The following is a 144,179-nucleotide window of genomic DNA, read 5'->3' as shown; positions in this document are numbered from 1 at the left end:
CAACATTGAAGCCAACCAACTAAGAGCGTCAAGATCAATAGAGATAAACTTCACTACACGTCGACTACACTATGTGGTCCTCCATCACTTCACATTTTCCTTCCTAAACACAAAAGTCTTGTGATCAATGATAACTTCTCTATAAGACCCCATTGCACCTACACATATGACAAATTTGTTCACACGTGTACAAAGAGAAAAGTGGTGGTAAAAAGTTAATTCTTGGAAACTTGATAACTTGTTATGGAAAAGAACGGAAACTTACAACTCACGGCAAGGAACAAGCTTTTATATCAATCAAACACATTCATTTTAAAAATCTTTTAATTATGATCGTGATATCTAAATCCCTTTATATATATATATATAATTCCCCTACTAGACTATCCAAACTAGAAAGATAAAAGACTATATGTTATGGCATACATACATACATACATTTCATGATATGATGCTCACGGAAAAATTAAACAACGGTACGGTTTGTTGATAGTTAAAGACATTACTTCTACTTCACAAAGCAAGTGGAATCCTATATATATATATATATATATAATGCTCCTCAAATGCTCTTGCCATCATTGCATAAGAAGAGAAAAAAGACTCAATTCAACGCACTTTTAAAGAGATAATGGGAGACTTGAAATAATGAACAATAATGTCTCTTGCAAGACCAAAAATTTAAACAAGAAAATTATCATCAAGCTGCCTACAAGAAGAGGAAAATGCTTGGGAAACTTCATAACTTGTTGTGGGAAAGAAAGGAAGCTTACAACTCAAGATAAGAAACAAAATTTGATATCTGTCAACTCATTCATATATAATTTTAAAACTCTTTTAAATTTTGATCATGCTTTTTTTATGTGTTCCTAATTGGTCAGTTTTTCTCAATAATTTAATACCGGTAGATGGAAGAAACAAGTTCTTATAACAGGATGTGTTAACGTCTTGTTTCACACACCTTTAGGCTAAACTTTTAGCAACTCGAGTCTTCGATCTTGATCTACGAACACAAAGAAAACACCGCGAGACGGGGGCCATCGTGGTGGCCTGGGAGTCTCTGATGCCAAAGTTAGTAACGTCTTAGAGTTTTGTGTGAGTGAAATAGAGAGTTTAGAGAGAGTTCTTCGTACCTGAGGATTGCCTTTTATACTCGGTTCCTGGAGGTTAATCGCACATGTCTTGTGTCAAGGGCATATGTCACTTCAGTTTTCCCCTTGGTCTGAGCTCTTTGATGTGGTGTGGCCCTCTAGGGTGGCGCAAGAAATGTTCATGGCTTGTTATCCTCTTCACTTACTTGCAGGTGCTATTTGTTAGCTTCGTCCCCACTTGTTTTCAGAAAATCAAGGGTTCGCCGTGTTTACCGCTGGCTTGGCATTATTGGCCTTCAGAGGCTAGGCGTTGTAGGGGGTAGGGTGATGTGTCCATTGCCTTCCCGCTTTTAGGGACTTCCAACGCGTTCGCAATCATAAACCGACCTCAGCTTTATTGGTCGGGGGTCCTTGATGGGCCGATGGGTTGCCTGGCTAGCCTAGGCTCTTTGCACTTGGGCTTGCACTCTAGGCCTTTGTTTCGAGGGGGAAAATCCCCTTACAATTATCCCGCCAATTCCTATTGGATTGGTCCAATGAGAATTTCTATTTGCCTTTGTTTTCATATCTTCCTGCGGTTTTATACATTAACTATTTTCCCCTTCCTAAGTGGGTGGCCATTTCACTCTCGTCTCTTTCACGTATCAAGTTGTTAGTCGCTCCTACTTGGTCTTTTCATCTTCCACACGTTGTGTGACGGTTCCCCTCCCAGCTTTATTGGAACGTTTGGGCAGTTGGGTTCAAGTACTTGATTACGTCTGTTATGTCCCCATTGCATTGATGGTGTCAGGCAGCTCTTGTGACGTCGCGTCATGCAATTCATGCCATGGGATTCACATTAGGCTCATTGTCTCCATGGGGCGTGCATGTTCCCACAACTTTCAGGATACGAACCGTTGTTTGGGGTTTATATAAGCCCTTTCCCTTCACTTAGTGTTTTTTTACTTCCTCTTCCATTCCCCAAGTGTTTCAAGCCTCTATCTTCCCTTCTCGAATCCTTCTGTGTTAGCTTTACCTTTGGTCCCCATATACTCATGGCCCCGAAGAGCTCTTCTTGTACTACCCAGAAGAACCCCAAAGACCTTAAGCCTATCAAGCCTGCTGGTTCCCCCCTCTAGGCTCTTGAGATGCAAAACTGCCAAAGGCCCCCACAAAGGCCCAGAGATTCTATGGCTTCTCATGGTGATCGGTGGTAACTCCTAGAGAGTTGGAGTCATTGAGGACAGAGTACAAGGTGTTGAGCATCATCGATTTGGTGGTACCAACGCAGGATGAAGGTGTCGTGGACTTTGAGGGGTTTGCGTTGAAGGTTGCGCTATACCTCGCCATGTTTTACAACGATCTTAGGCTATCATTTTGCCGCCTTGTACGTGACGTGCTAGACTTTGTGGGCGTTGCTCCTGCTCAACTCCATCCTAATGCGTGGAGAATCCTGGTGAGCTGCTGCATCATTTGGCAGTGTGCTCTGGATGAGGCTTAGTCTGATCTCCCTGACCTTATCGCTTCAAAGTTCCTCCTCATCCACAACCTTCTGAACCAGAGCAGGAACACTTGCAGTTTCCGCTCTGTCCAGGCGTTGGCTCATCTAGAGCCACATTACAACAAGTTGAAAGGATGGAACAAGCGTTTCTTCTTTGTGTTGGGCAATGGGTAAGAGTTCACTGTCAGGAAAGTCTACAGTAGGAATACCCTGTCCTGGCCATCTGGGGGGTTCTAAGAGCATTGGCAATGGACTAGCCATTTGCCAATGCAAGTCTAAATTGAAAGTAAATATGAAAAAAAACATCCACATTGGCCTAGCTAAACATCCTAAGTTTAACATTTATGCTATAGTAAATCTTCACCCCTCGCCAGACTTGACGAGCTACTGTACACGCATCAAATTTTTATTTTATCATTTCTTGCCTCCCACTAAATTCTTTCCCTTTGTTTTTCTGTGTCTTCTTCCCGAAACCACCATTTCTTCTTTCTTTCTTTTTTTCTCTCGCGAAACTCATTCCATTCCTTTCCTCTTCGACCTTCTGTCTTCTTCTCGAAACCCATTTCTTCTTTATTTTTTTTTTCTCCCGAAACCCCTTCTCTTCCTTTCTTCTTCGACCTTCTGTCTTTTTCCCGAAACCCATTTCTTCTTTAATTTCTTTCTTTCTCCCGAAACCCCTTCTCTTCCTTTCTTCGTCGTGCTTCTCTTTCTTTCTCCCGAACCTTCTCTCCCGAAACTCTCTTCTCTTCTTCTCTTCCGCCCTTTTCTTTCTCTTCTCTTCTTCTATTCTTCACTCTTTTCTTTGTTTCTCCCGAATCTCCCTTCTCCTTTTCTCTTCTTCGCCCTTTTCCGCCTTCTACCGAAACTCCCAAAACATAGCAGGTCTTCTCCACACTGGAAGTGTCGGCTGGTGGTAAGTTTTCTCACTCACTCTTTGTCTTACTCATGGGGTCTCACATCCCCGATTGTTTAAACGCACACACACTCAGATTTCTTTGCTTTCACAGGATGAAATTTTTAGGTTTTACAATACCAGAGTTGGAGGCGATTTTCACTGGACAGTGTGGCACGCTCGTGAAAGCAATCGATCCCCACATCCAGGTTTAGGTATGGATGATCTGTTTTGCAGAGTGTGTGCAATTTATACAATATATATTTGGGGGATGTATATATAGCCGTGATTTGTGGAGATTTTTTAGGGCTTTATTAATTGGATTCAAAGTTTGTGCAATGTTGTTGGTTATTGAAAGGCGTTGAATGGTATTCTGTGAGTGGAATTCCTATGATTGGTATTCTGTTATTGCAAATCTGTGATTGTGATTAGTCTTATTCCACTTTATGATCAACCTATTCCTGCTCTTCAAATATATTGGTACTTTACCAAATGAAAAACAAGATTGTTCATATAACTTCAAAACACAGAAATTAACCACCATATAATCCAAGACCTCACTTGTGGTGCTATCAAATGTAAGGGCTGAGTAACAGAGAAATGAAAAACAGAGAAATGAATGAGAAAGTATTGAAGTTAATTAGAAGATATTATTGCCATGTATGGTCTGTACATATGAACTCAAACGTGTATTCAACTTTGTAATATGAACATCATACATGCCTACAAGGGGTTTTGTGATTGCAGCTTGTTTTCAAAGCCTATAAGGGTCTAATGAGCCTACCTAAAGCCCCTATATATGTATCATTTGAAATGTGTGAAAACTGTTAAGTACTGAAGTGTGGAGCCTCGAGGATATTCAACTCCTTTTAAGATTTGGACCACATCATATCCACTAATGTCCACTGCTTTTGTTTTATGAATCATATAGCATATATATATATATATTGACAAAAGACTTGGGAATATTAATTAGTTAGCCCAAAACAGTTGCTGACTTGAAAATATTAATTAGTCAGCCCAAGACTTGGGAATATTGATTTCTGAGTAGTGTTAAGCCATGTTGAGTTTTTGTGCTTATTTTTTCCATTTCTTTTCAAACTACCTAAAAATTATTATTGGTATTTGTTAAGATAATCTTGTGATTGATTTCTGAGTAGTGTTGAGCCATGTTGAGTTTTTGTGCTTATTTTTTCCATTTCTTTTCAAACTACCTAGAAATTATTATTGGTATTTGTTAAGATAATCTTGTGATTGATTTCTGAGGAGTGTTTATCCATGTTGAGTTTTTGTGCTTATTTTTTCCATTTCTTTTCAAACTACCTAGAAATTATTATTGGTATTTGTTAAGATAATCTTGTGATTGATTTCTGAGTAGTGTTCAACCATGTTGAGTTTTTGTGCTTATTTTTTCCATTTCTTTTCAAACTACCTTGAAATTATTATTGGTATTTGTTCAGATTCTTCTCTCCCTCTTCTATGTGCATTCTCTAAAAATAGATACCCCACTAAATGGATGTTTGCCGTTTATGGACAATATATAATAACATATATGTTATGGAATGGATGTTTGCTGTTTTAAAATTTTCAGATTACAAAATAACCCTTGTACCTCTTATCCCTTTGGTTTTCATTATTCAATTTCCTTTGTTTATGCAATATGATGCTGAGATACTTCATGATGCTAAGATACTGCAATATTCCATGATGAGATAGTATATAATACAACAATATGATGATGAGAATTTAATATTTGACTTGAATATTGGCCAACTTCTCTGACTCCTTGAAAATTTAATATTTTTTAAGGATGGACACACGTTTTGATGATGACCCCTTCTTCACTACTCTATTGCAAAGTGGAGGAGGAGGTTGTAATAACGCCCTAACGCAACATGGTAATGTTGTTGTCCAAACAACCCCTAACGACGGTGAACAGAGGCATCCTTCAAAAAAAGTTCAAAGAGGTGCATCTTTCACTATTGAAGAGGATAACCTCCTCGTCTCAGCTTGGCTCAATATTAGCATTGATGCGATAAGGGGTACTGATCAAAAGTCCAGTCAAATGTGGGAAAGAATTACCACATTTTATCATGAATATAAAAAATAAGCATTGCCAACCGTTCTGAGGGTTCTTTGATGAATCGGTGGTCTACGATTCAAAAATGGACAAATAAATTTCGTGCATTTCTAGCACAAGTAGAGTCATTGCACCCGAGTGGTGCAACGAAGCAAGACAATGTATGTATCATCACGGAGCAAGATAAGGTATGTACCATCTTCCACCATTCATGCAATTTGTGATAGACTTGCTTATGAATTAACAAATATTTTTTCACCTTTGTAGATTGAGAAGGCAAAGATGTTGTACAAAGAGATGGTAGGCTCTAATTTCACAATGGAACACTGTTGGTGTCTTCTAAGACACCAACCAAAATGGCAGCAACACATCTCCACTGTTGGTAAGAAGAGAAGGCCAGTAGAAAAAGTGTTTGGAGAAGTAGCTGTTGACATAGCTGAGGAGGACGTGGAGGTTCTTGCTGAGAGTCCTCTAGGCAAAAAAGCTGAAAAAGAAAGGGAGAGGAAATGGAAGTCAATGGAAGGCAACAATAGTGAGATCAAGATTCCCTTAGCTAAAATGACCGAGGATAGAGCGACATCCATGCAAGAGCGTAGAAATTCTGTGTTGAAGGCAGACCTAGAAAAATCAGCAACATTTGAACTAAAGAAGATGAAGTTCGAGGCAAAGATGATGCTGCTAGATCTAAGTGACATGAATGCCATGTAGCAACAATATTTTGGCCATATTCAACTCAAAAGTTTTTAGGAATGGAGGTCCCCTTCCGGAGGTACATCTACTACTTCTCCTTCGACACCTTATAGAAGTGTCTAACAAATAATGTTGTTAGTGAAGACCTTTTTAGAAATTCTAGTGGCTGCCCAGCCACATGTGAGCTGTATAAACATGTGGCTGGGTAGCAACTAAATTAATAGACTGTGATATGGACTGCTTTGCTAATTAGTAGACTGTTTTTGTAATTAGTGGACTGTTTTTGTAATTAGTGGACTATTTTGATGGATTAGTGAAATGTTTTGATGGATTAGTGGACTGTTTTGATGGATTAGTGGATTTTTTTATAACTATTGCAATATGCTTTGCTAATTAGTGGACTGTTTTTGTAACTAGTGCAATATGCTTTGCTAATTAGTGGACTGTTTTTGTAATTAGTGGACTGTTTTGATGGATTAGTGGACTGTTTTTGTAATTTTAGTGGACTGTTTTGTAATTAGTGGACTGTTTTGATGGATTAGTGGACTGTTTTGTATATGTGATTGTTGGGTGAATGATTGGCAAAATATATTTATTGAATAATTAGGTTGAGGGAAAAAATAATTGAAAAATAATAATTTTATTTTTTAATAAAGTTATTAATTAAATTTGTAAGATATTAAAAAATATATATTATTAAAATATATAATATTTTATTATTATTTAGACTTTAAGATAGCTAGTCCAATGTGGACTAATCTAGCTACAAATCCATGTTATAGCCAAAATACAACATTCTAACTAAATTTTAAACTTGGCAATGACTAAGCCATTGCCAATGCTCTAAAGGATGATAAGGGCATTAAGTCCCCAGCGACACCGCAAGAGATCAAACACATTGAGATTGTAGTTGCCTGAGTGAAGGCCCCCCAGATGAAGTCCTTTCGGACTCCCTGCTATCCGACGACACCTTATGGCGGCACTTGCCTTTTCCGACCTACCTACATTATGTGGGCCGCACAATCCTAGTGCGGGAGGCTGGTCCCCAGACTTGTAAGCATTCCCCAAGCTCGTCATTGGAGGGAAAGGGAAGAAACCTAGGAGGGGATCACCGACTAAGTCTGATTTTGACGTGGTGCCCATCCCCCCTCCAGGACAATCTTCAGTCGAGGTGCTTGTTCGATGGCCTAAGTCGTCGTTGCCAAAGAAGGTGGTGGTGTCCAGGTCGCCTCCTTGGGCCACGCTATCTCATGTTCCTCCTCGGGATCAAGATGGCATGGCCCCTCTCTAGCAGGTCTGCGATAACCCCCTTATGGCCAGCCCAAATTAGCTTGCAGGGAGGAGGGGGAGGGCTTTGGAAGCTTATTCTCCAACCCCACCAGGTATCAGAGGAGCTGTGGAGCTTTCACCAGGCGATCAACTCCTCACCACATGGTTCTGTGGAGTCCTTCAGGATTGCCCTCACCATGAGTGGAGGGTCGCACCCCCTCAGCCAATGTTGAACTCAAGGGGGCTTCGTCCTTTGTGCTCGAGGAACATCTTATTGGGGGCAAGGATCTTCTTGACCTGGTGTCCATCCCAGACTCCCACATCTCTTACTCTTAAAAGGTCGTGGCCACGTCGACTGAGCTTGTTTTGGGTGAAGATGAGGAGATCGAGAAGGAGATTGCGCGGGCCATGTCATGGGTTGAGAATGTCTTGGTCGATGCAACCATCATTGAAGGTGCGATGGCGTCGGTGGGGGCCAGTGAAGCCTCAGCTGTTGTGCCAGGTGTCGGGGCTCCTTTGTCCCCCATTTGCACTGTCCCGGCTTTGGCTTCGGCAAGGCAAATGCTGGGGTTAGGGTTGGTGACGGTAGAGAGGCCCGGGTCACTTGGGAGTGCGCCGATGCTCCCTTGGCCTCCTCTACTGATGCCATCTCAGCCTTAGTGCCGACAGAAGCCAAGGTGGAGGAAATATTTGTGGGGCCAGAGGTAGGTCCTAAGGCCACAGTGGGTGAGGGGGTTGCGACATTGACCCCTCTTGTTGAGGAGTGTGACGCTGGTCCCCAGTTGGCAATCGATAGGGCCCACTCTGACCTTGTCCATGCAATGGCTCAAAGGCTACAACGACTCTTCTTGGGGGTCATCTATCTGCTATCTTTCGTTGCTTGCCTACTTGAACTTTCTTTGCACATTTCCCCGTCAATCTAACTTTGATTTTCCATGGCAAGGCATAGAGCGGTTGGCGGCGTTTTTCGTGGATGGCTAGGAAGAGCTAGAGGGAGAGAACCAGGCACTCTGATCCTTAGCACGGTTGACCCTGTGTTGTGCCAGGGAAGAGAGGGAGCGTAAGGAGGAATTGGAGGACACCCTCATTAGGGTGCAATTCATTAGGCGGAAGAGGATTCTCTGCTTGCGCCAACGCAAGGCCCAGCTCAAGGTCATCCTAGCGAGGTCCCAAGAGGAGGCTGGCTCACATCACCCTGAGGCTGCACTCTTTGTGGAGGCGAGGGACAACCTTCAAGAGTTCTTCAATCGCCAACAAAAAGAGCTTGAGAAGCTCCAGGCCAAGAAGGCAGAGCTAATCAAACAGCACTAATCTGTTGCTTGATCCTATAAATGGCTCACACAGATGTTCAAGGAAGCTGTGGAGTCTAAGAAGAAGAAGATGGAATCTCTGAAGGAGTTGTCCAAGAGCATAAAGGCATTAGAGCTTAAGAAGGCCGAGGTCAGCCTGGCGATAGCTGCCCATGAGGAAACCAATCGGGACCTATGCTCTCACCTCAACAGCGCGGAACTAGCATTCCTCGAACTGCGCCTAGAGTTGTCACACATCCGTCAGGTCCATGATACCGCATGGAATTATGGCTACGTGGAGGGCTTGGAGAGGATACCATGTGCTCTCGAATCCTGGAAGCAACCTACGGTCGTTGGACCTCGAGACTCTTGCCCCTGACCCAGCAACCCTAAAACAAAGCACTGCGATAGGGAAGGATCTAATTCCAAGTGCGGTCTCGAATGACCCTGCCAGCTAACTGCTTTTTTATTTTCTTCTTTGTAAAGATGTGATGATTCCCCTTCCTCTTTGTAAAGACATTGATCACAGATGAACAAGTATTTCTCTTTTACTGTCATGTTGCACATTTCAATTTACAGCTTTTCTTTCATTTTTAGTCATCATTTTCTTTCCCTCCTTTTTTCTTGGCTGGCCCAGAGGGTCTGACGAGAACCTGAGCTCCTTATCGACTTGTTTAGCGGAGACAGGGGTTAAGGCAAGTCTGTGGAGACACAAAACTTGCCTCTCCTTGCCTGCCCCCCTTTTAAGCTAGCTTCCTTCATTTTCTTCTGCTTGTACCTTGCATATATATCCTACACAACTCTGGGTGGGAGTGTTGGGTAAGAGACGTCGCTGTTAGCACCATGGGTTACTTGCCAATAGGCTTGATCCCCTCTTTTTCTTTCTATAGTTGAATAACCCCAACCTCTAAAGATTAAGTCGCGCTGAGGGAGACTACGCTTCCACTATGTGGGGAGAGAGGCTGGGATGCCTTGGGGCATCCCTTCTTCTTTGGTCTCCTGTAGTTGGCTACTTTAACACATAGCTGGAGTTAGGCTGGAGGTGGTTTCCACTGGGCAGAGTACGCATGAACGCAACTGCATAGACTGTGTAAGAACGTGACCAGGCAGGTCCTTCGGGTGCTCGAGAGGTCTGGTGGTCCCTGACCTTTCCCACCTGTTAACCTTGTCATAGGGCTGGGCTCGACATAGGTCTCCATAGGAGGTCAAGCAGCGCATTTAGGCTGAACCCGTAACTCTTGAGATTTGCTAACATCAAATCAGTTAGTGTAAACAACTCCTGAGATTTGCTAACCTAAGTAGTGCTGCTGTAGTGCAGCTTAGAGTTGCGGCGTTTTGTTGTGGGAGATGGCGTCCTGGAGTTGTGTCGGGTAGTTTGTGGACTAAACCCGCACTCTACCAAGGGAGGGGTAGGGATGCCTCAAACCAAGCCCTCCTCTTTGGTCCCCCTAGAGAGGTAATTTGTCTGACGGTTGAAAAAGCCAGTTTGCACTTCGCCGTGACGAGGACAAGATAAGTTGTTTTGGCAGCCGAGGGGCTGGACTTGCTCTCCTCCGTGGGGGAGGTCGGGCCATCATGGGGGCTAATCTCGCCTGTTGACACTCGCGGGGAGGTAGTCTGTTTAGGCAGCTGAGAGGGCTGGTCCTACCTGTTGATCCTTACAGGGAGGTAGGTTCTAGACTTGCTCCCGCTTGTTGATGCCTACGAGAAAGGTAAGTTGTTGGGCAGCTGAGAGCTGGCCCGTACTTCGCTGCAGGAGGGATCAAGCAGCCTTAGGCATTACACACATCCCTTTGGTACCCCACAGGGAAGGTAAATGTCGGACGACTGAGCAGCCGTCCGCACTTCGCATTGATGGGGATGGGGTAAGTTGTTCGGGCTGCCATGAGGCTGGACCCGCTCTCCTCCGTGGGGGAGGTCAAGTTGCGGCAGAGGTAGGTCTCACTTGTTGACCCTCGTAGGGAGGTAGTCTGTTCAGGTAGTTTGGGACTAGATCCACTCTCCGCCTGTTGACACTTATGACGAAGGTAAGTTGCCAGGCGGCTGAAGGCTGGTCCACACTCCATCAAGGGAGGAATAAACAAACCTGGGGCATTACGCCCATCCCTTTAGTGCCTTGCAGTGAGGAAAGTAGTTGCTGGGATTTTGGGATTTTGCCGATGGAGATTTCTGCTTATAGAGATAGGGAACTTACATACTTTATTCCTGAAAAGCCATGTTTCCATTAAATAAGTTTGTGTTGTCAACATAGAGATGTAAGTTACAATTTACAAGGTATTTAGCAATAAAAATTCGTAAATGTTGGGCGTTCCATAGGTGTGGCAGCTTGTTCACCCGAGAGTATTGAAGCCAGTACGCGCTGGGCCGTTGTTGGCAATGACCACATAAGGGCCTTCCCACTGGGGGCCCAACTTCCACTCGTCTCAGGTAGTGGTCCTTGTATGCTTTAACATGAGGTCCCCGACCTTGAACATCCTCAGGCTTACTCTTCTTTTGAAGCATCGCTCTGCCTTCTTTTGTTGACAGTCGTTCTTACCTCTGCTCCAAGCCTAACTTCTTCCAACAGATCATGTTGTTTTTCGAGTCGTTCATCGTTGGAGTCTTGCTTGAAGTGTTGTACCCTGTAGGTGGGGATCCCAACTTCAACCGCCATGATTGCCCGTAAGTGAGAGTAAATAGGGTTCTCTCGTTGGCATCCTTACCAGAATTGTGGGGAGCTCTTCCGCCCAAGCACCCTTCCTGTCACTAAGCTTCTTCTTGAGTATCCCCATTAGAGTCTTATTGGTCATCTCCACCTGCCCGTTGGACTAGGGGTGTCCCAGAGACGAGTAGTGGAATTTGATTCGTAAGTCCTGACACTAGTCATGATAGTGGTTGGAGTCGAATTACCTCCCATTATCTGAGATGATGCTACGATGGATGTCAAACCTGCAGACAACAGTCTTCCTTAGAGAGCATGTGACGTTTCTTGCCTTGATTGTCGCTAGCGCCTCAGCCTCCACCCACCTGGTGAAATAGTCTACCACGACCACCACGAACGATACTCCCCCTTTGCTTAGGGCGAGGGACCCCACCAGGATGACTCCCCACTGGGCAAAAATCCAGGGCAAGGTGATGGACATCAATTCTTCCGGTGGGCAATGGGGGCACTCTAAAGCATTCTTGGCACTTTTTGCACTTTTGCACATTCCTCGGCATCATTAAAGGCGCGAGGCCAATAGTAGTCCACCCGCATTACTTTGCCCGCAAGCACCTTTTCTCCGGAGTGGTCGCTGCATTACTTCGAACGAGATGCACCTCAACTCTACTGCCAAGTTCGTAAGGTGCCCCGATCGTTGTAGGATCTTCTTCAGGCAGGTCTCAATAAGGACCTTAACTGGATGAGCTTGAAAACACAGGCAGAGTTTTCAAGTGGTTACCACCAAGGTAAGGCAAGTTTTTCTATGCGCGAGTATCTGGCATGCATTCCTAGATAGGCTCGGCTTGTGTAGTATACAGTTTTCTAGACCCCGCCTTCATCTCGTACCAAGGCTGAGAAGGCCACCTACGGGGAGACAGATAGGTACAAGACTAGGACCTTTCCGCCTCTGGGCTGGCTAAGCAACGAAAGGCTGGTGAGTACTTTTTGAGGCCGTCGAATGCTCGGTCACACTCTACATCCTAGTTTTGAGCCTTTCGTAGCACTTTGAACAAGGGGAGGCACTTATCGGTGGATCTTGAAACAAAACGATTAAGGGTTGCTACCTGGCCTACAAGTTTTTGGACTTCGTTAATGTTCCGAGGGGTTGGCATGTTGAGTATAGCTTCCACCTTCTCCAGGTTGGCCTCAATTCCTCACTCTGACACCATGAAGCCTAGGAAATTCCAGGAACTCACACTAAAATCACATTTTGCCCGGTTCACCTTCATCTGATACTACCTCAGCATCGCAAAGGCTTCTTGGAGGTAGTTTTGGTGCTGCTCGAGAGTTTCACTTTTGAACAGTAGGTCATCCATGTAAACCTCCATGTTCCTCCCGATCTGATCTTTAAACATGCGATTGACCCGTTGGTAGGTGGCCCTTGCATTCTTCAACCCAAACAGCATGGCTTAGTAGCCGTATAGCCCCCGGTCGGTAATGAATGATGTCTTCTCCTCGTCGTCTGGGTTCATGCCGATTTGGTTGTACTTGGAGTAGGCGTCCATGAAGCTCAACATGCGATGACCCGCCGTTGAGTCAACGATCAGGTCAATATGGGAAAGTGGGAAGCTGTCCTTCGAGCAGGCCTTATTCAGGTTAGTGAAGTCCATGCACATCCTCCATTTGGCGCTTGGCTTCTTCACCAACACCACATTGGATACTCGCCCAGGCCTTCAAAGGCTAGGCGTCATAAGGGGGACTGGGGTGACATGTCCCTCGCCTTCCCTGCCTTTAGGGACTTATAGCATGATCGTAGTCATAAGTCGACCTTAGCTTTATTGGCCAAGGGTCCTTGATGGGCCGATGGGTCACCTGGCAAGCCTGGGCTCTCCGCACTTGGGCCTGCACTCTGGGCCTTTGTCCCGAGATCCTTACAGAATGATTACCGAATAAGTTAGTTTTAAAAATATTTTTCCCACAAGGAATAATTTATAATCACAACAAATCCAATTAGGGCCCATTCAAGAAACTTTTCCAAAGTAGAGATTAATAAACTAGTTAGTGAAGGAGAGAACATGACAAATTACTAAACTAGTTAGTGACCCACACAAGATTTTTAACATATATATATATATATATGTATAATGGTCATATTTTTTAACATATATTTAATGCAACTTAATTTTGTGGGAAAAAAAAGTGGCCTGTGGGAAAGCAAGGAGATAAGTAAATAGAAATTAATAACTATTGCAAAATAAAGAGTTATTTTTTCCTCTATTGAATTAATAACTATTTTTTCCTGTAAAAGAACACTTGCACAATTAGATCTATCATATAAGTCTTTCTAAACAAAATTAGTGGCAGTTTTCCAATAAATAGAAAAGACATTGGTTTCGTTAATACCCAGTACCTCTCATATTTTCATTTGTTCTGAAATGAAAACCTTTTTGTTTGGACTCCAAGCCTGTCCTCCAAGATCCAATACTGAAACGGTACCGTTTTTACTTTTAGTCCCGTTTCCTTCCCCTTTCTGATTTTTAATTTTTTTTGTATTTGCAACTTTTTTCATATTATTTTTATAGTATAGGTTTTTTTTGTTTTTTTTTTCAAATTTCTAGTTTTCAAAATGTACAATCTTCAGATTCTTCAAGCCATTTATAATGTTTCGGCTGACATGGAGGTAAATATGGTACCAGAATTATCCATTCTTGAGTTTGTTCAGCTTACTTCTTTCCGAAGGTCCAAGTTACAAACTAATCATGCTTCCTTGCGGTCACCCTTTGTCCAATGACAAGTTCTATTACGAATCCTCATCCGCAGCCAATGACAAGTAATTTCCAACCAAACTCAAATGGAGATAGTAGTCAGTAAATATTGATTTGGCACTGGACTTCAACACGTACAATCTTGGATTGCTATCCAATGAACCGTTCGGCAACTTCTCAAATTGATGATAGTCATGAGGTATTGGACATGTGAGACAATTGTTGAAAACATTAAAAATCGCCAGGAAAGTGAGTTGTAATACCCGGGCCCAAGGCCCAGGCCTACAAAAAAAAACTGTGTTTAGCTTGAAAAGACCCAGGACGATGATGTTTGGTTAGTCTTTTTATTTCTTCTTTTCCTTGCAATGCAGTTTCTTTTCCTCGAGCGTTTCTCTGTGCAAATAACAACCTCTCCCACATTGTGCAGTTACCTTCCTTCCTCGTTTATGTTTTCAAATCTCTCAACCGTCCACTCTTCGTCTCTTATCTCTAAGTGCAGATCTCCCTTACTCTCCCTTTCTTGCAATTTTGTTTGGTGATTGTGGGGTACATAGGTTTCGGCCACTGGAAGGTTAGCATCTCTCTCTCGCTCTCTCTCTCTCTCTTCGTCCCTCTTTGTTTCTCACACTTATGCACTCACACTTAAATCGGTGTCATCGGCAAGCACCATCGTCAGAAACACTGGATTTAGCGCCAGTAAGCCGCTCTTCATTTACGTTTCTCTTAAAATTCCGAGTCTCAGTTTCTCCTAGTTTCAGTTTGTAAGTTCTACATTCTAATCTTTAACCACTGAAACCTTTTTGCACTCTGTTTTCACCCCAATGCACACACATTTTCGCATTACTCACGCATTTTTCCCTCTTATTTTTGTTACACATGAACTCCTTCATAGAACTCTGCCCGAGCATATTTCAGTTGCTGCCAACGTCTCTATATTTCTCACTTCCATTGTGCTCGAACTCAAATGTTTCATAAGACCCTTGCTGACGTTGGTTGTAGCGTTGGTTAGAATTATACACTACTGCAGTAAGCATGTTACAACTAATTATCTATGTGAACTTATGGTGATTTGTGTTATTATCTATTGGATTGTGGTTGCATATGTTGGAAGTCTCAAAGTTGAGGAGTATGATTATTTGGATGGTTTTGTGAGACTGTTTTGGGCTAGTAATTGGGACTGTTTAGTGTTAATATTTGAGTTATTATTAAGCTATTCGGGTTTGTTAAGTGGCGGTTGGGTGGAGATTACTTGGTGGTACTGCACTAAAAATATTGATGGTTTGAAGTGGGGCTGTCCAGATTTACCTTATGGAGATTTCTAGATTAAAAAGGGGTTGGTTTAAGTTTTTATTAAATAAGCTTAGTGGTATACCTGTTTGGATTATTAATTATGTGGTATACGTTTATTGTTTTAGGTTGTGATAGTGTTAGAGGTCAGCCCAAGGCATATCTTGTACATGGAAGTCAGGTAAGTGAGGTTTATATACTAGTTTTGCATAAAAGAAATGAAATGAGGTTGACTTTGAAATTAAGCTTGTTTGTTTTCGAAAAGAAATCTAAAAACGACCTCAGATGTTTATTCTGCATATGCATAAATTCTACGTAAGAGAAAGTATTTTCTATCATGACTGGTGTAAACATAAGCTAATTTTTTGCATTCTGCTTCTAAACTATGCAAAAAGAGCGAATATGAAAATCTAAGAGTTTTTGCTAGGAATAAATGAAGATGTTTTGATTCTATTTATTTCAGACATGTGAAATGATCTGAAGCTATTCAGTATTTTGTTTTGATGTGATGTGTCATCTAAAAACCTTAGCATGAAGTTCTGATTCTGTATCTGAATGTGATCTGGTTCCGATGATGTTCTTTCTATTTCTGTTAAGGCCCAGCCACGGGTATAATGGTGGTTTATAACGCTACCACGAGGGTGAAACATGAAATACGGCCTAGCCACGGGTATAATGGTAGTTTATAACCTTACCACGGTGGTGAAACATGGAATACGGCCTAGCCGCGGATATAATGGTGGTTTATAACCCTACCACGAGGGTGAAACATGGTATACGGCCCAACCACGGGTATAATGGTGGTTTATGAGCCTATCACTGAGGTTAAATATGGTATTTGTCCCGATATGATGCTATGAGATGATATGAATATAATATTTTAGTTTGGATATGCCAAAGGATTTTCTTTTTGGGAACAAGTTTGTTTTTCTGAAAATTTCGCTCTGATGTTTTGTACCAAGTTTTGTTTATGCATTCCGAAAGTAAATATGTTGTTTCTGCATTTTGAAAGCAAATGTTTTGTTTTGCATACCGAACTTTATAAATGCTCATATTTACATGCTAGTATATGCTCTCTGCTTGCTGAGTTGTTGATAACTCACCTCTTAATCTTCATAATATTTTCAGATGACATTGATGGTTCAGCTGAGGATCAATATTAGAGTTTGTGGACAAGATTAGATGTGGATAGTTATTGGGTATCTCGTGGTACTAGTGCTGCTGGTGGATTTTATTTATTTAGTAGGCTGTTTTCAATATCTTTAGACGGATTATGGAGACTTATGTCAATTCTATGTTTTATTCTAGTTTGTTAGTTGAGACATGAAGAGAAGTTGATATTTTATTTGGGTTGTTGTATTGAGGATCTGGTATATGAATATGGTGGTTTATTAATTTGAAGTATTTACGTTTGTTTTGGAGTTTTGGAAGTATATATTATTGGTTTTGGAAATGAATTAGTATTGTTGGAGTTGATTATCAGGTGTCAGGAGTTAACTCCCTGGACCTCCGAGGTTGAGGCGTTACAATTGGTATCAGAGTCAGGTTTGAGATTCTGCATACTATAAACATTTGAGGTTTAGAAATCTGTGGGTTTATAGGAAGTAGAAATTTCAGATGGGAAGTGTAGGAACTTGAGGACTATAAGGACGATCATGTGGATTTTTAAGTTTAAACTTCTGTAAACTTTATGATTGATTTTGATGGGATTTGAGGTTTAGATTTGGGCAGATGTTTGGAATTGAATTCATAACTTTGAAGTTTTAGATTCTAAAGATGTATGTGAGTATTAAGCGATGTCAGGCTTAAATAGTTATCTGATACATATATATATATGTATTTGTGTTTATACGTATATTTTATTTATTTTATTTGTTTAATCTTTTTTATCTTTATTTATTTTAGAACATTTCACTAAGTTTAAGCTTTCAGGATGACGTCATGTCGTCAAGTTCGAAGCCTTGAAGATTTGATCGAAAATAACAATGATGGGGGTTGCACTTTTGAACAATTTAATCGGACGCATCCTCTCACTTTTGATGGGAGAGGCGATACAAACGCAACGGAGGATTGGATCAAGACATTGAAGAAATATTTAGTGTTTTGGAGTGTTCTAATCAGCAGAAAGTTCGGTTCATAGCTTTTAAACTAATTGGAGAAGCAAATAGATGGTGGAATTATGAAAAAGCCATCAGGGAAGCTGAGGGGACTAGAGCGATTGTTTGGGCTCAATTTAATCAGAATTTCTTTGACCGATTTTTCCCTAAAGCGGATAGAGAAGCTAGAGTTCAGGAGTTCACCAATTTAGTACAAGGGACCATGACTATGCGCCAATATGCTGCAAGGTTTGCGGAATTATCACGCTTCGCTGCATACCTGATTCCTAATGAGGAGAAGAAGGCCAGGAAGTTTGAGGAAGGTTTGAACTACAGGATTTATGAACGAGTGTTGATCCTTCAGATTCAAAATTTTTCAGAGTTAGTGCACAAGGCGATGCTAGTTGAGCAGAATCTCAAGAGGGGTGCTGAATTGCAAGAACAGAGGAAGAGAGCTGCTCCACAAGGATTCTCTAGTTTGGTTCAAGGGCCATGGAATAAGAGAAATGAGAGGAGCAGTTTAAGTCAGAGACAGATTTAGGGAAATCATACAACTAACATGTACGTTCTGTAATCGCATAAACGTTAGGGAGTGTAGAAAGGAAGTGAGATCATGTTTCAAATGCGATAAAGATGGACACTTCATTAGAGAATGTCCATTGCTTGCGGAAAACAACAGAAGGCCCAACCCACCTCAAAGCTTTAGGCCGAATAACCAGGGCAACAACCAGCGGAGGATTGTGCCAGCACGAGTGTTTGCTTTAACACCAAGAGAAGCTGAGGACAAGAATGATGTAATCACAGGTATAATCTTTTTGACTTTCCTATTTAGCTTTTTATGTTAAAAATTTAGGATTACTTATCTTGTTATCTCTATGGATTATATGACGTAAACACAGGAATTATCCCCCTGTTTCTCAATAAATTTGACTCAGGGGTTACCCACTCTTTTATTTCAATGGATTATGTTAAGTTCTGCCCGTTAAGCAGAAAAGATGGATTACAATTAGAGGGTCTCAACCCCAGTAGGAGATATAGTGACCTGCAACAAGATTTTGCTTAAGTGTCCAATAACTATTAGCGAGAGGGAAATTCCAGCTAACCTTATAGTCTTTCCTTTGATTGGGTTTGATGTGATATTGGGTATGGATTGGTTAGCTTCTAGTTATGCTAGTATCGACTGTTTTAAAAAGGAGGTGGTGTTCAAATTTTCGAAGGGAGAGGAACTTTAGTTTTTGGGTTCCAGAGTGCATACCTTTCCATCAGTTATATCTGCTTTTCAGGTTGGCAAGTTATTACGTGATGGGTGTCAGGGGAAATTGGCCTTCATGGTGGATGAACCAAAGCAAGAATTGAAGTTAGAAGAGATTCATATTGTGAGAGAATATCCAGAGGTTTTTCCTGAAGATTTGTCTGGATTGCCACCCAAGCGGGAAGTAGAGTTTGCCATTGAACTAGCCCTAGGCACGTCACCTCTTTCCAAAGCCCCTTATCGAATAGCACCATCAGAGTTAGCCGAACTCAAAGAACTGTTGCAAGATTTATTAGACAAATGTTTCATCAAGCCCAGTGTGTCACCTCAGGGAGCTCCAGTTTTGTTTGTGAAAAAGAAGGATAGGACAATGAGAATGTGTATAGACTACAGAGAACTGAACCGAGTGACCATAAAGAATAAATATCTGCTACCCCGCATAGAAGATTTATTTGATCAGTTGCAAGGTGCTCATGTATTCTCCAAGATTGATCTCAGATCGGGGTATCATCAATTGAAGATCAAGATGGAGGATGTGCCTAAGACAACTTTCAGGACCAGGTACGGCCATTATGAATTCTTGGTCATGCCTTTTGGCCTAACCAACACCCCAACGGTATTTATGGATTTGATGAATCAGGTATTTCATGAATTCTTGGATAAATTTGTAGTGGTGTTTAGTGACGACATATTAATCTACCCCAAGAACAAAGTTGAACATGAAAGACATCTGAGACAAGTACTTGGGACACTCAGGGATAAGAATTATTTGCTAAGTTGAAGAAGTGTGAGTTTTGGCTTGAGTCTATTTCATTTTTGGAACATGTAGTCTCAAAGGATGGTATTTCAGTAGACCCTGAGAAAGTTGAAGCAATAGTTAATGGACTTAACCAACCAATGTGCATGAAATTAGAAGTTTCTTGGGTTTGGCCAGTTATTACCATCGGTTTATAGACAATTTTTCAAAAATAGCGATTCCTCTTACCGCCCTTATCAGGAAGAACAATAAGTATCATGGACTAAAAAATATGAGGAAAGCTTACAAGAATTGAAGAAGAGATTGGTGACAGCTCCAGTTCTGATAGTCCTTAGTGAAAGAGGAGGATTTGTGGTTTACAGTGATGCTTCACGATTGGGTTTGGGGTGTGTATTGATGCAGCACGAGAAGGTAAATAGCATACACTTCTCGGCAATTGAAGACATATGAGCAAAATTACCCCACACATGATTTGGAGTTAGTCGTTGTTGTCTTTGCACTTAAAATCTGGAGGCATTATTTATATGGTCAAAGGTGCAAAATCTACACGGATCACAAGAGTTTGAAGTACTTCTTCACTCAGAAGGAACTGAATATGAGGCAGAGGAGATGGCTTGAACTAGTCAAGGATTACGACTGCAGCATTAACTACCATCTAGGCAAAGCTAATGTTGTAGCTGATGCACTTAGCAGGAAGCCAATGGGACCAGCATTTGTAACTCTTACCACTCAGCCCCATTTAATAATAGACTTAGAAAGAGTTGCTAGTAAGGTTGTTACTGGTGACCAGCAGGCATTGGTAGTCAGTTTAATAGTTCAACCAGCTTTGATAGACAGAATTAAGCTTCCTAAAAAGAAGATTCTGAGTTAGCGAGATTAAAAGAAGAAGTAGAAAAAGGAAATAAATCTGAGTTCAGCATTTCTGAAGATGGAATGTTAAGGTTCGGAAATAGGTTTTGTGTGCGGGACAATGATGATATAAAAAGACTCATCCTCGAAGAAGCGCACTGCTTCCTTTACACAGTTCACCTAAGTAGTACAAAAATGTAGTGGGATTTGAAGGAGTCTTTTTGGTGGAATGACATGAAGAGGGAGATTGCCAAATTTGTGGCACAGTGCCTAACTTGCCAGTAGGTGAAAGTAGAACATCAGAGACCAGCAGGATTATTGCAACCACTTCAGATTCCAAAATGGAAACGGGAGCATATTTCTATGGATTTTGTTACAGGCCTACCACGGACACTAACTGGTCAAGATGCAATATGGGTGATAGTGGACCGTTTGACGAAGACCACTCACTTCGTACCTATCAAAGTTTCTTATAAGCTAGAGAAACTAGCCGAACTATACATTCAGGAGATAGTGAGGTTGCATGGGGTATCCGTATCCATTGTGTCAGATAGGGATCCTCATTTCACTTCAAAATTTTGGTGAAACTTACAGGAGGCCATAGGCACTAAGTTAAATTCCAGCACTGCATTTCACCTACAAACAGATGGTTAGTCGGAAAGAACCATTCAAATTTTGGAAGACATGTTGAGAGCGTGTATGCTGGATTTCAAGGGAACCTGGATACAACACTTGCCTTTAGTCAAGTTTGCTTATAATAACAGTTACCAAGCTCATTGAGATGGCACCTTATAAAGCACTTTATGGTAGGAAGTGTAGATCTCCATTATATTGGGACGAGGTGGGGGAAAGACAAATTTTGGGTCTAGAAATCATACAAAAGACAACAGAGAAGATAGAGACCATTGGAGCCAGAATGAGAGCAGCTCAGAGTCAACAGAAGAGCTATGCAGATAACAGTTGTCGCCAATTTGAGTTTGAGGTCAGGAACAAGGTATTCTTGAGGATTGCGTCGATGAGAGGGGTCATGAGATTTGGAAAGAAGAGCAAGTTGAGCCCTAGATTTGTTGGACCCTTTGAGATTCTCAATCGGATTAGCCCAGTGGCTTACATAGTAGGCCTACCACCAGCACTCTCAAGGGTAGACGATATATTTCATGTATCTATGCTAAGGAAGTACATACTCGACCCCACCCATCTTATTGACTACGAGCCTCTTCAACTTCAGGAAAATCTAACTTATATGGAAGAGCCAGTGCGGATTGTAGAGAGAAAAGACCAAGTACTACAGAATCGAACTATTCCATCGGCTAAAGTGGTATGGAATAATCAAGCTATCAGTGAAGCCTCTTGGGAGTTAGAAGATGAAATGCGAGTCAAGTACCCACAGTTGTTCGACAGAGCTCTTGATAACTTGTGACAAATTCTGAGGACGAAATTTTTATAAGGGGGGAGGATGTAATACCCGGGCCCAAGGCCCAGGCCTACAAAAAAAAAATGTGTTTAGCTTCAAAAGACCTAGGACGTCGACGTTTGGTAAGTCTTTTTTTTTCTTCTTCCCCTTGCAACTCAGTTTCTTTTCCCCGAGCGTTTCTTTGTGTGAATAACAGCCTCTCCCAAGTTGTGCAGTTACCTTCCTTCCTCTTTTATATTTTCAAATCTCTCAACCGTCCACTCTTCGTCTCTTATCTCTAAGTGCAAATCTCCCTTACTCTCCCTTTCTTGCAATTTTGTTTGGTGATTGTGGGGTACCTAGGTTTCAGCCACTGGAAGGTTAGCATCTCTTTCTCTCTCTCTCTCTCTCTCTCTCTCTTCCTCCCTCTTTGTTTCTCACACTTATGCACTCACTCCAGTTTTCTTTCTTCTTCCATGAAATCTCTATGATTTTTGTGCGTAGTTTATGGTTCCCTCAAATCGGTGTCGTCAGCAAGCACCATCGTCAGAAACACTGGATTTAGCGCTGGTAAGCCACTCTTCATTAACGTTTCTCTTAAAATTTCGGGTCTAAGTTTCTCCTAGTTTTAGTTTGTAAGTTCTACATTCTAATCTTTAACCATTGAAACCTTCTTACACTCTGTTTTCACCCCAATGCACACACATATTTTCTCATCACTCACGCATTTTTCCCTCTTATTTTTGTTACACATGAACTCCTTCACAGAACTATGCCCGAGTGTATTTCAGTCGCTGCCAACATCTCTATATTTCTCCCATCCATTGTACTCGAACTCAAACGTTTGGTAAGACCCTTGCTGACGTTGGTTGTAATGTTGGTTAGAATTATACACTACTGCAGTAAGCATGTTATTACTAATTATCTATGTAAACTTATGGTGGTTTGTGTTATTATCTGTTGGATTGTGGTTGCATATGTTGGAAGTCTCGAAGTTGAGGTGTATGATTGTTTGGACAGTTTTGTGAGATTGTTTTGCACTAGTAATTGAGACTGTTTAGTGTTAATATTTGAGTTATTATTAAGCTATTCGGGTTTGTTATGTGGCGGTTGGATGGAGATTACTTTGGTGGTACTAGAGTAAAAATATTGATGGTTTGAAGTGGGGCTGTCCAGATTTACCTTATGGAGATTTCTAGATTGAAAAAGGGCTGGTCTAAGTTTTTATTACATAAGCTTAGTGGTATACCTATTTGGATTATTAATTATGTGGTATACGTTTATTGTTTTAGGTTATGATACTGTTAGAGGTTAGACCCAAGGCATATCTTGCACATAGAAGTTAGGTAAGCAGGGTCCATATACTAGTTTTGCATAAAAGAATTGAAATGAGGTTGACTTTGAAAATAAGCATGTTTATTTTTTAAAAGAAATATGAAAACGAGCTCAAATGTTTATTCTGCATATGCGTAAATTCTATATAAGAGAAAGTATTTTCTGCCATGACTAGTGTAGACATAAGCTAATTTTGTGCATTCTGTTTCTGAACTATGCAAAAAGAGCGAATATGAAAATCTAAAAGTTTTTGCTATGAATAAATGAAGATGTTTTGATTCTGTTTTATTTTGAACATGTGAAATGATCTGAAGCTATTCAGTATTTTGTTTTGATATGATGTGTCATTTGAAAACCTTGGCATAAAGTTATGATTCTGTATCTGAATGTGATCTGGTTCCGATGATGTTCCATTTTATTTCTGTTAAGGCCCAGCCATGAAGAGAAGTTGATATTTTATTTGGGTTGTTGTATTGAGGATCTAGTATGTGAGTATGGTGGTTTATTAATTTGAAGTATTTACGTTTGTTTTGGAGTTTTGGAAATGTATTAGTAATGTTGGAGTTGATTATCAAGTGTCAGGAGTTAACTCCTTGGACCTCCGGGGCCGGGGTGTTTCATGAGTTGGGTTAGTTGTTGGGATATTTTTCCAAACAACATATTTTGAAAAAGGTCCAATAATTTTAGTTTTGTCAAGTTCACCAACGATGATGGGATATGACCGGAAGAACATCCGATTGAAACGTTTCCTTTAAATCTATTGCATGAGAAATCAATGACTATGAGTTTAATTATCTCGGATATTCCAACTTTATACCTTTGGTCTTTTGTGTAATTGAATAACTAATGGCGGAATACTCAATCTCTTGCAACCTTTTTTTGCAGCAGATAGTTTCATAGCATTCCACTATTGGAAGTATCATGCCGGCAAATTTCGAGAGAAAGTTGTGAGGGAGATCGATGATATATAGGTAAATTAAAAGGTGCAATTGGTTTCGGATGATATGCAACTCTCTTCCCGACGAAAAGGGAAATGTATAATTAATGGATCTGATTGTTACCAGTAGTAATCCTTGCAATTCATTGTTTCTAAGGTCTAATATTTCTAAACTAGTACATAAAACATCTCGAGAATTTTCATAGCATGTGAAAAAGTTGAAAGAAAAATAAGCTTATTTACTTGCATTAAATATCCATTTGGGTATTATGCCTTAAAGATTATTATGTGATGGATCTAGCTTCACCAATTTGTCATGGTTTCATAAGAAATCCTAAAGCTTTGTTAAGTTGAGAGAACTCTAAAATAAAATCTGTACATGTTGAAGAGTGCTATTAGAATTGGCCTTGGCGAGGCATGACAAATCTCCAAATGAGTTTCTTGAGAGGTCCAGATAAGTGAGTTGGGTAGGATAAAGAGCGAATTTGAGATGGATCCGGACAAATTGTAATAATCAATCAATAGGACTAGACTTAAAGGAATTAAGGTTTCCAATTGAAGCATGTATTTACTAGAGAACTTGGGTGATCAATATTCTAACCTTAAACTGGAAGGTCAGACGTATGATCAATATTTTGACTCTAGTTCTGGGCAACCATATCACAATCATGCTCTATTTCTAGAGTATTGTGGTAGGGATAGCGAGCTGGAGACCTAGGCTTTAAAGTTGATTTATCGAAATTTGCTGGTACTCGGTAGGCTGAAGGTGTTATCAATTGGTTACACAAGGTGGAGCACATTTTTTATTACAAAGATGTTCTAGATCATATGAAGGTTAAATTGGTAGCCATTACATTGAAGGGCCGAGTGTCTACCTGGTGGGAGCAGCTGAAGCGGTCCAAGAAGCAATAGGACAAGACCAAGGTTGGTGATTGGGAGAAGATAAAGGGTCACTTTTTACCCTTTGAATATACACAAACCTTGTTTCGGCGACTTCAAATATTGAGGTAGGGAGCGAGATCCGTTGATGATTACATCGGGAAGTTCTATTAGTTGGTGGCTTGGAATGATCTTTCTGAGACTAAAGAGCAAATGGTAGCACAGTTCAGGACATCCTTAGCCTCCACTCTCTGTGGACTATTTTTAAGGCCTATCAGCATGCTCGGATCGTAAAGAAGTAGCAAACTAGGCGACCTGCGCCTAGGAGCGACTAGAACACATGGGGAGTCCGTCCACAGGAGACTTGTAACACCTGGACCCAATCAAACTCAATTTATTTATTTTGTTTTAGTTTATTTTATTTTTTCCACACATTAACTTCCTCGCATGTTTTACTTTTTTTTTTTTCTGTCTATTTTCTTTTTCACCCTTAAGTCTTCCTCTTGTCCACGACAAGCATGGTCTTGCACGTCTCTAGTGTATTTTTTTTTTCCACTCCATGCACACACACGACTCTATTTTTCAGCTCTCTCCACACGCACGTCTCCCTCATATCTCTAGGGTTTGCACCTCACATATATATAGACACACATATGTTATCTCATGCTATTAGAAACTACCAAAACACTTGCTACCGCACCACCTTAGAATCGCAAGCCCCAGCCTCTATCCCCTCGGTTTCATGCACTCCCATACCGAGAGTCACCTCACGAAAGCGCAGCCCTCCATCATCCGTACTGCCGCCACCAGTGCACCCCTTGTAAGCCTCTGATCAACCAACCTATCTCCACCGTGCACTGACTAGAATTCACGCTGCCCCATATGAGATCAACGCAACCCGTGCTTACACGAAGCCTGCACCGTGCATTGTCGCGCCACCCCAGCACCTCCACATAGTTGTCTTCCAGTTCATCCACCCCTCGTAAGCATTCGCCAAGACCAACCACCAGAACCGCATTCCACAGCCATGAGAAACAACAACCCACAGCTTCTACCAAGTCAAAATCCTCTGTTTTATCTCCCAAAAACAGAGCACTTTGTTTTGGCCACCGTGAGTTCTTCTTTACCACCTAGCCTTCGACGTTGCCGCTGTCCATCTCCTAGCTCTTTGCACAACTCCTTCACGCACATTCGATGCTGCCGGGACAACCATCTTCATCTCCGCACCTTACGCAGCTCCTCCTTCGCGGTGAGTTTCCATTCCCTCGTTCTCCGTCTCTCCCTCACTATCTGTTTCCCTCACCGTATTGCTCTCTCTCTCTCTCTCTCTCAGTGCTCTGTCGACTTCACCACCTCCCATCGCACACTGCGCCTTAGCAGATTACCGTCTCAGTGAGTCCTTGCCGCCGCTACACTTCTATTATTAATATGTGTATGTTCATCTCTAGTTTTCTTCTTAAGGTCTATTTATATATATATATGGAAGGTAGTTTTAGGCCTTGTTTGGCAAGTGAGACTATCTCACTACAATTCTTTACTTTATTATTATTTTTTACCTACTTTTTTACTATTCATTATTTTTCACCTACTTTTTACTACTTTTAAATATTTTATTATTACTTTTTCATTACTTTTTTACTACTATTCACAAACATTCTCAACACTTATCAGGTATTCTCACTAACCTAATGTTTTCGGGTGAGAATTTTTTTTTGGTTTATATTTTAATGGGATTTTGCTTTAAGTTTCAATAAATATTATATTGTATTTTAATAATATTGTTAGTTAAAGGAAGTAAACCAATTTTTCTTAAGAGATGAGTTTTTCATGACTTATTTTATGAAAACTTTAGTAACCAATGTATTCTTTTTATTTATAAAATATTGTTGGTATTTTAGATATTTTGAATATTAATTTTTATTGAGTTCTATAATTGTCGTAATACTTATTCGATAAATTTTCTTCTTCAGTACGAATTTGATTAAGTGGATATTGATTGTCTTAGAAAATGATGGTATTTTAAGGTTATGAGGATTTTTAGGTATTGCAGGATTAAAATAGGTTATTTTAGAAGTTTAGGATTAAATATCGAAATGTGTGATTAATTAGAAATTTACGAGAATTACGTGATTATTTTATAGGTGATGATTAATTATTGTTCGACATTTTGAGGAAAATTTCAAAAAAGCTATGAAGTCCAAGTAAACGGGATTCCTATGCTAGACTTTGCATTAAAATAAAATGAGCTGTGGTTGAGTTTTTGGAATATATATATATATTTTAGGTTATGAAAAGAAATTTGAACTACCTCAGTTATTTGTTCTGCATTACTCATGAGATTCTGTTTAAAAAGAAAGTATTTTCTGTCATGTCTGGTGTAGACATGAGCTTATTTTTGACATTCTGTTTCTGAACTTTGAAAAAGATAGCGAATATGAAATTTTGTGCATAAATTATGTTGTGATATGATTTTGTTCTGTTCTGAAGATTTTCTGAACTCTGATATGATCTGATGTGATTTCTGAAAACCTCTGGCATAACATTCTTTTTCTATTTCTGTTCCGTTCTGACCTCACCACGGGTGTAAAACTGTGGCCTCTGTTCTGGTTGGTACCAACTTTTCTGTTTCTAGTGCACCCACTTTGGAAACAAAGTAGTTTTCTACGTGGTCTTTTCTATATGCACACTTGGGGCTCCGAGAATGAATAAGAGGAAGATTCACATTCTGTTTCTGCTCGATTAGCTACCAGGGTTTGCAGAACCCTACCACTAGGGTTAAACATGGTATTTGTTCTGATATGATAAAATAAGATGTGATGTTTCAGTTTATGCTATGCCAAAATGAATTTTGATTATGAATATTTTCGAACTTTCGCTCTGATATTTTTGATAACATGTTTTGACGTTGCTTTATGAAAATTTTATTCTGTCTGCATTCTGAAAGAAAATATTTTGTTTCTACATTCTGAATTCTGTAAATGACACTAGTATATGTCCTCTGCTTACTGAGTTGTTGATAACTCATCCCTTATCTCCATATATTTTTCAGATAATTTTGATGGTTCAGCTGGAGAACAAGAATAGGAAGTTTTAGCAAGGTGTGATGATCGTAGTGGAATAATTGTCTAAGGGTACAAGTGCTTATTTGAGAGTCGTAGTTAGTTAACTGATTTATTTTTCAAGTATTTTGATTTGATGAGTTAAGGATATTTTCGAGTTTTAGGAGAATTTCTAATTTATGTTATTGGGAATTTCTTTATTGTCCCCATGGAGGAACTTAGATATTTGGATTGATTAAATAGAATAATATTTTATGAGATTTTCTAGATTTTATAGTTGTGTTATTTAAGTTGATATGAGGTACTAAGAGCTAACTCTTGGGACCTTCGGGATCGGGGCGTTACAAGACTCATGCTACTCTGTACTTAACTCAAGATCAGAGTTCAAGCGCCACTAATATTCAGTGTTTCATATGTTGGGAGCCTGGTCATAGGGCAATGGAATGCAGGAAGCCTGCCAATCAGAAGGGGAAAAAAGTTTTGATTAACGAGAATGACATGGAGGATGATGAGGATATTGGAGAACTTCTCTTTGACGATGACGATGATGAAGGGGATGTTTTATACGGAGATGATAACGAGACCTTTGTTGTCAAAAAAAGTTTACTCACTCCCAAGGATGAATCGGGAGAAAAGTGGTTGAGGACTAATATTTTTCAAATTACCTGCACTATTTATGGGAAATTGTGCAAACTAATCATAGATAGCAATAGTTGTGAGAAAGTGGTCTCTGAGGAAGCAGTTTAGAAGCTCCAACCCAAAACAAATCATCATTCGAAGGCGTACAATCTGTCATGGTGAAGAAGGGCATTGAGGTCACAATTGACTGTTGGTGTTTGGTCTCTTTGTTGGTTGTCCAGAAGTATTTGGATGATGCCTGATGTGACACGGTATCCATGGATGCTTGCATTTATTGTTAGGTAGACCAAGGCAGTATGATAGAAGTGTGGTTCTCGATGGATGCAAGAACACCTATTCCCTTAGCATTAAAGGGAAGAAGGTCATTTTAGCACCTCATAGTGGGGGAGTTGTCTCTACACTTAAGGTAAAACAGGGAACAATCTCGGCTGAGGCAGAGAAAGAGGGCGTGGTGTACACCTTGGTTTCTTGCAACAGTAGTGGCGAAGTTGATCGTGATTTGCTGCCTGAGGTGCAATAGGTGCTGTCTAGGTTTGCAAGATCTAATGTCAGAGGACCTTCCCCCTGGCGTTCCACCTGTGAGAGATATACAACATCAGATTGACTTGGTGTCGAGATCTAGTTTTCCCAACAGAACAACATAAAGCCTCAACCCTAGAGCCAAGTACTGGAGTTGTTAGAGATGGGCTACATCCATGATAGTATGAGCCTATGCGCATTCCCTGCCCTCTTGGTACCCAAGAAAGATGGTTTGTGGCGTATGTGTGTGGATAACAGAGACATCAGCAGGATCGTAGTGAAGTAGAAATTTTTCGTTTCCCAGCCTCGATGATATGCTGGATCAGTTGTTAGGCTTTAAGGTCTTTTCCAAAATAGACCTTAAGAGGGGGTATCACTAGATAAGAATACGCCCTAGTGACAAATCGAAGATGGCGTTCAAAACAAAACATGGTTTGTACGAGTGGATGATCATATCTTTCGGACTATCCAACATACATTTATGAGATTTAAGCATTAGGTATTGCGGCCGTTTATGGGGAAATCTGTCATTGTTTACTTCGATGACATCCTTATATATTGTTCGACATGGGTGGCACATATAGGGTACCTTCGAGTTGTCTTTGAGGCATTACGAAAGGGGTTTTATTCGTTAATCGGAAGAAGTGTTCAATTAGCAGCACTTCTGTCGCATTCCTTGCATTTGTTGTTTCTATTGACAATATCCATGCAGATCAGTCCAAAGTATAAGCTATTATGGAGTGGTCAACGCCCAAGACCCTACACAATGTTTGGAGTTTCTATGGATTGGCGTCCTTTTATCGTCGATTCATTCAAAATTTCAACACCTTAATTACTCCCTTCACAAAGTGCATGAAAGGGCGAGCATTCCATTGGTCCGAGGAAACAAAGACCAGTTTCTGGCTGGTCAAGTAGAAGAAGATAGATGCATCAATTTTGGCACTCTCTGATTTTGAAAAATTCTTTGAAATAAATTGCGATGCTTTTAGAGTGGGTGTTGCCAATGTCTTGAGTCAAGAAGGTCGACCTATTGCATTTTTTTAGTGAGAAGCTGTCGAGATGGAAGAAAAACTACTCCAGTACAACTTGGAGTTCTACGCAATTGTACAATCTCTAAAGCACTGGCAACATTATTTGGTGCAAGTGGCAATCCGGGATCATCGGGGGTAGTTGGTATTATTCATGACATGCATGGTTCTTTTGTGTTTGCTTTTTCAGTTAATCTTGGCTATGGTGCTCATGTTTGTGCAGAATTGTTGGCATTGTTGGGGGGTGTCAAGCATTACAAGTGACTTACTTTTTTATTGGTTGACATTGAAATGGACTCTAAGGTGATTTTATCTTGGTTGCAAAGAGCTTGATGCAAAATCTAGTATTTAGAGGATTATTGTGAGTTTTTTTTTTTTTTTTTAAAGAGCGAAGGTCAAATATCCAATAGTGATCCCCTTCATATTTTATTAAAAAACCTTCATTTGTGACGAAGGAATACCGTGTAAACAACCCAACACACCCGAGACATTACAAACTCAGATGCCAAAAAATTCCAGAGAACCAAAACAATACATAAAAGGAAATTATAAGCATAAATATGGAAGTTCCCAAAAATCTGTGTGCAGCAATCCTCTAAGCAACCCGCTTCCAATTTCTACTCCAGTGAATGACCAACAATTATTATTCGCACCTTGTTTGGTAAAAAAATCCGCAACCTAGCTTCTATGAAAATATGATAAATACTACAATTCAAGTCACGAAACAACACTTTAATTTCTTCCAAAAAATCCCACAAATACCAAAGATTACAACCTACTGACTGGATCCGTCCCACTATTACAACCGAATCCGACTCCACCATAAAATCCCTGAGTCCCATTTGTTGGGTCATTCTTAAACCATGTCAAGAAGCGCACGACCCTCAGCCACTGTATTCGAAACCACTCCATAATACGTTGCAAAACCAACCATGGTTCGGCCATTGTCATCCCGAAAAATGCCTCCTCCGCCAGCCAGCCCGGGGTTGCCAAGAGAACTACCATCGATATTAAGTTTCCTGCGATGGACTACGCTGTTTCTCACACTTATAGAGAAGGAAACAAAGTTGCCGATTGGTTAGCAAGATTTAGTGCAAGGGCAAGGGAAGGTGATGCTAAATGGCTTAACATGCGAGATTTGCCTCATCTATTGCGTGGTTTGCTTAGAGTGGATAAATGGGGACTTCATGCTATTTGGTGCAAGGGTCAAGCTTAGCGTTTTTAATGTTGTGGTGCATTGCTCTATTTCCTTGTTAGTTTACATTGGTTCTGTTTCAGTTATGGTCTTAATTCTTGTATCGGTTATCTTTTGGGATGTTTGTTCCGGTATTCTTTTGCCTAAAGTGAGGTCTTTTAATAAAAATATAGATATATATTATTTGGTGCAGAAGGAGTTTATTCTGATTACTGGCCACGAGGCAATGAAATACATCAATGGCCAACAAATGCTAAGCATGCGACATGCCAAGTTGGTTACCTAGTTGCAAGAGTTCACGTTCTCTCTGAGATACCAAGCAGGAAGTTTGAACCGGATTGTAGATGCTTTGAGCCAATGGCTGTCACTCCTCACTACCATAAGCTTCAGAGTGGCGGTCTAAAATTGAAAACCTGCTGAATGCTCGTGTGAGATGAGGATCAGTAGCATCTCTCGCAACAAAAACATGTAAAAGTGTTTAAAACCCCTTCAGAAGATATATCAGCACTTCTATGGCCTGCAATTCCACATCCTAAATAGAAACTAAGTGCAGGCTAGAAAAAACTACAACATCATAAGATCATTTATTTAGGCTGGAGAGTTACAACTAGAGTATTATCCTTGGAGTCCTCTTGATCACCTACTAAATGGTGTAAACAATCCTGAGTTTGCAATACCAACATTCTTCCCGATTCTGGCATTTTTGTCAATGATCATGCTCTCTCTGCACATTATAATAAATGAGGCAAATTGCTTGGAAGGATAAATGTAAATTGCTCTTAAATAATATTTCAAAATTATAGGCCTCGCATCAAACCAACTTATTGAGACCCATATTGCAGGTGTGTTTTAGGTCTCAACACTTGATTACATATTCAATTCTACAAAAATGCCATCGTGCAAAATGGACAAGAATTTGGGATGTTAATGCAAAAGTCTTTCCCATCTTCATCTTTGGTGATGCTTTGCAACTCTTACAATGATGCTTTTTGTTTCACATTTTAAAACTTAAAAATTTCTCTATCTGAGCCCGAATATTATTCTGCATCTGATAAAGTTCAAAAGGTTTGATTCTGTAAGTATTGACCTCTATTGGGGGAAGTCCCTCCTCATCATTAGATTCAAGCTCATCCTCTTCTTGCTTGGAGGTCTTCCCATGCAAACTTCCACAAGAATCCTCCAAATGTGTAGATTTGAAGATTTCAGGCTTGCATTGAGGGAAGAAAAATATAAGCAACATAAAAAAAAAAAAAAAAAATGATTAGGAGAAGCTTGCTTGCTTCTGTTTCCTAGTGAGAACATTGAAAAAAATGAACTGCTACAACTACTATTATTTAACTGATTCAGTTACATCAATTTTTCACAATCCAATAACGTCATCTTCATGAGGTTTGCATAATTGGTTAAATAAGTATAATTTTATCAGTTGCAGTTGTTAAGATGTGAAGATCAAAACTCACCACTCCAGAGATTTCTGAAGAGGGCGAACTTGGTCATAAAAGAGAACTTGGGACACAAGGCATGCCACCTTGCTACCTAATTCCAGATCAACCACAACAAAACTACCAGCACATTGAAAGAGCTACTCTATTTCGTTATTTAGTCCTTATAAGATGCTACAAGAATATCACAACAAAAAATAATAAATAATCTTAACGCTCTCCTACCCGGCCTCCACCATATTCTATGCATTCAATGACGTTGGACCATCTTTAGTAACAAAAACAAATGGGAATTTGCTATATCTTTTCTTTTCAATACAAGTATGGAAATGTGATATCTAAATACTCTAACAGAAATAAAGTCCTGATTCATTTTTGAGAGCTCCTTGCCATCAATACTGAATGGTCAAAAGGCCCTGAACATAATTTTAAATAGAAAAATAAGGGTACATCCTAATGATCAATTGAGGGGTTTGATGAGATTTATGACTATACATCATGATTTGATTCCCCTAATTTCCTTAGATTACCAGCTACATAGGTCGTGCATCTTGGATTTAGTCCCAATGGTGGTCCTGAATTAGGGTAATCTTGAACTCTTTAGTTCTAAGTACTCCAACTCGGGAAGGCCCCCATGCTAGCTCTGGTTTGCCTCCAGAAGTTGGATGAAAATACAAAATTTAAGTCATATTAATACTGAAACAAGTTCCAAACAATTTCTGGATGGCTTACCATTCTTGATGATGGTAGAGAACCATGAACTAGGTTTCTATAGTAGCAAAATGAATCTGAAAAAGGTTGTATGATTAGTGGGCTATGGAACTTGTTAACAAGCTATGATGACACATTCTCCTCTTCATGGATATTGGCTAGAAGGTCACTAGTCTACTCGGCCAGGCCTAACAATGCCTATTACAGCCCTATTGATGTAACAAGGTCTAACAATTGAAAACTTGCCGGCTGCTGGTGAAAAATGTGTTGATGAAAGCAGTTAATCATGCATTAATAGGTCATTGAAGGAAATCTGTAGCATATTGCATATGAATCCTTAGTTTCATGAATCTCTTATGTGATGGGAGCACTATCACAACGACTGCATGGGTTTTTCCAGCAATAGATGATGGAACATACCAATGGATCGAGATTTTTGTTCTCTTATATTGTTTGTTGGTCTGCATCTTTGTTAGTTTGCATGTGCATGGAACTGTGAAACAAACAAAAAGGAAGAAAAATGTTAAAATGATTTTTAGTTGTGGCCGGAAGGTGGGGTGAGCATCATGCTGGCTCATTCGACGATTAGAGGTAGGGTGAGGCCGTTAAAACGCCACACCACCCAGTTGTGGATGTGACGTGGGAGGATGCTAACCGTCCATTTAGCAACCCTAGTGCTGAAACGTGTAGAAAGGACATGATGTAGCATGCATGGCCTTATTTATGGTTCTTATCTCGTAATACACTTTAAATATGACATTTGCTACTTGCAAGTTTGACATGTGACTATAATATTATTTGTTGTGGGACTTGTTATAGTTATAAAAAAAGCTTAAATACCATTACTTTTTCATCATTATGAGACATTCTTTGATGATATATTAGATGTGCAAAAAACATCAGTTATGAAATTAATTTTATAAATGAATTAAGGTCTCTCTCTTTCTCACTCTCTATCTCTTACACACACATATAAAACTATCACATCTAGAATTGTATTTCGATTATCATTATAACAATTAACATCAAGTTATTCTATTTGGCCACCATGCCCATCCGATGGGTGGATACAATTACAATCCTAGAAGCCAGCATACACACACACACACATATATATATATATGGAGATATTTATAAATATATTACTTATTCATTCTTGAGTTTGTTGCTACTTCTTAATTCTAAAGGTATTTACAAACCAATCTTGCTTCCTTGCGATCACCCATTGTCCAATAACAATTCCTATTACAAATCCACACCCATACCCGATCGCAACTACTTTCCACCCAAATTCAAATGGAGACACAGAACCTTGTTTTTCATCATTTGGAAGATTAGGCAGTGAATCTCCACATGCTTTTGACAATGGCCTTCCACACAATCCTGGGTTACCATCGAAAGAACTATTCGGAAACCTCTCAAATTGACTTCCATGTGGTATAGGACCCTTGAGACAATTGTTGAACACTTCAAAAATCTCTAGGAAAGTGAGTTGGGCGAGTTGTGGGGGTATTTCTCCAAACAACTTATTTTGAGAAAGATCCAATGATTCTAGATCTGTCAAGTTCGCCAACGATGATGGGATATGACCGGAGAGAGCATTGTTGGAGAAATTGAGAATGTGTAGTCCTTTTAGATTTCCCACCACTTCTGGAATTTCTCCTTCAAATTTGTTGCATGATAAATCAATGACTATGAGTTCATCTTGGATCCTCTCATACTCCAACTCTATACCCTTGGTTGTTAGTGTAATTAAGTAATTGATGCCGGAAGAGTAATCTAAGTATTGCAACTTTTTTGCACCAAATAATTTCATGGCGTTCCACCGTTGGAAGTATTCAGTAGGCAAATCTCCAGAGAAATTTTTGTGGGAGAGATCGATGATATGCAAGTTGGAGAATGTGCAATTGATTTGGATATTTCTTATTGCTCCGTAAAATCCATTATAGCGAAGAATGAAAATCTTCAACTCAGGAAGAGTTCCTAACCATAAGGGAAAGGTATCATGGATCTTATTGTAACCAACATCAAGATATCCTAACTCCTTACAATTGGCCAATGATCTTGGGAGCCGACCTTGTAATTGGTTGTGACTCAAGTCGATCATCCTTAAGCTGCACCCTTTTGCCCATGCATCTGGGATGGCTCCACCGATGTTATTCCTTCGTAGTTCGAGTGCTAGCAAAGATTGGCTTAAGTTCCAAAAACATGGATGCAGCACGCTGCTCAAATTGTTATAGGACAAATCAAGAGCAAAAAGTGAACTCAGATTGCAAAACAACGGTGAAATTTCTCCCGTAAATGCATTTTTATTGACTTGATAAGATTCGACATATGGTGGTAGAATTGGGAGAGATCCTTGAAGGTTGTTGTTCTCAAGCTTCAACATTCGTAGATTGGGCCAGGGAAGAACATCTTGATAATTTTCAAAGCCTGTGAGAAAGTTGTTAGAAAGATCTAAGTATTGAATAGATGGTGGAATTTGAGAAATTGGGAACAATCCTTGCAGCCTGTTATTTCGAAGGTACAATGTTCGTAGATTTGGCCAGGGAAGAACATCTCGAGAACTTTCAAAGCTTGAAGGTTTTCTTTACTTGCATTAAACATCCATTTGGGTATTATACCTTGAATATTTTTTTTTTTTTATAGAGATAGCTGCACAAGTTTGTTTTGGTTTCGTAGGAAATTCGGGAACTTTGTTAAGTTGAGAGAAGACAATCCTAGATATTGTAAATGTAGAAAAGTGTTATTAGAACTGGCTTTGGTGAGGCATGACAAATCGTCGAACGAGTTGCTTGAAAGGTACAAAATAGTGAGTTGGGTAAGGTTCCAAAGAGAATTTGGGATCGATCCAGAGAAATTACAATAAGCAATATTTAAAGCTTGAAGGACCGTGCTAGAATGAAATTTAGGTAAGTGACCAGTGAGATCTTCATTGAATCCTATGCTAAGGACTCGTAGTTGTGGTAGCTGAAATATTCGAATTGGGAACTCCCCGTGCAATCCACAACCAAATAGCCTTAGAGTCCTCAAAGAAGACAAATTTGCCAAGCTTTCAGGTACTTTGGACGATATGTTGACTTCACTATGAACAATCTCTTCGAGGTAGTTTAGGTTTTGGACTAACCTTGTTAGACTTCCAATATAAAGTAAATCAAAATTGTAAGACAGATCAAGAGATGGCAACTTGGAGAGGTATGAAACTTCTAAGGGGACTTCTCCTGAAACAAAAGACCAACTGAGATTAAGATATGTTAGCCTTGAAAGATTGCCAATTGTAGATGGGATTTTAGAGTGATTGAAGTAATTAAAAGCAAGATTAAGGCTCCGAAGATGAGAAAGGCGGAAGAGGCTGCTGTTGGAGTTGATAGAACCATTGAGACAGCCGTCACTAAGGTCAAGGCCAATAACATGAGCTGTGTGGGGTCGCACTCAACCCCATCCCATGAGCAGCAATTTGATCTACCATGCTTTGCTTCTACACTCCATGATGTAGCCTTGGGATAGCAAGACGAAAAAGTATGATTGTCTATAATAAAGCTATCCTTGAATTGCATAAGAGCTAAGCTCTCATCTTGATGACAAAGTGGTTGCGGAAAAGACAAAGAGGCCGTGAGTAAAAGAAAGAACAACAATAAGAGATCAGAGAAAAGAAAGCGCAAAGATGTAGGCATGGTTTGGGACTAATGTTTTGGATTGTGAGATAGTGCGAGAAGAAGAAGCGAATGGCTCTTTATATAGTAAGTACTGCTCAAACAATGATGCAAGTGGAGTGGGTAGGAAACTTTATAATTAATTTGTTGTGCAAAAGAAAGGAAACTTACGTCGACTGATGTCAAGGAACAACTAGAGTCTGATATCATTTTAATTTTTAATTTTTTATTTAATTCTGATCTTTATTTTTGTGTGTGTTCCTCATTGGTCATCATTTTGTTCTCTCAACAATTTAATAGCAGTGGATGGATAAAGCATTTTCTTATATATAGTTTGGATATACTACTTGGTTTGCAGAGAACTTGACAATTTATTAAACTAGTTAGTTAAAAAACCATACAAAAATTTTGAGATATGATGATAATAAAATTTTGACAAACCACACTTTATTTGGGGAGGTTTTTCCTTCCGTCAGAGCAAGTGGACACGAGGGATACATCCTTCCCCTTTCTAATCTTTAGTTTTTTTTTTTTTTTTTCCATAGTTCTTAGATTTTTTTTAAGTTTTTAAATATTTATTTTTTATTCAGTTTGAATTTCTTGTATTTTCAGAACAATCTTTAGATTTTGCAAACCATTTTTAATGTTTGGGCTGACATGGAGGTAAATATAGTACCATATATAATTATCCTGTCTCTAGTTAATTGTGGCTACTTAACTCTTTCCTAAGGTCTTTTACAAATTAATTGTATCATATATTAGATTACCATCAAATGAATTGTTCGGAAACTGTCTCAAATTGATTTCCATGCACTGTGGAACCTGTGAGATGATTGTTGAACAAGTTGTTAGAAAAATAATTTGGGTTAGTTGTGAGATATTTTTCCAAACAACTTGTTTTGAGAAAGGTCCAATGATTTTATTTCTATCAAGTTCTCCAACATTAATGATGGAATATGACTGGACCAACAATATTGTTGGAAAAAATGAGAATGTTTAATCAAATAGATGGTGATGGAAATTGGGAGAGAGAGGTCTTTGCATGCAATTATTTTCAAGGTCTAATTCTTTTATATTAGTTTTGGGAAGAACTGTCTCGAGAATTTTCAAATTTCGTGTGAAATGTGTTATAAAGATATAAACCCCAAATAGATGGTAGAACTAGAGGAATCGAGAATGATCATTATAGATTGTTGTTCTCAAGGTCCCATCAGTTGAAGTTTTTGAGATTAGTGGTGATTTCTTTAATACCATGTAAAATCACCACAAATCTCGAAAATTTAAAGCTGATGGGAAAAATTAGATTTTATTATTTATTTTATATCTTAACATGACCAAGATCAAATATTTTCTAAATTAGTAATTTCTAAATTAGTAAATGCTAGAACCTCTCAAAAATTTTCAAATCGTGTGAGAAAGTTGATTGAAATTCATGAGATAATTAGTGGAGATTGAAAGAATTATAACTTAATACAAAACTTGTGTGAAATCCGTGCAAAAATTCTTCCTGGGAAATTCCCCATATACTCTGCAACCTCGTAATGCAATGCATTGTGGCCAAAAGACAAAAATAAAAGTGTCATACTGAATTTTCTTCTTCTGATAGTCATAGTGGTCCGTAGCGTCAAAATGACGCTTATTTTCCTTTCAAAAAGGAAAAAAAAAATTACGAATTGAAAACTGCCAGTGAAATTTTATCAAACAAAAAATAAATAAAATCAATAAGTTGAGTATAAGAAGAGGAGAAAACTTGGAAAGTTCATAACACGTTTTAGAAGGTAGAGACCATAGGAGACTTGCATTAATTAGTTAACAATGATATTCCAACGTTTCTTCTAAGCTATATATATAAAAACAAAATAGCATCAATAATTTTGATGTTGATCTATGACAAAATATCATCATATATTAATTGAGAAGAGTTTTGATATTCATTATCCTCACACACCACATACCACATGCCACACTTATTTTTATTTATTTTTACATTTTTAAAATATGTTTTGGTTTAATTTTTCTTAAACTACTTGAATTTTTCTACTCATCATCTATACATCACACATTTGGTAAGAGAAAATAAATAAAAATAAGTGTAGTGTGTGGAGATGGTAAATAAAATTTTTCAATTGAGAAATGATTAGCCATAAAGATATTCTATAAAAATAAATTTATAAACTGACATGTTTTGATACGATATATTAGATTATAAAGTTATTTTTAATGTGAAATTGATCTAATGTATCAAATGAATCCATATCAATTTATAAATTTACTTCAATAGAATTTTTTTTTTTTTTTTATGACTATAGCACTTATCAGCCAAAAGATTGTAAAAAAACACTTCCCCTCTATCTATAATAAAACCCTTGTAATAATAAATATAATAATCAAAGACACAATCATTTTTCACAATATTTTACACAACAAAATAAAGAGTTCTTGATCCCCAGTAACAAAACAAATAGAAAACTGTCTCTACCACACCAAACATGAAAAAAAAATGATCAACATCTATCTGCAATAATAATAAAGAGTTGTACCTTAATCTTATCATCTTATATATAAGAAATTATATGATCTAAAATTATTTATTAAAAATATATTCTCTAAATCTCATACCACAACCATTTGCAGGGATTCTTCAAAGATAAAAACTCAAGGCTGGATTTTTTTTTACACCCATCAATAGAAATTGGCCACATAGGAGGTGCAGGAACCAAACTTATGCACCTGCACGCAACAGATTTCCTCTTCCCCTCTCTCACGAATTCTTCTTCCCCCTCCCTTCAGGAGAAAGCGTGTTCCCTTCCTACCCCTCCCTCTCTCCCACAAATTTTTCAAGTGAGTCCTTGATCTCCAACTTCACCGGCGGCTTTTCACAACACGCCGTGGTCTTCTTTTTAGGCTCATTAGATTTGCAGATTTCATCAACTGCACCGTCCCAACTTTCACCTACTGAGTGGAAATAGAATCCAAAGGAGATCAAACTTCCAGATGAGAAAAAACAAAATCCACAACTAAACCCAACAAAAGAGCAAGCTTTCGATAGAAAGGGATTGATCCACAACTTCCAATTTGCAAGAACAACAGTGAACCATTCCTACAAAATGACAAATAATTTAAGATACAAAAGAAACTACAAAAAATCCTTCCAATTAAGTCTTTCTAAAGATCATCTCAATAAATGCCTTTCAAATTTAAACCACGAAGCTTCGGAATGACTTGTGATGGCCTTCCTTCTAGCGTCACCAGCGTAGCTAAGAAAACTCAATAAATATAGGAGAAAAGAGGAACTGCAATATTATCGTCTTACATTCAGATACCAAAGAAAAAACATGCTGCCAAGTGAACTAAAAATTATTCAAAATGAGAGAGAGAGAGAGAGAGAGAGAGGGAGAATCTTCAGTCTACGAGAGAAGACTGAAGAGAAGAGAGAGAGAGAGACGGGAGTCGGGAGTGGTTGGGGGGGGGGGAGAAAGAGTTCACCTGCATGTGGGTCCAAAATACTTTTTGCTCAAATGTCTACGTGGCAGTTTTTGATTTAAGGGTGTAAAAAAATCCTCACCCCCCGACCGGCTGGAAAATCCCAAACCAATGCGTCAGGTGGTGGCTCAAAATTACCAACATGGTCTACTCCATTCATTGAGTTTCTATACGGCAACACAATATATCTAAGTATTCTTAAATATTTTCTCTCTAAACATTACTAGAAAACAATATAATTTAAATTTTAAATTTTTAACTTTTTCATCTAATCATTAAATTTTTCTAAACTTTCTAATAAAATACAAAAAGTAATACAACTTTTTCAAATTTCAAAATAAAAATTATATCAAAAAATTATATTCAAACAATTTTTAAATTTGCAATATTTTAATTTAGTTTTTTCTCTCATTTTTCAAAATCTAATAAAGCATCTTAAGTTAAACCATTTTACTACTATTCACAGATATATTAAAATATTCTAAGTAGTCACAAATATACTCATCAAAAGAGTCAATTAGAAAGGAGTCATATTTCTACAACTCTTTAATTTCCAAACAAACATATTGCAAAACATATAATTAGCATGACAGTGTCACGTGTCACTAGTAAGTTTACAAATTAATTTAATTTTATGTGATATATCAGATCTATTTTATAATAAAAATTATTATAAAAACTTACATCACATATCAAACCATATTAATTTATAAGCTTTATTTTGTAAGATTTATGTGTAAATCAAACCTATCTCTAAGAAATTTTAATAGAAGCCATCTTAAACCAATTCCATTCCGATAATAACCAAAAGAAAAAAAAAAACCCTCAATATTTTGTTAAGCTATTCCTTTCACTTTAAAAGAGGCATACAGCTATTTACAAGCTTGATATGCAACACTCCATTTTTTATAGGATTATTGTATTCATAAAAATAGTCAAAATACTGATAGTTTTCTACGCAAGCTAATGTGTCTGCAGGCTTCGATATCAACAATGTGTTAGGTGTCAATAATTAAGTTTGTAAATAGATTTAGGCCTTGTTTGATTATACAGATAAAATTTAAAAAAAAAAAAAAGAAGAAGAAGGCCCTTACGACTAATGTCAAGGAATAGATCTTGACATATAATGATCATATTTTTTAACATATCTATATATATATATATATATATATATATATATTAGTTTATGTTGAATTCAAAATATAATCTCTTTACCACTTACGGTCACAAGTTCACACTACAAGAAAACAGGTCTATTGCGGCGGTTTTAATTTTGCCGTAATAAAAAACGCCGCAATATGCGGTTAATTGCAGCGAGTTTGTGGTCGCTGGTCACATTTAACAGCAACTTAAATTGTTTTCATTTATTGGGTATTGCCTTACTTGTTGCAGCGATATTATGGTCTACTACGTCAGAATTTTTCGTCGCAACTTCATGATAACTTGTTACGTCGGTTTTTCCGTCGGCAAAAACCGTGCTCCAACGGTAAGATAAGATCAATTGGGCGCCAGTCTTATACGCACCAAATTTCCTTCCGCAAACCCTCGAAACCCAAAACACAAAACACACAAAAACTTTCCCCCTTCTCATATTTCCTCTTCCATTTACCACGAAATCACAGTGCTCACACAGAAATCCCTTCTCCATAGCAACCTTCTCCACTCCATTGTCGCAATCTTCGGTCACCTTCTCCCTGTAGTTGCATTCGCATCCACAATGAGGGGCCCCTAGCATTTCGAATCCACAGGACTCGCAGAAGATTTTCGGCCAAAGGTTGGGATAAGTCGCAAATCCGCCGAATTGATAGCTCCTCCTCATTCAACGTCTTCCACCGCACCTAAATCTACTGATTATTTGCAGAGAAGATCCCTCCACAAAGTGTGGAAATTCTGGTTCCCTGTGACAGGGAACCCGAATTGTTCTTGGCACCAATTTTGACCTGAATTGACTCTACTAAGTCGCCGTCGAGTGACTGTTGGGCAACCCACATCGGAGGTTTATTGTCTTGAATATTTCTCAGTTTCTCCCGAATTTTTACAACTCTAGAGGTAACTCTATACCTCTATGGATTTCCGCTCCCCTTCACCCTTGCAGTTCTCGATATTGCATTGCCATATTCCATTACTCATTATTTTGCTGTGGTTTAGTTAATCTTTAGTGATTAGTACATACTTACAAATTCCTCTAGGTATCTGCCTTTTGTCTGCTGTGTGCCATTCTTATGATGTGGGTATTAGTTTCTGGTGAATTTTTCCTTGGGTAGTATTCTGCAGTTGACACAGCACATATGCATGGATTTTGCACTGGAATGCCAAACATACCATTATTTTGGCAATATTTTCAACATTTGTTTTTGGCATTATTAGCAACCCACATACATGTCATAATGGTGCATGTCTATAAAAGTGACTTAAATGAGGTATATATGCATGTTGGACCATCTCGCACCTCAGTCTTTAGACCTCCATCAAACTGACTAAGAATGGTTGACACCTCCCACCTGAATCCCCATTAAGTTACTGGTTCTTGGATATATATTGAGTGTAATTAAATTGTATCTTTCTTACAATTAAACTCATTAAATATCTTTAGATCTTTATATTGAGTTTATTAATTATATTAGTGAATGTATTGTGGCAAATTCTCATAAGTCCTGTTTTCTTGTTTAATAGATGGTTAAATCCTCCAAATATTCGTTCATCACTGTAGCTACTAGGTATATGTCATCAACAAAGGCAAATTTAATTATTGTTAACGTCAATAAATATCCTGCATTTATTCAGGAAATATCTTAAGTTTATAGAGACACTTAAGGCATAAAGTATATAGAGTCTTGTTGGGTAATGTTAAGCGGATCCCGAACTGTTTTGTAATTTCCCCGTGGCATTTAGGACAGAGAATCTGCATTTGTTGAATATATCAAATTCACCTGCCCCTCATGAACAACCAATTGATATACTACATTCAATTGGGGAAAATTTCTGGGTTCAGGATTTCTCTCCCTATTCAACTGTGCAACCAATTGCACCATTTGGATTCTTGACTTGTTGTTTTATTTATTTTCCCTATAGCCATCATAAATCTTAGCTGGCAACCATTCATGCTACCTACTTAATGGATCTTACTTGACTGAATCCCTCCACTACTTGGAAGGGCTAATCATTCCTAACTGCCACTACATAATATGTTCTCTGTTTTATGATAGTGGTCATTACATATGCGAATAATTACTACAAGATGCTTATTACTTTCTATGTTGGTACTCGACAACTTGACTTGTCATTGTACGAGTGTGATCAAGAAGGGGAGTTTTTGCTCTGTGCTTATTTTGGTACCCTATCTTGCTGCATGCTACTGTGCAGATCTTCATTGTTACCTGTCAATTCATATGGAAATTTTACTATTTCGTCGTCTCCGCGAGTAATATATATTCAATTGCATCAACTCATGTGTTTCCTCTTTCTCTATAACTTAGTTTCAGCAATGAGAGGATAAAAACCTGAATTTTTCTGTTAGTGTGAGGTTGTCCTTTAGCCCTCTAGTTTGTTTAATTGGTGCATTTGGACTATTTTTCTAGTGTGCCAGTTCAGTGTTATGAGTCGTTAGTGGATCATAACACTGATTAAAATCATCATGACATTAACTCAATAAATTTGCATAACTTCCAGATATGGCTAGCTGAGCCAGAAATGTGGGCTTAACAGAAAACTCGTTCCCACCATAAATTAGTATGGAAAACAACTCCCATTGCCACTTGAGGAACTCACATAGTACACTAATAATTGGGATAAAAGCTGGCTGACTTCAAGCTGTGCGCAGGCTTCACATCTACTTGCGTATAAATTTGAAGGGTACCCCTGTGAAGCCCACAAATATAGATCAGGTGATGCCAGCATCAATAAGGCCAAATATTACTAACTTTATGGCAACGTTCACCATATTGAATAACCTCGATGGAAAACTAACTTCAATTCCTAATTGCTGGTAAATGATAGTAGTACTGTTCATGTGCGATACATGAATGGTAAGGAATACTCACCACATTGGATTCGCCTCTAGGCCATTATTGTGTACCGATAAAAGGTTGAATAATCTTTGGTAAGATTTCAAATCTGATCCTAACGTCAAAAGCCATTGGGGAAAATTGTGAATGTGAAATGCTTACCATGCAACAATTCAAATAACAAATTTGAAGTGTTATAGTTTTTTATGTGGATCTGTTCTCTTTACGTAACCCAATCACGTATGCCCTAAAATCAGCTTGGATACCAAAAACCCGCAAATGACTGTCTAACACCGCTATTTTAAATATTAGTTGGGAGTTTGATGGTTTTGTGCATACTTGGGGAATGACGCGGATCAAAGGGGGACTCAATTGGCTTTGTAAATTGAGTCTGGATTAGAACTACAATATTAGTTCTACCTTGAATAATACTCAACTACTCACTTTTCCTTCCTTGGAATATAAAAGTAATACATTTCTCATAAATGTCACGTTACAAAAGTTTTTCCTACTGTGCAAAGTTTGAAAAATTGGTATGGGACCAGCAAGTTAGATTATAACATGATTTTGTCTGTAAAACTCCATTCTAACCATGTGGAGCTCTACCTACATCATTGCATAAGAAATTGTGGAAATACATGATACATTCCTCATGTATTTGCAACCCTATATATTCCTTAGATTCATATCCAATGTGGGTGTTACTCTCTGTTTTCTTCTCTCAATGGTCTACAATATGATCTAATAATGTTTTTCCTAGATGTTTCATTTCTTTTTATGCACTTCTCCTGGCCCTTTGTTTTTTCACACGCCAAACTCTCTCTCTCTCTCTCTCTCTCTAGATAATTTGTGAAGATGTTGTGCTCTCATGAACTGTACGTAATTGTTATTGTATTTAGACAGACTAGTGCTCTCATCCATAGGGCCTATGCTCGGAATATGAACGATTATATTTCGAGCATTTGAACGCTGACTGCATACCCTACTGGTATGTGAGATTTAAAGCTATTGCAGCTATCAATAAACCTTTGCTTATTGAGTTCAAAGAATTAGATTGGGATTCGTTGAACTCAAGACCCACTTCACAACTCTCCAAGGCGATTTGGTTTTAATAGACGTCTTCGCTCTCAACCCTACATTTTTTCATCTCAACCAACTAGCCCCGCCAACTTCCCCTCTATCACCATATATATCACCAGAAATATATCCATTTTTGGCATTGGAGGTTGGCAGACCAAGTTAATTTAGCTCTCCCACAGATGCAGTAACTATATTGGCATAAAGACGTAGTTGGGGTCTTTCTAATTATTTAGAAAGACCCCAACATTTGTCATCCACCCTTATTAGCTCTCTGTTCTGATTGCCATTAGGTGTTCAGAACAGAGAGCTAATATTGCCATATTCTCATTTTGAATATCTTCCAAACGACAATGTTGCTATACTCTTCTAATAATGTTGTATCATTATTGTAGTGATGGACAAAAGCTGGATGACTGAGCCCAATAGACTTCGATCACCTGCTTATGCTGCAGGCGTTAACAATTTTCTTGAGATGGCGCAAAACCATGCTAGGGGAAGTGATCGCATTCGGTGTCCATGTCGAATATGTTCTAATAATCTCTTCCTCCCTTTATTTACCGTTGAGACTCACTTGTTCATAAATGGGATCGATCTGAACTACACTGAATGGATTTTCCATGGTGAGGAGGAAACCCGAAATTTCGATGTGGACGATGAAGAAGTTGCTGTTAGTGATGAAGATGAATTCATCGATGATATGGACAATATGTTAGACGACATATTGGCTGGGACAAACGTCGATGTTCCCCAAAGCAGCACTCCATTGCCGACCCGGGATTCATTTCCTGAAGCATTACCAGTGTCATCGTTTGACGAGCTATTAGAGGATGCTCGACGTCCACTTTTCGGCGGATGTACAAAATTCTCTAAACTTTCGTTCATTGTGAAATTGTTACACATAAAAACCCTTGGTGGATGGTCAATCAAGTCATTTGATATGCTCCTTAACTTGTTGAAGTCTGCTTTTCCGGATGCTGAATTGCCACTCTCATATGAAAATGCTCGTTCATTGGAGCGAGGTTTGGGCTTCAAGTACAACAAAATTCATGCCTGCCCCAATGACTGCATCTTATATTGGAAGGAATATTCAAAACTAAATTCATGCCCTATATGTAAGGCCTCAAGGTGGATGTCAACTACAAATGGGACCCGGGTGATCCCTCATAAGGTGTTGCGGCATTTTCCTTTAAAGCCAAGATTACAGCGGCTTTTCCTGTCTACAAAGATAGCAGCTGAAATGAGATGGCATAAAGAGAAGCGAGTGACAGATGAGAATTTTCTGCGTCATCCCGCTGACTCTAAGTCTTGGAAGGCTTTTGACGAGGTACATAGTTGGTTCGCTAACGATCCTCGCAATGTTAGGCTTGGTTTGGCAAGTGATGGTTTCAATCCCTTCAACAATATGGCTAAGCCTTACAGCATATGGCCAGTGATCCTTGTACCATATAACTTGCCACCGTGGTTATGCATGAAAGACCAATTCTTTATGACATCCCTCATTATTCCTGGCCCAAAATCACCGGGGAATGACATCGATGTTTATTTGCAGCCGTTGCTCGATGAATTGCTTGAACTTTGGGAACATGGGGTACCTATGTATGATTCCTCCACCAAGGAAACGTTCATGCTGCATGCCACTTTATTGTGGACAATCAATGACTTTCCTGCCTATGGGAATCTTTCCGGTTGGTCAACAAAAGGAAAATTTGCATGTCCATGTTGCAATGAGAATACAGATTCTAATTGGTTGAAGTATGGCCGGAAACACTGTTATATGGGACATCGGCGTTTCCTCCCGCAAAACCACATTTGGAGGAAGAAAAAGTTGTTGTTTAATGGTAATGAAGATCATCGCATTCCACCAAGACTGTTAGGGGGAGCAGATATTTTAAGTCAGCTACAGATGGTTGGGAATGTACCATTTGGAAAATCTATTAGGAAGAGAAAACGGACTGCTGTAGAGTTGAACTGGACGAAGCACAGCATATTTTTCAAGTTACCTTATTGGTCAACACTACTACTTCGACATAATTTAGATGTCATGCATATTGAAAAGAATATATGCGATAACATCTTCGGCACTTTATTGAATATTCCTGGGAAAACAAAGGATAATATAAACTCTAGACGTGATCTGCAGTTATTAGGGTTAAGAAAGGAATTGCATTTGAAGGTTGAAGGGCAGAAAATTACCATACCAATGTTAAATTTCCAGATGGGTTCGCATCCAATATCTCCCGTTGTGTTTCTGTACATGATTGCAAAATCTCTGGCTTGAAAAGCCATGACTGCCACGTTTTCTTACAGCGCTTACTGCCTATTGCTGTCGGCGGGTACTTAAGGAGTGATATCGCTTTAGCGTTGACTGAACTAAGCACTTTCTTCAAAGAGTTGTGTGCGAGAACACTAGATATCGATCGCCTGTCCCAGCTTGAAACTGATGTTGTAAGCATCCTGTGCAAATTGGAGATGATATTCCCTCCATCATTTTTTGATGTCATGGTTCACCTAGTTGTCCATTTAGCCCGTGAGGCCATACTTGGGGGTCCAGTACAATACCGGTGGATGTACCCATTTGAGAGGTATTTGGGCAAATTGAAGCGGTACGTAAAAAATAAAGCACGCCCAGAAGGTTCAATAGCGGAAGCATACATTCACACCGAATGCCTGACATTTTGCTCTATGTATCTTAATGATGTTGAGACGAGGTTTAATCGACCAGACCGCAATGTTGATGTTCAAGAAGAGCCGACTATAGATGGATTTTCAATCTTTAACCAAAAAGTTCGTCTGTTGGGTATTGCTTCTGATGTGCGATTAGAAGACAAACTCTTTATCGTAGCTCGTTGGTACGTGCTTAACAATTGCGCTGAAATTGGCCCCTACTTGGAGTAAGCATCCTTGATATACCATTGCCATTATTAATTTCTTGTTACCCACAGACGACGTTTTTCAGTCCTTCCCATTTGTGGCAAAATTTGTTGCATGTTCGATCAAGCGGTAGTACTAACTGACGCAGATTTCCTTTATGTCCTGTGTGCAGGGAGCACTACGCGAAATGTCAGGTGAACAACCAAAATTCCATTGATCGAACACATCAACATGAGTTTCCAGCGTGGTTCAAGAAACGTGTAAGTTAGACTGATGCATGTCTACTTAGAATGACCAATCCAATCCATTATATATGTCCTGTGTGACTTACATCGGACAGTTAACGTGTCACTATTTTGTAGGTTCAAGACCAGCGAGCTAGCAACCCACTTAGCATATCTGCCGATCTATATGCGTTAGCTTGTGGTCCTGACAATTGGGTGGGATCGTATTCTGCTTGCATAATAAATGGGAAAAGGTTCCATACAAAGCAGCGCGAACTTTGGCGACGAACACAAAATTCAGGTGTGGTGGTAACTGGGGACCAACATTCTAATAATGTGGACTTCTATGGTGTTATCAATGATGTCGTGGAGTTACACTACATGGGAGGGCGTCGAGTGTACTTGTTCTCTTGTGATTGGTTTGATGTTGGCGATAAGAAACGGGGTGTACGAGTAGACCACCACATGACTAGTGTTAATATGGACAGGACTTGGTATAAGGATGACCCATATGTGTTGGCATGCCAGGCTTTGCAGTGTTTTTACATTAGAGATCTAAGAATGAGGGGAAATTGGTGTGTTGTGCAGAAGTTCAATAATAGGAATGTATATGACATTCCACCGATCATGAGGGTGTTAGAAGATTTGGATGGTCAATGTAGTGACGATGATGCTTATCAAGAAAATCAATCTGCATATGATTACGTACCCATGCAATGTGATGAAGTTCCTGTGGTGACTCCACTAAGTCGGATTGATATAGAACCTAGGCAAATTGATGCACGTGAAGTGGCGATGATGGGTCCAGCAGGCATAGATTTAATTACAAGAGCAAGCATGGAAGATCCACTCGCCATGTCTGGTTCAGATGATGGGTATGGGGATGGAGAATATTCCGATGAGGAAGACATATCCACAGATGAGGAGTCCATGTAAAATTACACAATTTGTGGGGAATATTTCTTGGAAGGTAAATACTCTGTATTTCTGAAACCCCCGAAATGGGATGTTGGACACAGGATTGCTGCAGAATTGCTTAATATGCTTAATAATTACATATCCTTATTGAGCTAACCCAACTGTTGTCGTGTTGTTAACAGGTGTATGCTCCCTATTGATGCGAGATCACCAACTCACAACATTTCATCAATAATACAAGTTAACTTCTTGTAATTGCTGGTAAAAGATTTTTTCCAACACATTTTGTTCACCCACTAAGATATATAAGATTTAGATGCCACTTACCTCATTTATTTGATACACATGTGATAGGTGCGAGGTTGGTGTACATGTTCGCAAGACGTGGCACGGGATATAAGATGGGAGATCTTCAAATGAATATTACTAGAAGATAGATGTAATGTATAGGCTAACTCCCAAAATCCAGCAATATGCATGACCATTAGCGGCAACTTAAATCTAAAGAAAGCAGTCCATTAATTGTTTAGCAAATCTATACAAACCATGAAAAATCCTACGACAATTCTGCAGCATTTCCTAACTCATCCTCCCACCCCCTAAATGAAATTTTTCTGAATTAAGCTGGTATTGCCAGATTAATGGGAGATTAATCTGGTGCTTCGAATGCTATATTACATATTGGAATACCACGTAGATTTTGTTTAAAATCTGAAAAAGTATGTCAAATGGAATATAGTGGTACAAATGACATCACCCTTGGGTGCAACATTTGCCAAACAGAGTGTAGATGGTGATGAGAGTGTTAAATTAATATGTTATAAGTAATGTTAGAAATCTAATGCAAGATGGTCAATTCATCAGGTGTAACTTTATAATTGGGATGGAAAAACTGGTTGCATGTAAAACGTATATGAGCAACATAGTTAATTTCTATTTTGGATTGAAGGAATTGCATGTTGGATAATAAGCAGGTTGACAATAAAATCCCCCAACCATGAAAGTAAGACATTTCTTCAAGGCCTAGAGAGAAGTGAGGTACGAATGATGAATAAAATAGAGTTCCCCAAGAAAAAGTATATAAATATATATATATATATATATATTACCCAGATTGAAATTTAATATGTTATATGGAGCTCTCAAATTTCAGCTAAAGACTTAAACGGGTGATCCCATACTGCTGCCAGTAAAATGTGATTTCCATATGTTCTATAAATATGATGCAAAGCACAACTATATAAATGGTGTCAACTACATATGTTAAAGACTGGGGGATAATAACAATGAAATCTGGCCAAGTAGAGAGGTGCTAAGGATTTTCAGTACGATGTTAATTTAGCATGAACTACACTCCCTTACACTCTGTATTTCAAAATGATAGTTATTCTCTACACTAAGTATATATACAGCTGTCACCGTGGGAGTTACAAGCCAATTAGCATAGACAAATATACTACTAATATTCGAATATTATGTATCTCAGGATAAATCCCAAAAAGTTGGCGCTAACATCCAAGAGAAGATGGGCGGGAGTTTTACAAAAAGCTGAGACAGTTTGAGGGCAAAATAGTAATCTCATGCTGCTGACATGATCAGACTGAGAGCTAAGACAGTTTAAGTCATGCACCTCTTCATACTTTCACACGGTAGAACCAGAAAACACTTGAAGAATATAGATGTTCCTGCCTTTATGCACCTCTAGCTGCCCTGCTGCAACCTGAAGAAAAGCTTCAGCTTTTCACCAACCCACGTCCATACCTGGAAGCTGCACTGGACCAGTGCTGATCTACTCCATAAAGGTTCCATAACAGAAGCTGTTTCCTGGTAAGTGGTTGCATTGGAGCCATTTTTAAGCAAGTCATCTGAGTTGTGGCTGGTATAGTATGGTAGGCTTCTGCAATAAATTAGTTATACGTATTGTTAAAGACCCTTAAGCACACTTTGTCCATAAAAGTGTGAGGATTCCCCGAAACATGTTTGAGATTAGGTGTTTTGCAATTTCTGGGTGTTCTCCTGATGTATATTGGCTTGGGGGGGGGGGGGGGGTTTGTCAGCATATATAACATGTAGGGAGGGGGTAGCTATTTACAACATAGTTATATCCATTCTAATACGTGGAGTTGATGTAAAAAGCTAAAGAAAGCATGTTTACTTACTGGTTCTCTGTAACGGGAACTAGATTTGTTTTCAGCCATCAATATGGTATTGCATCCACTTGCCAAATCTCCAAAACAGAAGGTTAGTATACAATGGTTGAACCCAGTGATCCTTTTGTCTGTTTTCTTGTATATATATATTGCCATATATATATATATATATATGAAGTATATAATATTTTGAATGTGGTTAATAAGATCAAGTTCCATCGATCTATATAATATATTAGATATGCCTATGTAGAAGCTATTTTCAGCAGCACAGGCCAAAAGTTGTGAAACTAGTTCTTTTGTTAGGCTTGCAAAATGTCGATGGAACTTGATATATATATATGCACATGATCATTAGAATACATACAGAAATATTTATATTTCTGATTATTAGGATTGTTACTCCATTCTGATATTGATGGAAAATAGTCATTCTTATCGTATATAATTGACCATTTGCTCAGAATTTTTCTTGTAATGATACTTACATATATAGCTAGTGTGTAGTTAATTAATTATATATATATAATTAAACATCGGTATATACTGATGATATATTAGATCAATTATAATTTCAAAATAAATACAGATATTAAGTGAATTCTTATAATAATTAGATGCATGCATGGAGGAAGGCTGGGATAGAAAAACAAAGGAAAAACCAAATGTCCAGATTCAAATTGAATATAAAATTTGGTCTGCCTTCAAAAGATCAAAAGTATGCACACTAGCTTGCATGCATTAAGTGGTGCCCAGACAGGGACCGATCGAGTACTATATATTCATTTCGTAGCACGATACTAAAGGATTTATTGCTTTGCGCACTACAAGAAAAGATGGATTTCTCAGTGCCAGTTTTCGTCGCAATTACCCCCCAATTCGCTGCAATCACTTGCAGGCCGACTATATATGAATATTCTGCTGCTTATGCTCTGACATTAGTTTATGTTCCAGTATATTTAAATGTACTTTGGCATGGTCAATGCATCCGGGAGTTATTTTTTAATAAATTGTTAAATAACTACAACTGACAAGATTTAATGAGTTATATTTTTAGGTGCCCTCATGGAGACAAGTGGCCGTTTTAGAGGAAGAGGACCAGTGATCCGTCCTAGAAGACGTTTGCCACCGTGGTCAACTCGAGCCCGCCGACCACGCGGTGTTCATATCGCGTCATACCACAGCCCTGTTGAGTCATCTGAGTCCAACTCAGATGACTCAACACAGCCTCCCTCACACGTTTGGGAGACTCCACCTGCCAATCCAATCCCACAACCGCAACCTACTAGAGAAGAAATTGGTAAGGTTAATTAGTGTTGATAACTGGATTAACACTAATTAACAGTTTTAATCATGTAGTTTAATCATGTAGTAGTACAATAGGCAATAATAGACATTTATTATTGTGAGATTTATATATTAATTTGGGGTCTTTCATACAGACATGGAGGCAACGATGGTGCCTATTGTAAACCAAGTTCAGAATAAACGGAAGCGGGGGCCCGCGAAGTGCACAGAGTTTGAAAAATTGCGAAAGCATGGGAAAATTCAGTTGAAGATTAATGATGGAGAAACCGCACCTTGTTGTGAGAACGCGTCAATGTTTACTACGCGGATAACATGGATATTAAAACATCATTTGGACATGTCATATGCTAGATGGAGTGACGTACCGAAGGCAGAGAAGGATGAGCTGATTGAACGGGTCCGGGTAATTTTCTAAAAACTTCGCTGACAAAACTAAAAGTGAACTTAGCATATATGTCTGGTAAATAACTACATTTTTTGTTATAAATATGTAGGGTGACTTCGAATTAGATTGGGAGCTAGATAATCATCGATTGGCAGTTACAAAACAGCTGCGAAAGAGGTTTAACGCCTTCCACCATGAGTTGCATAAGAAGTACATGGCTTATGGCAGCCATGAAGAAGCGTTGGCGTCTGGGACTACTTTGGTCGACAATCTCGTATGGGTAAAGCTATGTGGTCGATGGGGATCTGACGCGTTCAAGGTATGGTGTGGTTGTCTTCTGAACTTAGTTAGATAAGTAATACAATATATAGTGCTGTAGATTGGAGGTTGGCTGGTGGGATCACACGTGTAGTAGTACTAAGAATGGTTGTTTTTGGGCAGAAAATGTCAGCTCAAAATCGGGAGAACCGGAAGAGACTCAATACCAATCACACTGCAGGCCGTAAATCGTTTGTCCGGATCCTAGAGGAGAAGGTAATATTGCCATAGTTTGGGTGGGATATGCTATTATGCAAACTAAAAACAGATTTAGCTTTGCTATAGCTAGCTGTGGTAGTCAAAATAAGCATTGTTTGAGTAACGGAATATATTTTAGAATAATCATCTTTCGTATACAAAGTGTATATTCGATTGATACATGTCATATGCACAAATTTGTAGAGGGCTGAACGAGCCAACTTGGTGGACTTCTACAAGGAAGTTCGTTGGTCGAAGAAGATGGAAAAATTTGTGACGCCTACCACAGAAGACATACATGTGCAATTACATTCAGCCATTACTACTTCTTGGTTCAATTTTTGTTCCAAACGTGATATACAAATCAATGTCATAGGAGCACTTACAACAAATCTTCTCTGACCATGTGCAGAAATCCATGGTCTCCAAGATGTATGAGTTAGAACCTTCCCAACGTACTGAGGAGGCAGCGGCGAGAGTCTTCAGGGAGGTCCTTGGAAGTCGACCAGGTTATGCACGAGGGCTAGGTGAGATGGTGATACCAGAGACTACTAGAGTTCGTGACCGGGAGCGAGATCAACGATACTTAGATTTAGTGGCCAAACATAAGGGAGATGCAGAGATGCACAAAGCTGAAATAGACGAGATGAAGGAAAGGTTGAACAGAGTTTTGGATAGACAGAATGAGATGGAGAGGATGATGACGACATTCTTTGCCGAATTCCCTTCTCAGCTCACTGACTCTCTTCGGAGGTCTCAGTGAACAAGATACAATCAGTAGATTTTTGGGTGGGATCTTTTTTAGTATTTTGGGTGCATTTTTGGTAGAGAGATGGTGGGTGGGCAGTTTATATGCATTAGAGGTTAAAGATATAGTGTTTTGTGGTAACTAGAATAACCTCGATGAAAACTATTGTCATTTGATATGAATCATGTACATCTTTTTTGATATGAGAGGATCTGCCGATCTAGTAATATGCATGTTGCTTTTTGGCAAATATGGGTTTTGGGGGGGACACAACAGGCTGTGTTGTAATGGTAACAAGGTAAGATCTTTAGATTTTGGTACCCTATATTTTCCTGCACTGCAGTGATAAAAATTGTGACTACTGGCATGCTATCTAACTCTTGTATAATGTTGTTATACAGGCACTTCTGATGGGCAGACTTGGGTTAAATTGGGAAACCCAAGTTGTGGTTAAGACTGAGATGGGAGAGACGGACGTTTTGAAGTTGTATTTAAGATGCATACTTGGGGAAAAGGCCAGTGTTTTCCTTTGGGGTGCATTTCAGGTGCGGTTGTTTTTCATGTTATATAGATTAAGAATATATTATTGTGCATAATAGGAAGATGAAATTAAGCATGTTTCTGTTTGATATTTGTTTGCAAAAAAACCACCTCCATCACATATCTTCCCTACCTTCCAGACTACATACAATAGTGTCAATATATGCTGATGATATTTGAACATCACAACATAAATGATAGTGATTTTGTAATTCCATGATAACAATCAAGTATTCTGATGATATACTTGTCATCCCTCCCAATAGAGTTTTAACAGAATTTTTCCGTTTGTGGGGGAATTTTTGAATGTAGGGGCAGTAGAGTGTAATAGACATCCTGCATGATGTCTACAAAGTTAGATTTCAGCAGTAAATTAATACTCTGCCATAGGGTGTTCATAGGTACAACAAGACTTATAAAATCATCACAGCCTGTTGAGATAGTAAGCATGTACAGCCATATTCTCATTTTTCGGTCTGTTTTCTTGTGAAAAATGACTGCAGCAACTTTTAGATTATAACTATCCATCCTCAGTGCCAGGATATATCAGCATATATGCTGAAATCAGTCCACGACTATAGCCCACCTTTATCAGCATATATCAATCTAATGTCAACAACAAACACAAATTACCCAATGCCATTAATTGATGGTATATATAGTAATTTATCCATGCTGGAAGAGAACAAAAAGGCCTTCTCAAAAATTGAATAAAACTAGCCAACTAGTTTCCACACTCCGGGGACCAAATACATGAAAAATCCTACAAAGCCCAGAAGGGGAATGCTAAGTGGAAGTTGGGAATTACAATATATGCACTAACTTCTAACTAGTATCTCAATGGTATTTGCATATATACCATTATATATATATATGCATAGGTGAGGTATATATATATATATATATATATACCTCCACTCAATAAAGAAAAACTTCAAGAAATATCATGTAAAAGTGACATCCCTCATTATTGGGTAAAAAACAACATAGACATTCAAAAATTAATTAAAATAAAAAGGGAAAAGGAAGCTGGCTAGCTAATTAAGAATGAAGGGAGCCAACTAGCTAATTATGTACAACATAGCCACACTGAGTTGTATTGTGGGTAACATTACATATTGGATACCCTGGGAATACAGACCTGAAGCTAGCTTAGCTTAATCGCATTTTGTCAAATGATTTGATATTTGAAGGGTTATTGACAAGATCTAGACAGAGAGAGAGAGAGATGTGTAAATTTGTGGATGATTTAATAATACTAAGTAGTACTAAGATACAAACAAAGAACAAACTCATAGATGTTATCATGAGGATATTCATTTAATTAATTGTGTAAATTAAAAACAAGATCTCTGCATATTCCTCAGCTATTATATCATGAGGATAATCATGTAAATCTGATCCTTTCAGTGCCCATCTTTACCTGAAGGTCCAGGGGAATTTTTGAGTCAGCTTTCTGAGTCTTTTATGCCACAATATTAGTTCTATCAGCTTACCATAGATCGATTTAATTTCATTACTTCTCTGTAGATCAAATGGGCAAAGTATCATTGTTACAAGACCAATAATGGTAAATATAATGATATATCATTCGTGGGACTGGGGCTAATGATACCATGAATCTACAGAGAGAGAAGTAATGTTCAGTGCATGTCATGTAGTATATATATATAAGCAATGAAAGGATGTATGTCATGTGGTTATATTCAATGGTTATATTCAAGTGGTTTTGTAATCTCACTAATGATATATGTTAAAGATGTATTTACACTGAGATGCAGGGTTGTAACCCAGATGCAAGGGCTGATTAATGTACACAAAAGGAAAAAATATGCTGCTAGTGTGTAGACGGGAAAGTAGATGCAGTACTTATGTTGGTGGAGATCCAATAGTCATGCATGCAGCAACAAATATCAGAGTGAACTAAGAGTTGTGTGGGCATATGGACTGAAGGAGAAAGCTTCAGGTCATTGAGTCAATGTCTGTTTCTGAAATAGGGTATCATTCCTAACTGCTCAAGCCATAAATCTTTCTACATGTCTATATCCAATATGCAACGGACCAGAATTATATAGTGGCTTCTGCCTTTGTTAAAATGACATGATGTACACCTCTTGGGGGGCTATGCTGTTGATATGAACTGGTTGAGATATTTGATGAATGAATCATGATCATCTTAATCTATTGTCTCATGATGATGGTTTATTTAATATAGAAAAAGGAATCATGTGTTTCTATATATGTATATAGCGGCTAGCTGAGCAGGATCGTCATTCTCAACTTGATGCTATATTATACTAGATGACTACTATGCATTGACTAGTGTCATAATTAGTCGGTTAAATTTGCATCCAGATTGCAAATATAATTATAATTGAATTTGTTTGTTTAAGTCATAATTTGTTAAACATATATATATATATATATGTTTGTTTAATTATAAAGTATGTACCATCGATGGTACATACTTTATATACCACTTGGATTTTAATGCAAATATATATTGCAAAATATAACATATATGTTAAAACAAACATATATGTATTTGGGGTATGTACGCAAAATTGTGCCAAACGTAGTGCAACAGGACAGTAGCAATTTAAGTGCCCACTAATGGGTTTTTTCCCACGCTAATACGTCCACGTTTTGGCCTGAAATAGCACTGTAAAAAAATCCCTATTGCGGCGAAATGGGAACGAAATTGGGGTACCCCAGCATCCGGCCAATTACAGCGCGTCGAACAAACAAATCGCTGGAAAGTAGGTCTATTGCGGCGAAAAAAATGCCGACGCAAGAGTCAGACGTTGTGTCATACACATTTCCGTCGTATGCAAACATCGTTGGGGAAATAACTTATTGCGGTGATAAAGGAACGCCGCAAGAAGAAATTAAATCCCGGAATAGACATATTGCGGCAGACTATAGTTTGGTCGAGACAGCAGATTTCCGGCGATAGAGGCAGATTTTACGTCGGAATAAATCGCGGCTATAAATCATAATTACGGCGATTACTGAGACGCCGACGAGAGGCGAAAATAATTGCGTCGAGTTATTATATTTTTTGCATCGAATAAAAATGACGAAAGCAATTTAGTCCGTCGATAAGTTGGCATGTTTTGACACGCATTTGTGGCGAGTATTTCAGTTTTTGCGGCGAAATCTATTCGCGGGAATAGGAACACCAATTTCAGCGATGATGACATCTCGCTGACTATCATCAAAAAAATGCATTTAATCTCAACAAACGTGCGACGTTTTGCTTATCGTCGAGAGCGAGGGACTGCAGCGAATTGGGGGGGTAATTGTGACGAAAACTGGCGCTGAGAAAGGCCTGTTTTCTTGTAGTGTCATGTACATTAACAGTCTAAGTCACACTTTATTTGAGGAGGTTTTTGCTTCCGTCGGAGCAAGTGGAGGCGAGGGATAAATCCTTCACCTTTCTAATCTTTAGTATTTTTTTAATATTTAGTATTTTAACTTATTTTTCATAATTTTTAGATTTTTTTTAAAGCTTTTAAAAGATTTATCTTTTATTCATTTTTAATTTCTTGTGTTTTTAAAACAATCGATATGGTGTTCTTTACGTTCATCCAAAAAATAAATATAAAATAACCAAATAAAAACAAATGAATAGAGACATAGAGATTTACGTAGTTTGACATAAAAGTATAAGTCAACAAGTTATTTGGGGGCGAAATCCACTATGATAGATGATTTTACAATCTATCATAGTGGATTTGACGTAGAGAGCATGTGGAGAGTTCGTCACGTTTGTGAGGATCTCCTACTTATATAGAGGTCTATTTCCTTGAGGTGATTGAATTCAACTTGACTTATGAAGTCTTTTCATTTTAAAAGTTTGAGTCAATTGCTTTTAATTTATCTCTTCTTTGTATTATCTATTTCCTGCCTTATCTTTTGGTTTTATCTCTTTCTTTATTATTAGTGATAAGTTTTCAATAAGTTGGACCTAGTCAATTTTGTCCCTAACGCCTAGATTACCCTCAAATGAATTGTTCGGAAACTGTCTCAAATTGATTTCCATGCAGTGTGGGACCTGTGAGAAGATTGTTAAACAAGTTGTCAGGAAAGTAAATTGGGTTAGTTGTGAGATATTTTTCCAACCAACTTGTTTTGAGAAAGGTCCAGTAATTCTATTTCTATCAAGTTCTTCAACATTAATGATGAAATATGACCAGACCAACAATATTGTTGGAAAAATGAGTATGTGTAGTAAATAGATGGTGATGAAAATTGGGGGAGACAGGTCTTTGCCTGCTATTATTCTCAAAGTCTAATTCAAGTAGATTAGGTTTGGGAAGAAATGTCTCGAGAATTTTCAAATTTCGTGTGAAATTTGTTAGGAAGATATAAACCCCAAATAGATAGTAGAACTAGACGAATCGGGAATGATCATTGTAGATTGTTGTTCTCAAGGTCAGACCAGTAGGGAAGAGCATCTCAAAATTTCCAAAGTCAGTTATAAACTTGCTATAATATAGATATTTCGAATAGATTGTAGAATTGGAGGAATTGGAGCAATCCTTTCAGCTTGTCAAGTTATAACCTTTGTAGATTTGGACATGGAAGAACAACTCAGAGAATTTATAAATATGTGAAAGTGTTACAAGAGCAAGCTAATTTGGCGAGGCATGACAAATCGCTAAATTAATTTCCTAGAAGGTTCAGATAAGTGAGTTGAATAAGGATAAAGAGTCAATTTGGAATAGATCCAGAGAAATTGAGATAATCATTCTACAAGAGATTGAAAGAATTGAAGCATGCATGTAACTTAGTAGAGAACTTGTGTGAAATTCGTCTAAAAATTCTACTCGGGGAATTCCCCATAGGAAACTGCAAGTATGCAACCTGACTTTGCCTCTTCATTTTTGACCGTTCATGTATTTTTTTTTTCCTAATGATTAAGGAAATGATTTTTAGTATATTGGTATATTTTTTTATTTTTTTAAAATATTTAAATATGTTAAAAAAATGTAAAAAATAAAAATAGAGATTTGTGCTAGCGGGCACTAGGGGTGCTACCCGCTCCCTATGAGGCGAGGGCACCCCTCCCCTGCCCCCTGCTCCCACATGGGCGAGGGATTGATATTTTTTCCCGTACCCCGCCCATGCGGGGGCGGGGTACCCCGTCCGTTCAATGGGGGGCAGGGGTTTACCCCCCCCCCCCCCCCCCCCACTTTGGGATGGCGGCGTGGCGTTATGTAAGGGTGAATTCATTGAGTGGTGAGTTGTATTGACTGTTGTGAGACTGAAAATCAAAATCATAAACGTTAATAAGTTATAAAATCCTAAAGACTGAAATATTAATAAGTTAAAAATAAAACAAATTAGAATTGTAAAGTTATAAAATGAAACAAAAATTAAAAAAATTAAAATACAAAATATTAAAAGTACTAACCAATATGAGATTGGGATTTGATAATTGGAATTTGAAATGAAGATGAGGCAAATGAGCATAGATCAGTCATTAGGATTGGGCATATGTATAATTGTATATTGAGAATACAAAAGCTAAAATAAAAACAAGTAAAATAATTAGATACTAAAATATGATATAAAATTATAAATACAAAAAACAAATAAAGGAAAAATTGTGCAAACCATAGCAATGGTGGGTCCAATACAAAGATTGCATCGGAGGTAGCCGTAGACGTCGTCTCATGTATCACTATAACAATAAAATTTGAAATTAAATTAATGAATATCAATGAAATGAAAATAAATAAATTAATAAGAAATTAGAAAATGAAATTAAAATAAATACCAGATCCAGGTTGATCACCACTCTCCACCTCGACATCGGCTTCCTCATACTCAAGAACATTCGGAACATGAATTAGAGTTCCCTTGATCCAATTCTGCATGCAAATCAAAGCCTCCACAGTAGTAGGAGCTAATGAACTCCGAAATGAATCTAATACACACCCTCTGGTGCTAAAGCCCGACTCCGAGGCTACAATGCTAACAGGGATGACCAAAAGACTACAGCCTATCTCTCCAAGGATGGGATACTTCACGGCATTCACCTTCTACCAACTTAATATATCGAAGTCTCGTGAAAATAGTATTAACTCCGCTGCTAAGTATCTGTCTATCTCTGACTGAGCCTCTACATAACTCCTCATTAAGGGGCTCTGCTCAAACCTCTCACTCCAGTCCAATCTATGTCTTTTCCCACTATCGACTTCTTGAACCGGTGTGGGGGTAGGTGTAGGTGCTGCAATATTACCACCCCGCAAGACGGTAAACTCATCAAATAATCTACAAAGGGTTTCTCGAACCCTTGTTGCAATAAGCTCCGTCCATGCTTGCCCGTACGCAAGGCCCAATCTAAATACCATACCATTCACCTTAAATCTCGAGTCAAGGACGACAGCTACATATAACAAAATATTAACCCTAGTAAAATCTCTCCAATGCTTTTCGTACTTTGACCTCATAGCCAATGCCATCTCCCGCAGCCTATAGTGACCACCCGCGATCATGTCATTTAATTCTTCTTTTACCTTACATATTTGCTGACAGAATTGATGTGATGTATGGTACAAAGTTCCAGATATCGCCGTGGTGACCTTATAAAAAGGCCTCAAAAACTCTACAAAAATATATACAATCTCCCAATCATCATCTACGGGTTTTCCCAATCCCCCGCGATCATCAAAATATTTAATATATTGGATGTCTTCATCATCTAATAGTGCAAATGCCAGCCTATATTCTTGGGCCGCCTCCAACATCAAATATGTTGAGTTCCATCGTATAGGCATATTAGTATAAAGACCCTTCTTGGATGTTAGGCCCGCAGACCTTGAAGCAATCTTGAATTTCTCCAACCTCGAAGGAGAAGATCTCACCCATCTCACAGCAATCCTGACTCGAGTAATCGAGTCATGAAGATCCCTCAAACCATCAGTAACAATAAGATTCAAAATATGTGCCGCACATCTCACATGCGTACACTCACCACCCAAGATTGTCTTATTTGCCTCTCTAAGATAGGTCTTTAAATGTCCCAATGCGACATCATTAGACGAGGCATTATCAACTATGACTGTAAGAACTCGGGTCAACCCCCACTCCTTTATTGCGGCCTCTAAGGCCTTCTCAATTGTCTCACCCTTATAATCAGTGATTTAACAAAATTTTATAATTTTCTTATACAATGTCCAATTATAATCAACAAAATGCATAGTTAAAGACATGTAATTAAAATTTTGGACTGATGTCCAAGTATCAATGATAAGGCAAACAAATTGACCGGCCAATTCACCTCTCAACTTCTTTTTTTCAGACCAAAAATATATTTTTACATCCTTTGCCAACGTGTGGCGAGATGGAATATTAAACATTGGTTCCAAATAGCGAGCAAACGCTTGGAACCCTTTCCCATCAACAACTTGAAAAGGTAGCTTGTCCATGATGATCATACGAGCTAAGTGTCTTCTATACTCATCAGGATCATACTTAGTATACCCCCTCAAAGTTGCACCCCACTAGTCTCATCCGCCATTTTTTGAAGTCTAATTTCTAGCCTAGATTGACTTTTCTCTTGTAATGATCGTAATATTGGACTTTTTTTTACATTGGTCTTCTAAGTGCACCTTTAATTGTGAGGTGTCATGTTTCCTATAGTGGCATCTATAGATTTTTTCACAATAGTTACACTTGACTTAAGGGTTATTGAAGTCACCACCCTCTAGTTTGGTTAAATGAGCCCAAACTATAGAAGTAGATTTCTTGTTAGGCTTGGGGGCGGGGCAAGGTGTTATAGGGGTAGGTGTTGGGCTAGGGGTAGGGGTAGGAGTAGAAGTATGAGTATGGGTAGGTGTAGGTGTAGGGGTAGAGATACCCTGGGTATGGAAAGGAGAGCTCGCACTAGAATCTACTGGCATATCCATGAACTCAACCAAACAAGAAATCTGAAATTAAAGCAAACATAATAACATGCCAAACAATTACATCCAAGCATTAAATCCCTAAAGTGCTTATTTTAGGGTGAATTGAAACACTTTTGGGGTTTAATGCTTAGATGTAATTGTTTGGCATGTTGTTATGTTTGCTTTAATTTCAGATTTCTTGTTTGGTTGAGTTCATGGATATGCCAGTAAATTCTAGTGTGAGCTCTCATTTCCATACCCAGAGTTCATGATTTAGTGAAGCTATTTTGCTTCTGTTTCCCAGTGCGAACATTGAAAAAACGAACTGCTATGGCTACTATTATTTAACAGATTCGGCTACATCAAACTTTCACAATCCAATCACGTCATCCTCGTGATGTTTGCCTAATTGGTTAAACAAGTATAATTTTATCATTTGCAATTGTTAAGACGTGAAGAAAACTCACCATTCCAAAGATTTCTGAAGAGGGCGAACTTGTTCATAAAAGAGAACTTGGGACACAAGGCATGCCACCTTGCTACCCGATTCCAGAGCCTTTTCCTTTCCACTTATGTCAACCACAACAAAACTACCTGTACATTGAAAGAGCTACTCTATTTCGTTATTTAGTCCATATAAGATGCTACAAGAATATCACAACAAAAAATAATAAATCATCTGAAAGCTCTCCCACCCCTCCACCATCTTCTATACATTCAATCACTTCGGACCATCTTTAGTAACAAAAACAAATGGGAATTTGCTATATCTTTTCTTTTCCATACAAGTACGGAAATGTGATATCTAAATACTCTAATAGAAATAAAGTTTTTGAGAGCTCCTTGCAGATAGTGGAACATCTCTTGTTACATTGCAAGACAACTAGAGCCTTGTGGGTTGAATTGTTTAGCCAAGTAGAGTTATCCTTTGTTATACTTGCAACTGTGGTTTATCTATTGGCTAGCTGGACACTTCTGAGAAGAGTTCAACAAATCAAGGTTATGTGGAAGATGATCCCGATCTATATTATGTGGTGTATATGGCAATAGCACAATGACTGGACTTTCGAAAACAAGGAGCGGTCATCGGAAGAACTTAGAACTCTATTTTTCCATAGTTTATTTCTATGGGCCATAGCTTTAGAATTTAATGGCCTGAATTTTAATGACTTTCTAGCTTCCATTATATCGACATAAATAGGTCATATCTCTTGTATACCATCTTGTGTACTTGGGCTTTGACTATCTTTATTAATAATATTATCGATTACTTGTAAAAAAAAAGGTTTATGAGAGCTCCTTCCCATCAATAATGAATGGTCAAAAGGCCTGAACATACTTTTAAATAATAATAATAATAAAAAAAAAAAAAAAAAAAAAAAAAAAAAGAAAAACCTCAAGGAATTCATGCAGGTTCGAGTCCAGCACCTCGAGAAAATACAGACCCAGTGAACTACCATTCGCTTTGATCCCTACTTTTGTGTACCCAGTTCCCCCAAACAAAAAACTGGCAGTTACCAATACCATGATAGAGTTTAAGGTCCATCGAATAGTTAATGCAATGATAGATTGATCCACCGGAGGTACGTAATAATAACCAACTACAAGAATTAAAGAAAATGTATAAGTTCGACAGATTTCTTGGAGGGAACGACCTAACCCTCAAATTCCATACAATGGCAGGTAATTTTCTTGGTAAGTGTAATATGGAGTTTACATTCTAGGGATGGGTTCAACGCGCCCTGCCTCGGTGAGATTCCAAGTCATCAAACTACTTTTAGTAAAAGGGTAGTGCTAGTCAGCTACCCAGCGTTTACCCACTAGTGCAATTTTTTTTTTTCATTTTCTTTTAAACATTTTTTAACATCCTTAATCATTAAGGAAAAATAACAAAATATACAACTTCACTAATAGTCACTTCTTTAACTATTAAAAAAAAATAAAAAAAAATAAAATATTTGAGTAGTAAGTTTGAGGAGACCAACTAGCATTTTCCTTTAGTAAATGTATTTCGAATAAAGCTTAACAAGATGGGATTCAAGAATTTTCTGCTTAAGTTTTAATGTGAAGCAAACCCCGTCTTATCCGCATGCTCTTTTGAAACCTAGCTGGAAACAATGCCAGTAATTTCTCGCCTTGCCCCATTAACTTGAGAGAGATAGATATAAAAGGTATCAGGATTAAAACTTGGAGGTCGAGACATATTGTGTACAGAGAGAAACAAACCTATTTCAAAAAGAGGGCAAGGAAGAAGAATTACAAGTAGATAAACAGCATTGCAACTTTTTGGCAAACTACCTTCCTCAATATTCACCCAAGCCAATCACTTTTTTGTAGTATACGGACTTTGGTTGAATCCACTTGACTTCTAATTGTTTACAAGTCTAAGATAGAAAGTCGTCAAAATGTAGAAGGTAATAATTATCAAACAAAAATATATTTATTTATTTTTTCCTTCTTTTTTTTGGTGCCAGTTAATCAATGCTAGTATAGAGAGATAGGGGTATGTGTGGGTAGAAGCATGGTAAAATAAAATAGAAAATCATGACATCATGAGGCTTGGGATCTTCAAACCGATAGGATCTTTCCACCAAGGCACTTTGTAGCAGCTTTCCTAGAAAGATTCAAGGACCTTGCTAAACCCATTTCAAACTTGTAACATGAAATCCCAGTGACTCCTAAATTCCCATAAATGCATTTGCAATGCAGATAAAAAGATCAAATATCTTACTAACATCATGCACAAAAAGCTAAGAACTTTGTTGGGCCAGCGCTAATTCCTCACACGCACACAGAGAGAGAGAGCAACTGTAAAAGTGTTCTCAATGAGATTAGAACCTCGAAGAGACAGCACTTGCATGATAGCTTGACCATCCTGGAGATTGAATCATTGAACTCCTCTTCCTTGGCTGCCCTCTTCAGATTCTTCCTTCCTCCTTTCATATGCCCTGACTGCTACTACACAGTTTCACTCACACGCCTTTTATAAAAGATAGCTACCAAGCTAAGAGGAAAGCATGCAATGAATGAATTTACCCAGCATGGATCGCCTAGAAGGGCCCTATCGTTTTACCTGAAATCGCAAAGAATGGTGATTATGAACCTAAACCTAAAAAGAATGATTTGTAAAGCCTGGCGCAAATTGGTCAGATCAAATAGGAGCTCGGCTCCCGAGCATTGACCATGTGAACCGACCACCGATCAAATTGATCCTACTACCGTCTCTCAAAAAGCTTAGGAAATAAACTTATTTGAACTCAGAAATAGAAAACTCCCAATTACAGGAGTTCCAGAACTGGTGTCACGCCAGTTTAACCCTTATAAAACCCTAGCATTGCTGCCAGGAGCGCACACTCTGTTTTCTCCCAAGTCTGCACCCTTCTCAGCTTGTTTTTCGCTAAGTTCATCAAGAAACTCATGGAAAAAGTATTGTAAACCCTCCTCAAGGCCTGCAGCAGCCATAGGTAAGCAAAACCTTCAGATTTCAAATCGGATTGCCCTAAAATGCATCTGTTTCCATCCGTAGTTGGTAAGAAGGATTAGGATTTCATCTTTAATCAATATGCTAACTAAGTTTTCTACCTAATGATGAAAAAAGAAGACTATAAAGAAAAAGTTTTCTACTTCCTTTAAATCTCATCGTCCAATTCCTAAAGGCTGCAACTTTCTGCACAATCTTTAAATCGAAAAAGTTCCAAGGGGCATACATTCTAAAGTTTAAAATTTTCGATTTTTTGTGATCCTAGCTTGTTCTTAATTGTTTCTCTACGTCCATACACAAATCCGTAAAGCTCGAAAGTGCAAGGAACATTTCTAAATCAAGGCCACTCAAGTGGCATCATTACATCATACATATATATGTAAATTCAAGTTTGTTAAGGGTGAGACTAGGCCACTATAGAAAATTCTGTAGCATTGTTACCCAATAGGCGTGGCTGTTTAGACCCTCTGTGGGGGCTGTATTGAGAGTTCAATCCTGTAACTTTTAGCCCCAATTTACATATAAAAAATATAATTTTTAACCCCAATGACTTGATCTTGCAATCGCATATATTACCTAAGTATTGAGCCATACCAAGGAGTTAGAATTGGTAAAACTCCACAACCACAAGGCTGGTTGCACAGCCATACACACACGCACACAAACACTTGGTCTTCGTTGGTGCGGCTAGCACACACTTTGGGATGACAGACAGGGCGAGAGAGAGATCACCTGGGCTCTCAGCGATGCAAGAGTCCGAGCGTGAAAGAGTTAGTCTTTGTTGGCTCAGGCCGTGAGAGATAGGGAGACAGCGGGAGTTTACTTCCGGCAGGAAGGACCGAGCGAGAGGCAGAGAGGAGAAGAGCTGGCTTTTAGGTGTAGGGATGGCGTGAGAGACGAAGTTGATCTTCGGCAGTGGTGCAGAGACAGTGAGAGAGAAAAGGGGTCCGGGCGCGCGTTATTTTACAGAGCGGAAGCGCATCCGCATCCGGCTGCCGATGACTCACTCGTTTGTTTTCAAAAAATATCTCATCTTATCATCATAATTTTTTTAATTTTTAATATAAAAAAAATAATTTAATTTTTTTAAATCTAAAAATAAAAATAATATTAAAAAATATATTCTAACAATATTTTATTTAACCTTTTAATTTTCATCTCATCTCATCTTATTTTATCCATAAAAATAAATAAGCCAGTGAAAATTCAAAGAAAATCTCTTTTTGTATCTGGGGCTGGGCTCTAAGAGTATCTCCATCCGCATCTCTATATCACTGTTATCTCTAATTTATAGGAAATAATTTAGGAAAAAACTCAAAAACCTCCTCTCATCCCATTCCCTATCCCATTTCCTATTTTAGGATTTTAGTTTTGGCATGTTCATTCCCTAAATCATCTTTTATTAATATTTTATTCTAATAAATAAAATACATTCTTCTTCTAATTAATTACATTTTCTCTTATACTCATATTTATTATAATTTTAAAAATAATTTAAATAATTACTAAAATATAAAAATAATAATTTTAAAAATATTATCAAACCAGTAAAAAAATAATTTAAACTTTTGTTTAAAATATTCACTATAGTAATAGTTTAAAACATAAAAAAAATATTAAGTAGTTAAGTTTGTAAATAGAAGTGAGAGAAAAAAGTAATAAAGAAATAATAGAAGAATATTATTTTAATAAAATAGAGAAAGAATAGGAAATAAGATGTAGAAGATTTTTAAAAATAAATAAAATTTATGATAAAATTATAGAAAGTATCAATTTTAGCTAAAATTAAAAAAAAAAAAAAAAAAAAAAAAAAAAAAAATTAGAGAATTGGATGTCAATGCTCTAACCAACAGAGTCGAATATCCAATTTCGACGTTCGATTCTGATTAAAATTGGAGGTCAAGTTGAACTCGCACTGCTGTTCTAAGGCCTCGTTTTATTTTAGTTCGATGAGTTTTGGCCAATTCCGAATTTGAACTTCTCTTCCCCTGCCGCCCTTTTCAGATTCTTCCTTCTTCCTACCCAGACTACTACTACAAACTACAGAGTTTTGCTTTCACTCACCCGCCTTTCACAAAAGACAGCAACCAAGCTAAGAGGAAAGCGTGAAACGAATGAGTTTTACGTAGCACGGATTGCCCGAAAGGACCCTATTGTTTTGCCCAAAATCGCATGGAACAATGATTCCGACTCAATTGTTTGTTGAGATGAGATGAGTTGAGATAAAAATAAAAAGTTAAATAAAATATTATTAGAATATATTTTTTTAATATTATTTTTATTTTAAAATTTAAAAAAATGAATTGAGATGTGTAAAAATTTAGAAAAGTTGTAATGATTAGATGAGATGAGTTTAAATGAATTGAGATGAACTGTAAAAACAAACGAGTCTGTTACGGACTGCTAGTTTGTTTTAGCAACTCCTCTCAATTAATTTCATCTCATCTCATTTAATTATTATAATTTTTTCAAGTTTTCAGATAAAATAAAATAAACAAATCATCTTTTTCAAATCACAAAATAAGAATAATATTAAAAAAATATATTCTAATAATATTTTATTCAACTTTTAACTTTAATTTCAATTTCAATTCATCTCATCTTATTTATAAAAATAAATAAGCCTTTTACACAAATTATTATTTTTAATTTAAATAAGATTTTGAAATATTATTTTATTAATTTTAAAAGATTATGCAATAGTAATAATTATATCCATAACACAAAACTTCTTAAATTATAACTTTTGCATATTTTTTAAACTAGTTGAGAATCGCACTAGCAATGCACTTGTTTGTTTTGTAATAGGAGCCAAAGTGCTCGCCACCTTGGTAATCTTCATGGCGAGGGAAAGAGCACATCTAGGTGAGCACGATGGAGAACAAAATGACTTGATACCTCGCCTCCCGAGCTTGATCACGACAAGATTTTGTGGTTCGAGAAATTGTTGTTCGATGAGTAACATGGAGAGCACCAAAATATCCAAAGTGCTTGCCATCCCGAGAAGCAAAGTGTACAAAACATTGGCGGATATCCATCATCTAGTGTAACATACTAATTAAGGTCACACACACGAAAAATGTTGCATCCACCGAGGATGCATCCCGACAAAAGCTATCGATTTTCATTTTATTTTATTTATATATTTTTTATTTAATTGTTAATGAAGTGTTTTTAAATGAGTTTGTAAATTTTTTATTTTTTAAAAAATTTCTTCCATCTCATCTGATTCTGTCTTATTTCAATATCCAAATACCACAAATACAAACACTTTTCAATTTCAAATCTTCAAATTTTTTATTTAATCATTACCTAATCATCATAACTTTCTCAAACCTCCAAACAAAACACAAAATATAATGCAGCTTTTTAAAATCTCAAAACAAAAATGATATTCTAAAAATATTTTAACTTTATAATATTTTATTCAACTTTTTCTCTCTCATTTCCTAGAATTCTATAAGACATCTCAACTTAAAGTATTTCACTACTATTCATAAATCATCTCATATCAATATCCAAACAATACCTTAAAACTTGAAGGAGAGTGCTAGAATGAAATTCGGGCAAGTGACCAATGAGATCTATATTGTATGCTATTGAAAGATGTCATAGTTGTGGCAGCTGGAATATTCGAAATGAGAACTCCCTGTACAATCCGCAATCTTGGAGCATTAGAGTTCTCAAAGAAAATAATTTTGACAAGCTTTCAGGTATTATGGACGATACGTGATGCCACTAAGAAGAATCTCTTAGAGGCGGGTTAGGTTTTTGGACTAAACTTGTTAGACTTTCAATATGTAAAATTAGATAGTTTTTAGATAGATTGAGAGGCCACAATTTGGATAGGTATGAAACTTCGAAGGGGATTTGTCCTTAAACTTGAGACTGGCTTAGAAGAGCCATTAGCTTCTTGTTCTCTCACTATCTCAAGAGTCAAAACATTAGTCCAAAACCATGCCCACATGTTTACGCTTTCTCTTCTCTCTTTTAGGTGCGGTTTGGATGGTAAGATGAGATGAGACTGTTTTAGATGAAAGTTAAAAATTGAATAAAATATTGTTATAATATTATATTTTAATATTATTATTGTTTTGAAATTTAAAAAAGTTGAATTATTTATTATATTTTACGTAGAAATTTGAAAAATTTGTAATGATAAAATGAAACACTTCTTATTTTCAAACAGGGCCTTAATTAGTCATGTTAGATCAAATTGTTGCTCATGGAATGGGGTTGAGTGCAATCTGCACCGTGCTTGACCTTGGTGAAGGCTGTGTCTATGATTCTATCAACTCTGATAGTAGCCGCCTCTTCCGCCTTTCTCATGTTCTTTGGAGCTTTAATCTTGCTTATAAATATTACTTCAATAACTCTAAAATCCCATCTACAATTGGCAATCTTTCAAGGCTAACGTATCTTAATATTCAGTAAGTACTAGTTAATTAAGTAGCGAGTGAAGCAAACATGCAAGTGGCATGGGTAGGATTCCACTTGTTCCCCAAATGCTTCTTCATGCCCACCAGCCATCATTGCATAAGTAGAGGAAAAGACTCAATTCAACGCGTTTTTAAAGAGATCATGGAAGACTTGCAATGGTCGACAACGTCAAGATTCCATTAATGCCTCTTCCTAGACCAAAACTTTAATGAACAAAAAAGTTATCATCAATCTGCCCACAAGAAGGGGAAAAAACTTGAAAACATTATAGTTGTTTTGGAAAAAGAAAACTTATCATGACTCACTATAAGGAACAAACTCTGATATCAGTCAACAGTACGTTCATTTCAGAAACGAGTTCTTATAACAGGATCATCATGATTCCCGCATAAGTTATATAGTTTTTAAAATCTTTTTCTCACAAGAAATCATTTATAATCAGAACAAATCCAAGGACCCATGCATACAAGAACTTTTCCAAAGTAGTATCCATGAAAAAGAGGGTTAATAGAAAATTCTATTAAAATTATTGTGGAGGGAAAGACAGAGATAAATTATGTGAAATTAATAAAAATTGTAAGATGAAAATTAAGTCATTTTTTTCTATATATATATCCTTCATTTTTTAATCTTTATTTTTTTTATTTTCAGTATTTTACATTTTTTAATTTAATTTCTTTTAGTATAGTTTTTTTTAGATAGTTTTTTAGTTTTTAAAAGATTTCTTTTTATTTTTTATTCATTTTAGATTTCTTGTGTTTTAAAACAATCTTTAAGTTTTTTAATGTTCTATATATATAGGACGGCTGACATGGAGGTAGATTTCTAAATTCTATATATATCTTCTTCTTTTTTCGTTTGTTTTCATTCCTTTCATGTGGTGGTAAAACTAACTATTCATGAGGCAATCGATGAGAATCTATTGTTCTGCATCCGAAAATATGATAGTTGTTCCTCGTGGAAAAGTAGCATCACCAACAATATAAGAAAACGATTTATTTCGTTGTAAGTTATTTTTTGCATAAATTATTATATCATATTAAAATGAATTTATTTTTATTAAAAATAATAATTTTTATCATAAATAATTCGTTATAAATATTTTTTAAAAAAATATGCAAAAAAAAAGGTAGAAAGGATGGGTTGGTGCCCAAAAGTAGTGTAAATTAAGCTATGAAGTGAGTCTGTGGAGTCTACTTACATGTGCTGGGGCATGTAGGTCTCACACCTCGGCAAGATAAAGCCCTCAATAATGATACGAGGTAATGAGAAAGAAAAAACACATAGAAACAAGAAAAAAGAATTGATCGATATATACACAATTCAAATGGAGTGAGACTTATAATTAGGGAGGTGCGTAGATAACTATGAACCTTCGATGTGTGGAACTCACGTGCCCATCAAATGAAAGCTAGGGGTGCTAATGGTTGGAGGTCAAAATATGAGAAAGGTTCTGTAATTGGCACATAAAGAGTGGTGGAGGCCAAGCGAAGAAGTGTCCCTTTGGCCATCATTATACTCATTGAATAGTATTAACGTCGTGTTTCGCATGTCTTTGAGCCAGGTTTTAGCAACTCAAAGGCTATTTGCGGGGAATAAGATCTTTACTCACAAACTCACCAAACTCTTTGCTTGTTTTCTTTCTTGATCTTGATTCAGACTTATGTGGCAGGAGCTGGAGCTTCTAGCAACCTTCATCATGGATGGTCGAGAGGAGGTAATGAGCGAGAACTGGGCGTTTCATTCGCTTGCATAGTTGGCCTTAGATTGTGCGGCAAAGGAGCGAAAGCATAAAGAAGAGGCCGAGGAGGCCCTTGCCGACTTGTTGAGATCCTAGGGCAAAGTCGGCACCCTTCGAATCTAGGTCGCGCTTGCTTCCGAGGTGAGGGAGGTGTTGCAGCAGTCTCTTGATAACTGTCAGCTCGAGCTTGAGCGCCTGCAGGCCAAAAACCAGGAACTGATCCAGCGACAGGATTCAGACAACCGGACGAACAAGTGGCTGACGAAGCAGTTCAAGGATGCTAACAAGTCTCTGACGGACAAGAGAAAAGCCCTAGAAGAGGAAAGAAAGCGGATAAGGGACTTGGAGGCCGACCATGGTGAGGCCAGCGCGGGTTTTAGAAGCTCGTGAAGCTACTATCCGTAGTTTGCTGGAGGAGTTGTCATATGTCAGTGGTATTCGCGACGACGTGTGGTGCCTCGGTTATACTGACAGCTTAGAGCGGACAAAGACTCACGTTCTTCCTCGGTGCAACTTGAGGGTCCTGTGTGTGGGGATCTTCCTCCACATAAAGAGTCCCTGGAGTGCGATGCTCTTCTCTGGAAAGGTCTCATTCCAAGCGCCTTCGGTGGTAGTCCAGCTAGGAACGATCTTGTCCACAGAAGGTGGACTTTCATCGGCAGCACAGCTCTTTCCGGGCAGATCTTCTTGCTTTTCTCTAGTGTTGTGGCCTTAAACCTCAGTTTTAGCTTCTCGTTCTCGCCCTTTTGCTTATTGAGCTCGTCTTTGAGACCATTCTTGTATGTTGTTTTCACTTCCTCCAACAGTTTCTCATTCCTCCACTCAGTCGATGGATGGTTTTCGAAAACTTATGGGTGGTCACTACCACCGTACAACTTAATAAGTTGCCCCATTACATCCTTGTTGATTTTTAGAGGTAACCTCGAACGTTATCGACACGTCGTAGTGATGGAGATCTCTATTTGCTACTTCCACTAAAATATGATCTGATCAGGCTCCGGTTCGCCGCACTCTTACCACTTTTTGTCATACCCTGCTAACTTTGGTGGTATGTTGTTGTGATGAGCCACCTTACGATGTATCTTGCTCTTTGCTGCTTTGAGGCTTTGATGTTGTAACTTGTTCATTGTAACTCCACGGCTTTATGTTATAACTTGCTCTTTGCAACTCTACGGCTTTATGTTGTAACTTGCTCTTTATAACTCTACGGCTTTATGTTGTAACTTGTTATAATTAATGATATCGCCTTATATTTTGTTGTGCCCGGCTATTTTTCTTTGCGCATTATTCTATGTCATTTTGTTTTGTCTTCTTTTCTTTTTTTTTTTTTCTTTTTTTTTTCGGCTGGCCTGGGTGGATTTGCCACAAGAAATTATAGGATTCCTTACTGCCCTACAAGCCGTCTGTTCATTCGTTCGTGCTGTGTTCGTTTGCCCTTGTCGGGTAGTCATCCTCTCGAGACCTCCATGCGATTTTACTTGATGATTCCTTCCTAACTTTCTATCTCGCTCAGCTGGCTTTAGTCATGTATCATTGCACTTAGTCGTTTTATGTTGTACCTTGCTCTCTGTAACTCTGCAGCCTCGTGTTGCGGATGTCAATGATTAACGATATTACCTTTTGTTGAATGTATCTGGCTATGTATTTTTGCACATTTTTCCTATGTTGTTTCATTCTTCTTTCTTTTGTGGTCGGCCTGGGGGTCGGCCTACACTTGACGACCCCGTTGGGCGACAGCTTTCCTGTTCGTGCTGCTTTCATCCTCCTTTGTTGTGTAGTCGTTCTCCTGAGGCCTTAGCGACTTTGTTTGACAAGGCCAATGTTTCTCTGCATTCTCCTTACTCTAACTTCCTCGTTTCGCTGTCCGCCTTTTGGTTGGGCTTTACCTCGCCCAATTCTTTTATCCTTTCACTTTGCGTCATCGTGCTTTACTTGGGCGTGCAGTCGTCTCCATGCCTTTCCCGCATAGTTGGGTGAATAGGTCGGGTTGCTCTTGGCCGTAATGATGGCGGAGATCTATTCTTTGGGTAGCCGTGGGGCTGATCCTGCCCTCCGCCACTGAGAGACAAGGCGGCTTAGGGCTCGGCTTGTCTCCTTGGTCCGTGGAGAGGTAAGCTATTCGGGCAATTTGAAACTGTACCCATATATCTCCATTAGCATTTTGTATTTGATTCCTGGTCGGAAGATAAGAATGCTTTCATTATTTTGATCTTAAAGGTAGGAGTAGATTTCGCAAACTTGGGCCTCCTGGGTTTATGTCGTACTGTGCTCGTCATTTTCTACCACGCTGTTGTTGTCCATGTTGTTGATGTCCGTGCTTTTCGCTCAAGTATTCAGGCGGTTAATAGACTCAGCCCACACTCCGTCGGGAAGAGGTCAGAATGGCTCATGCTAAACCGTCTTTTTGTCCCCCAGGGAGGTAATTCAGACAGCTATATGGCTTATCCGCTCCTCCACCACAGTGGAGGTCAAGGTAAGTATTCGGGCAGCCTCGGGGCTGAACCCGCTCTCCTTCATGGGAGGGACAAGGCAGCCTTTGGCTCATCCTGTCCCTTTGTTCCCCGCGAGAGGTAGGTTGTTTAGGTAGTCTATATCTGTATCCCCTCCTGCCCGTTGACACCGCAGGAAAGAATAAGTTTAGGTCAGACTGGCGCTGATCCTACACTTCGTCATAGCAGTGGTCGGGGTAAGTTAATTCGGGTAGCCATGGGGCTGAACCCACTCTCAGCTACGAGAGGGAAAAGGCAATCTTTAGGCCTACATTTCCCTATGGTATCCCGCATAGTGGTAAGCCATTCAGACAGTCTGTTGCTGAACCCGCTCCGGTCCATTGACGCTTACAAGGAAGGTAAAAAAAAAAATTTGAGTAGCTAAGGACTGACCCACACTCCGCCGTGTGAGAGAAAAGGCAACCTTCAGGCCTACTTTTCCCTTTGGTGCCTCACTTAGGAGGTAATTCGGACAGCGATGTGGCTAGTCCGTTCTTTCGCCTGATGGGGTTTGGGGTAAGTTATTCAGGCTACCGAGAGGCTAGTCAAGCTCTCTCTAATGAAGAGGTTGAGCTGCCTACTTACCTATCATCCTTCGTGGGGAGGTAAGTTACTCGGGCAGTTTGGGACTAGACCCGCTCCCGCCCATTGACATCACAGGGAGAGTAAGTTTGGGTCAAGCTGGCGCTGATCCCACACTTCATCGTATCAAAGGTCAGGGTAAGTTATTCGGGTAGCCGTGGAATTGATCTCACTCTTCGCTACGGGAGGGACAATATAACATTTAGGCCTATCTTTCCTTATGGTATCCCGTAGGGAGGTAAGCCATTCAGGCAATCTGTTACTCGACCCGTTCCCACCTTTAATGCTTACGAGGAATGTAAGTCTTCATCTTCGGCTGGTCAAGAGCTAATCTACACTCCTCCACAAAAGGGGTAGCGCACCTTTTAGGCATTACACTTGTCCATTTTGCCTTGCGGGGAGGTAAGTTATTGATGGAGATTTTGTTAATTTTGTTGATGTAGATCACATTGATGGAGTTGACTTTGCTAATGGAGACTAAGTTGATTTTGGTGGTTGAGAGTTTGTTGGTGGGTTACATTATATTCCTGAAATTTGCCTTGAAATACAACACTTCTTTTATTAGAGCTTGAAACGTTTGCATAGAGATATACAAATTTATGACAATGAATTAGCTTAGCAATAAAATTTCCATAGATGTTCTGTGTTCCAAGGAGCAGGGGCAGTTTGTGGTGGTGACCACATAGGGGGCCTCCCATCGGGGGCCTAGCTTTCCCTCGTCCCACGTTGTTGTTTCTATTTCTTTGAGTATGAGATCCCCGACCTTGAATGTTCTCACGCGTGCCCGCTTCTTGAAGCATCTTTCAGCCCTTCTTTTGTTGGTTGAGGTTCTTATTTAAGCTTCCAGTTTGACTTCTTCCAACAAATCAAGTAGTTCCTCCAGCTGCCTATGATTAGATTCTTGCTCGAAGTGCTGAACTACGTAGGTGGGAATTTCAATCTCTACTAACGGCATCGCCTCGTGGCCGTAAGTGAGGATTAAAGGAGTTTCCCCAGTTGGTGTTTTCACTGTGACCCAGTAGGCCCACAAGATGGCGGGGAGTTCTTCTACCCATACCCCCTTCCTATCATCAAGCTGCTTCTTGAGCATTCCCATCAGTGTTTTGTTGGTCGTCTCAACTTGCCCGTTAGACTAGGGATGTCATGGGGATAAGTACCGAAACTCAAGCCCCAATTCTCGGCACCAATTACAGTAATGATTGGAATCAGATTATCTCCCGTTATCTAATATGACAGTACTCGGGATGTCAAACCTACAAACCACAGTCTTCCATAGGAACCATGTGATGTTGTTCGTCATGATGGTTGGTAAGGCCTCGGCGTGCGTATTCTTGGCACTTCCGACATTTCCATCCATATTCCTTAGCATCTCGTAGGGCCTAGGGCTAGTAATACCCCGCCCTCATTACTTTCCCGGCCAGCGCCTTTCCTCTTAAGTGACTCCCACAGATCCCTTCGCGTATTTCTGCCAACATATATTGTGCTTCTTCCGGAGAGATGCACCTCAAGAGAAGCGCATGTAGCCCCTTTGATATAGAATTCCCTCGATTAGAGTGTAGCACTACTCTATTTCTAATCTTCCTTGGCTCATGCCTGTCCTCTGGCACCTTATTGGTTTCCAAATACCTGAGTATGTCCTCAGCCCAACCTGGGCCTTCGGGCAGTATTTACATTACATCAATCCCTACAGCAAGTACTTCTAAGGTTCATATCATTGTGTGCTCTGGCAGGGGGAGTCCTCCTATCCAGATGCCACACATGCCAATTTGTCCGCTTTTTTATTTTTTGCCCTCAGCACTTGCTAAATTTGGAAATACTTGAAATAAGAGCGCTTGGCTTCTACTAGTGCTAAGTTTTTTTTTTTTTTTCAATTTTTCACTTTTTACAACAGACTCCCTTCACACTTAATTGATCACTACCTGAGAGTCGGCCCGTACCTCAATTCTAGTGGCACCTAAAGATCTAGCCACCATTAGCCTTGAAAGTAGTGCTTCATACTCCAGCTCGTTGTTCATCGTTTTGAACGCGAATTTGATGGCTTAATTGTACTCCTCTCCCTCAGATGTAACGATGTGCACTCACACTCCCCCTCCAGCCCGACAGGATAAGCCACCAACGAATACTTGTCAGGGCTTCACGAGTGGTGCATTATCGTTCTCTACCGGGAAACCGGTAAACTCAGCAATGAAGTCCGCTAGCACTTATCCTTTGATTGTGTTCCGCAATGCATAGTCGATGTCGAATTCATTCAACTCAATTGTCCAGTTCATGAGCAGGCCTGAGGCATCCGATCGTTGTTGTACCTTTTTAGGGGGGTTTTCGTGAGGACAATTACTAGGTGATCTTGAAAGTATGGGCGCAACTTGCGCGTGGTTACTACCAATGCAAAGGCCAACTTTTCTATGGGGGGTATCTAGCTTCAACCCCCTGATACGCTTGGCTGGTGTAGTAGACCGGCCTCTAGACTCCATTATTTTCACGCACCAACGCTGAGGAGGCAGCTTAGGGGTGACTGCTAAATATAGGGTCAGCGTCTCCCCACACTGGGGTTGGCTGAGGAGCGGTGGGCTCGTGAGGTACTTTTTGAGAGCTTCAAACACTAGGTCACACTCGCCATCACATACTCGTGCCTTTCGTAGGACCTTGAAGAAAGGTAGGCACTTGTCGGTGGACCTTGACACGAACTTGTTAAGAGCTGCCACTCGCCAAGCGAGCCTTTGCACCTCGTTTATGTTTCAAGGTGGGGCCATGTTGAGGATGGCCTCCACTTTTTCGGGGTTGGCTTTGGCTCCACGTTCTAATACCATAAATCCTAAGAACTTCCCTGATCCGACACCGAAGGCACAGTTTGTTGGGCTTAGCTTCATTTGGTACTACCTTAGTATTGTAAAAGTCTCCTTCAAGTCATCTAGGTGTTATTTCAGGGTCCCACTCTTAACCAACAGATCGTCCACATAAACCTCCATGTTTTTCCCTATTTGATTTTTGAACATGCTATTGACTAGCCACTAGTAGGTGGCACCCACGTTCTTAAGCCCAAAATCATCATGTAACAATACAAGCCTCGATCGGTGATGAATGAAGTCTTCTCTTCATCCTCGAGGTTCATACAAATTTGGTTATACCCAAAATAGGCGTCCATGAAGCTGAGCATATAGTGACCCGTCGTGGAGTCGACGATCAAGTCGATGTTGGGAAGTGGGAAGCTATCTTTCGGATAGGCTTTGTTGAGGTTAGTGAAGTCGACAGACATCCTCCATTTGTCGTTCGGCTTCTTTACAAGTACCACATTGGCCATTTCGGGTAGTGTGCTTCTTGAATGAATCCAACGGTCAACAGGCGGTCCAATCCCTCAGCTATAGCGACATTCTTTTCTGCACAGACACTTTGGCACTTTTGCCTCACTCCTATGGCCTTTGGGTCCATGCTAAGGCTATGTTGGATGATTTCGGAGGCTATTTCAGGCATATCCTCGTGGCTCCAGGAAAATACATCCTGGTGCTTGGCAAGAAGTTGTCGCATGGATCCCCGAGCTTCAGATATCATTTCACTGTCAATCTTCACCATGGCTTCTGGTCGATCCGGGTTAAGCTGGACAAGCTCCAATGGCTCATTTGGTTTTGCCTTTCTGAGCCTCTACTTGTCTCGTACAGTCAGGAGGTAGTGGCAAAGTGCAGTCACCCATCGCAGGGCACACCTCTATTACCCCCCCCCCCCCCATTCGTAAGCATCTTTTCACGGATGTGTGCCCATCTTTCTTCCATTATGTCCTCTTTAATCTTAGGGACTCAGTTCTTTCACTGGTCAACTTCCATGTCACTGGCACTACTAGCGAGCTTCCGAATTGTCTGGAACGGGTTGCCTCAAGCATACGAAGTATACGTAAAATCTAATTCAAATCCCACAAATGACGCCACTATTAACGTAGTGTTTCGCACGCCTTTGGGCCAGGTTCCAACAACTCAGGTCTTCAGAGCTTGGGCCTGCAAAAGATAGGAAAAGAGACAACTAGGAGAGGGCGGCCTTGAGGCTGGAGAGTCTCTAATGCCAAAGGTTGTAAATTCTCTTGGAAGTTTGTAAATAAGTAAGAGAGTCTAGAGATTAGAGAGAGTTTCTCGTACCTGAGACTTGCTATTTATACCATGGGTCTGGGGAGGAGTAGATCGTGTCTGCCTTTATGGAGTTCGTGTCCCTCCTACTATTCTTGCTGTCAGAGTTTTCTAATGCGGCGTGGTTTTGCCACAGCATCATCAATGTGGCGTGTAGCTCGGTATTGGTGTCATTAATGTAGCGAAGTTCCCTGGCCTTGCTTTTATCCTTTATGAGCCGTAGATGTTCCGCATGTCAGTGGATCGATGGTTCTCCATATTTCCCGCTACGTTTCATACAAGTTTCCAGGTCCAAAACGTGGCCGAGCGATGTCAAGCTAATCTGTCTTGTCAGTCACTTGATCCCTTTTCCTAGTTGGCACCTTGCTTCAACTGTGGTCTTGGTGACCTTGAGGCCTGGTACTTGGCCAAGGCCCAGTGGGCTTTGTGAAGTGGGAAAAATACCCTTACAAATGCATGGGAAAAGGAAAAAGTTGGCCACCATGACAAAGTTGGGGGTAGAAATGGGCTAGGGTGGAGAGAGGGCTGCTCCACCTTATGAGTCATGAGATGGGTGCTAACGGCAGACGAAAATGTAGGGCCATAAGTTTTGGGTGACAGAAAGGGCTAATTTGGGTAAGAATATTCATTTTTCTATTGCATTGATCATATAAAATTATATGTAATACGAAAGTTACAATGTTGCTTTTCTACTTCAATATTGAACATAGAAAATTGCATCTAATATATATTAAGAATCTCCCAAAATTCACACCTCAAAATTAATGATCTTTGGAAACTTCACACGGCTAGCGGTATATACGGCCACTTCAATATGTTGACAACGCCAGGACTTGCATGCTCACATGTACAAGCAATTGTAAACTCTACAAAAAGGGACAAGTAGTACTTCGTTTTACGTAGGATTGCTTTGTTTACTTCACGCGCAAGAAGGCAGCAAGGGACCTCGACAGAAAAATGTAAGCACAACATAGATGATGATCAAGAGAACAAATACCAAGGCAAACCTGCAACACAGGAGGAATTTCACGACAAGTTGAGTACTATTTGTAACGTGAAGTCTGAAAATAATATGTATATATCCATCTCCTCGTGCATGATTTAGGCTAGAAGTCTGTGATTATGCATAGAACCTATCCATCTTATGCAGAAGAAACAGGAATGGAATCTTATAAGCGCGCACGTACACTCCATGTTTATAGATCATGTATGTATTGTACGTGTTTTGGAGAAAATTATTGTTTCAGTGTAAAGACTGAAATGGAGGGTCAAAACTGGATCTCATGACAAGGCAAGTTAAGATCAGTGTTCTCCTCAGAAAAAAGAAAAAAAAAAGTACTTGGGTGAAATTGTCACGGCAAGAAGGGGAAAGAAAAAGAAATTGCCCCACCTTGTAACATTTCCACAAGAATTTCTGCAAAACTTAAAATCTAAGGAAATTTTAGAACCCAAAAAGCGGTATTTTGTGACTTGCGTGGCATGATCTATACGCACACTTGAAAAAGCAAGGCTTAAAACCTTTCATGCATAGCATATATATATGATCAGTGCATGAACGTGGACGATTACTTACGTGAGCTTGACATTTCTCCACCATAGGGTGTTTTTAAAACGACGGGATTGCCTTTTGAAGCGAACTGTGTTCCCTTGCAATGTCGTAGTTTTCTCAACCAGCAATGCCAAACGGTCACCCTTCTCCAACACTTTTTCAATATTATCAATCATGACGCTTCGCACCTTTCGTGATCACCACATGATGGCCAGTAAAATGAAAGAATTAATTAGTCTTCATTAATTACCAAATTATAGGATCAACTACTCTATCTATGCCGCATCCTAGTACTTTTCAAAACGATTGGAAACTAGAATGATTGATTAGGCTAAACAAGAAAAATCATGTTATTCATTGTTATCATTTCATCATTCTCATGACTGACAAATAAATAAAAAATAAGAAAAAAAATCTCAAACATTTGATACCACATTAGAGATAAAAATAAATAAATAAATAAATAAAAATCTTTTTAGTGGAAGTAAAGCAAAATGCGGGAGCTCATGAACAAACCTGACTCATTTCACCCTTCAAACGATTTAATCTATCGGCATTTGCATCATTTGAGTAACGGTCCATCTCTTGGCTCAAGATTCTTGAGAATTCATCATTCATGGCATAGGATGGAGCAGAAAGAATCGCACGCCCATAAGTTTTCACAAACTTTTGATGAATGTCTTCAAGAAATGCAAACGGGATTCTCCCTGTTCGTAATTTTTAGTGGACACCAGTAACACGAAAGCATAACAATTTACAAACAACATTAAAGAAGCATTGTTTTTTTATGAAGTAACTGATGGTCATGAAACTGCATTCAATTTGTTCCATATTGATAAATAATCTTTCATTATTTGCAAACCATAATGATGACAATAAAAAGAACAACACGAGCAGTATCTGAGAGGAAGAGATCCTTAGATCATGGTTAATGCAGCAATTATAACATATTACTGAACATCTGCATCTGCAATTCAAAGCAAGCAGCAAGCTGTCTAAGCAAAGGAGCCGCTGATTTCAACCCTTTCACCATTCAAGATTAAGCTCTTTAAGAATGGCGAAATGCAGAGGGAAAACTACTTGATTTACACTGACCAGAAAACAGTCTCTCTTCAATGCCCCTGTTGAAATTTTAGTATCCCTTCTTAGTAATTTCCTTTAAGAGAGACCATATAAACAGCCGGGAAATCACCCATGGATATCCGTAAGCCCCAATTAGTCTGTGATTTCACCATTTTTCCATTCTGATTCCTTTTTCATTCAAATGTTAGCTCGATGTATCTTCAATGTCTCCTGTTTGGCGTATTTCCATGTAATTGCCTTTAAATGGAAATACGCCAAACAGGAGAGACATTGATAATCATTTGAGATGAATGCAGACTTGTCCCGAAAGAAGGAAAGATAACTTCTCCTATTCTCTATCTTAATACTTGAGACTCACATCGCAAACATTCCCAAATTAGTTTCCAAAGTTCCTTCTTTCAATCCAAATTCATGCCAGCTTAATCACATCAGAAGCACCATAATTCCATACCAAAAAAGCGTTTTTTATGAAACAAGAAGCATAAAAAGGATATTAAAATGAATGCCCACATCAGAACCAGAGGTCTCTGAATCTCTGATTCAACTTTTAATACTACAATCCACTCCTTGTGCTCTCATGCTCTTGGTTATTATTTGCAGGCGATTGCGCACTTAAAATAAACCATCACTACTAGAACAAGAACAATAATAGAAGAAATACTTGAGAAAAAACTAAGAAACAAAAAATAAAAACGAAAAACTTACGTCCAAAGGCGTCGTCGGCCATGCAAAGAACGGTGAGGCCGTCGGTCTTTTTCACGTGAAAAATATAACGATCATGGGAATAGGAGGTATTGCTATCTTCGATTCCCTGCTGTGCCCTCCCCAAAACCTGCCTCGCTATGTCTCTGGCGTTCGTCGGCACGGCGCTGAACTCCGCCAACACTACGTGACCCCTGGCCACCATGCCATACAATATCCCCATCACCGTTTCTCAGATTGAGTACTAGACAACAGACATTAATGGCTTTGGTTTCAGGGATTTGGGGAGAGATCAGCAGAGAGCGTGTTGGTTTCGGAAAACAAGAGCCAATTAGAGGTATAAATTTAGAGAGAAGTTCAGGTAAAGGAGGAGAAGGAATTAGAGATCTAGTCCGTAACATGTCTGGTTTGAACACTCGATTTTTAGAACATGACAGGGTGGATTTTGAAGGGAATGTACTGTTAATTCATTGGTTAAAATCTAACCGATAGAAAGATAGATATATAAAAGGAAAGAATACTACATGCCATATATAATTTTATTAATATTATATAAGAAAATAATAATTATATATGCAAGTCGGTGTCAAGTACGGAAGTAATAGATTCGATTTACGATAAAAGTTATAATATTAATTTAACTTTTTTTAATTGATAGCTTAAATTGTCAAGATTTGTAACTTTTGTCATGGGGGTTAATTGAAAAATTAAAGTAATTTTCGAAAGTGTAATTAATATCACCTCTATAAAATACCGATTTATGCAGACAAAAAAGTGTATTAAAATGAAACAGATCATCACATACGTACCTTTTAATTTTGAGTAATACTATACGTAGTCGTGAATTACGTAAGTGTCGTACAGTCATTTTAAAAAAGAGTAAAATTTATTATTAAAAAATTAATTTTTTTCATATAAATCTCGTATTTATTTATTTTTTTAAAGTAATTACACGATACTTACATACTCACGACGTAACTCTGCATGCATGTTGTCTGAGTTTATATATATATATATATATATAGATGAGAATGGAGCGCGCGATAGTTCATGACAGGCAAAAAATCTTGATTAAGTACCTATTTAATACTCATGCCTTTTAAAATTAAATAATTTGTACCCAATTTAGACGTAGTTGTTTGACAAGAAATTTGCATTTTTTTTACGATGTAGGAGCTAATTAAAAAATAGAAATAACCTTCGAAAAAATGAAGTTTATGCGCTGAAAGCTCGTCTTACCAACTGATCAGCCGGTCGAGAAAGAACACATGAAAAAAAGGAATGACGAGAACATCCATGATCCATCTGTGCGCGCTAGGCTTACCTTTTGCATGCATGACAACTGTACTGCACCCTTTTGAACTGATCAGTTCTAAATTCTAATTTCTAAGTTTCTAACGTATCATGTACGTATATAGCTTACTCTAAACATCGGTAAATCGGAGGGTGGAAAGGTTCCAGTGAAAGTTCTTTTGCAACAAACAAATTAAGACGTATGTTTACTTTGATTTACCACCTACTTATTTACGGTTACAAATATGTTTTCTCACTCCTTTTAATATATGATCCCATTTTATAGCGCGCACAATAAGCTCAGAAGTACTCAATTCATAGCAAAGAGTAACAAGACCCATTTTCAAAGCTGTCCACTCTGTAAAAACAAGAAAACTCAAGTAGTACTAGAACAATTTGTGGAACAGTATATACCATTACAACCATCAGAACCAGGATTACTTGTAGATCAGACGCCGTCAGTACGTACGTAGTAACTTTGAGAGTACCTAATTAATGAAGAAAGTATCCATTTGACCAAGATGGATCTTTTCGTCTGAATAGTGAACTAAGGAATATGGAGAAAATTAAGTACATAAATGTTGACATTAGACAATAAAACTTTAGGCTTAAGATCAAAAGCGCTGAGCTCTCTTAACCACCTGATCTTGATCTTGCCAATATTAATAACGAGAGCATTAGGAGGAGAGGCCAGCTTAAATCTTGCTTTGTCTCTTGCTTCTAAACTTCCCTATATAGAATAATAGAAGAGAGTGCAATAAGCTTGTCTCTCAATTAATTTGATAAATAAATCATAATGTATTCGTTTGTTTATAAGATGTAATGATCGTTGTAACTTACACTTTAAATCAAGATCTAAACGACAACTTTAGCACTTTGTGAACTGCCTATTTGGGGATGAAATTTAACCTCTTTTTTCCTTTTATTTTGGTTATATATATATATATATATATATTTCATATTTATAGTATGATGATTTAGGGTTTTTTTCTAAATATATAATTTATTCAAGTGCAGGATTACACAAGTGGCCTAACTTCATAAATAAAATTGGAGTGATTTGGCCTCTTGAAAAAATAAAGGACTTGACTTCCTGCATCCTATCCTGAGAACTGTTGTAGGAGACTCTTGGGTTGAGCCTATAATATAAGATAGAGTCGGGCTACTCTGGGTGCTACTCTGCCGCCCAGAGTAGCTCGCTCAAAGTTACGGCCTTTCATTTTTTGAATTTTTTTTCATAATTTTTAATATTTTTAGATATTTTAAAAAAATAAAAAAAATACTTCAATACATTTAAAATAATTTTCTTAATAACTAAGTTAAAAAAAAAAATAGCAAGCTGTCAAATGGAGCAGTAAGCTTGGGAGAGCATAGTAGTTTTTTCCTATAAGATAATAGTCTGATGCATTACGAATAACAAAACTGCTACATACATGCGTAATTTTTGCCTGTATGTGTACACCACTGACATGACTGTTAGTGTTTATATTATAAAACAAAAAAAAAAAAAATCCCAAAAAGCCAAAAAACGAAATTCGCTTCGGTCTGCTTACACTTTTTCATTTCAGAACAAAAATCTCTCTCGCCCTTTTGTCTACCCACTCCTCAACATCGAACTAGGTAAGATCCTTTGACAAAGCTTCTTATTTTTTTTTTCCATTTGTGCTAGTGTTTAACAATGTTTGACTTGGGAAATTTGTCAAACGAAGGGTAGGGATTGCAAAAATCTATGATGAGAAGAAGGTGGGGAAATCTGTGTGAGTTGTGAAATCTGAGACTGTAAGTTGTGGAATCTGTAAAAGGAATGATTGTGTTCTTTTTCTTTTTTTTCTGGTTCAGTAAACCAGCAGCCATAAACAAAGTTTAGAGCCATAAAGACAATGTCTATGTCTTTCGTTGTCCCTTTAGTAGGAGGGATCTTCTGGGAAATTGATTTTTTCATTTCAGGAAATTGATACGAGAGAATGGTATATATACACACAATTTTGAAATTGGAGAAGAAGAGTCTCAAATGAAAACGTTCCATTTTGTGTTTTCAAAGGGGGTTCTTTAGTTGAACGAAAGTCATGTGTGCACCGTTTTCATCACTTAAACGGGGCATTTTAGTCCACGTAGGAGACCGTCTGCGGGGAGGCCACTGTTAGGGACCTCGGTCAAGTCCCTAATTACTATGATCTCCACGCCTAGGATCTCCTTGTGATGACCGAATGCCAATTCCTCTCTTGCTTGGTTCTCGAACAAAGGTCACAAATATGACAACTTTGGTAAGGTGAGGTTAGGTGTTTAGGCTTGAATTGGTGTGTGGAATGAGGGGAAAGATGATGAAGTGTATGGACCACAATGGATGAAGGAGGCGCACGGCAATGGTGGGGAATTAGGCTTAGCGCCACTTAGGATTTAGGTTTAGAGTTTGGAAGATGGAAGATGGAAGCTAGGGTTTTGGTATGGGCAGCTAGGATTGGATGAGTTGGGCAAGTGAGAGATTTTAGAAAAGTTACCTAAAATCTTGAGAAGTCAAAGGGGATGTGGATGGCCGGTTATGGGGATTTGATTGGGTCAACTAGGGTTCCTAAATTATAAGAACACTAATATAACAAGTGGAGTGGGCAGCTAGGGCAAATCCACATAAGGCAAGTGGTAGCCGAATAGGAAGTAAGTTGTGGGTTAGGGTTTGATGGAAGTGGTGGCAAGGGGCATTTAAGTAAGTGGACTAGGGCAAACACTCAGGGGGAGACACTTAAGTGTTTAAATGGATCAAATGAGGCACTATGATGGACACGACAATGAACATAAAATGAACACAAGCAATCTCATGAACAATCCAAGAACACTTTAATAACAATGCTCACAAATTAATAAGAACAATGGATAGAAAATGGAAGACAAGATGATGGATGAAAAAATACTCATAAGATTGATAAACCGGATCACACTTATTCACGAATTGCAAAGTGTGATTCTCTCCTTGGAGATTCACGAATTGCACCTCAGAGACCCCAAGTGCTAAACACCGAAATTATTGATCTCAAGAACAAAACCGTCCAAAATGAAATTGTCAAAAGATCTAAAAGAAAAGACTAAGGGTCCTAGTTATAAGAGTTACAATTTGGAAACTCCCAATAGGTCCCTTGGAATAAATAAATAAATGAAAATAAAATAGTAGCATGGACCAAGTTGGTTGTGGCATGCATGAGCCCATGATGGGCTAGGATGGTGTATGGTGGTCTTCGGGTTGGTCCATGGCTCGGTGGCACCACATGGCTTGCCGATGGGCATGGCACATGGGCCTGCTGATGAGCATGGTCTGGTGCCATGCAAGGCCTACTGATGGTGAACAATGTGTGCGTGCTGCATGGCCCAGGCTGGTGGCCTGGGCGTTGGGCTGCAAGGCATGCGCTGGATGGCATGCCTGATGGGCATGCCACTGGCCTAGCCTACAAGGCACAGGCTGAAGCTGTGCGCTGGATGGTATGCTTGCAAAGGCATGCCACTAACCTCGCTAGCATGCAGCGTGGGGCGTGCTCAAGGGCTTGTGCGTGGTTGGGCGTAGGTGCGCGCGCATGGGCTGAATGTAGGCGCCGCGCAAGGGTGTGGGCAGGGGCGCGCGGTGCAAGGCTGTGCGCTTGGGCATGCGCATGGGCTTGCCTATGCCAGGTCGCGCGCTGTGCGGCACGCAGCAGCTAGCCTTGCTGGCCCGCATGCTGGGTACCCCGTGCGTGTCAACGAGCAGGCCAAGGCATGCATGCATGTTGGGCGCCCCGTGCGTGTCACGGCACGGGCCAAGGCATGCGTGTAGGCTGGCCATGGTGCTGTCCTTGCCTTCCAAAGGCAGTGCTGAGGCTTGTCCTGGGGCCACTTTTCTAGGGATTTTAACAGCCACCCCCATGCCTGCATTTAGACTTTTTCTTATGCATAATCTGTCAGCCACAACAATGAATTATGAGTCACGCTAGGCTGGGCGTGTCGTCACAAATTTTCTTTTTTATTTTTATATTTTTTTAACATATTTAAATATTAAAAAAAATAAAAAAAATATATCAATATACTAAAAGTCAATTTCTTAATCATTAAATAAAATAAAATAAAATAAATGAATGATTAAAATGAAGAACAAATTCTGACGGCATACTAACTAGCATTTTCCATGAATTATATATGGGCTTATGCATGTTGGCTGCCAACTACAACCCAAATTTCTTTAAATATAAAGGAATAAAGATATTTATATAGTTATTTTATAATTTATTTTGTATCAAAACAATATGATCATGTTTCACTTGATCACTTAACACATTTTTATACGTGAGACCTACAACCTTTTTCAACCTCTCAAAACAAGTATTAAACTCATTTTAACATCCAAACACACTTTAAACTCTGTTTAGATGGGTCCCGCATAATTCCATTCACTTATCAATTCACTACTATTCATAAAGAACTAAACTCAACTCAACATCCAAACGCAGCCTTAATATTGGGATTCAAGCTCTTCTTTCTCTCTCTTCAAATTGTTTCCATAATTTGAGTGTCCGGATTTTAGGAATAAACCATAGTTATATATATATATATATATATATATATATATATATATATAGACCTTCCTTTGGATATGTTTTTTCAGTCGGGGAGTTTTCTTTGATTTATTATTGTACTAAAAACTATTATAATATTAACATATTTTTCAATTTCTCAGAAGAATTGAATCCAATATGAACTAAGATAGTTCAATTTAGTTAATTTCAGATACCTAGGTACAAAAAAAAAAAAAAAAAAGACTTTTCGACGCAAATATTTTTTTCCTAAAATATCCCAGAAGAAATTGTGTTGCAACTTGCAATTAGTCTTTGATGATTTGCCGCCACATATTTCGTCCCAAATAGTCATATTTTGTCGTGAGAAAAACTTGCTTCCAAGTTTTAACTCGATCCTTTCAAATAAGTTCATAGCAATTGAAGTGCATGTATATAATTGCAAGCTGTAATGTAAATTAATTACATCCTATTAATGAGTATTTTTGCTGCAAATACTCATATATATATATATATATATATATGTGTGTGTGTGTGTTCTATTAAACTAAACTAAAAATTAAATATTGATCTATCGCGATACATACGCATGACTTATAATCCTATATATATATATATATATATATATATCATCAACATGGACGTACATGATGGATTGATCTGATCATTAGAGCTACATGCATTGCTTCGGCACATGAATACATCTTCTTATAATCGTATGATCATGTCGTACTGGATGATCATGACCAGGGGCGGAACTAGAAAATATAATTTGGGGGGCTAAGTTAAGAAAAAAATAATTTTAGGGAAGGGGGGGGGGGTAGATACTAACTTTTATATAATCTACTCTAAAAGATACCTTCTAAAACTTAATTTTCATCAAATTTTAAAAAATTTGGGAGGGGCTTTGCCCTAAGATAGTTCCGGCCCTGATCATGACCTCAAAAACATGCATGAAATATTAGTGAATTATCATTATATGTCTGTCTAATTAGCTCTGCTCATATTGCTAGAAATTAACGAAGCCATTTTTTGCATGCAAATAAACAAAGAAAGCGTAATTATCACCACACATTGATCGAGTACGACATGATATGTTATCACAACACATGTTAATTTTATGTATTTTTACTGAGTCTGTCGTTTTGATACTTAGCTTGTCAATTAATTTAATTTGTATTTTAAGTCAGTCAGTTGGCTGGGCTGGACCCACATATATATACCTTCTTTTGTACAGTTTTTTGTAGATTCAGATTGGGCATCTTGTCTTGACAGTCGTTGACCCACAACTGGCTTCTTGGTATTTCTTGGTGATTTTTTGGTTTCTTGAAAATTAAATAAACAACCAACTGTTTCTTGTTCATCTGCTGAAGCTGAATACATATCAATGGCATCCACTACTTGCGAGATTGTTTGGCTTCTTACCCTTCTTTGTTATTTTCATTGTACCTCACACTCAAAGTGTTCAATTGTTTCGTGATGGTCGAGTTGCTCTACACATTGCTATCAACTAAGTGTTTCACGAGCACACCAAACACATTAAGCTAAATTGTTATTTCATACGAGAAAAAATACAAAATGGAGTGATCAAGACTTTTCATCTAGCATCATAGCACCAACTAGCAGATGTGCTCACTAAAGCCCTTTGACATCAACAATTTCTGCAATTAATCAATAAGATGGGAGTTCATTCTATTTACTCTCCATCTTGATGGGAAGTATCACAACACATGTTAATTTTATGTATTTTGAATATTTCAATTAATTTTGTATTTTAAGTCAGTCACTTGGTTGAGCTGGACGTGCATATATATACCTTCTTTTGTACGGTTCTAGTTTTTAGCGAAAAGTAATCAGAACCTTCCGGTCCTTTTCCATTTGTTATATGTAGATGACCTTTACAATATTTAAGGTTATCCATATAAAAAGTTATAGCTAACGTAGAATGCACGTAGATCGACATGCATATAATACTTGTCTTTCCTTCGAATGCAATTGAATCGTGAGTTGACATTAGAGAAAATCTTGATTTTAAATTAATTACGTACGACGTCCCGTGATCGCGATGCATGCAGTACTACCATATCCAAGAACATGACGCGTTGAAGCCAGCAGCGGTAAGATGAGATTCCATGCAAGGAGAGACGCATTGAGAGCCTTGAATTTCATGGCCGGACAGAATCTGATCGAGCCCCACTTGATAAGCTCAAGACTGAGCTCCCCCATCTTCTTTTTGTTGTTTTATAAAGACATGAGTACTACCATATGCTGACAAGAAAACCAGTTCATATGTAGATCAGCCCTTTCTCTGTCTTTTATGCAAGAAACGTGGAATTGAGGTCACGCGTTGATTGATTGATTAAGATCTCCTCAAGTTTTTATCTGAATTTGAGGATTTTAAGCAAATTTAAAAAAAAAAAAAAATGATGTATAAACTATGTTTCTATTTCTCTCACACTTAATACCCATAAATCCATATAAGAACTTAAAAAGTTTTAAATTCAAATAAGACCAAAAAGTAAAGCACGCATATTCATAAACATGATTGACAAATTAAACTACTGATCAGATGATCATTGCGTACAAGCTAGATGATCACTATCACGACGCAAATGCTCATATCTTCGAGGGAGGGCCTGCAGGCACCCGGCCCCCGGCCAGGCTGTGAAGAAAGAACAAGAATGCCCCCACACCCCCACTCCAAAGGAATCGTTCCTGGCTTAATTATTTGTCCATGCGGATAGGGTACTAAAAAGTTTATAAAGTGGCATGTGACCACTGAATATTTAGCTAGCTTTCTTATTGTTTAGTACCTGCATGAAGTCAAGAGGTAATAGCCAGCGGCCAGCTAGCTAGCAATATGAATATATTAACAGTAGTGAAAACTGTTGGGTTACCGCGTAACTCAATATTGGCCAAAAAAGACGCTGAAAATCCCTGATCGAAACCCCTGTAAATACATCTCATCATGTAAATTAAGGAGTTTGCACCTCAGATTCGCATTATTTTTCAGCCACATGCAGAACAATAATCTCTTGGCATGACAATGACATTACTTTCTCCTCTTTTATGTATTTTTTGGGTGAAAATGAAAACGCATCAATTCCATATATAGCTAGCTAGCACAGTCGTTCACGTACTGGCTTTGGGACCAGTAACAAGTGGTTGATTTCGAGCAAGTTACCAGCTTCCATACAGATACATACAGTACTCTCCTCCATCCTTCGGAATGAACAGCATTTTTACATTTGAAACGTTTGGCTAAAAGAGAGATCTCACGGTATATAAAATTTACAAACTTTCGTGGTTTATTGTCGTACACAACAAATTTTTACTGTAAAATAGATTAATTTATTCACTTAATCATGTCAAATTGAGCCAAAAAGCTGAATCACGGATATCGATGATCCAAGCTTACAAAAATTTATTTCCTCCAGGCTTACTACTTCAAGCCCGGCCTCTTCATGAGTACACATTCGATTCACGGACGGACTTCCAACACCGATATTGACAATAGCCTAGCTATGCACATGCTTATAATTTGCGTACTACTACTACTACTACACTGTATGATCCTTTTCTTCTTTATCTTGATCTCCTCAACTAATTCCTCTCTGACCCCACCATTATTGCACATGCATGCTTGCGTAGCTGTATTACTACTGCTTCTCCTATATATTGCAAGTTAAGAACATGACCATGATGTTGGATTTCATGCATAAAACACATGCATGACTCTCTGTATATCTCCATATTTGGCGTCTGGTTTAGTTTGGAAATATGAGCAATACTATATATCAGGGAATTTTAGGGCCCCCGATGCCTTTTACCGTGCATATATATTTTTGCTTCTGGCTAGTCTTATGGTGGGTGTAATTATTGTAAAACATGACTGGGAATATTGATCCCAGAAACTAATATGCTGGGGGCTTTCACAAAAGAATATGCATAAGCAATCATGAGTGCGAATGATGAAATTAAGATCTCGTATGTTTTCACAATTCATTTCATCTCATCTAATTTAATTATTACAACTTTTTCAAATTCTCACACAAAATAAAATAAACAATTTAATTTTTTCAAATCTCAAAATAAAAATAATATTAAAAAATATATTCTAATAATATTTTATTCAACTTTCAACTTTTATATCAATTATATCATCTCATGTATGAAAATAAACGAATCCTAAAAACCGCTTTAAAACAAACATCTATTAGTTATTACCAATGATTTATTATCACTAGGTGCAGGCCGTCAAAAGAACTTAAAATGATCATCTTCAGATATTGATGTGATCTCATATAACGATGAACACCCGAATCTCCAACCCATATAAATAATTTAAGCTAGGCACGTACGTAATTTATAGCTTGATTGATTCCCAGCTTAGCTATTCACAGAAAGCAAGTTATATATAGGGCTTGTTTGGTTACGAATTTTTTTCAGAACTTTTGAAGGTTTTTTATTTTAATTTTAAATTCTCCAAAAAAATATCTTCAAATCTTAAGAAAGTAATAATTTAAACTTTTTATATTCAGTTATTACCCAAATACGCGGTATAAATATCAAAACAACTCTTATAATACCAAAACAAAAACTACTATTAAAAGGATGTATATTAATTCGAATAACTTTTCAACTTTACTTATTCACTTTTGTAAACTATAGTACAAAATTTATTTTCTAAAAGCATTAATTTATTCAAATTTCTCTCTCTCTCAAACATAATTTCAGAAATGTTCTCTTTCTCGGTCATTTGGTATATGTGAGAGGAGAGAGGGATATTTAAATTAAGATGTTCTAATGCGCATTCCACAAGGAACAAAGGAAAACAAATAATATTAGGACACGAACGTAATCGTTACGTTATTGCCAACTAGCAAAGTTTGTCATTTGCCTTTATTTTGAGGTTATTAGAGCCCACGTTCACGTGATCTGCTTCGTGGCCGGGGCTCTTGCTTGGTGTCTTGCTGTCCTCACTGTTCCTATATAACACCCTCTTCCCTAGTGCAAAGACCTCACCACTACTCTATATTCTTAGCTAATTCTCTCTTGTTCCAAAAGAGAGACACCCAAAAAGATGGAATCCTCCAATATCTATGCTCTCTTTCTCATTTGCATTCTCTTCATCTTCTCAGCCACCCCTATACTTGGCTGTGCATTCTGTGGCACGGCCCCACCAATGCATACCAGTCCACCCAAGGTAAAGCCTCCAATACACCCACCCCCAATCAAGCTGCCACCGGTGACAGTTCCTCCAACTAAACCACCGGTGGTGACCCTTCCTCCGATAGTCATACCACCCGTGATTCTCCCTCCCATTTTCAAACCACCTGCGACTCCCCCTCCAGTTACACCACCTCCAATTCTCACACCGCCGCCGCCACCAGCGAAGGAAACATGCCCCATTGACACGTTGAAACTGGGTACTTGTGTGGATCTTCTTGGTGGGTTGGTGCACATTGGGCTTGGGGACCCGGTGGTCAACAAGTGCTGCCCGGTGCTGCAAGGACTTATGGAGAATGAGGCTGCGGTTTGCATGTGCACCACTCTCAAGCAAAAGCTTCTCAACCTTAATGTCTTTGTTCCACTTGCTCTTCAGCTCCTTGCAACTTGTGGGAAGACACCCCCTCCTGGATACACCTGCTCTCAGTAGAAGTATTGAGTTAGGTGCCGCACTTATCTCCAAACCATAATTCCTAAGATTTTTCTGCAGGTTTCATTTGGAGCTACCTCATGATCATGATTCATGCGTTACTTATAAGGAGGCAAAATCTTTATTTCTGCTTCATCTTATATTGCTATATTCATAAAAACAAAGCGTCAAGTAAACAACAATCTGAACCAACTAATGTCTTTAACAAATTAAAAGGTACTCTTGTTTTTCTTGTTCTTTTTAAGTACATATAGCATCTATAAGTAGAAAACTACTTCAACTTAAAATAATAATTAAAAAAAAAAAGTAGAAAACTACTTTTTATTTAGAATAATATAGATAATTTAGTTATTCTCCTGAAATATGCATGGTGATATTCAAATATATAGACAAGCTGCTAGCCTTTAACATATTATTTCTTTGAATCATGTGTATATACGCTGGGAAAGAATTGACTCATTGAATCGACGAGTTGTATATATTGGATTGCAGGTTGCTAGAATGATGGCTGCATGGACAGACGGAGTCGACTACATGAGAGGATGTCCAGCAAACCTTCCCCCATCATTTTCAATCTCTCTATCGGAAAATCTTATTCTTTGATCTATATTCTGATGTTTGCAAACATTAATATTATTATTGCAAACTATTTGCTTAAAATTAATTAAGGGATTGTTGCATGTGTGTATTTGCCTTAGGCAAGGAATTGCAATCAAAGCTGCGCGCTTTCCGAGTCTAATGCATGACTTCAAATCTTCTATTGGATTAATCTGATGATCACTTTGTTTTATATCTATCTTCTTGCATGTTTGTTAATGGAATATATATATATATATATATATATATATATGTATGTATGTATACGATGACACCCCAAGAAAAGGGGGAAAACACAGAGGGAGCGTCTTAGCTAGCTAACTAGGATAAAGAATTAGTTAAAATATATCGATCATGCGATGAATGGATTGATCTAATTATTCACGTGACTATACAACATAAGGGTCATCTGGAGTTTGGATATGGTCCTGCAGGTGGCAGTAGAACCAAAAACACCATCACGTGCAGCAAAAGGGAAAAAAAATTAAGAGTAGTATTACTATTTATTGTGGTTGAACGCTATGTCTACAAGACGACACGAGATGATCAGTATATACCCTATAAAATGAAGGGATGAGAATTATCTCAATTTTTCAAGTTAAATGGATAAATCATGTATAGTGTACGTTCATTTGTCAACATATATATATATAGCTATTATTTTACCCAATAAATTGAATATGCTCTCCACAATCATGCATGCATGCATGGTTAAGTTATCATACTAGTTTCCTATCTAATATTAGAACTTGTGATCTCCAGTCTCTATTATCTCTCATTTTTCCCAACCTAGATGGATGGCTAGCTCCACCTCCTCCCTTTTTTCACTCGTAAATTGATTGTATTTTGTATTTTGCATCATATCAAATAGCGTATCATGTCATCCGTTCAAGTTTAAAAATTAAGATAAGTGATATGTATATATATAAACACATTTTTTAATGACGAGTCTAATATTGGTGATCAATGCTATTTGTCAATCCCTAATAGGTAGGTTAAGAATACAATATATAAATCTGGGTGGTTCAAATAGTAATGAAAAGATGTAAGTTAAAAAATATACATAACGAACATTAATCTTATCCAAATTAATATATATATATATATATATATATATATATCTCTTCAAAGATGAGGCCCTAGAAAAGTGAAGAAAACATTGAGAGTAAAATACTAGCAAGACCTAAAAATTGATTTGAATTATTAAACGATAAAATTAATTAGGAAATGCTAATTACATGCATGGCTTAATATATAATAGGAGCATTTATCTTATTTTTATTCAGCTTGAATTATATATTTGCCACCTACCGGTACGTCAAACCATATTGTAAAAGCTTTTCCAATGTATTGCCACCTACCGGTGCGTCCAACCATATTGTAAAAGCTTTTCCAATGTAGACCTACCATGCATGCAACCATCCCATGAAAATATTAACTGCAGAAAATTTTCCAATAAAATTATTAATTCTTTCTTCCTAATTTATTTTCAAAAAGCGTCTACATGAGTGATGATGTAAAGAGAGGGAAACAGTATATATATATATATATATATATAGTAGATTGCAGATAGATTGTACGTTATCTGGGATCATCAGGGTATCAACACTTGAATAAAGCTCGAGGGGCCATAGAAATGAAAATATGACATGGAATTCAAATACAAATTGAATGATAATGTCAGTTCCTTTCTTCTTCTTCAACTTCTTTTTTTCTTCTTTTTTTTTTTTTCTAGAGGAGCACATGATCTCTCTATTCTCGAATACCAACTGGATTAGCATTACAACACCATTGCCTGAAACAAACTAAATCTCAAATCTGAAAGGTGGGCATCTGCATTATCCAAAACACAGCCACCACCATGTAATGAACCCTAGATATGGAAAAAAAAAAATATGAAGGGGCAAATAAAGAACAGGAAAATTTATTCCCTAAATTGAACTATATATATGTTACAGATCCTCTTAAAAAGGATTGCTGACCTACGTGCTAACTAATGCTGTGAGGGGGGCTGGACATTCTGACTCAAAAAACACTGGTACAGTAATCAAGAAGATCTATTCATCGTTACGCCACTGGGGAGGAACCTAACGCGACTATATTGCTTTAACTTGGCAAGAGCTTCTCTTGACTTACCGAGCATGAGATCCACATAAATTGAAGTCAGGGTCGCTTCCCGACTGTTCGGTAATATTGATAGTGCTTGCGTTGCAAATTGATGGGCCTGCTCAAGTTGACCTTGCATGGCAGACACAGCAGCAAAATTTGAATAAAGTGCTGCACGAGCCTCTTCTGGCTTTAGAAAGACAATGCCTTGCGAGTCCTCGGTTGAATTCTTCTTGGCAGTCACTGATCCTCCGTTTAACTCTTCGCTATCGACAGTTCTCTCCACCCGCCATTGTTCACAGTCCTCTTCACTAAATGGCAAATCAAAATTATTTCCCCCCGAAAAATAGATCAATAAATTCTCAGCAGCCTCCTTTGGCCTGTTTAACAGGCAGAGTGCCTCTGCTGCATACACATGACCAAGAAAGATGTAAATTCTAGAACACTCTGGAAGTTCCAATAGAGACCTGGTGATTGACAGGGCCTTCATGGGGTTTTCCAGTTCCAACTCTACGAACGCCAGGTTAGCAAGAATGGATTGCTTGATCAACTGATTTTCATTTCTACAAATATCTTCATAATAGGAGAGAGAGTTCTGCATGAGCTCCTGACTTGTTCCTCCCTTCATTTCTTTGGCATCCCCATTTGCATGAACCTGACCTAAACCTACTGTTACAGTAAATGTTTTCGAATCAATGTTCTGCAAGTTCTTGTGGTTTGAGTTCCTCGAAGAAGCTGCTCCACTTGATTCATTTTCTTCCAAGGAGGTATTTGAAGACAAATCATACTTTGAATGGTTTGACTCGGAGCAGTTAAGTAATTGCAAAGCATTATGCAGACACCGTCGGGCAAGCAACATTGAAAGCTTCAGTTGCCCTTCACTGCACAGCATACAATCATCCCCTTCAACAGAATCCACATGTCTGTTTCTTAATATTCCATCTTCAACAAGAAGTTGCCTCCATTTTCCCTGGCCAATAACATGTACTTTGACTTCTGATCTTTCTGATGGAGAGTGATTTGCTTTTATTAGTCCCTTCTCCAAAGCCATCAGACAGCATTCAGCAAGTCGAAGCCATAACAGAGGTCGGTTGTAGAACACCAAACTGGCTTTCTGGAAACAGCGAGCAGCAAGAATTGGCTTCCCACAGGCCAAGTACTGTATACCACAGTTATATACTATGAGAAAAGAATTATCCTGGGAGAAAGTTGACAGCTTTAGTGGCTTTTCCTTCCGAAGATATGAAGTATTAGTCAGCGCCTTCGAAAAAAATATCGACGACGTATGGTATTTCCCAAGCTGATAATATATACACCCAAGATTGTTGTTGAAAATGCTTGAGATTGTCATGTCTGTCCGATTGCTTGATGCCACCAACAGCTTAATGGCTTTACGGTGGTTGCCACGTGCATATTCAATCTGAGACTTCAGAAGGAGAGCCATGGACAAATCTTTCCCACGTGCAATATTCATAACATGCTTGACTTCACGTTTTGCTTGCTTAAGGTTCCTAGTGAGAAGCAGAAACCGAACTTTATAAAGATGCAACTTAAGCTTCAAATCAACAGTGGTAAAAGACCTATCAACCGCAGTCCTTGGCAGATTAGTTGGAGGTGAAAGACCAGACGGCCTCACTGAATTTCGTCCACCAATATCTAGTGTTGACAACATAGTTTCATATTCAAGTGCCTCTTCTGACAAGGTTCTCGATAAAAAGTTTTCTGAGGCATTCACACTAGCAGCTAAATCTGAATGAGAAACATCCATAGCCGATGAACTGCTGAGAGGAATAGAGGAAGATTTTGCTACTAGGTTTCCAGACAGTTGCTGGGTCGTGTTTCCATTGTCACCTTGACTCATGCAGCCAACACCAAAAGCTCTTTCCATGTAACTTAATATATCCTGAACACAAATGATTATAATGGTTATCATTTTGGAATAAGGACCAAAATATGTGGACATGCTAAGTGAAAATGATGGGATGATTTTCTTAATATAAACAAGAAATTTTGAACTGAGGCCATCACCAAAGGGAAAAAGAGGCCTTGGATCAGACCATCTAAACTGAGTTACCATTACCCTATAAACCACACAAGTCCAGTTCCAGTAGATGGCTTCAACTACCTATTAAGCACTAGCATAAGATCTAAAGAATTCCAATGGTTTTGTTCAAATTGAGGTCCAAAAGTTACCATAAACATGCACTTCAATACGATACAGTGTAGCAGGTAGTCAGGTTTAGAAGCACAACAGAACAAATACCATTTGTGAACCCAAAAAACACGATCTTCTACTGATGTAAAACTTTTGTTGACAGTTGTCACAGCTTCTCAAAGCAAACCCCTTAGAATTGATGCCATATTTTAATTTTCAAAAAAGGCACAAACAATGTTTCTGCCACATTACCGCAGAAAGCATCTATAAAAAAGAAGAATACCAAACCTCTAGCAAGCAAGTATAAACTGCTTGGCACTCTGCCCATATTAGCATGATAAAAACCAGCAAATGCTCACATCAACCATAGAAGAGATGAATACAACACCAGCTGTGACATCTATACCAAAGTTCCATCGTCACTTGCAATACCAAATCATCCAGTCCAGAGGGCTTCTGATTACCAACCTCTAAAAATGAAGCCCTAAGCTATGAAGCAAATAGGGAGGACAAAGGAGGGAAGAAGTAAAATGGAGCATGGATGGTATATTTCTATTGTTTGGTTGGTAGGGGGAAATGGGAAAGCAAGAGGGATAGGAAGGACCTTTAGCTGAGCCCAACATTTTGCCTTCCCAACTATCTATCTATCTATCCATCTATATATATATATAGGTAAGCCATAAGACAGTACATCAAAAGAAAATAAAGGACATGCAATCTCAAAACCCTTGACACTCCTTAAAATTATTCCCAACTAAATACTAAGAGCGTCTAGTGATAATATTTCAGTCCATTCTTGTAATCCTAAATATTTTTGTTCTCCTTTTAAAAGGTATAATGATAATATAGTAGCTTTCTTTCCCTCCTCTCATCCTCTCCATACCAAACAAGAAGACTAAGATCCACTTTTTTCTTTCTCTTTTCATCCTTCTTTTCTTTTTTCGTAAGTCACTTCTCTACTCTCTTACCAAGTCGTGCTGCAAAATTAGTATTTCTTCTTTTCTTTCATTTCTCCAGTATTTTCTTCTTTTTTCTCCCCTGACCATTCCATCCTCAATATGCCAATTTTTAACAAATTCACAACCTCAATTCTAAAAAAGTTACTGTAAGCAGGGTACAATCATTTTGGAATTAACCAATTAGAATCCCCCCCCCCCCCCCCCTCTCCCCCGGCCCCCTGCCCCGACGCCAAAAAAACACAAATTAAAAAACGGAAATAAGATATTAATTCTGATAAAACTTTTTTTTATAAGTATTAACTTCAATAAAACAAAAGGTTCTGCTTACCCAAAAAATTTCCATGCCAACTGAAGAACAAAATGTGTAAATTTTTTACTTTTGTGATAAGTAATAAACTGTGTAAATCTTCAAACAAAATATAAGTTTGTGTGATTGGATAAAAGCATGTTGAGATCAGATGGCTTTCCAAATTTCAGAAGGCAAAAAGTCCCAATATCAACATCTTTTCCAATGATCCCTTCCAGAGATATTGGCTAATCTTAAACCAACTCAATCAATTTGATCAAGGAGACCTCTATAAAAAAAGGCTTGCTCTAAATGAAGGGTTCACAGAAGTTTAAAGTTTACAACAGAAAGGTATACTGCATATTGTAAATATCTCATGAATTTCGTGCATGTATCACATTACTAATGCCGGGCAGCAAGAAAAAACACTATTTTTTAGAAGTATTGGGTACTTTTTCATGCTGAAATAGAGTTTATTTATTTTAGATTTTAAGATGCCTAGAAATAATGGAAAGAATAGCAAACTGTTTCAGGTATTCTAACAAGAAAACTACGTAGCAATTTTACATTGTGGTATAATCCCTTGATTTTTGAAACTGAAGTACAAGCAAGGTGCAAGACATAGTGTGGAAGTGGTTGTGTGGATGCGGGGCCTCTTTTCTACAATGATCAGGGAATCAATGTCAACTAAGAAGGTACACTCCTTTATGGTTTACCATTTACAACAAGGTCATGCACACAAACTGCAGCACGCCTGTGGTGCAAGATCACAAGAAATGTCATTAAAAGCGGAGAGAGCCACTTGAAAAAGTAGATCAGTGTTTTTCCCTACCCCACCAAAAGGTTGCAAAAAATAAGAATCTGTCTGCATCAGACCAAAATGAGTTTTTTTTCCAGTTAATCATGCACATACAAAGCTATTAATAAAGAAGATGATAAAAGCATGGAAGATATCTACTTATGAGAATCCAATACATTTGTAAAGGTAAAAGATTATCATCCCATTAGCTTGGTGAGAGGGTTGTACAAAATTCTCTCCAAAGTATTGGCGAATGGATTGAGCAAGGTGTTGGAGAAGTTAATATCAAAGCCTCCAAATGCCTTTGTCAAAGGTAGGCAAATCCTCGACTCGGTGCTTATTGCCAACGAATGTTTGGATAGTAGACTCAAGTCAGGAGAGTCGGGGCTTCTATGTAAGCTGGATATGGAAAAAGCCTATAATCATGTCAACTGGAGACTCTTACTCTACATGCTCGAGAGATGTGGCTTTGGTACAAAATTGTGTACTTGGATCATCATTGTATCTCTATGGTTTGTTTCTCTATATGGGTGAATGGCACGCCAAAAAGCTTCTTTAAAAGCTCATGAGGATTGAGACAAAGTAATCCTCTATCTCCGCTACTCTTTGTTTTTGTGATTGAAGCTTTTTGTAAGATGATTTAAAGTGTCATGGAGGGTGGGTTCATATTTGGATTCTTAGTGGGGGAGGCAACTACTGGCTCACTCAACATATCTCATCTATTATTTGCCGATAATACCTTAATCTTTGGTGGGACCAACCATGATCAAATTCAAGCTTTGAGGGCTCTCCTATTATGCTTTGAAGTTGTATCAGGGTTGAAGGTGAACTTGGCCAAATCTGAAGTAGTGTCAATGGGGGATGGTCCTAACGTGGAGAGTATGGCTTCCATTTTGGGATGCAAGATATCTCAGCTGCCCATGAAATATCTTAGCCTCCCGTTAGGTCACCTTAATCAAAAGTACTTTTTCCAATTTGCCAACTTACTTTCTCTCATTATTTCCGCTCCCCGCCAAGGTAGCTCATTGCATGGAGAAACTCCAACGTGACTTCTTATTGGGAAAGAGGGGCGGGGTGTAAATGACAAGTTGGACCACAATATGCTCTCCCATTAAAGGAGGATTGCATATTCAGAACTTGAAATCTTTCGACAAAGCCTTCTTGGCAAATGGTTATGAAGATATCACTATGAACCGCAGGGGGGGGGGGGGGGGGGGGGGGGGGGGGGGGGGGGGGAGATAAATGACGAGTTTAAATTTCACTAGGTGAAATGGACCACAATATGCTCTCCCGTTAACGATGGAGGATTGGGTATTCAGAACATGAAATCTTTCGACAAAGCCTTGCTTGGCAAATGGTTATGGAGATATCACTATGAACAGGGGGGCCTTGTGGAGAATCTTCATCAAATTGAAACATGGAGAACCACCATGGGGAGCAGGGGTGTTAGCTGGTCGGTCCAGACTGGAAAAATCGACCGGACTGACCACTTTGGTCCGGAGCGGACTGAAGTTGGTCCGGTCCGGCCCCCAGTCCAAGAAATAGAGGACCGAAGTTAGTCTGGTCCGGTCCCCTTTTTGGAGTTTTCCACCCCGAACCGGACCGAATTTAAAAAAAAAAATTACTTTATATATATTATTTATATGATAATAATTGCATAATTTATTATATAATTTTCATCAAACCTATCACCATTAAAAATATAAAATTTTAAATGTCATTAAAAAATTAATATTCTATCAATTAACTAATGTATAATATTAATTGTAATTATGTAGTAATTATATAAGTTAATAATGTAATTTTCATCTAATTTATTAACATTGATCATATAAAATATTTTTTTATTAAGTTAGTTACATAATCTACATTAATAATTTACTTAATTTTAATTTAGTATTTTAAATAACTTTTTTTATTATTTTATTTTTAAGAAAAAAAGAATAAAAAAAAAATTTAGGCCTGACTGACCAGACCGATAGGTACCGGTCCCTAGGTATGTTCGGTCCGGTCTGGTCTAGGAAAATGATGGACCAAAAATTTCGGTCCATCAACCCCCCAGACCGGACTGGACCGGACCAAATTGCACCCCCTAATGGGGAGAATGTTGTTCTAATGAGGTGAGTGTGCCTTGTGGAGTGGGGCTATGAAAGCATATAAGAAGAGACTACATATTCAAGAAATATCCGCTTTACTGTGTGTAATGGATCCAAGGTCAAGTTTAGCATGATGTTTGGTGCAATGATATGGCACTCAAGGAAACTTATCCACAAGTTCATGGGCTAGCAAGAATGAAAGAAGCCTTAATTATGGACCTATTAATCATCTCCAATGGTATTCCCTAATGGAATATTACATTTCTCAAATATGCAAAAGATTGGAAAATTGATGTTTTTTCGATGTTCTTTGACATTGTGTATTCCACCCATTTGTCGGGGGGAGTCAAGTACAATTTGTTGGTTCCCCTCTAAAAAATAAATATTCACAGTCCGCTCTTTCGCCATGACCACGCACAATACAAATCCATTCCAATGGAAAAACATTTGGAAGACAAAGGCACCTCTAAAGGCAGCATTTTGTGTATGGATGGCTTCTTTGGGGAAGATCCTTGCTCTAGAAAACTTGAAGAAACGTCAAATCATAGTCATGGATTGGTGTTGTATGTGCAAGAAGAGCGGAGAGTCCATTGACCATCTACTACTTCATTGTGAGATTGTCATGACGTTGTGGAATGAAGTCTTTGCTCGGTTGGGACTAGCTTGGGTGATGCCGAGAGAAGTAAATGACCTCCTCACTTCTTGGAGAGGAATTTGGGACAACTCTCAAATTGCATCAATATGAAAGATGGTCCCAATATGCCTATGGTGGTGCATTGGATGGAGAAGAATGAAAGAAACTTTGAAGATCAAGAGCAGTCAATGAATGAGTTTAGAAACTTATTTTTTAATACTTTACTCCATTGGTTGATTGTAATTGATTTTCATGGCATGATTTTTCATGAATTCCTTGTATCACTAAACGAGCATGCTTAGGCATTGCTCTTGTATATGTCTTGTATACTTGGGCTCTTGTGTACTCTTTTGATCAATAAAAATTTGTTAATGAATCAAAAAAACATTTGCAAATTTGGGACTCTACCAAACAACAATAATGAGGGTTACAACTTCATAAGAAGAAATGTATCTCATATTAAATAAAAACTTCTAAACAAAAAGCTACAGCATTTCATAAACCATAAACTAATTTCATCTGACTAGGGTCTCAAATACTCCCTAGTCTCAAGGAAAAGAACACAAACTCCACCCTAAAAGTAAGTAATTTGTTTCAGATCTCAATATTAATTTCACAACATATCTTCCAACCATGCTACACAGTACATACAACCACAAGGATTAAGTTCAGAAGTTGCTCTATCTAATAATGGTATATTTACTATAGAGCAAGAGTTGGAGCAGTTCGAAAACACCATGCAAAATTTTGAATTAACTGACTAATCCATCAAGTAACATAGAACTTACAGCAGACTTCATAGCATCATTGCAAGCAAGTCCAACATCTAGCAACAAGAGGCAAATATGAAGAGCTGTTGTCTGCACATAAATATATAGAAAAAAAAAATTTAATACAAGATTACAGCTACTTAGAAAAACAATGGCACAACCATTATACCTCATCTATTGGTTCGATATTCTGATACAAAGGTTCTAGAACGGATAAAGCCTTTGCATATTCGTGAAGATGGAACCAGATAACCCCCTGATATGATCAATCTTGAAATAAGTAAATCAATTCAAACAAAAAACAAAAGAAAGAAACTAGCCTTTAGCAACCTCCAATAAATTTACTAAATGACATTCAAAAAACATACAATGTTTAGGATTGCCACAGAAGTGTCAAATTCATCTGTGTAAACAACATTGGAACTATTTGCACCGGAAAGTTGATGTGTCATTGTACTTCCTTTAGACCCCAAAGTAAGCTTATTCAAAAGATTGCTAGCAGCCTCCACCTGCTCTCCAGATGCGCTGGCAAGCTCCTCAATTCTCTTCTGAACCAATACCACCAAAAGGCAACAAAGAATTTCAATGATTATATATAAATCAAAGATGAACAAACAACTATAATCTAAAGGACTCTGGGATATTAGGTGAGATGACCATGAATATTACAGTGGGGATACAACAATTTTTTATAGGTAGTTTTTTTTTTTATAAGTAATGAAATTTAAACGACAACATTTATCCCAATAGTTTCCATTTTTGCTTGCAACAATTATAATAGAATAGAAGGAATAATTATGCAACTATGGTCCTAAACTACTTGGAACCAACATCGAATATCTTTTGGCCATTCAACTCCATCTACGGTCACTGTAGTTCATTATTAATGATTTAACTTATTGGTCTTCAAGATAGATATAGAAAATAATAAATAGGCGGGTTGATGTAATACATGGTGTGTCAAGGTTCCCAAACCAGCCAATCTCAGATGTTGGTTGCCAAATGGATAATCAATATTCTCTGCTCTAAATAATCCTAAACATGCTTTGCAATTTTAAAAACTCACTCGCAATGGCATTTTTAAGGTAACAATGTAAAAATGATATTGAAACTAGAAGCCACAAAACTACATAGCCAAAAAAAAGTAACCATTCAAATATATACATCTGATCTCCAAAAGTAAGTTGATTCATCCTTGTTTAGGCTTTCCCATAACGAAATTCAAAGACTCGATTCATTAAAATTAAATAGATTTATAGAACACATTTCATGACACGAAATGGAGAAGGATGTGATTGAGATGTGATAATGGTCAGACGAAAAGAAAGTAAGTTCACATTAAACTGAACAGCGAGTGTCAATCACATCAATGATATATCATATACAGTGTAAAAAGTAACCATATTGATTCCTAATTTTATGAATGCAGCCACCAAGTGTAAAACAAATAATGAATTGGTATATTTTAATGGCAAAACTTAGTCCAATTGAGTTGTAAATGATTTGAGTTAAGTTTGATTTGAAATTAAATAAAAAACTAACAAGTTGTGAGTTTGCTAGACTCCCATGAGAATCAAGGTTGACCAAAGCTTATACAGAGAGCTTTTTTTTTATTGGCACTGGGTGTCCGATAACAAAGTCTCGACTGATCCCAGGGGCGCACAAGCACTTGGCAAAAATTTTCCTATAAATGCACCTCAGGTAATTCAAGGGGAAGTTCCCCTGGTCCAATGGTCCCTAGAAATTGTTTGCACCTAAGAGAATTGGAACATTAGACGTGGAGAGAGTATACCACCAAAACCAAGGCCTTTACCACTTGAGTCAACCCCTAAGGGTTTATACAAAGAGCTCACTCAACACTCCCTAAAAATGAGCTTGATCAAGACCTTACATGGAAAGTTCACTGGACACGCATGCAACACCCACTCCAGCAAACTGTTGCATCAGTTCACTAAAGGTGTATGAGAACCAAGGCGACTAGCCCAAATTTGAATCCGAATAGGTTTCGAATCCGAAATCTAACCTAATTTGAGCCAACCTAATTAAGTTTGATGATGCAAGACTTTTGGAGAGTCTTGAGCATTATTCTAAAAAAACTTATTTATTTCTTGTGAAGTATTGAGCCTTAAAGACAAAAAAATTTCTCCCCATACACAAGCCATCACCCTATTGGTCTTTGGTCATTCTTGTTCATAGAGAGCCAGTGAATTCATAGGTGTGCCAATGAGTTGATCAATTGTGCTATGGGGTTCCAGTAAATCATATGATGGTTGTTCGTGGGGGAACGTTGTAGAATAGTTCTAGAGTTCTAGATCTATTGTGGACAAATATCGAATGAGTCACTTGCTAAGGATTAGAATCTACTGTTTGAGTCCACAAGGATTTGTTAGAAGAATATTTGGAATACAAAAGAACCCCTAAAGACAAAGTTTTTTGTATGGACGGCTTCATTAGGGAAGATCATCACAATAGACAACCTACAGAAATGTCACATCATGGTCATGGATTGGTCTTGTATGTGCAAAAAGAGTGGAAAGTCCGTAGATCATCTATTACTTCATTGCGAGATTGCCACAACCTTGTGGAATGACTTCTTTTCTCGGATGGGATTAGTTTGGGTGATGCTGAAAAGGGTAATCGATCTCCTAGCTTCTTGGCGAGGCATCTGGGGAAACTCTCATATTGCAACGATGTGGAAGATGGTCCCAATATGTCTATGGTGGTATATTTGGAAGGAGAGGAATGCAAGATGCTTTGAAGATCGAGTGCGGTCAATGAATGAGCTTAGAAGTTTATTTCTCAATATTTTACTTCATTGGTCGATTGTAATTGATTATAATGACATGTCTTTTCATGACTTCTTTGTATCGCTTAAGCACATCTCTAAAGCATTGAAAAAAAATGCCACAGAGACAAAAGTCTATCCAACTGCACTATTCTCCCAAAACCACATCTCTAAAGCATTTACAACATAAACCCCAATTAACATGATCATAGGCATTTTCCATGTCCATCTTACATAGTAGCTTTGGCTTTCCTAAGTGGGTTTTGGAATCTAGACATTCATTAACAATTAATATTATATCCAAAATCAACCTTCCTCTAATGAATATGTTATGAAACGTGGAGATAATCTCCTTCAACACCAGCCTCAATCTATTTGCATGGCTACAATCCTATAAACTCCACTTACCAAACTAATTGGCTTGGCCTTGATTTTCCATTTCCTGACAAAAGTATTAACATACTGAATGTCAATTTCCATCCTATTTCTATGACCCACTCTCTACATTTTCAGTAACTCCAAAAGGGAAAAAAACAAACATATGAAAAATCTAGAACGGAAAAACAAAAAGTTATCACTGTAAATAAGAGGATTTATTTGGCAAGATGTTGCATAACGGCACTTCATAAATAAAAAATGAAAAAATAAAAAAGATGTTGCTTAATATGCCCAATGCTTGTACCCACATTCAAGCAGATACTAATATGACTATAAACTAGCAAAAAACTGAAAAGCACAGAGAGAAAAGGTAGAGCATACCTTGACATTATTAAGTGCTTCAAGTAACTTCTTCGGATCTGAACCACCATCCCGAAAGAATTCAGCAATTGCAACATTGTGAAGAACCTAAAATATATATATCCATAAGATTAGAAACCATAATTGATACAGCTGAGGAAAAAAAAATAGCTCTTCCATCTTGCATGGTAATAATTATGCCTATGTTCACTAATATGGTAGCAGGTCTGATCCACACATGGACAGTAATGCTTACAAACAGGTTTTAAATGGATATGACACACAGCTTAAAGTTTTTCGAAATATAAATCAACATCTTAGAATCTTGGCATTATGTATGAAATTCCTAACAAATATGGTACAGCTCGTCTTCCAGAACATAAAAACCAAAAGTAAAAAATTGTTCGAGTTCATTCCACAAGAAGACTTGATTTAACAACACCTTCCAATTTTCTGAACTTGTTCATAGTGGTAGAAACATACCCTACGACAAGATACAGATCAAAGTATTTGGCTAGAAAAATGGTACTACCACTCCATTCAATCCGAATTACCGTCATCTAAATAATCTAAACTCAAGTGTGGCAACACTTCTTTTCAAATCATTTCAAGAGGTATAAAAGGCTGTCTTCAACCAGAACAAAAAACTTGGAAAAAAATTCGGCTAGCTACTAGTTTCATGATTCGCCCTTCTTACCTCGTGTTCTCGTCTTTTTATCAAATTTACATCAGTAACATTAAGTCGCATATTTCGATTGCATTTTCACCCATACAAGCTGGAAGTTAAAATAATTATTTCCAAACACCACATAACAACTTCACAGCTACTGAGATTAAATCATAACCAAGCAAGTTTCTCCATAGTCACTAAGAAAAGCAACAGGCAAACGTTGAGTAATCCATTTAATATCTAAAGCGGAACCGCAAAGCAAAGTAGAACCAACTGAAAAAATATCAAGCAAATGTGATCTGGAAGCGAAACATGCATGCTTTTTTTTTAATCGGTGGCGAAACATGCATGCTAAAGAGTGAAAAGGTTTACTTTGGGATCGTTTTCCTTCTTGAGCAAGAGCTGCTTCAGGACCTCGACGCACTCAGCGAAATTTCCCGACTGAAAGTGCAAGGCGGCGTCCTTGGCTAGAGCGGCCGCAACGGATAAAAGGGCGTCTTCGTCGGAGCCCGAGGACCCGTCGCGATTGGGAGCAGCGGCAGCAGTCGATGACGATGAGTCTCGCAAGTCCATTCCGGCGGATCGACCAATCGGAGGCTGAGAATACGAGTAACTTATCCTAATGGCCTAATCCGAACCGAAATTAAGTGAAAATCTAAAAAATAACCCTAAAATTTGAAATTTCAAGTGGGAATCGGAGTGCGGGTTCGGGAGGGCAATTAGAAGTTTCTGAAACCCTAAGTTTTGGAGTATTAGAGAGGACACTTGTTTGAGTTTCTTTCGATTAGATGTGTCCGATCTGCACAGAGAGAGAACCGCTAACCTATGCGCCAAAATTGGGAGAGACGGGGGGAAGGAGAGAGAGTTTTCTTTTTCTTTTTTCTTTTTTGGTATTTTGGGCCTCATCTTAACCGATATGGCCATTTTCCATTTTAAAATATAAAATATATTGTATAAAAATAATATAAACACAAAAAAAATTGTATAAAATTAAATTTATAAATTAATATAATATTAATTGATTTGTTAAATTTATTTTATAATAAAAAATAATTTTATAATCTGATATATTAAATTAAGTTACATCGTATTGTTAATTTTAGAATGAATACACATCCTTTTCTTAAGAAAAGAGCCTTACAATGATAAGAAATTATAACACATGGCATATTGCTTATCCTAATTCATGTTTATGTTTTTAGTTTTAAATTCCTAATTTCTATATTTAATTTTTTGTCCTTATGTTTCTCTATATTTTATTTTATTTTTTGAAAGTTTTATGACTTTCTACGTAATTGTTTTCACTTTTTTATATTATTTTAATTTTTTAAATCGGGGATGCACACACATTCCTTTCTAAGGAAGTCATATCAAATCATGGGTGCCATTTAAATAATAAGTTAAAATAAGATAAATTGAGATTAAAATTAAAAGTTAAATAAAATATTATTATAATATTATTTTTTAATATTATTATTATTTTAAAATTTAAAAAGTTAAATTATTTATTATATTTTATATAAAAAATTAAAAAAATTATAATTATAAGATAAAATGAGATAAAATACTGCTACTATCCAAAAGAGTAATTTGATTTTAAAACAAACCATAAGGACTAATTTTATATTTAACCCTAAAAACAATTATCCATTGTTTGGCTTGTGTTATTTTTTAAGATTCATTTGATGAACTCCTAGTAAAGTAGGTCCAACAGTATTTATAGCTGTCTGGATAAACTCTTTTGAACAATATTAAATATTCAATTAATGTTATAGAAAATCACTTTATTTATCCTCTCTTTTTTCCTTTAAACTCTAAACAGTTAAATAAAATATTATTATAATATTATTTTTTAATATTATTATTATTTTAAAATTTAAAAAGTTAAATTATTTATTATATTTTATATAAAAAATTAAAAAAATTATAATTATAAGATAAAATGAGATAAAATACTGCTACTATCCAAAAGAGTAATTTGATTTTAAAACAAACCATAAGGACTAATTTTATATTTAACCCTAAAAACAATTATCCATTGTTTGGCTTGTGTTATTTTTTAAGATTCATTTGATGAACTCCTAGTAAAGTAGGTCCAACAGTATTTATAGCTGTCTGGATAAACTCTTTTGAACAATATTAAATATTCAATTAATGTTATAGAAAATCACTTTATTTATCCTCTCTTTTTTCCTTTAAACTCTAGACAGTTAAATAAAATATTATTATAATATTATTTTTTAATATTATTATTATTTTAAAATTTAAAAAGTTAAATTATTTATTATATTTTATATAAAAAATTAAAAAAATTATAATTATAAGATAAAATGAGATAAAATACTGCTACTATCCAAAAGAGTAATTTGATTTTAAAACAAACCATAAGGACTAATTTTATATTTAACCCTAAAAACAATTATCCATTGTTTGGCTTGTGTTATTTTTTAAGATTCATTTGATGAACTCCTAGTAAAGTAGGTCCAACAGTATTTATAGCTGTCTGGATAAACTCTTTTGAACAATATTAAATATTCAATTAATGTTATAGAAAATCACTTTATTTATCCTCTCTTTTTTCTTTTAAACTCTAGACTGGGATTAATAAATTTAGTAAAGTCATTAAAAATCTTGTTATAAATTGAAGTAAATGTCGATGTAATTCAAAATCACATAAAATGAGCGCTAACATACAAAAATAATAGCAACTTTAAAAAAAAAATAATAATATTATACACCATACTCTCATTCTATTTTGATCATACTAATTAATATGTGGTATATTTATCACTATTAAATAATAAAAAAGCATATAATAAATATTCATTTAATAGTAATAAATGTATCACATCTTATTTAGTGGGATGAAAGGAAGATGGTAATATGGTGTATAAAATTTTCCTTCCAATGTAGAATTTAAATCAATACATTCAAAATAGCTAAAGGAATATTTTTTTTTATAAGAAAATAGCTAAAGGAATATTAGTAAGACATGCTTGGAGAATACAAGATGCGGAAATGTGGATGCATTTTGTTCCTTCTTTTATTGCTCAACATGTTTGGTTGGACACTTCTTATGTATAATTTAAGGTTGATATGAATGAATTCTTTTATCCAAAAAAAAAAAAACTAAAGGAATAAGAATAACCATTTCCATAATTTGAAAGCACTTAATTAAAAACTCCATTGAAATCTCGCATTGTTTGTTTTCATAATTCCTCTCAATTCATCTTATTTAATCATTACAAAATTTTCAAATTCTCACATAAAATAAAATAAACAATTCAACTTTTTAAAATTTTAAAATAAAAATAATATTAAAAAAATATATTTTAATAATATTTTATTTAACTTTTAACTTTAATCTCGACTCATATCAAGTCTTAAGTATCTCATCGTTCTGTAACTCCACCTACATCTGTAAGGAGAAAAATAAGATGGAGTGAGCCAAAAAAAAAAAAAACAGTTGAGATTTAAAAACGCATTAAATTAAAGAGTTAGTGTTAAAATTTCAATGAAAAAGATGGGATCCCTGAGGACAGTACTGCAGAATTGGCACCCAGCCAACATGCAAAAAAATGGTGCCTTGACAGTTGACACCCTCCATGGCTCCATGAGCCTTTGTAGATCCATAAAGAGATGCTTGCAAGATGGTTGAAATCTTTGCACCCTTAGATCTATCATTCACTCAAGTTGCAATATAATTCTATTAATGAGTGAAACTCTACATATGCAATCATTCATAAAGAAGTTGGGAAATCTTGATTTTTCATTTTAAAAATATTCTATTATATGCTGAAGGGATAGGGAATAAACCACTGGTACAGACGGACTCGTTTGTTTTCAGAGATAAAATAAGATGAGTTGAGATTAAAGTTAAAAAGTTGAATAAAATATTATTAAAATATATTTTTTAATATTATTTTTATTTTGAGATTTGAAAAAGTTGAATTGTTTATTTGATTTTATGTGAAGATTTAAGAAAATTGTAATGATGAGGTGAGATGAGATGAGATATTTTCTGAAAACAAACGAGGTCGTTCCTCTTGGTTTTGAGCTTCCAGGCAAACAAAATATGCAAATTTAAGGAAAATATTTAATCAAATAAATAATGCTTAACTACATCAATGGGTCCAAATAGGTTGTGAACCAACCTCTTATTGTTGGTTTGAATTTTAAGTCATTGTGTAAGGTATAATTTGATATCTACTGATATTTTGTGCTAAATCATTACTCTGTTAGCCTGTTTTGTATTTAACTAAGGTGGATAATTCTTGTCTCAATTTCTTGATTTTCTCAAAATCATCTATCCTATATTTTAAATGCAGTCACCAGTCTAGTTTGCTTCACAAAACCAAATTTCCCATGTTACTCTCTTTTGAAACTAGAATGTCATGGTAAAGAAGAAAATGCCACCTGATATGGCTTTGCAAATTATACGGGAAGTTAAGCCCAAATTCTAGCAAGCACCAACAAAGATGCATAAAGGACAAAACTTATTTGGTAATAATTCTCAAGATACTGACACAATCCCTCTTTTCATTCAAATGAAGTTTGTGAGGTTTTTGATCGCTTCGTTTGTCTTTTATCACTAATGCTTCGTTTAGATTTTTAATTTCTCTTCACTCATCTCAATTTATCATTATAATTTTTTCAAATTTTAACACAAAATATAATAAATAATTTAACTTTTCAAATCTCAAAATAATAATAATATTAAAAAATAATATTTTAACAATATTTTATCATCTCAACTCAACTCACTTCAACATCCAAACACAACCTAACTTAAAAAGAAATGAGAATAAGGGGATAAAAGATCAAGTTGCTCAACCAAAAGTTTGGAGATCAAAATGCCAACATTGACACTCTTTTAGAACTTCTATTTATTGTATAATATCTGAATGAATTCTAACTTAGTTATATAGAATGTTTTTCATTTAATATATTTAGCCACTCCTATGCACCGTGCGGGTTTACTACTAGGATACTGACTTTCAACACTATGAACAGGGATGTGGTGGAAACAAAAGATGTCGATAACAGATTTAAGTAGCCATATCATTTTAGTATGTTTAAGTTTTCATGATTAAGATGTAATACTCTTCTGTCCCATTACTGCATCTTGACACATTAATATATGGAGAACAACATAAGCATGTTAGCGTACCTTTGAGAGAACTAGTGGAGGAGTTAATATTGTAGACTCAATCTTTTTTTTTTTATAAGTAATCGATATTATTTAAATAAAGATAGGTAAAACCTAAGTACACAAGATGATATACAAGAGATAAGACCTATCTAGATCGAAGTAAAGGAAACTAGAAAGTCATGAAAATTCAAGCGATTAAAATCTAGAGCAATGGCCCATAGACATAAAGTACGGAAAAATAGAGTTCTAAGTTCCTTCGAAGACCGCTCATTGTTTTCGAAAATCCGATCATTGCGCTCTTGCCATATACACCACATAATGCAAATCGAGATCATTTTCCACACTGTCTTAATTTGTTGAACTCCTCTTGGAAATGCCCAGCAGGCCAGTAGATCTACCATAGTGGCAGGCATAACAAAAGATAACTCTATCCGACTAAAGACTTACACCCACAAGGCTCTAGTTGTCTCGCAATGTAGCAAGAGGTGTTCCACTAACTTGCCAGATCTCTTGCACATGCAACAACAGTCTAGTATAACTATCTGGCGCTTCCTCAGATTGTCGGTAGTCAAAATCTTCCCCAACGTTGTTGTCCATGTAAAGAAGATCGCTTTTGGGGCGCCTTATTTTGCCAAAGTCTCCTCCATGGGAACGAAATATTAACGGCTTGGGAAAGGGACTTATAGTATGATCGAACTGAGAAGATACCCTTACCCGCAGGAGTCCACCACATCTTATTAGCTTGTTGTCTATTTGGCTTCACAGAATAAACCAGACTGAAAAAAGCCTCAAAGATGTCCACTTCCCAGTCTTGTGCTGCTCTACTAAACGTGACGTTCCACTGCACTTGATCCCCTGATAGAAGCATAAGATCCTCTATTAAAGCTTCCTGGTTGCGTGCCACCCGAAAAACTGCTGGAAAGGCATCCTTTAGAGCCTCATTCCTACACCATATGTCCCTCCAAAACTTAATACGAGAACCCTTCCCCAACACCAATTTAGCATGGCTACTGAAATCCCCCCACTCACGCCTAATATGTTTCCAAACTCCAACACCGTTGGCCCCATTTACCTTTTCAGTGCACCAACCCCCCATAGGCGTCCATATTTACAATCAATTACCAATTTCCATAAGCCTTCTGTCTCCGTGTTATACCTCCATAGCCACTTCCCAAGCAGGGCCCAATCGAATGTTCTTAGATTTTTTATACCCAAACCACCTGACAAGATTGGTCTACATCCCAACTAATCAAGTGAAATTTGAATTCATCCCCTATCCCACTCCATAAGAAATCACAATATAGTTTATCAATTCGAGCCGCCACCCTTGCAGACAATTGAAACAAATATAAGAAGTACGTAGGAAAGTTAGAAAGGGTACTCTTGATGAGAGTCAACCGGCCACCTTTCGACAAGTACAATCTTTTCCATCCTGCCAGTTTCCTTTCTATCTTCTCTATGACTGAATCCTATATGGATGAGGCCCTAGTAGCAGCCCCTAACGACAATCCTAAGTAGGTCATGGGAAAAGAAGCTACCTTGCACCCAAGAATACTGGCTAGCTGCCTTGTGTTGCTCACGTTCCCCATTGGCACTAACTCTGACTTGTCAAAGTTAACTTTCAGCCCTGATGCTGCTTCAAAACATAATAACAAAGCCTTCAACGCCCTCAACTGGTCACGATCTGCCTCACAAAATAGGAGCGTATCATCTGCAAAAAGTAAATGAGATAAAGTAATAATGCCCCTGACGAGATCACCAATTTGAATTCCAGCCATAAACCCATGCGTAACCGCCGCCGATATCATCCTACTCAAGGCCTCCATAATGATAACAAAGAGAAGTGGGGACAAAAGATCTTCTTGCCTTAGGCCGCGAGAGCTACTGAAAAAGCCTGTAGGATAACCATTTATCAATATTGAGAATCTAGCCATAGTAATGCACCAACTCATCCAGGAACGCCACCTAGCCCCAAAACCGCACCTCCCCAACAAGTACAAGAGGAAATCCCAATTTATGTGATTATATGTCTTCTCCACATCTAGTTTGCAAATAATCCCTGTGGAGCCAGCCTTTAATCTGCTATCCAAACCCTCATTCACTATGAGGACTGAGTCCAAGATTTGTCGCCCCTTAACAAATGCATTTTGTGGCTTCGTGATGATATTGCCCAAAACCACCCCCAATATGTTAGCAAGAACCTTGGAAATAATTTTATACACTCCATTCACAAGGCTAATGGGTCGAAAATCCTTAACCTCCAACGCTCCAATCTTCTTTGGGATCAGCGCAATAAAAGTAACATTTAGGCATTTCTCAAACTTTTTGACCGAGGATACTTCCCTAAACACCTTCATTATGTTCACTTTCACCACCTCCCAACAAGCTTGGAAGAAGTCCATTGAGAAACCATCTAGACCTGGAACTTTATCTTTACCCATACGTCTCACTACCTCATACACTTCCTCATCTTCAAAAGCTCTCTCCAACCAAGAGGCTTCCTGGGGCTCAATAGTGTCAAAGACGAGGCCATCCAACTTTGGTCTCCATTCCTCATGTTCTGTAAGCAGTTGTTCATAGAAATCCACCACATGATCACTAATCACAGGGGCCTCCTTGCACTCCATACCATTAATATTCAGCATTTCAACGGTATTAGTTCTTCTATGAGACTTAACAACTCTATGAAAGAACTTTGTGCTCCGGTCACCTTCTTTCAGCCGCAATGCTCTCGACTTTTGACACCAAGAAATCTCCTCTAAGGATAGTACTCTTTCTAATTCTGAAACTAACTCTGTCTTGCGCAATAATTCTTTTGGTAACAGGGCTCTAGCCTCAAGAGTCCGCTCAAACTGATGCAACTCCACCACCATAAGCTTCTTTTGCTCCCCTATATCTCCAAAAGATTGTGAATTTCAAAGCTTAAGGTTATTTTTCAAAACTTTTAACTTACAAGCTAGGATGTATGAGGGGTTACCATAGAACTGGTAAGAAGACCACCATTGTCTAGCCTTATCCACAAAGCCTTCACTTTTCAGCCACATGTTTTCAAACTTGAAGTATCGGCGGCCGCATCGAATGCCACCACAATCCAACAAGATAGGAAAATGATCCGAGCAAAGACATGGCAGTCTCTTTTGGGACATTTCTGAATAGTGCACCTCCCACTTCAGTGAGATTAGAAATCTATCCAGCCGGGACCAAATCTGATTATTCGACCAAGTAAAGGAGCCCCCTGATAGAGGAATATCTAGCAGGTTCAAGTAAAAAATACAATCTAAAATCTCTGTCATAGCTGGTCGCATCCTACTCTCACCAGATCGTTCACTAGGAAATCTGATGACATTAAAATCTCCTCCTATACACCAAGGAAACTCCCACCAACTATATAACCCAGCAAGTTCCTCCCATAATAAGCTTTATCGTTGTCTACATTTGGACCGTATACACCCGCAAAAACCCACACAAAATTATCTGCCACACTCTTAAAGAAGCATGCCACTGTATACTCCCCCACAAACTCCTCCAATTTCTCAACAACTCTTTTATTCCACATCACTAGGATGCCACCCGACGCCCCATTCGATGCAAGAGAGACCCAATCCACATAGGTACAACTCCAAACACTTTGAATTAACCTTCTAGAAACACTTTTTAGCTTAGTTTCTTGTAAACATACAATGTCTACCCTCCACTCTCGCAACAAATTTTTTATACGAAGTCGCTTATTCATCTCATTTAACCCACAAACGTTCCACGACACAATTTTTGCTTCATAAAGGAAATGCGTGCCCCTTCCCTTTTGATCTTTCACGGCTCGAGCTTCATTCGTAATTCAATGACCAAGTTAGGCGCTTAAGCTCCTGCTGTTTTTTTGACCTTGGTTTCTTTGACTATTTATGCGCTGCATCAATGGCAATAAGTAAAGCTAAAAATTGTTCTTCATAACTCACACAATCCATACCTATCTAGTGATGCATATCTTTCACCTTTTGAAGCAACCAATCCAATGTATTCGATTCATTTGGTAGCAAACGGTTCAACGGAATAGGCTCCCCCTTCACTAGAAGCACACTGCATATTAGGAATCACCCCCTATCTTCCTCCCCAAATAAGTTTCTACCCTCCCATTCAACCACAGCATTACTAGTGGGAAACCGAGTCTCAGGAACCATCACCACCTCACAACCCATTCCTTGAGAAAGCCCATCATCATCACCCACATCCACCTCTACCCCTTCATCCCCTAGAACAATGTAACTCAGTTCATGGCACGACAAAGCTTTAGAGCAGAACTCAAGATGATCCTCAAGTTGTAGATGGGCCTCCGACTGAGGAGGTGACCCTCCCAACATGATCATTGGCATTTTCTGGCTGCCTAAAGCTGCAGCGGTGTCACACGGTGGCGAGGACTCCACTCCCGAGCTGCCTGTGGCTATCAGCACCCCCATCGCAGGCCACTCCTCGCCGGAAAAAACCTCACAATACTAAGCCTCCACTAAAGGCGAAGGAACCACCTGCGGTTTTGTTGCCGTCGAAGCATGTACGTCCCTCGAAAAGCACTGGAAAGGACTCGACGATTCTATTATTGTGCGTTGTAATTCCACCGGAGCAGATTCCGGCAGTTTAGTCTCCGTCGGTGGTGTCGTCGCCTTCGCCAGGGCCACCTAAGTCTTCACCGGCACTGGTCGTTGAGGTCCCCCCATCGATGGGCCTGAGGCAAACGTAGCCCGTTTCCTCCAAACAAGCCTCTTCTTCACCTGCGTCCCCTGATAGTGAAGCCCAACACGTGGGCCCGGCCCTAACTTTTCTTTTCTTGAGGCCTGCTTTAGTTGCATGGGTCCATTCGGTTCCAGGCCCAATACTAATGCCTTCTTCCCATCCCCCTGGCCCACACCCACTTCCACTAAAGTTTCCTTTAGAACACACTGTTCTAGATTGTAAATACTCTACGTGCCTCTGCATCTCCAACACAACCTGAAGGAAAAATTCCTTATTAAGACCGACATTTCCCCTGCCATCTCCCTCCAAACTCTGAGCCCCTATTGAAACAACGCCACTTGCTGAAACAACACTACCACCTCCAGACTACAGTGGCGCTTCTCCACTAATTCTGACAGGTTGTCGGGATGGGTCCAACACCTTTGATTTTTTTAGAGCTTCCAGGTACGAACTGTTGGAGGGAGGAGCTACCGTCGTTACTAACGGAGCTGACCCAAAGGAGCCACCTTCTCGCCTAACTTCACTCAAAACCTCCTTCATCTTCCTCTAACCCATTCCATCCCTATCAAAATGAATGAATATGCAATTCCGGCGACCTCCTCTACTGTATTCCACTTGTGCCATGAAAACACCCTGAAGATTTGAGCACCTCTATGCTATGAAGCCCCTATCCCCTTCCCTATGCCCTGTAAAGAACTACTTCCTCCCAACCATTAAACAATTTTCCAGGGCTTTCATAAACCATTGAGTCGTGGCCAACCCCAAGCTCATCTTCTTCTCCAGCTTCCACCCTCTTTCGGTGAGTAGCACCTTACGTCCATCCCTTAAAACCTTAAAGGACTTACGTTCAATTTCAACTACTCTCCTAAGACCCATAATCCTTCCCTGCTGAACTAAATCCCACGATCAAGCTCCCATAAACGGCATTGGGACGAACAAAAAATTGTGCGAGAGATCTAGTACGGAGAGAAAAAGTTTAAGAGAGAGAAAATAAAGCAAAACCAACATAGTATATTTGGATCGTGATTCTAGACTCAATCTTCAAAAGATACCTTTCTTGACATATTCCTCTCCCTCTCATCAAAGTTGAGAGAAGTCTTCTGTCTATTGGAGGAGCCCATATATGTGACAAGTGCCTCATCTTATCGCTTAATTGAGATGCTAACCTCATCACGATATACAATAGCATTAAAAAGGTAGAGAGATAGATGAATAAACACATCTATCCGTTCTTGGTTAATACATGATGCTAAGTTTAGTGATGATATACAAGTAAACAAACTCGATTGCCTGACAATGTCGATTAAGTGCTGGGATCAAAGATTAAACTATATGCAGTATTATCAACAATTTCTACAGAAGGTGGTAAGATAATGTCTTAAGCAGTGACATTTCAACATAATGTCACCATCTTCTTGTTCAAAATACCACTTCATTTAAGTTTGATACAAAATTTGAAATGAAATATATTTTACCCCAAATATCAGAATGTGACATTACAATACATTGGCCATTGGGTGTCATACAATACAACTTACAACATGTAAAGAGCAAAGGATGATAAGTTGGTGGCTTACAACATAAAAGTAACGGAGGAAGACAGCCTGAAAGTGTGGACCGGTTAACTTGGGTGCTCCATCTAATATTCTCTTTGAAAGCTAGGCTCTCAGATAAAAACAATTAAACAACTCTTTGTAAAATCTCCAAGATGTATTTTGGATTCTGGAATTCTTGACTCTCTTGTGAATCTTCATTCCCCTGCGAAAAATCAGCACTAGTGTAAGTGCGTATCCCAGGGCCGTGCCCACAACAATCCCTCTCCCTTCCTTGTTGTGCTCGTCTCACTTCCTTTTGATGCTCAGTTAGTTCCAACCTATTCCTTTTAAACTTTGAGTACAGCTTCTCCTCGTGCTGAAGTTGATCCACCACATCCTCCACAAACCCTACTCTTTTTGAGCTCTTGTTATGCATTGCGGTCACCCTGTATCTCTGTGGAGTGGTGTCAACTCCTAGTCTAGAATGACATCTTTCAAGAGCAGGTAGGATTTTCTTGTGGAGGTTTATTCTTCCATTTCTTGAGAGCTTGTCTAACACGTGAAGCAAGCTTTGAGGGTAGTCCAGATTGATTTGTTCACCGTAAGTGAAATTCCAGAAGGTGATGGTGGGCTCTGAAATGGTTGGATTTGGGTGGTCAAGTGTTTTTCCAAGAAGGGGTGCCTGGAGTTCAAGGAATGCAGAATTGAAGACTATTGGTGGCTGACTGCTTTGTAAATGATTAAGTATTTCGGCCCACAACAGTTGAAGTTGATTTTTTATGCTTTTATCCCATAACTCTGTATGTGAAAGCCATTGGAGCAGTGGACAAGATACTATCTGCAAGTAGATGATTTTTTTTTTTTTTTTGATAAGTTGCAAGTAGATGAAAATTTTAAATTCTAGAGGGACAAGATATGACAGTTTCCCAAAGAACTTTTTTGCGTGGCGCAAAAGGATACTAGGAAAGAGAAATATGGTATGTACAGTACCTCAATGAACAAGAGGATATCTTGCTTCATGCAAAGAAAACTGGCAAAGTGTGCCAGTACAGAAGATACCCTGGGACTTCATGGCAAAGTCAGACAAGATCACGAGATCACATATGGAATAACTTGAGCACAAAGATAAGAAATCGACTATTGACTTACCTTGATGTCATTACAAGATTAGTTGGGTGGTCTGTTGCTGTATACGTCCATAAGAAACTCAAATATCTGCATGATGACCCTTGGACCACGAGTTATGTTAAATAGTATAGATGAAGCATCCCTCAAGAAATAAAACCATCATAGTTTGTTTACATGATCTTTCAATTCTTAAAAAACCCAGTTTTAGTTGCAACCGATGATGTTCTAATTATTGTTAACAATTTTAAATAAATCATGAAATATTATAAAATTGAAACCCATTCCTAACCTTTTGATAGCGATGATTCCATGTTCTAATTATTGTTGAATTAAATTTTATCACATAACATTAACTGTTAATAAAATGGTGGGAAACCTGAGAAAGCAAGTCCAGAATTGGCACCCAGCCAACCTGCAATAAATGGTGCCTCAACATTCTATACTAGCTCCATGATGCTTTGTAGATCTAACAAGCAACATTTGCACATACCTGGCAGCCAATCTCAAGCTACTGCTCTTTCCAGTGGACATTTTATGGTCGCCACCATTTTTGTATTTACTTTCATCTGAAACTTCTTCGGAAGCACATATATCTTCCAGGAAACATATCACAGCATCGCCAAGTAAAGGAAGGAGATAAAAAAAACAGATCCTTGTGACTTGAGTCAACTCCATTGATACACTGCATGCTAGCATATTTGTCAAGGTACACAGTTAGCGTTGAACACAAATCAACAAGAAAACTGTTCATAGCAGAGCATTGACTCAGTGAAGTTTTAAGAGAACCATAAAGTGCCATCCATGCATCAAAAACATGTTCAAGCTCACGCTTTTCCTGTGGTGACACATGACTCTTCTCTGAGGAGCAACTAGTCAGTGAGACTGAATTTCTCCGGGGGCAAGAGCATATAGTAAATTGGTAGGATAAGAAATAGCATACGGCAAGATAACCAGTGCTTTCAGACTCTGCAAATGAAAGCTCCTTAACATCATCCATGTAGTGTTTCAAACCATTGGCTATTGCTATCCATATATTTAGGCAGTTGTGACCAACATATTTATACAGTAAACTGATAGTAGCAAGAAGAATTTCCAGGGGATCATATGAAGAAAACGCCAATGTAAAATATTTATGCATTTTCTCTAAAATGAACTCTGTTTTGGATGCCTTTGTAGTTAATTGAAACACCTTACAAAGGTAGAGTACAACTAAATAAACCAATATTGATACCATATTCATATCAGCAATGGAGCAGATAGCTAGAATGTTTGCATGTCTGATGACATTAGCTGATCGCAGGTTGTCAATGTGCTTGAGGTCCAATGACACCCTGTAAAGAGGGGATCCTAATATGGTAGGTTCCAACTCCTGATTGATAGCCTCTATAAAAAGGAGGGAAGTATAATCAAAGTCATTACTATCACTGCCTTCTGAACGTACTTCTTCACATATATGCTTTATGAACCCCAGTATTGTGCCCAAACACGACATAATATTGTTGTTGTTAGAGTATTGGCTTTTCAACTCCAATTGAACTCCTTTTAAAACAGATACAAATAACCTTAAAGCAGCATCACGGGCTAAACTCCTGTTTTCATGGGTGAAAGATGCAATTGACGCTTGATTGATGAGAACAAGAATCATCTTTAAATGGAAGTCCAGCTGAGAAATATGCCATGGCAACCATTTAACGGAGTCTTGCTTCCAAAGAATTTTCCAGGTACTGAAGGTCCAGGAATGGAGGTACTAGTTGATGACTGCTGACTTGCAAGGCCACTTTTGTCATGTTCCACCCCTCTACATTTTGCCAAAATAAAATCATCAAGCAAATCCAGGCATAGATTCCATAACCTCATGCTCTTATTATCAGGACCAATGAGAAAAACTGCTTCAAATATAGGCTCCAATACAAGTTTTATCACTGATGGATCATTGACAGAGGTATCAAGTTTATGCAGCAAACAACACCAAGTGTTCAAGCAGGATAAGTGAACGGATATATCACATCTACCTGACATGATGCCTAAAAGAGGAGTCATTACAAGTTTTTCTTTTTGAGAATCCATTTACTAGGGGTTCAATTTTCTCTTCAGATGTTAGCACTTGTTGCGCACCATTCCCCTCCTTGGCTGTATTTCTGTCACGACTACCATTGGAGGATGAATAAGAGCATCAATAAGACCTTCCCAAGCAACCTAGACAATCAAGGTACAACCATATTATATAAACGAATGACATTTGAAGTGTCATGATACAGAACTTTTGAAAATTTTAATCCAAAAGGTCACTGTGCCATTTCGATGAGTAACAGTAAAGTATATATTATTAGAAAAAATTAGAATAGACGTTAGACTGAACATGAACCCAGGGCATACTTTTGCATCTTTTTCTTTCTTTGTTTGGAATGTAGAAACTTGATACTAGCCCAACCCTATGAGCCTACCTGTTAGGACCAAGCCCACTCAGTAGAAGATAGCCTATATCTTATTTTTGAATTAAACAAGAGCCATTGCAATTTCTTGATGGTGGATTAATGCTAACTCTTGTTTGGTCCATGATTGAATTAGTATCTGTCAAGAGAGGACCTCTTCTGTAGCAGGATTGAACTAAAGAGAGGGCTGAAAGCACCATCTAGTTCTGGATTCCTATTAATAAATCTGATAAATAATGAATTATTTTGTGAGATAATATCAAGTGGTGACCTGGTTTCCACACACCCTAATTCTATTAGAAGTACCTGTGCAGCAATCAGAACTTGTGGGTTAAGATCTGAAAATGTATGTTCAGGAATTTTCAGCATCTCATTTATTAAATGTCTGTTCTTCATAGCATGTGAGCCTAGTAAGCGAATAAACCATCCCCATGCGTGAATAGTTTGAACCTTTATATCCTTGACAAGTTCCTGTTTAAGAGAAATGTAGTACATTTTGAGATTTTAGATTACAGGACAACATGTATAAAATACTGGAATGATTTTAGATGAACCTTAACCCAGACAACAACTTTTAAGCCAGCATCAAAGTTAGATGAAAGGAACCTTTCTCATACTTCTACCTTGGACACTCAAACCTGGGAATGTGAGGCAAGCAAACATTAATGCCCAAGAGAGGGGGAGAGAGAGAGAGAGGGAGAGGGGGGTTGGGGGGGGGGGGGGAGAGAGAGAGAGAGAGAGAGCAATGATATTTGAAACCTTTTCGTCCTTATTCATCATTCACTAGAACTAAAATATGAATCTGTTAATGACCTAAAGAAGCCATGTATTTTCATATTGAAAAAATGTTCTACTCTCTGCTGAGGGGAAATGGAATGAACCACTGGTATGGTTGACCGATCTTAATTTTGAGCTTCTAGACACCCAAAATATACAAACTTATGAAAACTATTCATTGAAATGAATTATCAAGGTTGAATCTAGCTGATATTTAAACACATCTTTGGGTAATGCCTAAAGAAGTGGTGGGTTTATTGGTAGGGTGGAAGGGAGTGAAGGGTAGCAAGAATGCTGTTGATTTTTGGAAGATGATTCCTTCTTGTCTCATGTGGTGTCTATGGCTTGAAGGGAATGGGAGATGCTTCGAAGACAAAGAACGTTCTTTAGGAGACCTTAAAGATTTTTTCTTTAGTACTTTGAGTTTGTGGGCTAAAACTTTTGAAATGGTTGATAATTTCCAGAATTTGTTTTAGATTTTCCTTTTGGTATTAGAAAGTAATAGGTATTTCCTTTCTATACATCCTGTGTACTTGGGCTTATGCCTATTCTTGGGAATAAAATCTCTTATTACTTATCAAACAAAAAAAAAACATCTATGGGTCCAAACTGGCCATGACCCAACCTCTTATTGTCAGTTTGAAGTTTGAATTGTTAGTTGGGATATAATCAGACATCTAGTGGCATTATGCGGTAAACCAATACCCTGTTAGCACATTTTATATTCAAGTCCAAAATTTTGATCGAAAATTTTGTAGTTGACAAAAATTGCCCGATCAAAATTATGTACTTGAATATGAAATGTGCTAGGGTAATGGTTTTGTCTCACTTTGTTGATTTGTTAAAATCATCCATCCTGCATTTTACATGCAATCACCAATCTAGTTTGCATCACAAAAGCAAATTTGAAAGGATATTTGCTTTCGAAATGGGGACACGGTCATGGTAAAGAAGAAAACACTAGCTGATTTGGCTTGCAAAATATCCTTGAACAAACAAAAGTTATCCCAAACTATAACAAGCACCAATAAAGATATATAACAGGCAAAACTAATTTGGTAATGACCAGGGACGAAGCCAGGATTATAAGTTTGGAGGGCAGGATATATTTTTTAAGAATACCTTTAACGAAGTGATAAAAAAACGTGTAAACAATATGAAAGAAACAAATAAATCTCAATTTTGCATTTTTCCATGAATACTTGTAATTTTACATACAAGCTTTTCATATATTGCAATGAAAATGTGAGGTTGAACTATGGAAACAACTATATAGGAATTATATAAAAGAGGTAATACCGTAATATATGTAAACCATAAACTAAGTTTCATATTTCACTGAATAATGTATAGCAGTAACATATATTTAAAAAGTTCTTAATTAGTACAATTACATACCACGTAGCTAGCTATCCAGTGAACGTGTGGATTTTTGTTAAATATGCTTTACCCAGATAATTACAAGCTTTAAAAGAGAAATAATCTAATATCAATATTATAGTTTAATTTAATTTTTTAAAATAAAACAGGAAAAAAAATAATTACAATAAATTTTTTCAGGAAAAGAAAAAAAAAAATTACAATATTTGTTTTTTAGAGCATCCCACCCCCCCCCCCCCCCCCCCCCCCCCCCTCCTTTTCTCAGCCTCGTCACTGGTAATGTCTTGTAAGATCCTGAAATTTTATCAGAATGCTAGAAAGATGTGTTGCAATGAAATACTTCTCACCACCCTGTGGTGGAAAAAATAAGGTGCCATTATCAGATTTATGTAGCTATATCGTGTTAGTAAGCTTAAGGTTTTCATGATTAAGATGTGCTTCTCTATACGGTAACTGCCTCTTAACTCATGAAAAATATGGAGAACATCATAATTATGTCAGTACCTTGGAGAGAACTAGAGGAGGAGGTAATATTATAGGCTTAATCTTCGACAGACACCTTTCTGACATATCCCTCTCCCTCTTGTCAAAGCTGAGAAGTCTTCTATATATTGGAGGAGCCCATATAAGTGATGAGTCCCTCATCTTATCACTTAATTGCGTTGCTAACTTCATCACAGCCTATTATATTAGTATCAAAAGGGTTAGCTGCAGAGACAAATGAATAAACATATATCCATCCTTGGTTAACACAACATGCCAAGTTTAGCAACAATATACTAAGTAGAAAACTTGATTACACAACAATGTTAATTTTAACGCGAGATTAAAGATTTTAGACAAAACATACACCATTTTCTTGTGCAACATAATGCTTCATTCAATTTTGATGCCAACAACTAAGCAAACGCAAACCACTTCAAGAGCGATTCTTTCTCTTCCACCTTTTTCCAGGACAGACTAGGGAGATTGGACTCTTTTAGAGTGAAAACGACATCAAAACCTATTAGTTACTGAATTATCCAATTAATACACATAGAATTCCTTGTAAGAAGTTCACCTTCTTCTGCAATTCGCAGAACAAAGTCTATTCAAGAAATAACCTAGATATCAATCACGTGTTTTGCATGAAGAAGTAACATCTCACATTTTTAAGGATATATAAAGAAAAAAGGATATATAAAGAAAACAAAAGAAAAATTTGATGAAAGATCGGATTGAGAAATTACACCTGTATAGCCTCAAAAGTTGTTGATAAAGAACCAATAGGATTGTTGAGGGCGTGAACAACGGCCTGAAATAGAGAATCAAAGTGGGCATGTAGAAATGGAGCTCTGAACTGTTGGATAGAGATGCACCACACTCCTAAGTTACATACTGACTGCATTTAAACAGGCAAACAAGTAAAAATTTCGCAAATAAAAAAGCGTATGCCAACTCTTGGAAACTATAATTATTCAAGAATGACATTTACCTTCGTTTTTGTAGTTACAATGAGTTTAACTAACGACTCTATAACCAAAATGGCATCGTCCACTACAAAACGGATAAAGAGAAAATGTTGATTATGGAACTCTTTTATCATTTACAGACAGCTATAAAATTACCGTTAGACCAAGATAGCAGTTTAAGCTTAAGTGCTTTTAAAATTTAACATTTTTGGAAGACTAGAATATACCAACATCCGATCACTGAAACACTAAACATAAAAGTTATATGAAGAAACAGTGTTGTACGACCAGCTCCACATACCCACAACTGCAGCAACAAGAGACGGATGATAGATCATGAAACCCAAACACTTCAAAGCTCGTGCTGCACTGTAATCAATTCAAAACCAGATCATAGATAAAAACATACACGTATTAGATGACCTTCCATTTGAAATCTAATTGAACAGAAAGATACGAGGGGGAGTAAATCTCTCAAATCATTTATTTCAGTTATCAACAGAGGAAAGGCTTCAATATCCCAATTTTGATTCCTTTGTTGACACATCTCAATGCATCCAAACGTAGCTTTTACAAAAATAACAGATATTTTTTAAACTAAAAGGAGGAGGAAAAAAGAATAAAAGAATATATATATATATATATATATATATATATATAAGATTTTATCTTCTATTAGAAACTTACATCTCTTCGTCATCGTCTGATATATCTGCGACGATTAAAGATAAAAGAGTCCGAGAAATTCCAGCAAGGGCTTGAATTGAAGCGGAGCTGTCACTGGACTGTTCTTGGAAGTGTAAGAGGCTCGAGTAAGCGTAGCATTTATCAGCTCTCGAGCCCGAGGAAATAAGGACTTTGAGTTTCTATAGTTGGTCGGAGGAATTAGCCATCGTCGCCGGAGATTGTGAGATGAATAGGCAGGGTCTTCGATGAAACCCCAAATTGAGGGAAAAAAGAAAGGAGTCGAAGTTCCAATTTTCGCGCCAAAAGCTGATACGACCCGTAGACAAGGAAGGGGTTGGATTTTGCTCTCTTAAAAAATCAATTCAGCCATCTGGATTCAAAAAATATTTTATTTTTATCATTATAATTTTTAAAAATTTTATATAAAATATAATAAATAATTTAACTTTTTTAAATCATAAAATAATAATAATATTAAAAAAATAATATTTTTTTTACATTCATCTAAAACCATCTTATCCTATCTCTGAATCCAAACCAGTCATGAGACTAATTTCATTAGTTAAATCTAATCAATTAAATCTTTATCGATATCCATAATTTGCAACCCTCCAAATGTAACATTCGCAATACAAATAAACGAGTAATATTGTATACAGTCGTAAAGTACGTAAACGCTACGTAATTTTTTTTGAAAAAAAGTAGATTCTCTCTCTAAAACATCAAGTAACGGGAAATAATGTGATGTTAATTTGAGTTAGTTTATTTTGACCATTTAGTATTATTAGATGGTATTTTTAATTACAATGACATTTGGTAGATACAAAGTTCAGAAACAATATCTTGAAGGGTTATGGTACTCATCATTTCACACTACAAGTTATATATATTTTAATTTTTTTTTTATTTTATTTCTACTAAACTAATTGAATTTTTCTACTTATCATTCATATACCACATACTTGTTATGAAAAAAAATTAAAAGAAGTGTAGTTAGTGGGGTGCTAAGTAGAATTATTCTATCCTGAAAAAGAATCATTGATTCCAAGAATATCAAGTTTGAAACTATGGAATGCTAAATGAGATACGATATTATGGAATGCACATTCAGCATTTCAACAATTGTAGATACCATGTGCAGCCTTTGATACTGAATGTAATTAACCGAAGCTAACACTCGAAGCTAAATTATCGTGTCCAAGCATCCACCCTAAAAATCTCTAAGAATGGTACAGATTGCTACAACTAGTGGGGGCAATTAGAAACTTAAACAACATGCCAACAACCTACCATCATACAAGACATACTGTCACAGAATCAAAACCCATGCTAGAATCTAATATTCCATTCTCAAAAGAGCATTTGAAGCTTCTGCTGACCCATACTGCATCCAATCCTTGGCGCATATGAGGGCTTCCACCGTCTCTGGTCGTAGAGAACTTCTATATCGATCCATCTCCTTGATTGTGGTATCAAATACAGAGTCCGGCCCAGCAGTAGACACTGGGATAGACAGAATATCACGAGCCATTTTTGAAAGAGTTGGGTACTTCAGCTTGTTTAGCTTCCACCAGCCTGACACATCAAACTCCTGCACACGAGGCAATAAAGACTCTTCCAAATACTGATCCAGCTCTGACTTCATCTGTTGGCTTGTAGTCTCCATAATATACGCATCAAAATCCGTGAGTCCATTGTCAGACAGAAGATTTCCTCCCTGGGATTCATCTGTCTTGCAATTGCTTCCAGCATTTCCTTCTTCTGCATAAGTTGGCGTTAGAGGCAAAGGAAGCATCAGATATTCATGAAAGAGCTCACGAATTCCATCATCGACAATCTTGATATATGTGGGAGCTTCTTCGCCATAGATTTTTGAGAAACTAAACTCAACAAGCTTCATCTTGAAACGGGGATCCATGACTACGGCAATTGCCAAAACTAGGCTGCTATCCTTCCAGTACTTTTCAATTTTTTCTTGCATTAATTTAGTAAGGTTGCTGACGAAGGGATCCTCACTCACAACTAAACGAGCTAGCTCTGTCTGTATCTTCCACACTTCGTGAAAAAATGTAATTGCAGTTGGGCTAGTAGTAAAGGTCAGGATGTTTGCGGCATCAAAGAGAAGTTTCAAGTATGTACATAGCGTCTCAACCTGCTTCCAATCTTCCATGGACAGGGCTTCCTTGTAATCAGGATCAGAAGTATCCAAACAAGAAAACACTTCCTTCAACTCAGAAGAAGCAACCAGCATTTGATATGTAGTGTTCCATTGAGTCTGGTCATCAATAGATAGACTCCTTTCACTGGGACTTGAAGCTGTTCCTTGAGCTCAACAAACTTTCCCTCATGCGCTTCTGATGTCTTCACATACTTCACACTATCCCGGATTTTCTTGATTATTCCTTGCCCGCCCCTAGGACATCTTTTGCCATGCTGCTCAAGGTGCGTGCTATGCAATGACTAACTAATAATTGACCATTGAGGATTAGTGGGTTCTTAATGGCGAGAAGAGGCCTAAGATTCTCAACGGCAGCTTCACTTGGCGGCTGATTAAAAGTGAGAGAGAATAACTTGCTCTCCAAGTTCCAATCAGAAAGGCAAGCAGCAACAGCATGACTAAGGGCAGTGTCCGAATCAGGATATGGCTCCATTATGACATTGAGAATTCGCCTGTGCATTTTCCAATCACTATCAATGAAAAGTCCAGTTATAAACACATAGCCTACTGTTTGGCTTGAAGTCCACATGTCCAGTGTAAGGCAAACACGTCCACGCATGCCCTCGATAAACTTCATCAGGTTTTGCTTTTCCATCAAGTAAGTTGCAACACAATCCCCTTGGACGGTATTGAAACTCACCATGTTGAAACGTGGCTGAATATTCCGAACAAAAGCTATAAACCCAGGATGTTCAACCATGTGAAGTGGGTAGTCGTGCATGATGATCATCCTAGCAATCTCATTGCGGCAACGATCCTGATCAAACATGATGTATGGCGAGCTAGGGCTTCTGTAACGTCGTTTTGGTGGGTCAGTAGCACTGCCTGTTCCCACTGACCTTGAACGTGGGGTATATGGTGTTGACTGATTCAGCCCCTGGTTACGTAGAAGTGCCGGGCAGGTCCCCTTGGCAATGTGGCGTTTCAGGTGGCTGGTTCCAGCAACTTTAGAACCAGTACTGTATGCAAAACTTTGCTTGCATTGCTTACAGCATGCTCGTCTACATCCAGGACTGACAGTTTCTATGGTGAAGTGCTCCCATACTATGGACTTTTTTTTCCTCCGCTTGTTAGGTTGTACTTCTGGATTTGGCAGCTCATGGTTCACCTCGGGAGTTGTTATCATTTTGTTATCAAGGGTTGGCATTGTAGGCTCATAAGAGATGGCCATTGCGTGCTCATCTGAGATTGCCATCATGTGCTCATCTGAGAGTACCATTGCATGGTCGTCTGAGATTACTATCGCATGGTCGTCTGAGATTACCATCGCATGGTCATTTAAGATTACCATTGCCTGCTCATTTGCAATTGACATTGTTTGTTCATCTGGTGTTTCCATCATTTGCTCATCCGGCGGTGCCATGGTCTGCTGCTCATCCGGCGGTGCCATGGTCTGCTCCTCATCCGGCATTGCCATGGTCTGCTCATCTTTTGGTGCCACGGCCTGCTCATCTGGTGGTGCCACGGCCTGCTCATCTGGTGGTGCCTCTGTTTGCTCATCAGGTGGTGCCTCTGTTTGCTCATCAGGTGGTGCCACTGTTTGCTCATGCAGGATGCCCACCATTTTCTCATCTGTGCTTGCCATTGTGTGCTCCCCTGTGGTTTCTGTTGTGAGCTCATTTGAGGTTCCCGTTGTGTGATTATTCAGAGTTTCCCTCATGTGCTCATCTGTGGTTCCTGTTGTGTGATTATTTGGGGTTCCCCTTGTGTGCTCATCTAGGGTTCCCGTTGCATGCTTATGTTGGTTTCCAATATTGTGCTCATCAGGCTTGGCCATCTTCTCCTCATCAGGCTTTACCGTCTTCTCCTCAACGGGGGTTTCCATGGCAAAAATGAATTCCTGCCTTTCACAACTCGAACAATTAGTAAAACAAGGGTATTTACAACTAAAAACAATTGGTTTACGGCATAATGATAGTCTTAATGCTGAAATATTCAAACAACTATCAAGGTGCAAAATCAAACGAGCTGACTTTTTTACAGTATTTTATTAACAATCAAAATCAAGAAATCCAAGTTGGCTTTACAAAGCACGATTGTTCAAATACAACATTTTGGAAACCATCAATACGAGTATGTTATGACATCCATCAGAGTATAAGAGTAAAGCATAGTGAAGAAAAACATGCAGATAATCAAACTCCAAATTAGTGACAAAATCAACTGAATAACAGTGGAAAACAAGTACCAAGAAAGAGATAATTCCCATGCATACAGCAGACAAAGTGCTCCATACAAAGTGGGATCCAGCACAATTTGCCTGCTCTGTGCCCAACACGCCCCCCCCCCCCCCCCCCCCCCCCCCCCCCCCCAACATCAAGAGACCAGAGAACAACTTGATATGGAATTCCCATGAAAGAGCTGCATTTGATGGTGAAAACTTAATTTAAGAACAGAACTTACTAGTGAAGGTAACTCATACATGAGATATAACTACAGATTCTGCAAAGGCAGAAACAACTTCAGTAACCTTCGTTATAACGCTGAAATCCTCAATCTGGCAGACAAGTACCATAGATAGCAATCTAATGATCATCAGAATTTTGTTGCGGAGTTATTAATTGTATCACCGAGTGTAAACGGTGCCATTCAGTTACCTCCAACTTCAGATTTGACATCCAAACAACCGCACAGGCACCATTACTAAAATTAACCAAAAGCTAAGGATACCAATCAATCAATGAGAAAGAAAGATGAAGTTTTGGTGCAGATATCAAAAAACTAGAAATCAAACATCTGTAGAAAATGAACTGTTATATAAACAAACATCAAATCGTTCAATAATGAGATAAATGTATTGATATAACTTCACCAATAAGCAGCAGTCACATTGAAGCTAGAACTAATAATAGCGACCCTTGTAAGCATACAAAGTTGTGAAGCATTTGTCCACGAACCAGTTGCACTATTCAGAAAACAGCTACGCCTTACACATACACGAACCCTCTCCCCCACTGTCTTTATACACCCTCAATATTAAAAAACAATCCAGCAAGCAGAAAAGAAAAAAGAATCATGTTTCTCACTAGCTAGAAAGGAAGGTTTAGAATGATTTGCAGAAGCAACATTTGGAAATGCCTTGCCGTGGGAAAGGAATAGTCAGACATTTGATGATGTTGAGTCAAGCCTAAATATGCATAATCTTGTGAGCTTGCTATTTGAGTGGATGCTAGTCAGCTCTAGCAATTTTTTTAGTTTCAAAGGGGGAACTTCTGTACATTTAATGTGAACTTAAATTCTGCCTTTCTTTTATTTAATGAATATAAATATTCTATTGTTCATAAATAAAACATAGATAAAAATACATAAGTGGTCATGAAGCTATTTAGAACCTAAGGAGCAATATAAATAAACCAAAAAGGGTCCCATTGAATTTGATAAAACAATCTTGCTAGGATACATTAACTGAGAACTGTTTTAATTTCTGATTACAGCAACCATGCTAGGATACAACAACTGAGAACTGTTTTGATTTCATTTCTTCTTCCAGAGCGCAACAACAAAGGAAATTCATGAATTTTCATCCACTGTTAGTTCCTTCAACATTTCCCATGCAATTTAACCGCTACAAGCATTAAGGAAGCAGTTCTCTAGCAGCAGCATTTTCCTTCGTTTGACATGCCTAAACAACTAAATAGAGACAACTTGTAGTGATGTTCAACACTGTAGCAGTCTCAATGTTTCTATTAACCAAGTTTTTAATGCATGCAAACACACACACACCAAAACCGCACGTATGCTCCCCCTTTCAAATTGTTTTCGTGACGCCAAAAGTGAATCACGGCTTTCAATTCCAAGTGCAAAATTAATCCACATGACCAAATTGACAATGACATACGCAACCGACCAATTGATACATGGAAGCACTTCTTCAATGCAAATTCCTTCATGTTATTAGAATATAAAGAAATTAACTGTCCACTATGTGGACCCATATACACGGATGACTCAGATTTGTCAAGCAAATTGAAGGAGGGTACGGCACATCAAAACAGACCACCATGCTACACATGTTATGCTTTTACCGTCGAAAACAACTCGTTTCAGAAACCACAAACACGATCCTTTCTGAGTTTATACGCGGTTGACACTGGTGTCGCTTAACTAAAAAAGCCTAGCTGACTGATACGCCCGGCTTGGGCCACAAGGGCCGACTGAGAAAACATGGGCGACGTTTCTCAGTCGCCCATGTTTTCTCAGTCGGCCAAGTCAACCCCATCAGCTTGACCCGCCCTAGACTCCATACGGGACCACTTGATCAGGTCCGGATCAACTCCATCGGTGACTAGTGAGTTCAGCTCGGATCAAACGAAGGTCACTAGTCACGACCAAGAACCAGATCATCAGCAACAAAGTTTTGGGAAGAAAACCCAGGTCTTCGCACCAATTCTCAGCTCGAAACACCGTAATAAAGCTCTCAAATTTCAAAACCACAGCCCAAAAGAGAAAAAAACAAGCACACACGGAATCAAGTAACCAAAAGAAAATCGCAAGGAAGAAGAACAAGTCACAAGCCCATCCGAAACTATCACACAAAATAAATTAAAAAAGAAACAAGAGAGAGAAAGAGAGACAGAATTTTTTTTGGGGTGGGGGGAGATCAGGGGCTTTACCGCGAGTGAGAGATCCAAATATAAGGAGATGAGAGAGTAAGCCTGAGGTTGGCAGGCGAACGGGCTCCGAGATTGGAGATCTAGGGTTCGTGGAGACAAACGCAGATCAAAGAAAGACAGATTGGGCTTTTGGGTAAATGGACCGAGAAGAGGGGCAGGCAAGAGTAGTGGCGGTTGTTGTTGTTGGGGTGGTTGCAAAATGCGATAAGGTATTTGTTTTGTTTTTGGGATGGGGGTGGTGAAGATCAGAGAGAGAAATTATGAGGTCAAAGTTCAAACCTTTAGGGTTTTTTTTTGGCATTGATTTGGGTATTGGACTTTTTAGGCAAGGGCAATGGTCTGGTCCAGTATTGTATATAATTTTCTTTAATAATTATTGCAAAAATAAAAAACAAAAACAAAAACCTAAATCAAACGGACCACAAGCCAAGCCCACCCCCGACCCCCTACCCTTTTAGTATTTTTGTTTATGAGGGTGTAGGGCCCACCTCTGATGTTGTTGTTGTTGCTTTTTTTTTTTTTTTTTTTTTTTTGTAGCCCAATGGCGTGTTCTATCCAATGATATTTGACCTGTGTTTTTTGTGAGGCGCATATTGAATCTGATCCAACTATTATATATATATATATATATATATATATTCGGACCTTTTGAACCATGATGATGATGATTTTTTTTTTTTTAATGTGAAAGCAAGTTGTTAGGTGAGCCACTAGTGGGTTTTCCCTAAAACCCAAACCATGTTGTCTTGTATAACAAAAGAGGATTACTATAATCATAACGAAATTATATAAAAATAATTTTATAAATTGATGTGATTTCATATGATTCATTAGATCTATTTTATAATAAAAATAATTTTATAATTTGACGAACAACATGAAGTCGCGTCAGTTTGTAAGATTACTTTTGTGTAATCTATTTGTGGCTAAAATATTTCTCATAATAAAACTATGCTTGTTTAACTTGCATTTCTTTTCTTTTTCGACTATATATATATATTTATTAAGAACAAAAAATAGTGTAGATAATATATATCTTTGCATTCTTTTGTTGGATTCTTTGGATTTCATGGGAAAATAGTGTATCTAATTAATGTGCAAAAAATCTATTAATTACCATTATCAAAGGGCTTGGTGGATGAAAGGTCATGAATTTTAATTTTAAACAGCATTGCAATAGAAGGAACTAGTTTCAGGTCCATTATAACTTTAATCCAATACTGACTTCTTATCATTGTACTTTTGGTGAGACTATTATAAGAGCATCCACATCCGTTTAGCCAAGTTAATGCGGCATTCTTTAAATTTATCTTAAATGCTCCAAAGCATTAAGATATTTACTAGCTCGCTTTCTAAGTGCCAAAGTAATCAACTTGTCTCATCTTGCTCACTACTCAAGCACCAGGGTGATCATTCATGTGAATGGACTGATCTTTGTCTGATGACTTTTTTATAATGTGTGATTTTCACTTATTATCAATTACTTAATAATATGAGATAAACACAATAACCTCACCGTAATAGATACTAACAGTGTTAAATATACAATAAAGTTTAAGGTATCATCAATACAACATATATCAAATCCGATAAAATCTCAAACTCCTAATATGAGTTTGAAAAACATTTCTACTAATAGCCTTAGTAAGAAGATCAACTACAATCTTGCTAGTAGAGATATGTTGTAGGATCATCTCACCTTACGTAACAACATCCCGAATATAGGAAAAACTAATGTCTATATGTTTACTTCTGCCATGGTATTTGGCATCTTTAGCATATGCCAAAACTGTCATACAATCACTGTATATCCTAACGGCCTCATCTGTAAAAGTCGTAACCTCTAGGAGCTGAAAAAAATATCCTCAACCAAACAACCTCTTGTGTAGCTGCTGAACAAGTAACATACTTTGACTCCATCGTGGATAAAGCAATACATGATTGTTTCTTGCTATATCAAGAAATAGCTCCCCCACTAAGCATAAAAGCATAACTCATCGTGAATTTTTAGTCATTTTTGTCACTAGCCCAATCAGCATTGCTATAACTCTTCAATTTCATGTCTCCACTCTAATAGCAAAGAACGAAGGTCTATTGTCCCACAAAAGTATCGAAAAATCCTCTTAACTGCTTGCCAATGAACAGGTATTGGGTTACTCTGATAATGACTGACCAATCTAACTGCAAAGCAAATGCCAGGTCGTGTACGCAACATAGCATACATCAGACTTCCAATTGCACTTGCATAAGGAACTTTGGTTATTTCTTTCTTTTCCTCATCATTCTTAGGGCCATGTTCTAGGCTCAAAGTATAACCATTCTCAATTTGAGTGTTTATGAGTTTAGAGTTGTGCATACGAAATCGTTCTAGAATTATTTTAATGTAAGTCTCTTGAGATAAACCAGGAAGCTTCCTGGATCGATCCCTTGAAATTTTAACTCTAAGCTAATAATTTGCTTCACCCATGTCCTTCATCTCAAAAGTAGAGGACAACCACTCTTTTGTGGCGACAATTATCTCTATATCATTTATAGCTAATAAGATGCCATCGACGTACAAAGATAAAATTAGAAACTTTTCCTTGTACATTTGACATACGCTCAATGATCTTCTTCTAGCATTTCAAAGCCAATTGAAGTAATGACCTCATGAAATTTGAAGTACCATTGTCTAGACGATTGTTTAAAGTCATAAATGAAATGTTATAGCTGGCATATTTTGCACTCTTGTCCCTCAACCTCAAAACCAATAGGTTGATCCATATAGATCTCATTTTTTAATTCTCCATTGAGAAATGCAGTTTTCACATCTATTTAGAAAACTTTCAAATCTAGATGTGCAACTATAGCTAGAATAAGGCGAATAAAAATAAATCTCACCACATGAGAGAATGTTTCTTCATAATCTATACTCACTTTTTGGGTATAGCCTTTTGCCACGAGTCGGGCTTTATATTTGTCAATTGATCCATCTGTCTAACGCTTAGTTTTTAAAATCCATTTGTTTCCAATAGATTTGCGCCCAACAAGAAGATCAACTAACTCCCGAACTTGGTTCTTTGCCATAGAACTCATCTCATCTCTCATAGCAGCCAACCATTTATTTGGAGTAAGTGAACTTAGTGCTTCTTCATAAGAAAAAGGTTCATCAAAGTCACATAGAGCATACATGAAAGATTCTCTTTCAATCTCAAAATGACAATGAGGAATGGTTCCACGTTCGCTTCTACGTAATTGAGACTATTGTGAGTTACTTTCTAGTGGTATGCTCCTACTAGGAGGCAAATTACTCCCACTATTTTTTGTGATTCTAGGATGTGATAATTCTCCACCCTCCTAAAAGATGATGTAACTCCCTCAAGTTCTTGCAACTCAAAAAGTGTAAGATCATTCTTTACTTCACCAATATTGAAAAAATACTCTCGATAAATGTGATATCATGTGACTCAATTTCTGTCATCCCTCTGCTAGAATGTTCACCAAACATTACATAACCCTTTGAGCTTTCTGAATATCATATGAAGATATGCTTATTAGCTCTAGGACCAAGTTTCCTATATTTATGAAAAGTGATGTGAACACAACTACAAGTGGAAAGGATAACAACTAGCCAAGAAAAAGAGTCTAAACCCATTACAGGACCTATACATGGACACCATTACATCCCATACCAGAAAAAAGAAAACCAACATCTTAACAGAGGAAGTCCCAGTTGTCTAACTTCAAAATACCCTTGAGAGGATGAGAAAGCGTGCTATACTGCAACCACATATTGGAGAGCATTTCAATAGCCAAACGACCTTACGGGCTAACCAATCTGCCCCTGGATTACCTTCCCTGAAAATATGTCTCACCACATACTGCATACTAGAAAGAATTACATGCATCTCTTCCCAATATTCCTCAAGATACCATATGCCACACTAATTTTTCTCCAGCCAGTGAACAATTAACAAGGAGTCTAATTCTACTTTTACCTTTATAATTCTAAGCTCTCGGCAATAGCATAATCCTTAGAGTAAAGCCATGAATTTCACCATGTTATTCTTATCATGACCCAAACTTGTTGAGAAAGCCAACTTCAGCTTCCCTTCATCATCCCTTATTACTCCTCCCATCCCCATATGGCCAGGATTTCCCAGCCAACTGCCATCAACATCCAACTTAAACCATCCCCTCGCTAGCTTTTGCCATTTAATAATGCATACATTTTTTTGTTTGGGAGCTTTTACTGGGATTGAGAGTTCAGCCAGCAACCTTTCAGCCCAATATGAAGCTTTTTTCTAGCTTTGAGCCATGCCCAACCCATGCAATAGTAGCCTTTATTGAATGCCAAAGGGACTCCACCGAAGCCACTTGCACTTCTATGCGCGCTTTACACCTCCAAAGCCAAAGAGCCCATGTTACAATTAAAGGTATGAGGCCAATTAAATTATCTTTTTGGGATGAATGAGTTGCACGTCGGAACCAAAGCTCAACTTTTTCTTTCCACAGTCTATTCGGTTCAAAAGGCATGCCCACTTGCACTGAGGCTCTTCGCCAAATCTCCTTTGCTATCGTGCTTGTGGTTAATACATGGTCCTGATCCTCCAAACTCCCCCCCTCCACAACATTCACACTTGGATACCAAAGGGATACCCACTTTACTCACCCTATCATCAACACTAAGACAAGTATTCAAGACCTTCCACATTGTTACCAAATACTTCTTAAGAAGTGTAGGGTTCCAAATCCAATTTAACCAATTTATTCTTGGGGCTTTAACTCTAACACACTCCTAAGTGCCTTTTGTCAAAAATTCACTATTCAGGTTAGGCGTCCAAATTAATAAATCCGACCCTTCCTTGTGCCCTCCAAGACAATCTAAAATCTCTTCCAACTTATTTTCCCTCACCAGACTCCTTAGCAAATCTACATCTCATCCATTATTAATCCTATACTCCTGCACTGTTAAAGAGGGTCAACCAGTCGTAGGAATCTCATCCACAAAAGGATCAGATTTCAACCAATTATCATGCCAAAATGAGACATTTCCATTCTGTATACGCCATTTAGACCGTCTTAGTATTTTCGAAATGCAATGCGTAATGCTTTTCCATAGCCGAGTTCCCTTATGAGTCTCAACTAGAGTAACATGTTTATCTCTTACGTTCTTGGTTTTGAATAATTATGACCATAGAGAGTTTCCAGTCAATAAAGTCCAAGCAAATTTCATGTGAAGAGATTCTTGAACTTCTCACCAAGCAATAAAAACCTAACCACCCGTCCTATGTCGGTTTACAAACTTTATACCAAGCTATCCACTTCCTCTTTGTCTTGCCATCCATGAACTCCCAAAATAAATTACTCATTAGCCGATTTAAAATGGTCAGAATAGCTTTAGGCACATGCACTGCAAAAATTAAATGGATTGGGATGCTAGCAATCACCTACCTCAACAATATTATCCGAGAACCATTAGACAGAAAATTATTCTGCCATCCCCCAACTTTCCTCTAACGTGTGCCACCACCTCATCAAAATGATTCACCTTCAATTAGCTAGATATCAAAGGGGCCCCCAAATACTTCACAAGAAAGTAGCCTACCGAAAACCCTGTCAACCGCATCATGCCTCTTCGTCTAGCAGCAGGGATATATTCAGAGAAAAAAAATAAATGACTTCTCCTTGCTGACCATCTGACTCGGCCACTCTTCATAAAGTTTAAAAGCGTCCTTGATCATTTTAAGAGACAATCGGCCTCCATTAGCAAAGACAATAATATCATCAATATATAACAAATGGAAAATAAAAGGGGATTCTCGTGGGTGGTTAAAAGACTCAATCTTCCTTAATGCAAAATAATTTTTAAACAACTTGGATAGTATCTCTTCTACCAAAATAAATAAATACGATGACAGAGGATCCCCTTGATGTAATCCACGACCACTAGGAAAAAAAATCTTTTGTCGTACCATTCATGACCACTAAGAACTAAGAGGTTGTAATGCACTAACTAATTAAACCACATACACTCAGAGAAAATCCAAAAGAATTCATCATATGCAACAAGAAATCCCAGTCAATGTTGTCATACGCTTTTTCTATATCCACTTTAATAACCACATTGCCCCCACGAACATGTTTATTAAACTGATGAACCATTTCTTGAGCCAAAGTGATGTTCTAAAAAATACTCCGCCCTGGTAGGAAGGCACCTTGTTCTAGGGACACAATTCTACTCAGAATCAGAGACAGCCTTTTAACCAGAATTTTTGAATAAACCTTATAAATCACATAACACAAGCTAGTCTGAACTTATCAAAACCAGGAGGATTTGACACTTTTGAAACTAAAACTACATAAAAGGCAGAGTAAAACCTTGGTAAAGGAGATCCACGGAAAAATTCTCGAACTGCATCTACTACGCCGACCTCCACAATATCCAAACACGAGTAATAAAATTTCGACCCAAAACCATCAGCACCCGGACTGCTATCAATCAAGATCAAGAACATGACCTCTTTTACCTCTTGGATTGAAGGAAGCTGCACTAGCATCTGGTTTTCGTGCGCCAAAACATCAGCATTCACAGAAGGTGACAAATTAGGAAGGTCACCCCGTGGCCTGGCGCGAAGAAACTCTTGAAAATAATCCACTGCACCCAAATAAATTTCTTCCGGTGTTTCAGTATACTTCCATCTCTCAGGCTCATTTCCTACACCACTGATTTCAACCTAGGGGCAAACCACTTGAAAAATTGGGTCGAAGCTTTGCCTTTTTACATCCAATTTATTTTCACCTGTTGTGAGACTCTGCTTTCTTCGTGCTGAACCCACACCGCCAACTCCTTCCTTGTAACCAATAGGTCCAACACAACCTTCTCCAAAAATTGTTGTTGAAGTTGATGTTCTAAACTTTCTATTCTCATCTCCAAGCTTTTAATTTGTTCTTCTGTCCTGCCAAATACCCAAATATTCCAATCTTTGAGAGCCAATTTTAGCTTTTTTAATTTCTTGGCCAAACAAGAAAAATCCCACTCCACAAATTGCTCCTACCAAACCTCTTTGACCATGTTTCTGAACTCATCATGGGAAACCTACATTTGTTGAAATTTAAAGGAAGACGAACCATACCGAAAGTCATGTGATTTTAACTCAATGACCATAGGCGCATTATCCAAAGATGTCATTGGCAAGTAATTCAAAATAACATTCAGTAATATCTTAACTGTCATCAAATTCATCATACATCTATCTAATTTCAACCAACTTCTAGCCAAACCCTCTTGGCCATTGCACCAAGAAAACTTACTTCCAAAAGACTTCATATCTAGCGGCCACAGTGCTCAATAAAATCATTGAATTCCTCCATCGTCATCCTCAATCGAAGTCTTCTACCTCTCCTCTTGTCATCACTTCGGATAATATTAAAATCACTTAGACCTAACCAAGGAGCATCCCTCAGAATATCTTGTTGTAAAAGCCCCCACAACTCCCTACGTTCTAGATAATTACATTTCACATACACTACTGAAACATAAAACAACTTATTATCATATAACATGGTAATCGTGACATGTTGAGCACTAGCATTCAAAACTCAATCCATTCCCCCAAAGCAACCATTTTTTCCTCCATTTCTCTAATTAGAAAAACAATCCTCAAACTGTAGCATATTCTTTAAAATTTGCATCTTGGAATCATTAGTAAACGACTCAGCCAACATGATAAAATTAGGCTTCTTTCTTTTCACTAACTTAGATAATCTCCTTTTTGATGTACCCAAACCGGGTATATTCCAAAATAAAGGATTATACATCATATATTCAAACGTGAGGGCTTGTAAGGCACCATATTAGAGCTTCTTACTGAATTAACATGCTTGCCTTTTTCCTTAATGGTCTAAGAATCACTATCCGACAGACAATCCTTCAATTTTCCCAAGTGTTCCACAGCCTCACAGTCAGGATCAGATTAGTAACTACCATGCAACTGCACCTCAGTGACATCCTTCCCAAACTTTTCCTGCAACTGTACCCCTTACCACACTCCAAATCACTCTCGACCACACCCTCGATCTCTTCAAACACATTATCCAAAGGATGGTTAATACCTTTAAATGGTTGCTCTTTTTTGACACTATCTTCTACTAAATTGTTTTCACAATCAGCTGCGAAAATCCTATGTTCTACCACCATGGTGCCCTCCTCTACTCCTTGAGCTCGAGTAACCACCTCTCCCTCCTCTGTATCCAACCTGGTCAGGACCTCTACATCCACCCCATTCAAATCCACCTCTCCCTCCTCTATATCCCCAACCTGATGCAATTGTGCCTCCATATTTTGGTTCACATTCAAGTTTTTCAGAAAAATTACTCAGTCCCGCTACATTAGAAACCAGCTGCCCTTTTAATCGCATTTCCTGATCCTCCACATTCCTGTTCTCAAGCTCTTTATGTTTTTTTAGAACCCATATTTTCATCAGCTTCTATCCTCATTCGTTTTTCCTTACCATCTCCT

At 38.0% G+C, this 144,179-nt stretch overlaps 7 protein-coding genes across 10 annotated transcripts; 1 reads left to right on the top strand and 6 right to left on the bottom strand.

Annotated features, from left to right (window-relative positions):
* Positions 1 to 32,395: 32,395 nt before the first annotated feature.
* LOC121253569 (probable RNA-binding protein EIF1AD) lies at positions 32,396 to 65,477 on the bottom strand. Its single transcript, XM_041153569.1, has 3 exons — positions 65,408 to 65,477; positions 63,800 to 63,926; positions 32,396 to 32,609 (listed from the first exon to the last, which is right to left on the bottom strand). The coding sequence occupies exons 1-3, from the start codon at positions 65,475 to 65,477 to the stop codon at positions 32,396 to 32,398; spliced, it is 411 nt and encodes a 136-aa protein (XP_041009503.1).
* Positions 65,478 to 80,781: 15,304 nt separating this feature from the next.
* Positions 80,782 to 83,963, bottom strand: LOC121251599 (vesicle-associated membrane protein 711-like). The gene is made up of 4 exons (XM_041150879.1): positions 83,512 to 83,963; positions 82,240 to 82,430; positions 81,748 to 81,911; positions 80,782 to 81,181 (listed from the first exon to the last, which is right to left on the bottom strand). The coding sequence occupies exons 1-4, from the start codon at positions 83,729 to 83,731 to the stop codon at positions 81,094 to 81,096; spliced, it is 663 nt and encodes a 220-aa protein (XP_041006813.1). The 5' UTR covers positions 83,732 to 83,963; the 3' UTR covers positions 80,782 to 81,093.
* A 10,303-nt stretch (positions 83,964 to 94,266) lies between these two features.
* Positions 94,267 to 95,728, top strand: LOC121253633 (36.4 kDa proline-rich protein-like). 2 transcript variants are annotated; one of them, XM_041153623.1, is made up of 2 exons: positions 94,267 to 95,003; positions 95,482 to 95,728. In XM_041153623.1, the coding sequence occupies exon 1, from the start codon at positions 94,414 to 94,416 to the stop codon at positions 94,987 to 94,989; it is 576 nt and encodes a 191-aa protein (XP_041009557.1). In that variant the 5' UTR covers positions 94,267 to 94,413; the 3' UTR covers positions 94,990 to 95,003; positions 95,482 to 95,728. The 2 variants fall into 2 exon arrangements, with proteins under 2 accessions (XP_041009557.1, XP_041009558.1); XM_041153624.1 differs by having other exon boundaries at positions 94,337 to 94,999.
* A 1,611-nt stretch (positions 95,729 to 97,339) lies between these two features.
* Positions 97,340 to 110,455, bottom strand: LOC121252109 (CCR4-NOT transcription complex subunit 10-like). The gene is made up of 6 exons (XM_041151594.1): positions 109,957 to 110,455; positions 108,936 to 109,022; positions 105,760 to 105,939; positions 105,561 to 105,647; positions 105,410 to 105,481; positions 97,340 to 99,595 (listed from the first exon to the last, which is right to left on the bottom strand). Exons 1-6 carry the CDS (start codon positions 110,155 to 110,157, stop codon positions 97,634 to 97,636), a joined length of 2,589 nt encoding a protein of 862 aa, XP_041007528.1. The 5' UTR covers positions 110,158 to 110,455; the 3' UTR covers positions 97,340 to 97,633.
* Positions 110,456 to 120,776: 10,321 nt separating this feature from the next.
* Positions 120,777 to 125,009, bottom strand: LOC121251423. Of its 3 annotated transcripts, none has more exons than XR_005938016.1 (5): positions 124,860 to 125,009; positions 124,134 to 124,317; positions 122,612 to 124,043; positions 121,984 to 122,208; positions 120,777 to 121,831 (listed from the first exon to the last, which is right to left on the bottom strand). XR_005938016.1 is itself a non-coding variant. In XM_041150676.1 (5 exons), the coding sequence occupies exons 2-5, from the start codon at positions 122,815 to 122,817 to the stop codon at positions 121,139 to 121,141; spliced, it is 1,041 nt and encodes a 346-aa protein (XP_041006610.1). In that variant the 5' UTR covers positions 122,818 to 124,317; positions 124,860 to 125,009; the 3' UTR covers positions 120,781 to 121,138. The 3 variants fall into 3 exon arrangements, 2 of the variants coding, with proteins under 2 accessions (XP_041006610.1, XP_041006611.1); XM_041150676.1 differs by having other exon boundaries at positions 120,781 to 121,831; positions 121,984 to 122,059; positions 122,143 to 122,208; positions 122,612 to 124,317; XM_041150677.1 differs by having other exon boundaries at positions 120,781 to 121,831; positions 121,984 to 122,053; positions 122,143 to 122,208; positions 122,612 to 124,317.
* LOC121253568 lies at positions 124,219 to 129,187 on the bottom strand. Its single transcript, XM_041153567.1, has 7 exons — positions 128,849 to 129,187; positions 128,463 to 128,530; positions 128,185 to 128,246; positions 127,942 to 128,091; positions 127,215 to 127,391; positions 124,860 to 125,024; positions 124,219 to 124,317 (listed from the first exon to the last, which is right to left on the bottom strand). Exons 2-7 carry the CDS (start codon positions 128,497 to 128,499, stop codon positions 124,219 to 124,221), a joined length of 690 nt encoding a protein of 229 aa, XP_041009501.1. The 5' UTR covers positions 128,500 to 128,530; positions 128,849 to 129,187.
* A 783-nt stretch (positions 129,188 to 129,970) lies between these two features.
* On the bottom strand, positions 129,971 to 135,673 carry LOC121251452 (zinc finger BED domain-containing protein DAYSLEEPER-like). Its single transcript, XM_041150712.1, is given in 5 exon segments — positions 129,971 to 131,158; positions 131,161 to 131,250; positions 131,253 to 132,906; positions 133,255 to 133,339; positions 133,374 to 135,673. Coding segments are annotated over 5 exon segments (2,850 nt in total). The 5' UTR covers positions 133,421 to 135,673; the 3' UTR covers positions 129,971 to 130,184.
* Between the last annotated feature and the right edge of the window lie 8,506 nt (positions 135,674 to 144,179).

Source organism: Juglans microcarpa x Juglans regia, chromosome 2S (genome assembly GCF_004785595.1).
Source record: "Juglans microcarpa x Juglans regia isolate MS1-56 chromosome 2S, Jm3101_v1.0, whole genome shotgun sequence".
NCBI classification, from domain to species: Eukaryota; Viridiplantae; Streptophyta; class Magnoliopsida; order Fagales; family Juglandaceae; genus Juglans; species Juglans microcarpa x Juglans regia.
The sequence above is the reverse complement of the archived record's forward strand: the minus strand, read 5'-3'. Positions and strand labels throughout refer to the sequence as shown.

Bases quoted from the DNA above. Each gene is read 5' to 3' on its own strand.
- LOC121253569 (XM_041153569.1), bottom strand. From the start codon at position 65,477: ATGGGGCAAGGCGAGAAATTACTGGCATTGTTTCCAGCTAGGTTTCAA. The intron at 63,927-65,407 runs GTTTGCTTCACA...TTCAATGTACAG, and splicing joins GAGCATGCGGATAAGACGGG to GTAGTTTTGTTGTGGTTGAC. The intron at 32,610-63,799 runs GTGAGTTTTCTT...CCCTCAATGCAA, and splicing joins CTTCAGAAATCTTTGGAATG to GCCTGAAATCTTCAAATCTA.
- LOC121251599 (XM_041150879.1), bottom strand. From the start codon at position 83,731: ATGGGGATATTGTATGGCATGGTGGCCAGGGGTCACGTAGTGTTGGCG. The intron at 82,431-83,511 runs GTAAGTTTTTCG...AATTACGAACAG, and splicing joins GGCCGACGACGCCTTTGGAC to GGAGAATCCCGTTTGCATTT. The intron at 81,912-82,239 runs GTTTGTTCATGA...TGATCACGAAAG, and splicing joins TGAAGGGTGAAATGAGTCAG to GTGCGAAGCGTCATGATTGA.
- LOC121253633 (XM_041153623.1), top strand. From the start codon at position 94,414: ATGGAATCCTCCAATATCTATGCTCTCTTTCTCATTTGCATTCTCTTC.
- LOC121252109 (XM_041151594.1), bottom strand. From the start codon at position 110,157: ATGGACTTGCGAGACTCATCGTCATCGACTGCTGCCGCTGCTCCCAAT. The intron at 105,940-108,935 runs GTATGCTCTACC...GTATTGGTTCAG, and splicing joins AAGCACTTAATAATGTCAAG to AAGAGAATTGAGGAGCTTGC. The intron at 105,648-105,759 runs GTATGTTTTTTG...TGATCATATCAG, and splicing joins CTGTGGCAATCCTAAACATT to GGGGTTATCTGGTTCCATCT.
- LOC121251423 (XM_041150676.1), bottom strand. From the start codon at position 122,817: ATGCTAGCATGCAGTGTATCAATGGAGTTGACTCAAGTCACAAGGATC. The intron at 122,209-122,611 runs GTATGTGCAAAT...GTCATCATGCAG, and splicing joins AGCTTGAGATTGGCTGCCAG to ATATTTGAGTTTCTTATGGA. The intron at 122,060-122,142 runs GTAAGTCAATAG...TTTGCCATGAAG, and splicing joins AATCTTGTAATGACATCAAG to TCCCAGGGTATCTTCTGTAC.
- LOC121253568 (XM_041153567.1), bottom strand. From the start codon at position 128,499: ATGATCTATCATCCGTCTCTTGTTGCTGCAGTTGTGG. The intron at 127,392-127,941 runs GTGTAATTTCTC...CTAATATAATAG, and splicing joins CAACTTTTGAGGCTATACAG to GCTGTGATGAAGTTAGCAAC. The intron at 125,025-127,214 runs GTACTGACATAA...TCTCTTAAACAG, and splicing joins CTCCTCTAGTTCTCTCCAAG to GAACTTGTCAAGGATATAAA.